A 144,179-nucleotide genomic window follows, 5' to 3' on the forward strand; every position below is an offset into this window, starting at 1 on the left:
TTTGTTATTTGTTGTATTTTATTACTTCCTTAACTTTATAAAAACATACGCTTTTCCCTAAATACACAAATACGGGCCTTTGAGAAGATGATGAGTAGAGATGGGACTTCAAACTCTCAAGCAATAAGTGTGACTCTGCTAGCTGGCATCTTCTCGATATCCATGCCACCAGGTAGGCTCCCACTGACACTGTCGATGTAGAGACTAGCCCCTTGCACCTCCTGTCAGAACCCAGAAGGCACATGACCTCAGAAGGGATGCTAGCCAAAGACAACACAGGAGCAGCAACGAAGGGAGAAGATTTAATATTACCACAAGCCAAAATGGAGGAGACCAAAAGTATGTAATTCCAGGCTCCAATTCCCACACATTCCTCAAATGATTCTCTTTGGGTATAACAAAAAAAGATCCACCAGGGAGCTGGATACACTCCTTCATCAGGAGTCTACCCCAGCCTGATAATCCTGCAAGCATTTTCACAAAGGTGTCAGCGTCCCAGGGAACCTCCAGCATGACCTTGCATTGTTGATAGCTCTCATCCTCCCACTTCCTTCTTAGCAAGGCAGCCTCTGAAAGGATTTGGCAGAGCTCCACGGACAAAGTTCTGGCTCCATATTTTAAAGGCAGTCTTTTTTTTAATTGAAGTATAGTTGATTTATAACATCGTGTTAGTTTCAGATGCACGGGCAAAGTAATACAGTTGTATCTATTTTTTCAGAATATTTTCCATTATAGGTCATTATAAGATATTGAATACGGTTCTCTGTGCTATACAGTAAATCCCTGTTGCTGATCTATTTCACGTATAATTTGTAAATATCTGTTAATCCCATTCTCCTAGTTTATCTGTCCCCACCTCCCTCTCCTCTTGGGTAACCACAAGTTTGTTTTCTATGTCTGTGAGTCTGTTTCTGCTTTGTATATAGATTCATTTGTATTATTTTTTAGATTCCAAATATAAGTTATATCATATAATATTTGTCTTTCTCTGTCTGACTTACTTCACTTAATATGATATTCTCTAGGTCCATCCATGTTGCTGCAAATGGCAATATTTCATTCTATTTTATAGCTGAGTAATATTCCATCATGTACCTATACCACATCTTCTTTACCCAATCATCTGTTGATTGTCACTTGGGTTGCTTCCATGTCTTGGCTATTGTAAATAGTACTGCAATGAACACTGGGGTGAATGTATCTTTTTAAATTAGAGCTTTCATCTTTTCTGGATACATGCCCAGGAGTGGGGATTACTGGATCGTATGATAGCCCTATTTTTATTTTATTTTACTTTTTTTTAGAAGAAATGCACAAGATGATTTATAACAATATTATGCATAATAGCTAAAAACAATACAAATTTAAGAACTCATCAGCAGTAGAACAGATAAATACATTGTGGTATATTACTACGAATAGAATATCATACAGCATTAAAAATTGTCAAACTCCTGCTATGCACAATAATGTGGATAAACCTCACAAATACAATGTTGAGTGAAAGATGTTGGACACCTAAGGTTAAGTTTATATAAAGATTGCATTTACACTGCATTCAAAACTAGGAAAATTAATCTATATGATTAAAAGTCAGGTCAATAGTTACTGTGGTAGAGAGAATAACGCCCTCCGTAAAGATACCTATGTCCTAATCCTTAGAACTGTGAATATTTTTCCTTACCTAGCAAAAGGAACTTTGCACATATGATTAAGTTAAGGACTTTGAGATGGAGAGATTATCCTGGTTTATCTGGGTGGGCCCAATATAATCATGAGGCTTATAAGAGGGAAACAGGAGGAGTCCAAGTTAGAATAAGGAGATGTGATAATAGAACCAGAGATTGGGATAATGAGTTTTGAAGATGGAAGAAGGGGTCACAATCCAAGGAAAGCAGAAGCTAGGCTCCAGAAGCTAGAAAAAGTAAGGCAATGGTTTCTCCCCTAAAGCCTCTAGAAGATAGCCTTATTTTTAGTGTTTTAAGGGACCTCCATACTGTTTTCCATAGTGGCTGCGCTAATTTACGTTCCCACCAACAGGGTAGGAGGGTTTCCTTTTCTCCACACCCCCTCCAGCATTTATTATTCGTAGACTTTTTGATGATGGCCATTCTGACTGGTGTGAGGTGATACCTCATTGTGGTTTTGATTTGCATTTCTCTAATAATTAGCGATGTTGAGCACCCTTCCATGTGTTAAATGCAGTCTTTTACTCTTTGCAGTCAAATCTATTTCTAACTAGTAACCTCCTGATATTCCATTAGCTTTAGCTCCAACGTCTACTCAGTGTCAGAGGCACTTGAGAGCTCCACACTGACCTCAGAGTTAATGGCAATGGCATTGCTGAGGCTCAGGAAGCAATAGGAGTGGAATGAGAGCAGAGACTGGGAGCTCAGTAGGGTCACCCCTGCTAGAAGAGACCAAAACAGGGATGGCAGCTCTGACTTGCACATTTGATATCTAACACTCCCTTCCTAGGCGATTCCTGATTCTCCTCTAATTCCCTGACTTCAGCTCTCATCTGAAAATAGCCAAATGTATATTTCCAGCATGGATCTCTCCCTTAAACTCCAGAATCATACACCCACCTGCTTACTGGACATACACACTTGGATGTCTAACAAGTAGGAAAAACTTAAAATGAGCAAAAACAAATTCTTGATACCCCGATACCCTCCCCTAACATGCTTATCCTCTAGTCACACCCATCGCAGTTAACGGCACTTCCATTCCACCAGTTGCTCGGTCCAAAAATTCAGACTTTACACACAAATCATCAAGAAATCTTGTCAACTCTATCCTCGAAATATATCCTGAATTTGACAAGTGCTCATCTCTCTCACTACCCACCTTATACAAACTGCCATATGTTCACAGGACCAACTTCAGTAACCTCTTAATTGGTTACTCAGTCAATTTTTTCCTCCCCCACTCAACTGTCACTAAGGCCATTCAGTTTCACTTATCAAAATTCAACCTTAAGACTGAGGTCCTTGATGATCAAAACTCTCCTGTGGTTTTTTTTTTTTCTGTGTTTTTTTTTAAAGCAAAAAAGATCACGTATTTTTTTTAAATAAAGGCAGAACTATCAATTTGATTCCAGCTACATGACGCCTTATTGTTCAAATTAGTAAATACCTTATAAGCAGTAGGGTGAATCAAATAGAACTCTTTTTCTTAATTTTTATTGGCGTATAGTTGCTTTACAATGTTGCTAGTTTCTGCTGTACAGCAAAATGAATCAGCTACACATATACATATATCCTCTCTTTTTTGGATTTCCTTTCCATTTAGGTCACCACAGAGCATTGAGTAGAGTTCCCTGTGCTGTACAGTAGCTTCTTATTAGTTATCTATTTTATACATAGTATCAATAGTATATATATGTCAATCCCAATTTCCCAATTCATCCCACCCCCATCCCCCTTGGTATCCGTACATTTGTTCTCTACATCTGTCTCTATTTCTGCTTTGCAAATAAGATCATCTATACCATTTTTCTAGATTCTACATATATGCGTTAATAGACAATATTTGTTTTTCCTCTTTCTGCCTTACTTCACTCTGTATGACACTCTCTAGGTCCATCCACGTCTCTGCAAATGACCCAATTTTGTTCCTTTTTATGGCTGAGTAATATTCCATTGTATATATGTGCCACATCTTCTTTATCCATTCATCTGTCAATGGACATTTAGGTTGCTTCCAAGGCCTAGCTATTGTAAGTAGTGCTACAGTGGACTTTGGGGTGCATGTGTCTTTTTGAATTATGGTTTTCTCAAGGCATATGCCCAGTAGTGGGATTGCTGGGTCACATGGTAGTTCTATTTTTATTTTTTTAAGGAACCTCCATACTTTTCTCTATAGTGGCTATACCAATCTACATTCCCACCAACAGTGTAGGAGGGTTCCCTTTTTTCCACACCCTCTCCAGCATTTGTTGTTTGTAGATTTTTTAATGACGGCCATTCTGACTGGTGTGAGGTGATACCTCACTGTAGTTTTGACTTGCATTTCTCTAATAATTAGTGATGTTGAGCACCTTTTCACGTGTTTGTTGGCCATCTGTACGTCTTCTTTGGAGAAATGTCTCTTTAGGTCTTCCGCCCATTTTTTTGATTGGGTTGTTTGTTTGTTTTTGATATTGAGCTGCATGAGCTGTTCTCCTGTGGTTTTATATCTCAGAGTAAAATCTGAAGTTCTTATTATGAGTCACAAGGCTCCCCTTGATATGGTCCTGTATCTTCTCACCCACTCCTTACCTTACCATTTCTTTCTCTCTCTTTCTGCTCTAGATACACTGGCCTCCTTGCTTTTTCTTGTACATACCATGCACCCTCCTAACTTGAGGTTCTTTGCATATTGTTGTTACATCTTTCTGAAATGCTCATTTCCAAATTATAACCTGTAACTTCCCTCACTTCTTTCAGGACCTTCCCTTGCACCCACATAAAACGGCCTCCTCATCAAGTAACTCTGTACTCTCTCATTACGCTTTATTTTCCGTTGTCCCACTTGCCTCCATATTTTTTGCTTATGTGTCTATTTTCTGTTGCTTCCACCAGATCGTACTTAATGTAAACGAACCCTGCTTATTTGATTCACTGCCACATCCCAACACTGATGATAATGTCCAACCATAGCAAAAGTATGAATAAGAAGAGATCTCTGAAGGAACCATGATATTTGAGGATTTAAAGAATAATAATAAGAGAAGTTCGTAAAGAAAACTGAGTAGTCTCCAAAGAGGAGGCAAGTAAACCAGAAGCGCTGGTGACACTGAAGCCACAGGAAGCAACTATTTTGAGGAGGAGGAAGTGGGTAGCACAGTGAACTGTTACAGATGAGTGGCCAGTGAAGTGTGGGGAGAGCGGGGAGAGTGGTAAAGAATCAGGTTAAGCAAGGAGAGGGTTTCAAAAAAATAGATGGTGATCAGCAATGTCAAACATTGCTTATGAATTAAGTAAGATCAAATGGTCCTGAGTTTGTAAAACAGAGATCTCTGTAACTTTAATAAGAGAGGTGAAGATGAGAGTCTAACTGGAGTGGTCCAATCAGAAGCAAAGAAAGAAGGAAAGGAAATAATGAGCACAGAAAACTGTGTGCAGTAGGATGTACAGTCGCCTGGGGGCATTTTTTTTCTTTTTCAGACAGAAGAGTTTACTCCATCTTTCTATGCAGATGAAAATAATCTAGTGGACAAAGAAAATCAGTCATATAGTAAAAAGAGAGAATAGCCCAAATAATACTTTGAGTATTGAATTTCATTTCCTCTTGACTACTCAAAGACATTATTCCTGTCCTTGTCCTTGTTTGAAGACCAGGCTTTTGTCATCCATTAAAAATTCAAAATAACCCCACCCAAGCTTGCCATCCTCCTTTTCATCTGCCTTTTCTCCTTTTACGATATGTGAACAATTGTAAATCCTGTATACAATAAGACAGGATTGATGTATAACCCAGTTTATACACTAAGCATATATGAAGCATGCTGATATTTTCAATTTCATTTAAAAGAAATGCTGCTTAAGACAACTGGTCCTGGTTGCAAAACACCAATGCAGGGTCTGACAACAGAAAGTGAGTAGCTGATGTGGAGTTAAGGACAGAATCTTTGGAAATGAGTAGATCAAGGATTTGAGAGACCAGTGTGATGGAAATAAACTCAGGAGAGGTATAGTGAAATCACCAAGAGTTTGGCAGGATTAATGTCAACACAAGAGAAGCAGTGAGTCAAATGCTAAATCTGAAAGAACTGAGGTGATGTGGTCCAAGCGTCCCTGGATGGCTGCCAGCGAGAGACCTGTTTGTCAGGCTTCAATGGAGTTGAGCATCTTTACCCTGGGTGCTACCCCTGGGTGATTACAACAGCTCCTACCACTTTAATTGTCAATTTTATGTTAATGGCTCATAAGAATATATTTCAGTGTTGCTCTGTCCTCTGAACCCCAGACTCACATAGCTATCTACTTAAACAACATCTTCACTGACTCTCCCACAAGCCCCCAAATTAAATACATCCAAAATTAAAGAAATCTCTCACCCCTTCCTGGTTGCTTGAGAAAGAAATCTCAATTTCTCTCTCTCTCTCACCCCACACATCTGTAAATCACAAATCGCTGATGATTCAAGCCCCCGTATATCTCTCATCTAGCCCACTTCTCCACAGTCTTCTGTCACAACTCTACTTCAGGAGCCCATAATTTCTTGCCTCATTTCTGTAGCAACGTCCTCATGCGTACTCCTGTCTCCTTTCTCCACCCTGGTCTCCAAAGGAAGATGGATTAGAGGGAGAAATGACTAGAAGGAGAGTTCACTTATCGGACCTTTATTTTTGTTATCATTCTTGCTACCCAAATTTTCAATATTTCCTATTTAAGAGAAATGCCCCACAGCAACTGAAGGAGGACAAAGGTTTTTTTCTCCCCATCTTCCAGTGCCTAAGGCATTGGCATGCAGTTTAGGGTAGGCTGATTTGACACTCACACTCAGGGTTTTGAATATGGAGTAAATAATGTGAAGGGACAGCTAGTGGCATTCAACAACAGCAGAGGCCAGGGGCCAGGGTGTTGGCAGGACCAAATGTGAGAATGGCGCTTTTTTTCAGCAGGGCCAGTGCTAGCAGTGACATCCTAAACAGTCTGTTCTGATACTTCACCTTGGCTGTGTCCCCAGCTGACTAGACCCCATTGGTTCCCATGCATTTTCTGAACACGTTCTCCAACTAGCCTGTTGATTCTCTAAGCATTCCCAAACCTGTATGAAATATTCTCTTCTGCTTGAGCTAGCCAAATAGTCATTTTTCCATTGCTTACCATGAAAACTCTGACTGACACAGACTAGCTAAGAGGTTGTTGTGATAATTTGGGATAAAAGAGGATAGTGGCCTGAATTCAAGCAAGGGTGTCATGATGGAAAGGAGAAGAGAGGGTGGAAAAATAGGAGTTAAAATTCATAGGAATTTATCGAACGGTAGGATAAAGAGATGAAAGAGTCACAGAGGACAGTCTTTAGCCTGGATAAATGAGGTGTTTTCAGTACTTCCAGACACAATGAAGAAGAGAGAAATAATAATAATAAAGGAGCTGGGCAGATGAGGAAGCGGGTATATTCGTGGTGATGGGAGTAATTACCGTTTTATAAAAGTTGAGTCTGAGTCTTTAAGATGATGTTATGGGAGACATAGAGCAGACAGATGGATAGAAGTATGAATCTGTGGGAAAATGTCAAGGATAAAGATAGAGAATTGAAGTCATCAGGAACTGAAATCATGAGAGGAAATGAGATCACTCTGGAAGAGTTCACAGCATGAGAACAGTGGGTCGAGGATGGACATCTGGAGAATACCATAATTTAAGAGATGAGCTTAGGAAGAAAAGCCTAGAAAATAAATCACATCATTTTGGACCACAGTTCCTTTCTTGATGAGATGGTATGACTTCAATTACTCTTTCTAGTTTCCCTGGACACGTAGAGCCCCTTGAAAATCATTTGCTTGTCCTTGGCAGCTCCTTCTCGATGAGTAACAATTTCAAGTAATTATCACCTGCCTCAAGTTTCTAACCCAAGATCCAGGCCCTACATTCTTTGCTGGCAACCTCTACCTGCAAGGTTTGAAAAATAACACACCCCTCTACATTGCAGACAATTCTTTCAGAGGGCAAATCTCTAAAGGAAGCACAAAGAAGGGACTAGCTATCTGTCACTAACACTCCCATATAGATCTATTCTATATGTGGGCTTTCTCTACTTTCCCCCAAGACCACACTGAGTGTATGGATTTTAAAGAAACAGAGCCCTATTCCAGCCACCCAATTAGGATTTACTTGACCAACAAGGGACTGACTCTACCAGCTCCTTCCTTGGCTTTTAACACTATTTTGATCTTTGTTGCCTCAGGTCAAACCGATACCACTGGTTAAAGATGCAGGCTGTGTTGACATAAAAAACTGCTTACTGTTAACCACCTTTCCAGCTTTCTCTTAGTTTCCACTGGCCTCCTAGGATTTAACTATTGCCACAACATAGCTAGCTTTAATTGATGCACAAGAGGTGATAAGAAGGAAAATAAATCTATGTTCAATTCTTCCATCTTTCCCTGTCTTAAGGTGGAGGAAGGATGAAGAAAGGATTGTATTCCATAGATCTATGATGGTTAATTTTATGCGTCAAATTGACTGGACTGTGAAATACCCAGATAGCTAGTAAACATTATTTCTGGATGTATCTGTGAGGGTATTTCCAGAAGAGATTAGCATTTGAATCAGTAGACTGAGTGAAGAAGATTGCTTTCACTGATGCAGGTGGGCATCATCCAATCTGTTAAGAGCCTGAATAGAACAAAAAAGCAGAGGAAGGGCAAATGTGCTTCCTGCTTGATCTGGGACATCCATCTCCACCCATGGGAGATGATCTGGGACATCCATCTCCACCCATGGGCGATACTGGTTCTTAGGCCTTCAGGTTTGGACTGGAACTGTACCACTGAACCTCAAGCTTGTGGATGGCAGATTCTGGGATTTCTTCTTAATAATTGGCTCATTGGAGGGGAGTTCCCTGGTGCCTAGAGGTTAGGTTCCCAGGCTTTCACTGTCATGGCCCAGGTTCAATCCCTGGTCAGGGAACTAAGATCTCGTAAGCTGTGCAGCACAGCCAAAGAGGAAAAAAAATTGTCTCATTGGCTCATATGAGCCAATCTCTGAAAATAAATCTCTTTCTCTCTCTCTGTGTGTGTGTGTGTGTATATATATATATACCCTGTTGGTTCTGTTTCTCTGGAGAACCCTGACTAATAAGGACCAAGATAGGACAGGAAATTCCTAACCAATGCAACAGGAAAAAATGAGAAAGAAAATAATAAGCCAAGTATAAATTCATAGGACTATGCTGCAATTTAGATAATGCAAACACATGTAAGAATATCAAGTTCAGGGTATGCAGAGATTAAAATAAAGGTTCAAGTCACAGAGGTAAGAGTTAGGTTAGAAACAAGACTATTGGGAGAGGAAGGAGTCCTGGGGATTGGCGAAAGCTAGCAAAATGTTTATAATTTATATAAAGATGTAGGGTAAGGTTTGACTAGCTTAAAAGCCAAGGGAACAGGAAGTAGCATCAGTGAAACTTTGGACAACATAAAAAGAAGAGGAGAAAGCAAAAAGATTGAGCAGAAGCTGTGTGAAAGTTAGATTTTAAAAAGGAATGGGAGGTATTCCCTAGCAGTCCAGTGGTTAGGACTCTGCGCTCTCATTGCCGACGGCCCAGGTTAAATCCCTGGTCAGCGAACTAAGATCCCACAAGCCGTGAGGTGTGGCCAAAAAAAAAAAAAAAAAGTAATGGGAGAGGGGCTTTAAGAAGGTCAAGGAAGAAAGAAAGTATGTTTGTATCAACTGACATCAATGAAGAGAAAGAATAAGTTAATAACTGAACTAGGTCCACTGATTTGACTATTTGCAAGCCATCTATGTCCTTGTCAATAGTTGTGTCTATACAGTGATGAAGGTAGAAAGCAGAAATCAGTGGTTTGTCAAGTAGACAAAAGAAGAGGAATTGCCAAGAAAAAGCAAACATTATATTTTCAACAACTGTAGCTGTAAAGACAAGAATAATAAAATGATAGCTAAAAGGAACAAAACTTGAGTTATTTGTAGTGAGGTGGATGGACCTAGAGACTGTCATACAGAGTGAAGTAAGTCAGAAAGAGAAAAACAAATACTATATGCTAACACATATATATGTAATCTAAAAAAAAAAAATGGTCATGAAGAACCTAGGGGCAAGACGGGAATAAAGATGCAGACCTACTAGAGAATGGAGTTGAGGATACAGGGAGGGGAAGGGTAAACTGGGACAAAGTGAGAGAGTGGCAGGGACATGTATACACTACCAAACGTAAAATAAGATAGCTAGTGGGAAGCAGCCGCATAGCACAGGGACATCAGCTCAGTGCTTTGTGACCACCTAGAGGGGTGGAATAGAGAGGGTGGGAGGGAGGGAGATGGAGGAGGGAAGAGATATAGGGATATATGTATATGTATAGATGATTCACTTTGTTATAAAGCATAAACTAACACACCATTGTAAAGCAATTATACTCCAATAAAGACGTTAAAAAATAAATAAATAAATAAAAGGAGATAGAAGCTAACGTTTCACTTTTTTTTCTTTTCAGAGATTTGAGCAGTGAATATGTTTTTCTGTTATGTGACAAATATGAAATCCAACTTGAATTGCTTAAACAACAAAGAGAATTTATTGACTCTCTAAAGTAAAATGATGCAGGAGTAAAGTCAGCTTTAAGAATGTTTTGATAAGTTTCTGCTTCTCTAGTGAAAACTAGTCACTAGAGTCAGCAATGGGATCAGCTTCCTTGGGACCTCATGGTTTCCCCAATGAGAGACTGCTGGTGAGAGAAGGGAAAAGGAGGGCAAAGATTCAGGGAGAAAACCAAAAGGTGATTCCATTACAGTCCACACCTTTGGTTACAGCAACTGGCATCCAAATACACCTTTCATCCAAGATGCACACTTTCAAAAATACTGATGCCTGTGGGAAATATACTTCCTGCTTCCCCAAATGAAGTGAACTCAAAAGCCTTTCCAGTTACTTCATCTAAGACAATCCCAGGGTCTCTAAGATGTCAGGGGCAATCTTTTCCAAGAGGAAGCATTCAAGTACCTACAGCAACTGAGCAGCTGTCCACAACATAATATCCAGAACCTACTAGTGGAGGGAGGAATGGGATCATCACAATAAAACCTCCCACTTGGGGAAAAAGGAGAATCAAATTCAACAGTGGTCTCTACTCATCATTAAATGGAACAGTTCCTAGGACAGCTTTCTGGGGAGTTTCACTCCGTTTCTCTCCATTGTAACATCAGAGATGGACAGTGGAATGGCTGCTTCATCTGACAGCTGACTGCTTTAGCAGTCAACATTCTCACAGTGTGAATTTGGGGTCTATGAATAGATGGGGGTTGAGCAAATATAGGCTATGTTTAGCCAGGCTTGGTTGGATTTTATTGGTAATACTGCTCTCTAAGGAAACTGAGAAAGATTCTTACCAATTTGTTTCTGCTTCATAACAGGGCTAGTAGTTAAAGCCATAGATGTTATCTGGTTAGAGTTGTTAAACCCAGACCTGGGCCCAGGAGTTTCTGTTTCCTAGTAGCCCAGGTTTGGTTTCTCCCATACTCCTAGCCCTCAGTATAATAGTTTCCACTCAAAACCACAGAACTGACAAGGCAAATATAATGGGCCCCTTGCCTCCTGGTGGGGAACCAAGAAGGCTCAACAGAGGACCTGGGAAGAAGATTGGTAAATCAGGCCCTTCCTGCACCCTAAATTTATCTCTTCCTAAGTCCTTTCCCTCCCTGCTTGTTTATATTAACCTGAGCTTGGGGTCAGGAATTTAGTATTTCCAACCCTACCAGAAACCAGATAATCAGATTTCAAGTCATGTTTGATACCAGTCTGCAGGCAGAAGACATTCCTTAACAAAATATCTTTTCTCCTCTCGACTTCCAGGAGGCCTAATTTTGAAAGAAGCCACACAGGTTCACAAAGTCAGAAATTAACAGCTTTGGAAGTTGCAATAAAACAATAAATTTGGGGAACAATTAAGTAATGCCACTATAATATTCAAAAAGGAAAAATGGAAGGCTTGGTAAAGCAGGAATTATTCAAAGGAGAAATATCCTCTCATTGAAAGAAGAGATAAATCTAAAGTAAAGTGGTAGGGATTATCTTCAGTAGCAGAAAGACATCACATATTGCAACATATTAATTAATTAATTAATAATCCAGATTGTATTTTACATTAACTATCACCACTGCCTGCATTTCCAAAGTCAACCTCTCTTGCCTGGAAACAGACTTCTCTTGGATTTTATTTCAATTGAAATTTTTATTCAGATAATTGTAGATTCACATGCAGTTGTTTAAAAAAAAGAGAGAGAAATTGTACACTTTAACCAGTTTCTCCAACAGTGTTTTTTTTTAATTATAGTGGAATATGGTGGCCAGGATGTTTACATTGATACAATCCATCACCTCTCTTGGATTTTGAAACCAATGGAAAACAATGAAACTGATTCATAATTGAGAAGGGAAAACATAAAGTTCAATTGAGGAAGTGTTTGTCTGATGGCCTCTATTGCTTTTGAGGGAAAGAGTCATCTTTAGATAATGAAGTATGTGGGAAAAATTGGGGAGAAAGAAGTTTGCAGTAAAACATACTGAGAGATATCAGTATTTTTCAAGAAAATACTTGCATACGTAGTAGTCTATATTCAGACACTAATTATCTTTTATGTGAAGTATGTATATCAGTTGTGCTTTTCTACTAACAACCCTGAGAACATGTGATAAAAGCAATTGTGACAGCATTTCAGAGTGGGCTGGCCTTAAGTCAAGGTGATTAAAATAGATTATTTCTAAGTTTCCATGATATATAATTACTTATATTTACATTGACTTGCTTAAAATTTCTTGAACCATGAATTCCAAATTCATTAAAAATAGCATTGTATTTTAGCTTCAAAATAAATGCAAAGGGTAATAAACAAAAACTCTACCATGAATGAGGTTTGGCAAAACAATCTTGGAAAAAAAAAAAGTGACAAGTGACATTTTTCATCCAATGTAGAAGTAGGATACTGTAGAAAGTTTTGTGCTGCTTCATCAAAGGATCTAAATGCATCTATAGAAATGTACGTTCTGGGCCTCCAATGGAACTTTTAAATAAGATATTATCTTTAAATGGCACTTGGAGCAAAAAAAGTCAAAGCTCCTTATCAATTCTATATTCTCCTAATTTCATATCTTTAAAATGTATTTCTGCATTTTAATAAAATTAATTTTATTTAACCAAAGTGTTTATTGAGACTATTGTATGACTAGCACTGCCCTGGATCCTGGGAATCTACTGGAAAGCAAAACAGACATAGTTCCTCCACTCTTTTTTTTTTTTTAAAGGTTTATTTATTTATTTATTTATTTATTTATTTTTGGCTGCATCGGGTCTTAGTTGCAGTGCTCAGGCTTCTCTCTAGTTATGGCACGCAGGCTCGGTAGTTGTGGTGCGCAGGCTCAGTAGTTATGGCATGCAGGCTCAGTAGTTGTGGCATGGGGCCTTAAGTTGCCCCGTGGCATGTGGGATCCTAGTTCCCCGACCAGGAATTGAACCTGCATCCCCTGCGTTGGAAGGCAGATTCTTAACCACTGGACCACGAGGGAAGTCCCCAGTTCTTCCACTCTTAAGCTTACATTATATATAGGGGGAAAAAAGGGCAAAGTTTTAGGGAAAAACAAAAGTTTTCTCCCCAAACTTTCTCAAATCTGGAAGAATGTTTGAGCAAAACTCTACACCTTTCTATTAGGATAGACTCTTCTAACTGTTAATATCATTGAATCATTCTTATGAATGGTGAACTAACACACCACCTGGGTTTACATGGCTTTTGAAGGCAGGCATTGCCTCAAACCTTACTCCACATGATTTCAGTGATTTTCTGGAAGCCTTAGAACATCGGCTGTCAGCAGCAGTTTCAGTTGAATTTATGGAGTTACTCTACTTTCCCAACATCTATCTGTCATGGTATTGAACCAAGGGTGACAGTTCCCCTCCCCAAATCATTTAGGAATGTAGCAAATTTAACTGAAGATGCGGGAAGATATATAAGAGGTTTTACATTCAAGCAGGGCATCCATTCAAACTAAATACTACATCCATATTATTCCAAAGTCCTCTGGCTACCCTAATGGCTGTGATGTTTTTTCCCCGTGACCATTTTACCCAGTTTAAGACTCCAACCTAAACCACCTCTCTGGCCTTTCCTTCCTCATGTGGCCCTTTCTCTTCTCTAGCTGTTCTTTCTGTGTAACCCCTGATGTTTCTCACTCTCTTATAGCCTCTTGTCCAAATTTCATTATAGGCCTACCTTTGCGTAATCCAAATTTATCAAATCCTGTATCACCCTGCTCCTCTGGAATGTGATTATGGCTCTAAATAATAAATCTGCCCCTCCATCCTTACATTATGAGATATTTTCATTATAGATCTGTAGTTAATATAAAAATAGTTGCTTGGGTATACTTCTAGGTGAAACAAGTGAAAAATGCAGGTCATGTTACCATAGAGAGGCATTCGGTGACTGAGAGCCGGGCAGAGGACGGCAAAAATTATTCTCTGCACAAAAGAGTTCAAAATAAACAAATGAAAGAGATCAGGTAGCAGTAAAATAAGTTAGAATTTGCGCCCACCGTGATCCCTGCCACTCCACTGTCTTTTTTTTTTGGACATTCTGTGCCTCAAGTGGGAAGTGGGAATAGAAATGCATCAGTTGCTCTGGCTGGCAGCCCCTCAGAGTGTAGGATGTGAAGATATGACAGCCCTACACTACCTCAGAAGAAAACAAGTACAGTGTGGAGAGGGGTGATAGTAAGATGTGTGGGTGAGTTAGGGTCGAGCTTGGTTGTGAATAACAAAGAACCAAGCAAACAATGACCAAAGGAAGAGGAAAATGTTTCTCAAATAACAAGAATCTCACTGCCCTAGGAATCAGGATGTTTTTATTTTTCTGTCCTGCCATTCTTTAGCATATGCCTCTCATCCTCATGGTCATAAAACAGCTGCTAAAGCTCTGGCATTGCAGACAACAAAAAGGAAGTGTGCAAAGGGGAGGGTAAAATCCCTTTCCTTCAAGGTTTGCCTTTCTATTTGGCAAGAAAAGGAGGGAAGGCCTCCCTCAGAACTTCCCTCCCTATCTACTTGCCTAGAACTATGCTACATCGTTGCTCTGGCTTACAGGAGATGGGATCTTGAGTGTTACTTTTTCCTCTCAATTTTGTAGAAGAAGTCAAGGGAGAAGGAGTTTGGAATGTGTGTTGAGAGAGGCAACCTATTTGTACAACTGGAGTGGAGATGAATAAGAGTCCCTCACTACTTTTTTTTTTTTTTTTTTTTTTTGCAGTAAGTGGGCCTCTCACTGCTGTGGCCTCTCCCGCTGCGTAGCACAGGCTCCGGACGCGCAGGCTCAGCGGCCATAGCTCACGGGTCCAGCCGCTCCACGGCATGTGGGATCTTCCCGGACCGGGGCACGAACCCGCGTCCCCTGCATCAGCTGGCGGACTCTCAACCACTGCACCACCAGGGAAGCCCCCCTCACTACTTTCAAGATCCAAGGAAAGATTTGCACAGTGAAGAGGTAAAATGGTCATCAGAAAGGCACATTCACCTCAGGGATTCACATGTTTACTCAGAAACAATAATTTTAAAATACAGTGAGATCAAGTGAGATGAAAGGTATTTCCTGCTGAATTGACTTGATAAGTTCCTGATGTTGATATGGTATCTACTCACTTATTGACACACACACACGCACACACACATATATATATGTAGCGTGTGTGTGTGTGTGTGTGTGTGTGTGCACGCGCAGGAAGGAAGGAAAAAGGGGACGAGGAAAAGGAGGAGAGGGAGAAGGACTCATCACACGGAGGAAGAAAACCCTTTCACCTTGCTCAGTGACAAGACAATCTGGAGCCTCATTTCAAATACTTCCAGAAGTATTAGGAAATAAGAACACGAAACTGGGCTAGATTCCATACAACAAATTAATCTGGAGAACACAAAAGTTAATGGATTATGGTTTTACATAAATAATCACATTAGCTCCGACCTACAGCAAACTTGGTCACACATTTGTTGGTTAAGTAACTTCATTAAGTTTTGTCTTTAAGAAAGGACAGGTTCTAAGAATTCTTTCCAGAAAATTTCAGATAAGTGCAGCAGAATACTGATGGGCATGGATAGCTAGGCATTTATGAATAGGATTTTAATAATGTACTACCAAGAAGTTTGAAAGTTGTCCCTGTTTCATATATTTAATCTGGGCACCAAAACAAAATTAACCGAAGTAGAGATAAGTTGTGTTGCAGTGTTAAGACTCCACACTTCCACTGCAAGGGGTGCGGGTTCAATCCCTGGTCGGGGGAACTGAAGTCCCACATGCCCCACAGTGCGGCCAAAAAAAAAAGTCCTCATCACAAGAAAAAACTGTAAGATTTCTAATGTTAGTTTCTGCTTTTGACAGAACACCAACAATAGTCCCACCACTCTAAACATATATTTTTACAGGAGTAATTGTTCCAATTTTTCTTAGGTACCAATATTTCAACAGTTCTAAATTTGATCTTGAAAACGCGTACTTCCATAATGCTGACTCTTTATTTTAATAAAGACATGCATAAAATAGTGGGTCAGGACATATTAACAGTGAAGTTTCAGGTGAATATGCTGGAGATTCATCACTCATAGCAAGAGAATTGGAGAAAAAAATAGTCGTGGAGGGAATTAATTGGTTTTTTGAACCCACTCTATCAGGTAAAGGAAGAGATTGATTTGGGTTATTACCTGAATTATCTAGGTCTTTCAAAAGCAAAGAAAAAACCCAAAAGGATAATTAATTTTCCTTGATTCAGTTGAAAAATAAAAGCATTGCATGGGAATACCTCACCTTTGAGTAGTTTTCAAAAATGTTCTTAGGGCTTCCCTGGTGGCGCAGTGGTTGAGAGTCCACCTGCCGATGCAGGGGATGCAGGTTTGTGCCCCGGTCCAGGAGGATCCCACATGCCATGGAGCGGCTGGGCCTGTGAGCCATGGCCACTGAGCCTGCGCATCCGGAGCCTGTGCTCCGCAACGGGAGAGGCCACAGCAGTGAGAGGGCCGCGTACTACAAAAAAAAAAAAAAAAAAAAGTTCTTAATAATTTATTGATAATTATAAATAATATTCATAAATCTAAAAATTCCACTAATAGGGGGTCTGTTTTAAGGAAATATCCTATATTATGGTAGTTCCATTTACAGACACATTTACTGCAGTGTTTTTTTAATTCATTTATTTATTTTTTTTAAATTTATTTTTGGCTGCTTTGGGTCTTCACTGATGCACATAGACTTTCTCTAGTTGCAGCGAGCGGGATGTACTCTTCGTTGCAGCGCGCGGGCTTCTCATTGCAGTGGCTTCTCTTGTTGCAGACCACGAGCTCTAGGCACGCGGGCTTCAGTAACTGTGGCACACAGGCTCAGTAGTTGTGGCACACGGGCTTAGTTGCTCCGCGACATGTGGGATCTTCCCAGACCAGGGATTGAACGCGTGTCCCCTGCATTGGCAGGTGGATTCTTATCCACTGCACCACCAGGGAAGTCCCCAGAGATGTTAAGATGTAAAAAAAAAAAAAAACCTGCATCTTACAATTGATGAAATATGGAAAGTATATTTATTTGGTATAATCATCACATTTAAAAAACACAACAAGGGGCTTGATCAAACCCGTGTGCCACAACTACTGAAGCCACCGCAATGAGAAGCCCATGCACCAACACGAAGAGTAGCCCCCGCTTGCTGCAACTAGAGAAAGCCCAATGCAGCCAGAAATAAAATAAATAAATTTATTTAAAAACACACAAACATGAAGATTAGTCTTGAAGTGATGTTTTATGGCTATCTAATAAATGATTTAAAATAAAGGGATATAATGGAATATTGAAAGTTATACCATAAATATAATCCTCTACCTGAAGGATTTCCAAGTTTTTCCAGTGCATAAAAAGTTTCACGTTTCACCTGAAACATATTTCAAATGTCAAGTAATAATTGCATGTTCACATGACTTACAAGCATTACAAATAAAGGAACAAATTTGTTCACAACATATGTTGTCAGTAACCATTTTGTCCCGGAGGTAAAACAGGTAAAAAGTTATGCATGCCCATATCCTGTGAAAAACACAATTGATACCAAGGGTTTACATCAGATTTGAATCTTAATCAATGCTATATTCTTTTTTTCTTAAACATGTTTATTGGAGTATAATTGCTTTACAATGGGGTGTTACTTTCTGCTGTATAACAAAGTGACTCAGTTATACATATACATATATCCCCATATCCCCTCCCTCTTGTGCCTCCCTCCCACCCTCCCTATCCCACTCCTCTAGGTGGTAACAAAGCACCGAGCTGATCTACCTGTGCTATTCAGCCGCTTCCCACTAGCCATCTATTTTACTTTTGGTAGTGTATATATGTCAACGTTACTCTCTCACTTCATCTCAGCTTACCCTTCCCCCTCCCTGTGTCCTCAAGTCCATTCTCTATGTCTGCATTTTTATTCCTGTCCTGCCCCTAGGTTCATCAGAACCATTTTATTTTTTAGATTCCATATATATGTGTTAGCATATGGTATTTGGTTTTCTCTTTCTGACTTACTTCCCTCTGTATGATAGACTCTAGGTTCATCCACCTCACTACAAATAACTCAATTTCATTTCTTTTTAGGGTGGAGTAATATTCCATTGTATATATGTGCCACATCTTCTTTATCCATTCATCTGTCGATGGACACTTAGGTTGCTTCCATGTCCTAGGTATGGTAAATAGAGCTGCAATGAACATTGTGGTACATGACTCTTCTTGAATGATCATTTTCTCAGGGTATATGCCCAGTAGTGGGATTGCTGGGTCGTATGTAGCTCTATTTTTAATTTTGTAAGGAAACTCCATATTGTTCTCCATAGTGACTGTATCAATTTACATTCCCACCAACAGTGCAAGAGGGTTCCCTTTTCTGCACACCCTCTTCAGCATTTATTTTTTCTAGACTTTTTGATGACGGCCACTCTGACCATGAGGTGATACCTCATTGTGCTTTTGATTTCCATTTCTCTAATGATTAGTGATATTGAGCATCCTTTCATGTGTTTGTTGGCAATCTGTATGTCTTCCTTGGAGAAATGTCTGTTTAAGCCTTCTGCCCATTTTTGGATTGGGTTGTTTGTTTTTTTGATATTGAGATGCATGAGCTGCTTGTATATTTTGGAGATTAATCCTTTGTCCGTTGCTTAGTTTACAAATATTTTCTCCCATTCTGAGGGTTGTCTTTTTGTCTTGTTTATGGTTTCCTTTGCTGTGCAAAAGCTTTTAAGTTTCATTAGGTCCCATTTGTTTATTTTAGTTTTTATTTCCATTTCTCTAGGAGGTGGGTCAAAAAGGATCCTGCTGTGATTTATGTCATTGAGTGTTCTTCCTATGTTTTTCATCTAAGAGTTTGATGGTGTCTGGCCTCACATTTAGGTCTTGAATCCATTTTGAGTTTATCTTTGTGTATGGTGTTAGGGAGTGATCTACACTCATACTTTTACATGTACCTGTCCTGTTTTCCCAGCACCACTTATTGAAGAGGCTGGCTTTTCTCCATTGTATATTCTTGCCTCCTTTATCAAAAGTAAGGTGACCATATGTGCATGGGTTTATCTCTGGGCTTTCTATCCTGTTCCACTGATCTATATTTCTGTTTTTGTGCCAGTACCATACTGTATTGATTACTGTAGCTTTGTAGTATAGTCTGAAGTCCGGGAGCCTGATTCCTCCAGATCTGCTTTTCATTCTCAGGATTGCTTTGGCTATTTGGGATCTTTTGTGTTTCCATACAAACTATGAAATTTGTTGTTCTAGTTCTGTGAAAAATTTCATTGGTAGTTTGAAAGGGATTGCATTGAATCTGTAGATTGCTTTGGGTAGCACAGTCATTTTCACAATGTTGATTCTTCCAATCCAAGAACATGGTATCTCTCTCCATCTGTTTGTTTCATTAATTTCCTTCATCAGTGTCTTTTTTTTTTTTTTTTTTTTTGTGGTACGCAGGCCTCTCACTGTTGTGACCTCTCCCTTTGTGGAGCACAGGCTCCGGACGCGCAGGCTCAGCGGCCATGGCTCATGGGCCCAGACGCTCTGCGGCATGTGGGATCTTCCCGGACCGGGGCACAAACCCGTGTCCCCTGCATCGGCAGGCAGACTCTTAACCACTGAGCCACCAGGGAAGCCCTCATCAGTGTCTTATAGTCTTCTGCATACAGGTTTTTGGCTCCTTAGGTAAGTTTATTCCTAGATATTTTACTCTTTTTGTTGCAATGGTAAATGGGAGTTTTTCCTTAATTTCTCTTTCAGATTTTTCATCATTAGTGTATAGGAATGCAAGAGATTTCTGTGCATTAATTTTGTATCCTGCTACTTTACTAAATTCATTGATTTAGCTCTAGTAGTTTTCTGGTAGCATCTTTAGGATTCTCTATGTATAGTATCATGTCATCTGCAAACAGTGACAGATTTACTTCTTCTTTTCCGATTTGGATTCCTTTTATTTCTTTTTGTTCTCTGATTGCTGTGGCGAAAACTTCCGAAACTATGTTGAATAATAGTGGTGAGAGTGGGCAACCTTGTCTTGTTCCTGATCTTAGTGGAAATGGTTTCAGTTGTCCATTGAGGACAATGTTGGCTGTGGGCTTGTTGTATATGGCCTTTATTATGTTGAGGTGAGTTCCCTCTATGCCTACTTTCTGGAGGGTTTTTATCATAAATATGTATTGAATTTTGTCAAAAGCTTGTTTTCCATCTACTGAGATGATCATATGGTTTTTCTCCTTCAATATGTTAATATGGTGTATCACATTGATTGATTTGTGTATACTGAAGAACCCTTGCATTCCTGGGATAAACTCCACTTGATCATGGAGTATGAACCTTTTAATGTGCTGTTGGATTCTGTTTGCTAGTATTTTGTTGAGGATTTTTGCATCTATGTTCATCAGTGATATTGGCCTGTAGTTTTTTTTCTTTGTGACATCTTTGTCTGTTTTTGGTATCAGGGTGATGGTGGCCTCGTAGAAGGAACTTGGCAGTGTTCCTCCCTCTGCTATATTTTGGATGAGTTTGAGAAGGATAGGTGTTAACTCTTCTCTAACTGCTTGATAGAATTCGCCTGTGAAGCCATCTGGACCTGGGCTTTTGTTTGTTGGAAAATTTTTAATCACAGTTTCAATTTCAGTGCTTGTGATTGGTCTGTTCATATTTTCTATTTCTTCCTGGTTCAGTCTCAGAAGATTGTGCATTTCTAAGAATTTGTCCATTTCTTCCAGGTTGTCCATTTTATTGGCTTATAGTTGCTTGTAGTAATCTCTCATGATCCTTTGTATTTCTGCAGTGTCAGTTGTTACTTCTTTTTTTTCATTTCTAATTCTATTGATTTGAGTCTTCTCCCTTTTTTTCCTTATGAGTCTGGCTAATGGTTTATCAATTTTGTTTATCTTCTCAGAGAACCAGCTTTTAGTTTTATTGATTTTTGCTATTGTTTCCTTCATTTCTTTTTCATTTATTTCTGATCTTATCTTTATGATTTCTTTCTTTCTGCTAACTTTCAGGGGTTTTTTTGTTCTTTCTCTAATTGCTTTACATGTAAGGTTAGGTTGTTTATTTGATATTTTTCTTGTTTCTTGAGGTAGGACTGTATTGCTATATACTTCCCTCTTAGAACTGCTTTTGCTGCATCCCATAGGTTTTGGGTCGTAGTGTTTTCATTGTCACTTGTTTCTACATACTTTTTTATTTCCTCTTTGATTTCATCAGTGATCTCTTGGTTATTTAGTAGTGTACTATTTAGCCTCCATGTGTTTGTATTTTTTACAGACTTTTTTCCTGTAATTGATATCTAGTCTCATAGCATTGTGTTCAGAAGAGATACTTGATATGATTTGAATTTTCTTAAATTTACCAAAGCTTGATTTGTGATCCTAGATATGATCTATCCTGGAGAATGTTCCATGTGCACTTGAGAAGAAAGTGTATTGCTGTTTTTGGATGGAATGTCCTATAAATATCAATTAAGTCCATCCTAGTTAATGTATCATTTAAAGCTTGTGTTTACTTATTTATTTTCATTTTGAACGATCTGTCCATTGGTGAAAGTGGGGTGTTTTAAGTCCCCTACTATTATTGTGCTACTTTCAATTTCCCCTTTTATGGCTGTTAGCATTTGCCTTATGTATTGAGGTGCTCCTATGTTGGGTGCATAAATATTTACAATTGTTATATCTTCTTCTTGGATCGATCCCTTGATCATTATGTAGTGTCTTTCTTTGTCTCTTGTAATAGTCTTTATTTTAAAGTCTGTTTTGTCTGATATGAGAATTGCTACTCCAGCTTTCTTTTGATTTCCATTTGCATGGAATATCTTTTTCCATCCCCTCACTTTCAGTCTGTATATGTCCCTAGGTCTGAAGTGGGTCTCTTGCAGACAGCATATATACGGGTCTTGTTCTTGTATCCATTCAGTCAGTCTGTGTCTTTTGGTTGGAGCATTTAATCCATTTACATTTAAGCTAATTATCGATATGTATGTTCCTATTACCATCTTCTTAATTGTTTTGGATTTGTTATTGTAGGTCTTTTCCTTCTCTTGTGTTTCCTGCCTAGAGAAGTTCCTTTAGCATTTGCTGTAAAGTTGGTTTGGTGGTGCTGAATTCTCTTAGCTTTTGCTTGTCTGTAAAGATTTTAATTTCTCCATTGAATCTGAATGAGATCCTTGCTGGGTAGAGTAATCTTGGTTGTAGGTGTTTCCCTTTCATCACTTTAAATATGTCCTGCCACACCCTTCTGGCTTGCAGAGTTTCTGCTGAAAGCTCAGCTGTTAACCTTATGGGGATTCCCTTGTATGTTCTGTGTTGTTTTTCCCTTGCTGCATTTAATATTTTTTCTTTGTATTTACTTTTTGATAGTTTGATTAATATGTGTCTTGGCGTGTTTCTCCTTGGATTTATCCTGTGTGGGACTCTCTGCGCATCCTCGACTTGATTGACTATTTCCTTTCCCATGTTAGGGAAGTTTTCAACTATAATCTCTTCAAATATTTTCTCAATCCCTTTCTTTTTCTCTTCTCCTTTGGGACCCCTATAGTTCTAATGCTGGTACATTTAATGTTGTCCCAGAGGTCTCTGAGACTGTTCTCAATTTTTTTCATTCTTTTTTCTTTTTTCTGCTCTGTGGTAGTTATTTCCACTCTTTTATCTTCCAGGTCACTTATCCATTCTTCTGCCTCAGTTATTCTGCTATTGATTCCTTCTAGAGAATTTTTCATTTCATTTATTGTGTTGTTTATCATTGTTTGTTTGCTCTTTAGTTCTTCTAGGTCCTTGTTAAACATTTCTTGTATTTTCTCCATTCTATTTCCAAGATTTTGGATCCTCTTTATTATCATTACTCTGCATCATTTTTCAGGTAGACTGTGTATTTCCTTTTCATTTATTTGGTTGCGGGGGGGGGGTGGTTTACCTTGCTCCTTCCTCTGCTGTGTATTTCTCTGTCTTCTCATTTTGTTTAACTTACTGTGTTTGGGGTCTCCTTTTCACAGGCTGCAGGTTCGTAGTTCCCGTTGTTTTTGGTGTCTGCCCCCAGTGGGTAAGGTTGGTTCAGTGGGTTGTGTAGTCTTCCTTGTGGAGGGGACTGGTGCCTGTGTTCTGGTGGATGAGGCTGGATCTTGTCTTCCTCATGGGCAGGACCACAGCCGGTGGTGTGTTTTGGGGTGTCTGTGAACTTATTATGATTTTAGGCAGCCTCTCTGCTAATTGGTGGGATTGTGTTCCTGTCTTGCTAGTTGTTTGGCATGGGGTGTCCAGCACTGGAGCTTGCTGGTCGTTGAGTGGAGCTGGGTGTTAGTGTTGAGACGGAGATCTCTGGGAGAGCTCTCGCCGATTGATATTAGGCGGAGCCAGGAGGTCTCTGGTGGACCAATGTCCTGAACTCGGCTCTCCCACCTCAGAGACTCAGGCCTGACACCCGGCCGGAGCAACAAGACCCTGTCAGCCACACGGCTTCCTGTTCTCCTTCCTGCACCAGGAGAAAAGTGTGCCCCTGTGCCGATGCTCTTCCACCTGGGCCTTCTCTTTCACATCACTTTCTGGAGGTGGGCAAGTTGTTCAGAGTGGATGAGCGGCTCTACTCCACGAAATCATCCAGGGGCTCTGATGCCTTCTGCTATATTCATTCTTGAAAAATTGTTTAACATCATAAAATAAACAGTGAATCTGCAAGCACTTTTCAGTAATGTAAGTAGTTTAACTGAGGTTATATTTTACTTAAGAATTACCATTTTAAACGTATTTATTTAATACCAAGCTTCTGACCCAGCTACTTCTGTAAATCTACTCTTAGGTTACTCAAGAACATTCAAAATGCTAGTAACGCACAGGATTTACTTAATATTTCACTTTATACATCTCTTAGGCCTATACTGTACATGTCAGAGTCAATAAACTACTACAGCCCACATGCTGCATTTGTAAATAAAGTTTTGTTGGAACACAGCCATGCCTGCTCATTTACAGATTGTCTATAGCTGCTTTCCCACTTGAAGAGCATGTGTAGAATTGTGTGGCTGAAGTAAAGACTGGCTACCCTGCAAAGGCAAAAATATTTATTATGTAGCCATCTACAGAAAAAGGTTGCTGCTCCCTATTCTGGAGCAAGGTGACAGTTTTGTGCTCCCCTTCACACCCTACACACTACACCCCACCTTCAAGCTGACTTGTTTCCCATTTTAACAATGAGAAAAATTTGACTTTCATTTAACAGTAGTGTACTATTTTTCCATGGGGTAATACTTAAAAAAACTCTCAAATATTCCTTGGAGTAGAAAGGGAGCTTAACCCCAATGCAATCATAAAATTTTTTGTGCTCATATGTCAGACAAAGAACCATAAACATCATTTCCCTTGCAATTCAATTGACCACCACCAGCACTCAACCCATTCCTGCAATGGTACAACTAAGATCTACCTGGTATAGTCATTTTTAGTATATTGTCAGGAGAGAATCTCTACTCATGGCATTCCCAAATACAAATATGCTTTTCAAGTGGACAAACTGAGGAACACAGTGGCTCTTATTTTTGTCTGCTCAACCCTTCTTACCTTCTTCTGGATACATGGCCCATGCCCTTAGCCTCAGGATCAAGAACGGGCTTGTGACCTAGACTGCACCAGTTATAAAGCTTCATCCCAATGTCCAAAATGATTGTTCCAAGAGGAGGGAAAAGCCCCAAACCAGGCAAATCAAAGTATGTCCCTCGGTAAACCAAAGTTTGAGAAGAGAGTAGTTTTTTTCAACAGTTTGATCTAAGAACTGTAATTGAGGCCAAAAATTCCATTCTCTATTGTTAAATTAATTAAACAAGGAAGTCATTAGACTAAGGAGGGCCATATAAATAAACCAAATCCTAAGCCTGTAATGCCACAAGGTTATGAAATTGAAACCTAAAGACAGCAAATCACAAACAGCCAACTAGGCTTTAAGATTTAGCCAATCAATAATTTCCTTACTTTGCTCCTGCCTTTTGTCTATAAAAGTCTTTCCCTGAGCTGCTGTTGGAGGAGTACTTCTAACCGCTTCTGGTTTGGTGCTGCCCTATTCCAACTGAGTTTTGCTCACATAAACTGTTTAATATACTTCAGGTTTTTTATTGAAGTATAGTTGATTTACAATATTGTGTTAGTTTCAGGTATACAGCAAAGTGATTCAGTAATATATTGATATTTTTTTCAGATTATATTCCATTACAGGTTGTTACAAGATGTTGAATATATTTCCCTGTGCTATACAGTATATCTTTGTTGCTTATCTATTTTACATATAGTAGTGTGTATCTGTTAATTCCATACTCCTAATTTATCCCTCCCCTTTGGTAACCATAAATTTGTTTCCTGTGTCTGTGAGTCTGTTTCTGTTTTGTATATAGATTCATTTGCATTATTTTTTAGATTATTATCTTTTAACACATTTCTAGCTGCAGTTCCAGGTGGCCCAGGAAAAAAAGAGAGAGAGAGAGAGAGAGATCAAGCCAAAGGAGAAGCAGAGATGAGAAGAAGAAGGAGAAAGAAAATTCCTGATAAGGCTTTAGGTCCCTGATTCCAGTAACCCCTCAAGATACCCCTTTCCTATCCTTCTGTAGTGTAGGTAGAGCAGCCAAAAAAATGTTCCCTTTGCCTTCAAGTAGCTCAGTCTGTATCCCCTGCAACCAAGACTCCTGACAAACAGGGCCAGATAATCTTCAGGGAAGTCTGCCAAGGGCACCTATTCTGTGGATGTTGACACCACTACATCTTCAAGCCAATGAGGGCAACAGAACCCGAAACACCATCCCTGTTTTCTCGTAGAAGCTTTTCCTCCCTTCTCTTCTTATGGTTTAGGAAATAAACAAACAAACGAAAGTTTGAAAAAAAGAACCAAAAGTATTAGTACAACAACAATGCTTAGCCCAATTTACCAGGCAGAAATGTAATCGGCTGTGCACACTTCAAAGCGGGTTAATGCTAATCGTGCGGCCCTCCTCTCCCTTCCTTTTTCCTATCTTTCTGTCTCTGCTTCACGTCTCATAAAAATTTTACGTCTGAAAGTTTAAAAAGTGATTTCTGTAAGATCTGCTATAAGCATTTAGCTCGAGTATCAAATTCATTTGCGTACTGATAGATAAAAGAAGAGGAAAACCGTCTTCTGTCTCGAGTAGGACAAAACTGTAAAGCGAGGCAAAGAGCAATATACAGAAGAACCAAACCTTTTTTTTTTTTAACTTGGCCGATCCTCCCTGCTGTGTGCATCTAATGTTTTGCCTCTGAGAATAGAACTTATTAGCAACCCTAAAATAAAAAAGGACAGGATATTTTTCAACCAGGGCCTCTGCTTTGCCAAACATCCCAGAGTTTGTCTCCAAGGACTTGAAAAGAAAGGAAAGAATGAAGAACGGAAACCATAAAGCATGCAGTAAGGCTATCATCTAATTACTGAATGAATGGCACAGTTGTTTTGTCTGATTGCACTAAGCTAGTTATCCACTGCTAGCTTCATTGACAAAAAGAATCGACACAAATTATAAGGAAATTCAAGCACTAAAGGAATGTTTTGGTTCAGAGGTTTGCAATGACTATTGGCTTCGGTTTTTGGCAAAATCTGTCTTTGCCGTAGGAACTCGGCTGTGCTGGGTCAGCCTGCAGTGTTCCCAAAAGCCTAGAAGAGGACGGGCTTCCTTGTCATCTGTATCCCATCAATAAATTAAAGTGATGTTCTCCAGCTCGTGTTTGTTTCTTGGCAGGCTAATCTACAATCAGAAAAAGAAAAGCCTTTCATTTGTGGACTCCAGCTAAAGGAAAGAAGCCTTTGTATGCGGATTCACCGGAGACCAAAATATTAAAAAGTGGAAGAGGAAAACCATATGCTGCATTTCTCCTAAGGAAGCAGCTCAAAGTTCTGGTTAAAGAAATGCTTGAGCTCATTATACAGTGAAGTAAATCTTTTACTATGAGAAGAGGGTATGCTATTGTAATAACAATATTGATACCTCTGGGATGTTACAATCATTGACATTTTAACTAATGTTCCATTTTCTCCTATTGTTTATTTCAGAAAAACCTAAAAATTAGATATTTCAAAGAAACCTGAGCTGATGATACATTTTAGCATAATGCTTTCAGATTTGCACTTCATTCAAGAAGGAAGTGAGGAATCCAGTGGAATCTGTCTAGAGGACAATATGCATAACCTCATGGCTCCCTCTCTAAGCTAGCCGATACTTTATAGTTGCAGCAGTCAAATCCAGATTAAAGCAGAAGTGGGAAAAAAATCACTGTACTGATTATCTGAACTCTCTTGCATAGTCTGTGACATAACATAGTGTTAGGAACTCTTTTTATTTCTCTTGGTTTTTCAGGGGTTGACCTTGCCCTAGTATCATCTGTGAACAAGTACAATGATGAGAATAGAGCTGGTGTCCTTCAACTGCCTGTAAGAGAGAAAGCATTGGGATCTTCCAATCCCTTTTGGATTGACCACATTTGTGTCTGGTGTCCTTTTTTATCTTTTTGAAGCAGCCAAGCAAGAAATCCTAATTTAACAACTGTATCCTTTAAAGAAGGTAATTTTCAGTACTTCAGGTGCAAATTTTCAGTACATTAGGGCTTCATGAACCAATGGTTCCGCTCCTTACAGAAGGGAATTAATGTTGGTTTTCTTTTGTAGTGGAGTCACTTATAAAAACCAGCAACAGGGCTTCCCTGGTGGCGCAGTGGTTGAGAGTCCGCCTGCCGATGCAGGGGACACGGGTTCGTGCCCGGTCCGGGAAGATCCCACATGCCGCAGAGCGGCTGGGCCCGTGAGCCATGGCCGCTGAGCCTGCGTGTCCGGAGCCTGTGCTCCACAACGGAAGAGGCCACAACAGTGAGAGGCCCGCGTACTGCAAAAAAAAAAAAAAAAAAAACCCAGCAACAGATCTAGTGCAAGGGATATGATTGGTAAGAATGCTTGATGAAAACTTGATAGAGGCGTTTCATTGGACAGAAATGTGGATCTGGCTTTTGTTACTCAATAGATAACTGAATCAATCTGTACTTACCTAGTTTACTGGAAAGAGGACTAAATCACAAGTCAGGAGATTTTGTTCCCAGTTCTGGCCTTATTAAGTGGTGAGCGATACACTCTCCAGGGCCAGACTGCCTGGCTTTGTATCCTGGCTCTGTCATCTACCAGCTGTGTTACTTTTGCTAGTCACTTTAACCTCTCTGAGCCCCAGCTTCCTCATCGTAAAATCAGGATAAAAATAATACTCATTTCATAATAGGGTTATCATCTGGCATGTAATAATCACTATATAAATGTTTGTTCAATAAAATAAATTATTCTGCTACTGACAGCAAAGATCAGATCTTAGCCTTTCAAAACTCAGGGTTTTTTGTTGGTAAAGGGAGATAATAACTAGTGCTTCTTACATCACAGTGGTCTCCAACAAGTAAATTATCTTATCTTTTGCCCCATCCTGCTTCCAGATACAGGAAATACAGGCATGGTGCAATGGCACTCTACATGGAATTTAAAGTGGTTGTAAAAAAATTCTATCAGGAATTGCTTCAGACTGTGGACGGTTGAATACTATTTTCCACTGAAGAGAGATCTGTACCTGACTAAGAGAAAGAATTCATTAGAGGACCAAAGAAGTTTTACTCTCTAAATGCCCAGAAGATACATCACTAACCACTTCTCTGTGGCAAATAAAGCAGTCGGGGATAATGATGAGTATTTCAAAGAGTCTCTTATAAAGACTAACATCAGATCAAGTGTGAAGAGTTTGATTTGTGACTTTAGGCAATTACTTCTTCTTAAAAGAATATTACTTTCTAATAAAAGAAATCATTAGTTTAGTTTTTTTTTTTTTAATTACCTTTCATCACAATCCTCTGTTAGTAATCATTTGGACAGCAATGAAGGGTTTATTCTTCTCAGGAAATCTCCCATACATAAGAATTAGACACATTTATTTTCCCTTCTAAACTCATCTTTTCTGTGAACCTCAAGTTTGAAAGAGTTCTTAAAACATCTTCCAATTCAATCCATTTGAAACTTGACACCCAGAACAGGGTGAGTGCCCAGTATATGGTCCCCACTCTAGAAATAGCAAACCACTGATTCCTAGACTGCTCTTATTACTATAAAAATCTCTCATAGCATTAACAGTTAAAAATTTCGCAAAACACAAAATGTAGAGATATACCTCACATTATACACAACAATATTTTCTATTGGATCAATGAGTACATTGCCTTTTATAAATCCATTAAATCATAGAAAACTAAAAGAGAAATTTATATTTATCAGATCTTTGGTGAGGTGATGACTTTTTAAGGTTAGAATAGAAAACAACAAAAGAAAATAATTAACAAATTTAACTACACAAAAACTAAAACTTTTTAGGGAACAACCAAAACTAAAATGATAAGGCAGACACTTAACTGACCAAAAATATGGATGAGTAATTAACATAAAAGGAAATATGAGTAAATAAATAAAATATTAAAGGTCTCACCGGTAACAAAAATATGCAATATTTTAAAACAGTAAGATATTTTATGCCTAATAACAATTATTGCCTTTAAAATTATCTGCTAGCTTTTGCCTAATAATAATTATTAATTGTGACTTTTATTATTTATTTATTGACCACGCCATGAGGCATGTGGGATCTTAGTTCCAACCAGGGATCAAACCTGCACCCTCTGCATTGGAAGCACAGAGTTTTAACCACTGGACAACCAGGGAAGTGCCTAGTTATTGCTTTTAAAATCAGGTAATGCAGGGTTGACAATATATACCCACACAGTATTGCTGGCAACATAAATTGTACAATCTTTAGGAAAACAATTTGCCATTACAAAGTAAAAGAAATTGTATTCATTATTCTACTAAATAAACCCTCCTTATAGGAACTTAATTCTATGTAAAAATCCAAGAGAAAAAAAAGACATCTGTATTTATATACTCATAAGAGTATTATTTAAAATGGCAAAATATTAAAAAACACTTAGTGTCCAACCATTCATCCCCTCAAAAGAATACTTAAAAGACATTTTCAAAGATAAGTATGGAACGTATTAAGTTAGTCTTTGTCACTCTTCCAATCATTTTTTAGCACTGGTTCCTAACATTCTGGAAACCCCCTCTGTTGAAACTCAGTGTTTATATGTCTCTTAAATTCCCTTCCCTCCCACTGAAGACCCACTCAGGTCTGCCCTGTGAAAATTCCTAATTCTTCAGGTCTGAGGTGTTACTGGGAAAGCAATCAGGTCCAATGTGCAGGAGGAATTTATTTCCGGAATCAAAATATTTTCCTCCTGCTGAAATCTCTATATCAGCAATTAGTACCACTCAGTTATTCAAGCCACACTTGTAGTTGTCTTTACTCTTCTACCTCCCTCATCTCCCTTATTCAGTTGGTCAAGATCTGCAGAAATGAACTAATCTCTCTTCTCTATCTGAACTATATTCAAATATCAGCAAAGTAACATAAAAGAGAAGTCTGCAGAAAAATCCATTTAGTATGAAAATAACACTATTATAGAACTAAAAATAATTAGAAACAGAAATAGAATATGCATGCTAAAATATAATTTCCAACATTAAGTCCTGAAAAATAACCATGAATGAATACAATAAGACAAACAGACCGAAGCAATTAAGGAAAAGAACATAAATACTGATGATAAAGACATTCCAACATAAGGCTACCAGGGATTTCTGAAATAGAAAACCTAACTGTTGAATTCTCTGAGAGAAACCTGTTTAATCATTCCCATCTGAGAAAATTGAGGAAAAAAAAAGTAGGTCAGTGATAGAATCAAAATATCACTGTTATTTTGATAAAGGCTAAGCGAGTAGCTTAGTTGTGTAGCTAAATGGACCTGCTACCTGAATCGCAGTAGTTGGCATGCTGACCTTATCCATTAGGCAACGCTGAATAGGGGTAGACATCTCACCTGACAGGTAGGAGGACAGGGTGCCTAATCAGGGATAGCCTGACAACACAGAGGTGAATGTCTGCTTCCTAAAGACTGCTCACTCCCATGAGGAAGAGGGGTAGAGCTGAGTTAATCATCCCTAATTTATTTTTCCAAAATTATCAGTGATATGCCTCTCTAACTTCTCAGGACAGAGAGTAAAGAGGTGGACGGAGGCTATGAGATACACTAACTGAGCACACATTGTAAGACGGCTAGCGCTCACTCTCAGTGGAAGGGCTCTCAAAATGTCTATCCGGTGGGATTTTTAGAATTATTCTCTTGTGTGTCTCCCAATCATCCCCTTTCTGAGTGGGAATGTTTACAGCAGTTACCCTATCCCGAAACCGTCATTGAGTATTGGATGTGTAATGAAGAGAAACTTTACCACTTTAGTCTTAAAGTCTCTGGATCAAAATGCACCGTTTCTAAACCTGCTGTAGAGACTACAGCACATCACTAGATACCCTAGACTTTGCATTTGGTTTCCTTACTCTGTGGGGCTTTTTGGTTGTTTTCCTTGGGGTGAGAATAAATGTATTTTGCACATAAAAAGAAGACCAAATCAAATATTGTGTTTCATAGAACAACTGTGGAAGATATTAAAGTGTGTTCTGCTTCCTCTCTCCTCCCAGGCAAAACAGACGATGGTATTTCCTTCTCCAGTGTGACTTGCTTAAACCAGTAAGACGTGAATGGAAGTGCCACATGTTCCTTCCATGTGGTAGCGCTAAGGCCAGTATGTAATTCACCACATTCCCTTTTTACATTTGGTGATTATGCCTTGGTGATTATGGATGTGCTGAGATGGAGTGCCTACCAGCCTACATCCCTGAAAGACTGCAACAAGCAGAGGCCCTCTAACCTATGTAGAACATCTAGCAAGTGAAAGAAATACTGTAAAGTTGTGTCGTGTTCTGTTGTGTTGTGTTGTTTGAAGAGCCCTGAGATTTGGAGTTGTGTGTTACTGCACCACAATCTAGTGCATCCAGATGTGTATGCTGCTTTCTTGCAACAATTAGGAATTTACAGTGGAGTCAGCCCCAGTCACCTGGCCTCATTCAGGGTGCCTTTTTATCCTTTCGAGTACATTCAAAATCTCTTGATTTTTGTTCACCCGATTTGTTGAACTTAGTATCAATTCTCTCTGGTGAGACAGCACCCACAAATCCTTGTGACCAGGCATTTTCAGCCTTATACCTCAATGGGTATTTTCTTTGTTATGAAATGGCTTAGGCATTTTTTTTAAAAGCCACCTAATTAAGTTTTCATCTTGTCTCCACATTGAGCTGGAAAAATCATCCTTACCAGATTCCTAATATGAAGCAACTATTTATATTTCTTAAGACTGAGCCCTCAGGGTCCTAATAAAGAACAGTGCCATGCAATGTTCCAGGCCTCAAAAATGTGTTTCTTCCTCCAATGTCTTTTTCTCAATTATGCTTTTTCCCCTCTAATCCTCTAAGGAAGATTCAGCTGAACTTGTGTCAGTCTATCTAGCACTGACTACTTGGCCCTGAAACTAAGAATATAAACCCAAAATCTCAGCTGCCTTGAAATTCAAGAGAACCAATTACAAGGGCAGAGGTATGGCCAAAAATACTTAAAAGGCCCCTAAAGAACCTCTTTTCTCTATCTTTGGAACTCTGCTTCTTGTATCAGTCAGTTATCACTGTGTAACAAATCATCCTAAAATGTAGAGGCTTAAGACATTATTTATTATGAAACTACATATCAGTGTAACTGTTTTGTTGAGTTGTGTTTAGCTGTTCTCATTTGGATTCCTCCATATGTCTGTGGTCAACTGAAAAAGTAGAGCAGCAGCCAGGTGGTCTAAGCTAGTATTATTGGGGTGACTCATTTCTGCTTCATGTGGTCTCTTATCCTTTAGCAAACTACACAGACTTGTTTTCATGACAATGGCAGGATTTCAAGAGAGGAAGTAGAATCACTCAAATACATTTCCAAACCTCTGCTTTTATTGTGTCTGCTACTATCCCATTGGCTGAAGAAAGTCATGTGAGCAAGTGCAGAATCAGATACGGAAAACACTATCAAAGGGCATAGATACAGATGGCACAGAAAATTGGGACCACTAGTGCAGTTAATATATCACACCTCAACCAACGTGCTTAGGAAAAGCTAAGTGCGTAAAAATCTGTATCGGTCTGCACTCTAAGACCATTTCTGAAACCTGCTCACAGGTTTGGTTCTGGCCCTCTAAGTGGTTGTTATTTGATGATGACAATTCACAGTCTATTCGCTAGGATCTATTCACCTTTTTCCAGGCCCACTTTGCCTGTGTGCTCTTGCCAAGAAACTCTGGTTCCCATAAGCCTACGGTTTCATAGCCCTGCACACACTTGACAACTAAGATGTCTCTGTACACTCTTGATAAGGAAGCAAATAGCCCATGGGTAGTTGTTTGGTTTTTTTGTTTTTGTTTTTAAATCCTGAAGTGCTTCATGAATCTTAGAATTATCACTTACCTGTGCATCAAGCCTCCGTAAGTTACAGTTGAAGATTGTTGTAGACTGAATGTTTGTGTCCCCCCCAAATTCATATGTTGAATCCCTACTCCTCAATGTGATGATATTAGGGGGAGGGGCTTTGGGGAGGTTATTAGGTTTAGACATGGTCATGAAGGTAGGGTGCTCATGATGGGATTAGTGTCCTTATAAGAAAAGGAAGAGATGCCAGAGCTTCCTCTCTCTGCATGTGAGGATATAGTGAGAAGGCAGACATCTACAAGCAAAGAATAAGGTCCATGCCACAAACTGAATCTGCCAGCATCTTGATCTTGGACTTCCCACCCTCCAGAACTGTGAGAAATAAACATCTGTTGTTTAAGTCCCCCAGTGTATGGTATTTTGTTATAGCAGCCTGAGCTGACTAATACACAGACCAAAGTCAAACACCACGTACCTAAAACAGTAGAAAGTTAGTACAATATAAACTTCTACAAAGTGCCAAGGTCAAAACAATCTACATACACATTAAAACCAAATGCCTAGGGCTTCCCTGGTGGTGCAGTGGTTGAGGGTCCGCCTGCCGATGCAGGGGACACAGGTTCGTGCCCCGGTCTGGGAAGATCCCACATGCTGTGGAGCGGCTGGGCCCGTGAGCCAAAAAAAAAAAAAAAAAAGAATCCACCTGCCAATGCAGGGGACGTGGGTTCGAGCCCTGGTCCGGGAAGATCCCCCATGCCACAGAGCAACTAAGCCCATGAGCCACATCTACTGAGCCTGCACTCTAGAGCCTGTGAGCCACAACTACTGAACCCATGAGCTACAACTATTGAAGCCCGCGCACCTAGAGCCCGTGCTCTGCAACAAGAGAAGCCACTGCAATGAGAAGCCTGCGCACCGCAACGAAGAGTAGCCCCCGCTCACAACTAGAGAAAGCCCGCGTGCAACAACGAAGACCCAACGCAGCCAAAAATAAAGTAAATAAAATAAATAAATTTTTTAAAAAGATTATAAAAAAAGGTTTAAAAAAAATCAAATGTCTAAAGCTATACCAAAATCTTCTTTGGGTGTAATTTTTATTGGCAAGTTCTATTCTCTGTTATATCTAGCAATATTTCTAACCTATACACCAAATGCTAAGAATTTCAGAGGGCCTTGATAGCACCCCTCTCTCCTGCTGAGATTATTACACAATTAAAAAAAAAGACATACCAGCCCTTAGGCAACCAAAATATCACCTTTATGATTGATAGAGGCGAAGCTAGAGGATGCAAGTTAGTGTGACAGCCAAATGTGCCTGCTAACTGAACCCTAGAACTAGGCAGACTAATTAATTCGGATATAGGCAGTACTGATGAGAGCTCTACTCTTTGTGATGGGAGGTGGGTGGTCTGATCCAGGAGGAACTACTGCATGGAAAGCAGAAGTTATCCTGCTTCCAGGTTCTTGCTTCCCTCAGACTTTTATGCCTCACAAGGAAAAGAGTGGAAACCAAGCCAATCAGGTTTAATTTATTTCATCCAAAGTGTAGACCTTCAATGCATCACTGATTGCTGTCTGGGATAGATTAAGTTAAGGGGTTAAATTACACTAATTGAGTTACCTCTACATTGATGGATATATCAGAAATTGGTGATTTGTATTTCTCCCTAAAATCAATAAATGGAATAAAAAATATGCAAAAGCATGATAGAAAAAAATTCCCTGCATTAAAGGAAAAAATATGCCTATTAAAATGAAACACTATGAATTCCACTTTTACCCATGAAGAAATTCAATGATAGAGATAGACAGATATATATATCCATTTCAACTAATGACAGCGGAGCAATTAGATGTCAACAAGTAAAAAAATAAAACTTGACCCAAACTTCATACTTTATAAAAAAAATTATTCAAAATGGATAGTGTACTGAAATTATAAAATTATAACAGTTAAAGTGCTATTACAAAAAGACAGGACAGGGCTTCCCTGGGGGCACAGTGGTTGAGAGTCTGCCTGCTAATGCAGGGGACACGGGTTCGTGCCCCTGTCTGGGAAGATCCCACATGCCGCAGAGCGGCTGGGCCCGTGAGCCATGGCCGCTGAGCCTGCGTGTCCGGAGCCTGTGCTCCACCACGGGAAAGGCCACAACAGTGAGAGGCCCGCGTTACCAGAAAAAAAAAAAAAAAGATAGGACAATGATTGTTGAGGAACCTTAAAGAAAGTGTCCTCAGCTGGTGACTGATTTGTAAGTATCTTTCCCAGTCAGAAGTATCAATGCTGTCTGGCATTCACTGTTATTTATTCATGTATTCATTCATTCATTTATGTCACTCTTCTTGGAGGAGTTCAAAACACCAGAAAATGAAGTGTTTGTTCTTCTCCAGGCACTACATCTGCTGATCTGTCATCACATTAATCCTGCAGAGGAGGTTAACACAGAACCTCGGATGGGGTACCCTTGTGGTGCAGCAAGCACACTGCATTGGCTGAATTACGGCAAGAAAGTAGGGAGACTGCTATGACTAGCTCCCCAGACACCTCTTCTGTGCTGAGCTTCACAGACAGGATTCCTTTGAATTTTTAATTTTTTTCATTAAAATTCATTTTTTCATTAAAAGTCATTTTTTTCAGTAAGGTATAGTTGATGTACAATATTATATGTTTCAGGTGTACAACAAATGATTCACAATTTTTAAAGGTTATATTCCATTTATAGTTATAAAATATTGGCTGTATTCCCTGTGCTGTACAATATATCCCTGTAGCTTATTTATTTTATACATAGTAGTTTGTACCTCTTAATCCCATACTCCTATCTTGCCCCTCCACCTTTCCCTCTCCCCACTGGTAACTGCTAGTTGGGTCTCTACAGAACTCTGAATCTTTGGGGTTCTTGGTAATTCTGCTCTCACTTTAGTCATTCTTATCAGAAACAGCACAAAAACAGAAAATAGAAAAAAGGCAATAGCAGTGGTATTTTCACAACCCTAAAAGGCTATCTGGTTGATGATCTTCGGACTCTGCCTGCTTTCTATCACCCAACAGCACAATATTTATTAAAACATACCAAAAGCCAAAAGTAGGCTGGTTGCTGGCCACAAAGTTAATTTAAAGAGCTGAAGTAGGAAGACTACAGAACAGGAGAGCTATGAGAATTACTTTCTGAGGAAAACTAAACAGCCAAGAAAGCAGTGGAGCATTTGTAACCTTGTTTGAAATCAGTGCAAATGTGGGGAGCTGCTCCAATATATCTGGCACGCATTCCCTTCCCATGTTACCATATCAGAAGCAATATTAGCAGTGGTTTACCAATATCAAAAATCAACATTAGATATGAGCAATGATATACTAATAATTAGATTTAGAAACCGCCGTGTTGATTTTTATCATTAATGACTGCATATTCTATTTCCTATAAGTCACTTTCATTCAAGTTCTTAAAGTCTGTTTTAGTTTTTAAAAGTAAGTTAAAGACTTTCACTTACATATTCATTGTTTTCTATGTCATCTCTTGATGAGCCAGATTTGACTCTTTCATACAAAGAACTCCTAGGTCCTTCTGCCTGGCTTTCAACAGAAGGTCCCAGTAGCAGCAGCAAAGGGAATTGGTGACCTTGTAGGAAGTCTGTCCCTCCAGTCCCTTGATAAGCACTACTGGTCTTTGCTCACTCTCAGGCAAAGTCCTATGCTGATGATGTTTCAAGCCTGCTTTCACTGCTGGTTCATCTTATAGAAAAATTCAGCCGCTGTCAACAAGTGGATTTAACATTTTCAAGAAGATTTGCAATTTCAAAAAGCTTTTTTTTTTTTTTTACCGTTTTTACAGCTTAAAAAACACTACAATTTGCATATTACCTCTTACACAAATTCTTTCTTAATTTATCTGATTGCATTCATGACAATGTAACAACCTTCCATACATGAAGATAACTACTTTGGATTTTATAGCTACTTTATATATTGTATATTTATATATTATATATGTGAAGTAGGTATTTTTACCCCTTTTTTGGAGGTAAGGAAAAAGGTCCACTTATATGCTCAAAGAACTCCTAGCTAGTAAGTGGAAGAAGGAAAACTTGGACTCGGGTTTTCTGAGCAAGTCCACCAAGCTTTGCACCTCTACTCAAAAAGTAATAACCACTTACATTTTCATGACACTCGGAAATATTGAAAGCACTTTGCACACATGATCTCATCTGATCCCAGAAGTATGCTACGAAGTACGCAGGACCAAGTATTGAGTCTGCATTTTATAGATGTACAAACCAAGGCCCTGAGAGCGGATGTAGGGGGTAAAATGATTTATCTAAGATCAAACAACTTTCAAGTGGCAAACTCGGCGCTAGAAGCCAGGCAGTGAGACTCTTACTCAATCATTCTCTAGTTCCACTGGATCAGCTTGTGCGTTAACCTCTTATTCAAACTCTTCTCAGTTAATCTCATTAAATTTGTGATAAACAGTATGGCCTCCATGCATGGAGAATACTGGACTACTTTGGATTTTATGAGGACTGGGGGATATTTTTATAGGGAGAAAACTTCTTTTGAAGAGTTCTGCTCAATAGGACTTTTTTTTAAAGTGATGAATCCTGATGATAGTGATGGTGATGATGGGGATTAAAATAACTGTCAATTATTGCCAATGTGTTTGTGTGATTCTATTTAGCTTTCCAGTCATGGAAATTTATGCCCAACCTGTTTAAATACTGTTTTGTTTTGTTTTGTTTGTTTTGTTTTGTCTCACAAAATTGATGATTGCATTGTGAGCGTTACGAATTAACATTAAAGAGATGTCTTTAAATAACTCAAGCTTTTATTTTAAAAATTAATTATTTGGAAAAATTATCATAAACTACTTTGTAGGCATAGGAAAACTCTGTTAACTGGTTTAAATGAGCTAAGATTGGGAATTCCCTGGCAGTCCAGGGGGTAGGACTTGGCGCTTTCACTGCTGGGGCCCAGGTTTGATGCCTGGTTGGGGAACTAAGGTCCAGCAAGATGCGTGGTATGGCCAAAAAAAAAAAAAAAAAAGAGCTAGGATCATTCCATATATACACTCATCTCTTTTTGACATAGAGAGGTGATATAACAGTTATTTTATGTTTTTTTGAAGTATAGTTGATGTACAATGTTGTGTTAGCTTCTGGTGTACAGCAAAGTGATTCAGTTTTATATATATATTCTTTTTCATATTGTTTTCCATTATAGTTTATTACAGGATATTGAATATAGTTTCCTGTGCTATGCAGTAGGACCTTGTTGTTTATCTATTTTGTATACAGTAGTTTGTATCTGCTAATCCCAAACTTCTAATTTCTACCCCCCCACACACTCTCTTTCCTGTTTGGTAACCATAAGTTTGTTTTCTATGTTTGTGAGTCTGTTTCTGTTTTGTAAATAAATTCACTTATATCATATTTTAGAGTCCATATATAAGTAACATCATATGATATTTGTCATTCTCTGACTTACTTCACTTGGTATGATAATCTCCAGGTCCATCCATGTTGCTGCAAATGGCATTATTTCATTTTTTATGGCTGAGTAATATTCCATTGTATATATATACCACATCTTCTATATTAATTCGTCTGTTGGTGGACACTTGGGTTGCTTCCATATCTTGGCTATTGTAAATAGTGCTGCTATGAACTTTGGGATGCATGTATCTTTTCAAATTAGTGTTTTCGTATTTTCTGAATAGACACCCAGGAGTGGGAATCCTGGATCCTATGGCAACTCTATTCTTAGTTTTTTGAGGAACCTCTATACTGTTCTCCATAGTGGCTGCACCAACTTACATTCTCATCAATGGTGTAAGAGGGTTCCTTTTTCTCCACACCCTCTCCAGCATTTATTATTTGTAAGCTTTTTAATGATGGCCATTCTAACCAGTGTGAGATGATACCTCATTGTAGTTTTGATTTGCATGTCTCTAATAATTAGCAATGTTGAGCATCTTTTCATGTGCCTATTGGCCACCTGTATGTCTTCTTTGGAGAAATGTCTATTAAGTCTTCTGCCCATTTTTTGATTGGGTTGTCTTTCTTGTTGCTGTTGAGTTGTATGAGCTATTTGTATATTTTGGAAATTAAGCCAAAATATATTGGCTTGCAAATATTTTCTCCCAGTCCATAGGTTGCTTTTTCATTTTGTTTATGGTTTATTTTGCTGTGCAACATCTTATAAGTTTGATTATGTTCTATTTGTTTATTTTTGTATATAAGTTATTTTTAAATAGAACTGTTAAAGATGGGGTCAAAACAGCTTCCTCCAATTAATTTTCCACTATAACAAAAAAATTGTGTACTTCAGCTCCATGTAGTATCACATGGAAATCTAGACATCTTTGAAATTTGCTTGACTCAGTAGGAAGAGTTCAGATAGCTTGCCTTTGTTGAATAAAAATACAACTGTGATTCAGAAGGTTTAACAAATTCTCTCCAGGACTTCCCTGGTGGTCCACTGGTTAAAACTCTGTTCCCAATGCAGGGGGCATGGGTTCAATCCCCGGGTAGGAACTAAGATCCCACATGCCACATGGTGTGGCCTAAAAAATAATTTAAAAAATTAAAAATTCTCTCCAAATATTAGTATCAGTGAATATGAGGACATTTACAGAAAGATAATGAGGGGATAACATTCCCCTCTTTTGTTAGAAGATAAACTTTATTCCTGCCAAAATGAATTCCTATTTCTCCCCAAAATTGGGTGTGTGTGTGTGTGTGTGTGTGTGTGTGTGTGTGTGTATGTATGAAAATGTTTTGCCAACTACTGGACACCAGTCACATATCAATATAAATTTTTTTATCGTTACACCATTAAGGAGTTAAAAGTATATGTTTCCTTCCCTTTAGCATTTAGTGTCTGATTACTAGGCAACAGAGCTTCATGGATAATAAAGGTGAAATCACCAATGAAATTTTCTTAAGAAAAAGAAAAAACTCCAGCTATGCCAAGGTTCTGAGAGTTCCATGTTGTGCAACAAAGCCACTGGCTTTGAAACAGTGTCACGACTCCAGCACCTTGTGCCAGATACTACATTTACTCAGGGTCATTTGGGCAAAAGTAATGAAAAATATTAAAGCAATGTTTACATAGCAGATATGCAATATCAATCATGTTATGTACATTGGTGATAAGAGTAAGGATTGAGTTGTTTGGGCGAAAAGTGACATTTTCTCTTAAGTAGTGGAAAATTACCAGCAGACAGTGCGTTTGAATTCTCTGCTTAACTTTATTTCTTTATTCTTTCTTCATGCAGCTGCACTGTAAAGCATTGTGATAGCAAAAAAAAAGGTATCACTACACATGTTTTCTAGAAGTGATCTAAGAGTCAAAGAAACATGCTGATAAACTATAAATTATACATTGTCCAGTTTGTTATTTCTATGATGACATAAATGGGCAAAGTGTGGGAGCAATAATTATGCTCAGAAAATGCTTATTAATTGCCCTCAAGAAGAAGACCACAATCCAGCTCCTACCTCTCCCTGCCTCACTCTGATAACAAATTCTAAAGGCTTACAATGCAAGTGAACATCCCGCAGTTCTGCTTAGCAATATAGCGTTAAGTTCTAGATCCACCAATAGGTTTAAGAGTTGTCTTGTGGCCCCAAATGTGGTTTTCTTTGAAACCCACTGAGCTGTAGCTGTTCCTCAAACCCAAGCAATGCTTGCTCCATCCTAGTGACTAGCTTTGCTGTTTATTCAGTAATCATATAGTTGGGTCCTTAATTCCATACCCAACTCTTGTATCTGCTAACAGCAAGCACTAGCCCTTGATACCTTATTTCCTATTCCCAAACTGAATACTATTCCCTAAAATAAAGGGCTCTAAAAGCTTATTAATCCCCAGTCCAACCCACAAAAGCCTAAGTAATACACGGCACACCTAAAATCAGTATTCCAACTACTTCCAACTACCTACTTTGCCATTTCCTTTCCCTTTGAGAAATGTATTGAATCCCACTAGAGGAGCCAGAGAAGAATGTCTTCCCTTGATAGTAACAGAAGCTTTTACCTATTTTTGAAGGGAGAGAAGTAGAACTAAGCTTATCGCCTACACTGTTGCCCCGGGCACTTCGCACAGGTTATCTCATTTAATCCCCAAGCAGATGTTACACAGATTTTACAGATGGGAAAGTAGAGGCCCAGAGAGCCCAAAGTGAAAAAGGAGTAAGTGATCAAATCAGGATTCACACTGTTAGAGGTCTAATTTCATAGTCCATGCTCCTTCCAAGAATACCATTCTGCCTTTCAAAAGAAAAGTCCAGGCCTAGGTCAACTACTGCTCAGGTGATCTAAATGAGGAACAAAGAGAAATTATTCCTGTTATGGGCTGAATTCTGTTCCCCCAAATTCACGTGTTGAAGCCCTAAACGCAGTACCTCAGAATGTGGCTGTATTTGGAGACAGAGCCTTTAAAGAGGTCATTAAGTTGAAATGAGGTAATTCCCCATTAGGGTGGGCCCTAATCCAATATGACTAGAGTCCTTATAAGAAGAGATTAGGACACACAGAGAGACACCAGGGACACACATGCACCCAAGTGTACACACACGGAAGAAAGATCATGTGAAACTACACCAAGGAGATGGCCATCTTCAAACCAAAGAGAGAGGCCTCAGAGGAAATCAACCTTGTCAACACCTTGATCTTGGACTTTCAGCCTCCAGAAATGGGAGAAAAAAAATTTCTGTTGTATAAGAAAGCAGTCTAGTCTATGGTGCTTTGCTATAGCAGAACTAGCAAACTAATTCAATTCCCATGAGAGGGAGTGCTGGATCTCCTACCCATTCACGTGGGATGAGTTATCTTGAGGCCATTGTTGAATAACGCCGTTCATCTTTTCTAGGCTTGAGGTCTGATTTCTATAGAGTTTTCTATATAACCAGATCAGTCTAATTTCTATTAGGTCTTCAAATATTTCCTTTAGACACAGGAAACCACCTCAATGCATGGGATTGGAGACAGAGATATAAAGTAAACATGACAGAGATGTGTACAATATACCTGTTGTGATTGGTACCCTCCTGGTCTGGGAGAACTCAGCTTCCCACCCCAAAGGTGGGAGTGTGGTAGGCTGGAGATTAAGCTCCATAAAAACTCAGGAACAACAAGATTTGATAAGCTTCTAGAGCGGTAGACATATGAAGGTGGTAGGAAGGTGACACACCCTAAGAGGGCATGGAAGCTCCACACCCCATGCCCCATACATGGGGCATGTATATGCATCTATGTATCTCTCCCATCTGGTGGTTCTGAGTTGTATCCTTTTATAATAAATCAGCATGTGTAAGGAAACACTTCCCTGGGTTCTGTGAACCATTCTAGCAAGTTATCAAACCTGAGGAGGGGGTCATGGAAACCCTGGTTGGTCAGAAGTACAGGTGGCAATCTGGATGTAGCGGTTGACATCTGAGGTGGGGGCAGTCTTGTGGGACTGAGCCCTTGACTTGTGGGATCTGATACTATCTCCAGGTAGATAGTGTCAGAATTGAGTTAAATTTATAGGAGACTCAGTCAATGTCCACTGAGAATTGGAGAATTACTTGGTGTGGGAAAAATCCACACCTCTGGTGTCAGAGAGTTATTGAGAGTAGAGGAGGAAAATTAAGTTTTCTCTTACACTACCCTTAAAAAACCCAAAGCTTTGGGTTGGCCCCAGAACCTCGTTGGCCTCCCACTGTCCTCTAGAAAGTGGATGACCTACAGCTGGGCAAGGTCCCCGGCATTCTTGCAGGATACACTCATGCTCTCAAAGAGGAGGGTCTATCCAAGGGCAGGGGAAAGTACCAAGGGGCCTGCTACAGGCTGCGTCTTTCACAGCGTTAAGCCTCACAACGTCCAGCCTCAGAAACTCACATTCTTCTGCTTGGTCTGTGTGCTTTGTTTAATAGTTAAGATGTAGGATGAAATATTTAATAAGTACCCCAAGACTCACTGCCTTCTTCTACATTACCTATCTTGATATGCCTGCTGACTTTAAATTAGCACACTGGCTTTTCATTTTCTCTAGTGCACACAGAAGTTGACCTGGAAAACCATTTCCCCTTTATCCTTTCCATTCCAATCCACTGGGATGGTGGAAGAATGATGCTGGCGTTATTATTGTATGTTTAAAATTTGTTTCCAAAAGGTGGTTAGGGCAAATTGATATTTAGATACTGAAGAAAGTATAAACCCCGGTCCCCTCCCCAGCCATTTGTGACGGGGGCAAGAGTTGACTTGTAAGCACACTTGCCGGGATTTGCAGGGCTTCGCCCTGCCAAGCACAAGTGTGTTGCTTTCTGTCCGCCCCTGGCCTGGGGCACTTTTCCTAAGTGTGAGCATGTACTGGAGCCAGTGGGAGAGGCAGAGAGGGCAGGAGGGGGATGAGGAACAGAGGCCAGAGAGGAAAATCAGCCCTCACTGCAATCAGCAGCTTATTCTCCCTAGCCAAGGGAAGAGCTTGGTCAAGCGCCATTTTCCTGGTCCCCTGGACAAGCTCAATGGAAATGCCAGGGCAGCCAAGAAATACTTTCATTCATGATCAAGACTGGAAAGATGACTCAGCCTCTAAGAGAAACGCTTTTCACCAGACTCAGAGGGAAACTGCCAGTCTAATATCCACTTGCCTGATATCACAAATACATGGGCATCAACTTTGCTGCACTAGAACTCAAACCTTTATTACAAATGATCAGTATCATATTTTTCAGAAAAGCATGTTGCTTTATTAAAAATCAGCCCCACCCATCATTCTTACTTTTCCTCCGTAACACTAGAGAATGAACTAGATCCTCAGTTGAGGCCCTCAGCTCAGGAAGGTATCTCTAGGCTAGTGAAGGAGACTCTCCCCACCCTCCTTTCTCTCCTTTGGCCCCTGGCCAAGGCTGCTGGCAGGAGCTGTGCAGTTACACCACCTGAGAAGCCATAGGAATACTCCCTTCAGGGCAGCTGAGCTGTGGCCAGTGCTGCAGGGCAGAGCAGCTGTCCCTGACAGGCCCCCCTGAGCAGTCCCAAACATTCCATCTCTCCGGGAAGTGCAGCCAGGAACGTTTGGGGGGCCTGGTACGGTGATGCAGAGAACGAAGTTAGGTACATAGTTCTCCTCCAGGGAAGTCTGAAGAGGAATCTGAGGAAGAGAGAGTACCTCACTGGGTATTTATCCAATAATAGGAGAAAATGTGTTCCTACTGTGATTCTAAAAAAAACCAGAGTTCTTTAGAAAAATCTCATTTGCAAATGTGTATTCTTATTTCCTCTCACACAACAGAGGACAGAAAAAAATGCTGTGACATGACATCTCCCAAGTCATGGAACATTTGAAACTCAGGATTAAAAGGGTTGGGGGGAGTGGGGAGGAGAGATGGTCTTCTACTGTATCCGAGCAGGACCCTATGGGGCCTTCCCAGAACCTACTCCCTGCTGCCCCACCATGTCCTACGCCTGCCTCTTATCTGTTAAAAAACTTTAGCCTCCTAGGCCTTCCCCAAGTTCCAAAGAGTAAATTTAATCAGAGAAGTGAGAAAATGCAGAAAGACAGGAAAACAGTTAAACAAGACAAAATAATACTTTAGCCATTAAACAAAGCCAAGGACTTTAAGTTCCTCCTCAAACGCTTTAGATAATATTCTGAGCCACTTCCTTTAAGCCGTTTTGCAGATACTGAAACCCCCACCAGGTGGAAGAAGTTAACCGTATGCTGCCCACAGGCACGCAGCCCCCAGACTTGTGGGAACCAGAAGGCTGATGATGTTGATTCCCGATTACCTCACCACCAACCAATCAGAAGAATGTCCATGTGCTGATAACACCCCCCAAAAACCCCCTCCCTCATCCTGTTTTTAAAAACCTTTCTCTGAAAGTCTTCAGGGAGTTGGGGCCTTTTAAGCACTAGCTGCCTGGACTCCTTGCTTGGTGCCCTGCAATACATGCTGTACTTTCCTTCACCACAGCCCGGGGTCAGGAGATTGGCTTTACTGCAGGTGGGCAAGTAGACCCAAGTCTGGTTTGGTAACACTACTTTCATTCTAAAATCTACCATTTCTAATCCACTAACAAGAACCAAGTATCTGGAAAAACAATAAATAAACAATAGATAAATAGATTTTATTCTTTTTTATCAAACAAGAGAATAAAATCTGGCACTACCCATTGTTACTTACAGAAAAAAATTTTTTTTTCATTTAAAAATAGATTTAAGGGGCTTCCCTGGTGGCACAGTGGTTGAGAGTCTGCCTGCCGATGCAGGGGACGCGGGTTCGTGCCCCAGTCCAGGAAGATCCCACATGCCGCAGAGCGGCTGGGCCTGTAAGCCATGGCCGCTGAGCCTGCGCGTCTGGAGCTTGTGCTCCGTGACGGGAGAGGCCACAACAGTGAGAGGCCCGCGTACCACAAAAAAAAAAAAGATGTAACTTAAATATGAAATACCTTACTATATACGTCTTATAAATTAGAATCTAGAGCAAAGATAAGCAAATGGAAATAATTTGAACAAACATGCAACTTAGGGTTTTACAATAATATGTTACCTTTGGTATAGCGTAACATCCTTGTATCAGACACACAAGACAATTTAACTGGACATGTGAAAAATGATTACTTCTACCCATTTCTGAAAAATAATGAATGGCATTTGTTAACATTTTAATAGTTGAATATTAAATATTTCTTCTATAAAACTGAACAGCAATTTAAAATTGATTATACTACCCACTCTTACTATAATTTACTGTTGGCAACCCTGTGTACATTTGATGGCAACGGGAACTCCCCCAAGGGGCCTACAAATGGATAGACAGCCCCCTGCACATGTGTATCAAGTAACAACATTTTCAAGTCATGCTACCCAAATACATGTATTATAAAATGTTGGATGTAGAATTTAAAAGTTGATTTTCACTTTTTAAAATCGTTTTTATTTCTTTTTTTATTTCTTTTTTCTAGGCTTTCTCTTTTAAACCCGTCTGTGTATGTGTATTTTTCTCCTGTTTTAAAAATAACCTAAGTAATAGCATTTCATTACACAAATTTAAACAGTACCAGAATATACAACAGTAGACAAGGAAAGTCCCCAGCAAGACCACTAATAAGACGAGAGTCTGGTAGTTTCCACACGAACACTGGCTTTAGACTGCCTACATTCAAGCCCCAACTCAGCTACTTGCTCTCAGTGTGATGTTGGCAGAGTTACTTCAATCCATAAAAAGAGGTACCTAAGAAAGGTAAAACTCTTTCCTCAAAATGTTTTGAATGTTAAATAAAATCATCCACATAAAACACATAGTATAGTCCCCAGTTTTACTAAGAGCCCAGTAGATATTAGCTTATCATCCTCATCTTCATTAGTATCATTATGTTTAATGGGCAACCACCTCCAATGGTTTGATTTAATTTTCAAAGTTACTTCACTACTCTTAGTGACTTGAAGATCGTCTCAATTCACTTCCCCTTGACAGATCCTTAGACCTATTTCTGTGAATTCACAGGAACCAAATTCTTTGAATTGCAACTAAAGCCCAGAATAAACAGAAGCCGAATATTGAGACAGTATCTGCTCGTTTTGTCTACTACCTGTTAGAATTTCCCTCTCACCAAGCACTCATTTCCTGTCACTGGGATAGTTCCTGGACAATTCTAGCATAGATTAGAAAAGGCTTGTGTAAATAGATCATCTTCAGTTGGTATCGAAAGGGTACCTTCTCTTCATCTCAAATTCAACGTCTTCCACCCCCACGGATCCACACCCATAATGCATTCACTCCCTACACCCCACTCAGCACTCCACAAACTGCTCACCACAAACTGCTCACCAGGCCCCCCTTCTCATAATCCATAATCCAAGGTGACTTTAACACCTGGAAAAAAACAAATGCTGGCATTTCAGCTTTGCTTCCTAATGCTTGGCGTGCTCTGACACTCCTCCAGTCTGGAGGTTGCAAACGTGGGCTGTGCATGACAGTCTATCATGGTGTAAGTTTCTACAGTCAGTTCTGCTAGAACGCTTGTTTTGAAAACGTGAATTTGTTCCAACGTGACTGATAAATTAGGGAAAATTTTAGCACAACAGTAATTTTGGACTTGCTTGTGCCAATTTCATCTCCAGGCCAATGCAGAAAACTGTACCCAGCTGAACTGAGCTTTGCACAAATCAACAAAATGCACACACCTCTCAAGGACAATGAGCTCTACCTACATCTGCTGTTCCGTTTACTGCTCCAACTTTCTGCATGTGCTCTTCCAACTTTCCATCTGATTTCAGGTAACCTCCTTCCCATCACTCATACGCTGCATCCCTGCATTTCAGCCTCATGCCCTCCCTTCTCTTTCATTTTTTCCCCTTTCCTCTCAGCCTATTTTGTGGTCTTCCTCTCTGTTCTCTGTTATTTTTCTCTCTTTATTTCTCTTTCCCTCACTTTTTTTCTACCTTCCTAACGTTCTCTTCCTCTGGCACACAGGGTGGCAGCCACGGGAACAAGGCAGGCTTGGAAGGGGGGCAGTTTCGTAGGAGCTCCCACCCCGACAGACAAATGAGACATTTTCAGGGTCAAGTGCCATATTTATTGTAATACTGACATATTTCTTTACCATTCACCATGGATAAAACTGTGCTACCATTTTTATTACGTTGCTATCTTTCTTATGTGTCACTGACAAAATTGTTGAGTGTTTACTCCAATCCCAGCCCTGTAGCTTTTAGCATATGATTTTGCACAGTACGGTGAGTCTTAGGAACACATATGTTAGGTATAGCAGAACTGACAGTATCTATCTCTCTATGATTTATTGAGCTTTTACCAGATTCTCAAAGGAACGCATTATTATTCAAAAAAGTTTAAGAACTATTGGTCTACAGGAGTTTTGTCCAACAGAAATGTGAACCACATATGTAAATTAACATTTTTGAATACTGAAAAGTAAAAAGAAATGAAGTTAATTAAAAGAAATTAATTTAAATAATGTTTTCTTTAACCCAACTATTGTCATCTCAATGTATAATATAAAAAATATATAAATGAGCTAGTTCGCCATCTTTTTTTCTTCTACTAAGGCTTCGAAATCTAGTGTATATATTACAGCACACTTCAAGTGCTCAATAGCGACATGTGACTAATGGCTACTGTTAACAGGGTAGGTAGGTCTAAAGGATTCTATCTCTCTGATCAGAAGAGAATGGAAGGCAAGGAAGAAGGTACCTAATTCACACTTTTCTCTCAGATAATATAAATAAAGCAAAAAGGTAGCTTTGGTTAAAAAGGGTCTTGAAATAAATCTACTAGCCTTTATATGCTTCCTAGCCTGATTTAGATAATTCCTTGCTTAGTGTCAGATTTGATGTGGTCCAAGGGTAGGGAAAATGCACATCCATTTAAATACATCGTCTATTTGTTGGGGAATTCCTGGGGAATATATAAGAGTTTTCTCTTTCCAAACCACTTCTCCTGGACTATAAGGTTTATGAACACATGAGCACTCTTTGACTAATAGTTCTTCTAATAATAAGAAGCATGGCTTTTGAAATCACTTTCATGAACAAAACAAGAAAAAGAAACACATTTAATTTTAAGTTGATTCATATAGGACTAACAATGCATAAAGAATATATTCATAAAGAAATCAATTAAAAAGGAATCCATTTTAGAATGTAGGCCTTCTAGGAAAAGTTCCCTACATTCAGTTGCTTCTGAGTATCAATTTGATTATCATCAACCAAACACACTCAGAGTTTTCTGAAAATTTTTAGGGCAATTCTTTCTTCAAGGGAAATACTATATAAAAGCCAAATATGTAAAATCAAAGCTCCCTTCCCTCCCCACCTTCATGTAGAAACTCAGGGAATTTGCTCTATAGAGCATATTGGAAAAAACTAACAAACAAACAAAGCCCTAACATCTCTGTCATTTAGAATAATCTGGGTACAAAATTAAGTTAAAGCTCTTAGGGAAATGGAAAAGATCTGAAAAAAAACAGTCCTGCATTTAAGAAACTTAAAATATATCATCTGAAGAGACACTACTAAAAACAAAGACATAAAAAATTAGAGAACAATTATGAGGGACTGATGGTAAATATAATATAAAAGTTGTTTGAAGAAGAGGTGTTCTGGTCTCTTTAATCCCTAACCTCTAATGCACAGTGACCTTATAAGTAGGCTAAGAGTGCATTGGCCCATATATCATGGCTTGAGATGCAAGGGGCATGACCTCCCATCCAATAATATATCTCCTAAAATTCCTGCTTTGGACCGTTATCTGTGTGGCTTGTAGGTCTTAACTGAACATGTGCTCGTATACAAACCCTCTCCAGACTCAGGATGAAGGAATGTGCTAGTACACTGGGGTCACTATCAAATCAGCCTTGACCCTAACTGCTCACATCCCACAATCCAGAACACGGATCCTGCCAGGAATCCTCCTGACCTTAGAGTCCAACCAGGCACTGCCTGGTACTCCAGGTCCTCCAGCACTGGAGTATATGGAGTGTGTGCACCTTCCATATACCCAGAACCCCCAACACTCATCACCCTCCCCACTCTTTCTAGAGCCTAGCATTCCCTTGCTTAAACACCAGGAGTGTGACTGGATCTCTGCTACGTGAAACTGCCTGTCCCTAACATTGTCACTTGCCTAAATCTCTACCTGGTGTTTTCCAGGGTATTAGGCTGATCTGACTATGGTATCTGGCTCATCAGTGATGGGTAAAGTTGACTTACGAGATCTGGCCTTCTACCCTATTATTTCCTTTCTCCTTCGCCATTCCCTGAGCAGCCCTCACAGAGATGACTTTTTAAAAGGAGAGCAGTTCTCTTACCAAGGAAATGCAGCTCCTGTTTCCTGATCAACAGCACCTTCCCCATTCTTTACTGCCTGTTGTTTGGAGCTGTCTTAATTCTCCACTCCTTTCCCAAGGGCCTGTGCATTCTCCAGAGGTGACCCTTCTCCGGTCTACTTTGTCTTACTACAAAAGTTCTCTTCCTGAAACCTACCATTAAGAATGCTCCTTTTGGGGGCTTCCCTGGTGGCGCAGTGGTTGAGAGTCCGCCTGCCGATGCACGGGACGCGGGCTCGTGCCCCGATCCGGGAAGATCCCACATGCCGCGGGGCGGCTGGGCCCGTGAGCCATGGCCGCTGAGCCTGCGCGTCCGGAGCCTGTGCTCCGCAACGGGAGAGGCCACAACAGTGAGAGGCCCGCGTACCGCAAAAAAAAAAAAAAAAAAAAAAGTGCTCCTTTTGAAAGTTTATAGATTCTCCAGAGCTCCCTATTAAATGCATATATCCCTAAGGGAAATAGTTTCATATATTCTAGCAGTTAATACCATAACTGACACCTACCTAAAGGCAAAAGCTAGTGGAAGGAGTTGAATATGTACAGACAGAATCTTCACATTAAACACCTTTAAGACAGAGAATACCGTATTATATATAATATAGAATCCAATAAAGATTTAGGAATGATTTAACACTAATATTTGATAAATGGATAGTATATATGGCTCAACATACTCTGATCCAAGAAAGTCAGGATTCCTAGGTGGGGGTGGGGGTGGGGGAATTGATGAATTCAATGAGTTCTAAGCATCTTTAGTTATAGTTTGGATATCAATATTAACTAAACTAAGAAATTTTCAAGTATCTTTTATATAAGAATGTACAGATTACTGTAATGATATAACAAGGTTAAATTTTTAAAATGGTCCATGATAATGTCACTCCCCCATCAGTTTTGCTTACTAATGTGAAAATGTTCAAATAGCCAACTACCAGATCCCGTTATTGACAGTTAGTTATGTACGATTAATCCCCACTCAAAAATTCCCAATAAATTAAGAATAGTTGTGTTTTACATCCTAGCTTATGATATGAAAAAGGAGAAATTCATTTTTAGAAAGGGTTATAATTATCTAGCCCAACTTCAGTATCACTATTAAATGTCAGGAGAGAACCCATTTTCACAAACTGCTTTGACACTTGCTGTCAGTCAAGGATAAAATGTGTATGTGGAAATGGTGTTTAAAGATCAAAGACTCAGCATAATTTTCGTTGTTATCTTTTCATCCTCCCAAGTTGGCCCGTTAATTCTTGTAGGGAAACCAGCAGAGGGAGCACCAACCATTGCTTTTTTTGTATGTGTGCTCTAAAAACAAAAGGGACTGTGCTTTCTTAACGGATTTTTAGACATTTTACCAAGATTGGCGAAAACCTTGTAAAATACAAATTATATCTATGACTACTAAATTTCCTTTTTAAGTGTTTATATTAAATCAGTATTGAAACATTTTCTTTATTAAAGTTTTAATTAAGAAAGTAATACATATTTGTTGTACAAAGTGAAACAAATCAGGAAAAAAGTTTAAAAAGTTAATAAGCTCCTGCCTCCCCTTCAGATCCTGTGTATTATAAACACACTGGTATGTATCTTTTCACATCCTTCTTATTAAAACAAGTAAAATATACATACTTATAAATTATATTTTAATATATATTATATATATATAATATATATATACATATCCCCCATGTAGTAGGTTTTTTCTTGCTTTTTTTTTTTAATGGGGGGAGTCACACTAAAAAAGCTTATCAATAGGTAGCAAAATAGCATGAAACATCCATGAATATACAATGGATTCAATAAGAAATATCAAATAAACACAATGTCAGGCCATATAAAAACCATGTATGTACAAAAGATCAAAAGCATATACCACCAAAATGATACTGCTGTCCTTCTGAATGAAAAATCTAAACACATATGAATGGATTTGTGGATCTGGAATATCAAATAAGCAAGCCAGAATATACAACACCCTTCTTAAAATGCCACGAGGAATACTATGTGAATTAATATCTGGTTTGTAATTTATACTACCAAGGTCTTCACAAAATAAAACAACAGCCATAAAACTCAACGACGAAAGGTTTTTAAAAAGTGAAATGTATTAAAATGCACTCTTTACAATTCACAATATTTCATACACTCTAATTGAAGTAGGAGATGAAATCCCTTTCCACTCAAAGCTACACTCTATTCAGTTGTATAATTTAGTGAAAAAGGAAAAGGATGTAGCCACAGCTGTGGCCAGAAGAGGCCCTCCATCCTATCCCACTGAGAGAATCCCTGAATTTCACTATACGTTCCAACCCCTTTCCAACCCCATCTCTTCACAAAAAGAACCTCTAAATAAGTGGCCCCAGGCCCCAGAGACCCAGCTTGCCAGCTGGTAACTGTCTCTGAAGTCCCATATATTTGTAAAAGCTTCCATAGCCCTTACTGTCACTCCCCACCCAGTCAACTCAGAAGGCCCTCCTTGTGTTTCCGGTGTCTCCGCTCACCCACAGCGGACAAAGCCTTTTAGAGGTATTCTTCAGCTTTGCTAGTTTCTACACACCTTGATCTCACAGCATGTTGCTATGAAGGAAACATTGCAGGGGTAGAGGGAAAGGGAGAAAGAGACAGACAAGAAGGGCAGAGAGAGGGCTTCTCTGGTGGCGCAGTGGTTGAGAGTCCGCCTGCTGATGCACGGGATGCGGGTTCGTGCCCGGGTCTGGGAAGATCCCACATGCCGCGGATTGGCTAGGCCCGTGACTATGGCCGCTGAGACTGCGCGTCCGGAGCCTGTGCTCCGCAACGGGGGAAGCCACAACAGTGAAAGGCCCACGTACCGCAAAAAAAAAAAAAAGGGTAGGGGGAGACAGGAAGAGAGAGAGAGAGAGAGGAAAAGAGCAAAAGAAAAGGATGAGTAGGAGGGAAAATTCCCTACCTACAGGATTGGAAAATGAATTATTTCTAGGAGTAATTAACCAGCTGTGGTTTCCTTTCCATCTCTCTCCAAAAAGCAGATTTCTTTTTCCTTTTGCTAGCGGCTTCAAACATTTAGAAAATCTTTCAACAACCATACCTTCCTGATAAAATAAGAGAACACTGCAAACTGATCCTCATTTGATAGAAGAGGAAAAAGTGAGGAATGGGGAGGTCCAAAGCCTGGCTCAATGTCACAGGAAAGGCAGTTGCAAAATGAGGATAAGACCCAGGGTTCTTGACTCCAGCCCTTGACTTTATCCACAAAGTCAACACAAACAGTCTAGATGTGTTATCTCGCCCCCTTCTGTCTCAAAAGCTGAGTGACAAAGAGTGCTTAGTGTGATACTGAGTGTAAATGACAGCACAGGAAGTCCATTCTCAGGGCAAGCTGTGAGACTGGCAGCTGAACAGGAGGCCAGAAAGCAAGTCTGTACAGAGCACTCTCAGTCTACACCCGCCATCTCACCTGCCCCTACTGTGGCCAGAGCCCACAGGGCCATGGGGAGGAGTTGTGAGGCTGCGGGAAGGTATCAGAAGGTTCAAAGTCCACTTAACTCATCGATTCCTGAGCACCTCGGAGGGAGACAAAAGCCTGTGCCTTAATATGAAATGAGTCATGTACAGAACTGAGTATTTTACATTATTTTAAATATAATATTTATATTCTAATTCACTTATGAATGATATTATACAATCATCTATGAACCCTACATATAAATAACTGTGCAAATCCTCAAATTTTCTGACATGGTACTAACCTCAGGATTCAACTCTTTGAAACGTGTTAATACAGTTCTCCAGGAATTCCATCCAGTCACGTATCACATGTTCGAAGCTTAAATGCTGAAAGTAAAGAAATGTTACATCAAAACAGGTTCGGTATGAATATCAGCCATATATGGAAGAAACATTTACAGGGAAACCACACCCACTGCTAAATTCACACTCGTATCAGCCAAGACATTTGTATACATACAAAGTGTGTAAGTTTAATCGTGTAGCACAAAGATGGGTTTATATGTGCTATTATGGCATTGTCATTTATTGCAAATATCAAGGAAAAGAAATGAAAAAAGAAAAGAGAAATAGAAAAGAAGCCTACAATGACCTAAGTCTACTACAAATTGTATTTCATTATTATCTTCCTGTAAACATACCTTTCATTACAAGTGTGTTATTATAAATAATCTCTGCAACAAAATAAATAAAAAGTTTATTAAAGGACCAAATCCCAAAGTATAATTTATAATTTCTCATTTAATGCTAAATTATAATTGTCTTTGTTTATTAAATAGTAGTAAAAATATCCTGTAAAATAGATGTTTTACATAATCTTAATATCTAATCCTAACATTATTGTTTAATTATAATTAAATTGATTGACATAGACCTAGTGCATTGAAATCTGACAGATTCTCAAATACATTTCTTTTTTAATTCTAAATGTCCACAAGTTGTGAAAAGCTAATCTCTAAGGTACACAATGATAGATCATAAAATATTTTCATTTGGAATGGATTTCTATTTGAAATATCAAGCATCTATAAAATAAAGATAAACAATCATCACAGAAGGGAATTGTTTTATGTTAATCATTTATACTTATATTTATACTTAATTATCGCTAAGGTCAGTCAGAGGTTGGCAGATTTTTCCAAAATCTGAAGGGCAAACATATTCAAGGAGGGAAAGACACACACAAAGAAAACACAAAAACAGGCACAAAGAGAGACACAAAAAGACCAAAAACGCTCAAAATGTGCTTTCTTAAAATAGCAGACTACTTCAGTTATGACATATGCACTAGCTTGGGGTTCCTAAATCAGCAGACTGAAGAAAAACTGCCTTGTCATCAGAACTCCAAAATATATGGATCCCACGAGAAACAGATATGTGGAGCTATAGGTCTAAATCCAAACTCTCTCTGTAGAAGAAAACAAATTTTAGCTGTACAATAAGTTGAGCCTCTTGACCAACACATTAGAAATTACCAAAGATATTCTAAGGACAAGATACTAAACTCATTTTCCTTTCAAAAGGGAGGAAAGCACAGATAAGGGACACTCACGGCAGCAAACAGAATGCAAAAATGAAAAGCCAAAATAAAAAAAGACCGATGAAAGCATAACATTAAAAAGAGAAGTGTTTAGCTGTTAAATGATCCAAATTGCTTTGCCAAATTTTGACATGCTTGATTTCCTGTAGTAAAAATCTTTTTTTTGTCTTTGAAAAAAAAAAAAGGGAGGAAAAATAACCAGCTGTTCCTTGTATAGTTCAGGAAACAAGTTTGATTTATTACTTGAAGGTTATTTTTGAATGAGTTGCTTGTGGCAGCCAGAGTGCAAGAAAAGTCACTGAGGCCTGTCCACTTGAAGGGCTCAAACTGTTTCCTGAACAGTCCTTCACTCCGCACCTCCGATGGCTATTATTGACAACGTGTGACTGGGGCCTTCCAGGATGTTAAAACAGCGGGGGTCCCGGGCAAACAATCAGCCTGTCAATTACCTTTTCCCCTGTTGTGAAAAAGGGGCCCAGGACAATGCAACTTCCCAGCGGGGAGTCGTGCAGCTCCCAGTCTGTAACCCACTCCTGCACGGTTCAGCATTCAATGCCCAGTAAATGGTCAGTTCCAACCAGCATTACTGCAAGGTAGATGTCTCCATGGAAGGATTCTTAAGTTCTTGCAAGGGCAAAATTGACTCTGTGCATTGTCATCTCTGGTCTTCTCGGACTTTTTTTTTTCCCCCTAAGATCCAAATGGACACAAAGAGCACCCCCCAGCCCCCCTCTGTAGGCCTGTCCTCCGGGAGCGCCCGACCCTCTCTACCTAGATTGTTGCTTAAAAAACTTCCTGTGGGCATTGATGACTGGCTGTGAGGACTGTCCGTCATCCCACCCCTTTGTCCGGCAGTCACTTCCATTCGAATTTGACTGACTGAGGAAGCCTGAGTTATTTGTAAAGAACAACAAGGCTTTTCATTCATAATTTTAGTAGGGGGACAGGGTGCTAATGACTGAGCTTGAATAACTCGGGAATGTGGTATTCAAGGCAGGAAGAAGCCCAACCGACTGCCAAACGAAGGGAGGAGAGGATGTAGGTGAAAAGTGCCTGGGTAAAAAGCCAAACAATGGCAGGAGGATCACACATGTATACAAGTACAAATCGAGGTTTTCAAAGGTGAGACAATCAAAAAGATGGAAGCAGGAAGGAGGGCAGGGAAAGTCTAACAGGATTTCATTAGCTTTAGGGTCAAGTTACATGTCAGAGTTTACAGAATTCGAAACCCATAGTGTCTACAGAGGAAGTGATCTTTTCTTCCACTGCTGGTTCTCCTCCAAAAATTAAAAAAAAAGTTAAAAAAAAAAGTAAAACTGGTTTTCACTCTCTTTTGGTACCTTCCATATGTTCAGACAGAGAGTTTGTTTTGCAGGGGTACTCAGCTTGGTAATCCAGTCTGGGTTCCAAAGAGCTTGCCTACTTTCAGGGTCTCTAGTCAATTTTCTGTGCATGCAGCATAAATACAATATATAATAATTTTATATACCTGCTGCTTCCAAGGAGTAGAAATTGTACAAATATCAATTTCTGGTTTAACTTAACTGTATAGCTAAGTATTAGGAGTTTTCTTTTTCCTGCTAAAATAATACAATTGTTTGGCTTTTTTTAATTAAGAAATTAAAAGTATCATATTGAATTTTTTAAAATTTATTTATTCTCGGCTGCGTGGGGTCTTCGATGCTACACGTGGGCTTTCTCTAGTTGCAGTTGAGCGGGGACTACTCTTTGTTGCGGTGTGCATGCTTCTCACTGCAGTGGCTTCTCTTGCTGTGGAGCACGGGCTCTAGGCGCACGGGCTTCAGTAGTTGTGGCACGTGGACTCAGTAGTTGTGGCTCTCGGGCTCTAGAGCACAGGCTCAGTAGTTGTGGTGCACGGGCTTAGTTGCTCTGCGGCATGTGGGATCTTCCCAGACCAGGGCTCGAACCCATGTCCCCTGCATTGGCAGGCAGATTCTTAATCACTGCGCCACCAGGGAAGTCCCCAAAAGTATCATATTGAATTTCTAATGCATGATTTTATACATTAGATATAGAAAATAATCCAAAATAACAGTGTTGCACATTTTAATCTAATGCAGAACCAAAGTAATTCTATAAGTGAAGAATGTTTCAATCGTTATTAGAAAATGTTTACTATGTCTCTTTTGTTAAAGCAAGTCAAATAAAGGTTAAAGTGAAGAATAACAAATGCTGATTTACTTAGAGATCAGCAAAAATAAATTGTCAGGTAGTAGGACTCTAGCTCGGCCTCCATTGAGTCTATTAGGACAGGGGTCCCCAACCCCGGGGCCAGGACCCATACCGGTCCTCAGCCTGTTAGGAACCGGGCCACACATCAGGAGGTGAGAAGTGGGCAAGTGAGCGAAGCTTCATCTGCCGCTGTCCATCGCCCCCCATCGCTCGCATTACCGCCTGAACCATCCGCTGCCCCCCACCCCTCATCCGTGGAAAAATTGTCTTCCACGAAACTGGCCTCTGGTGCCAAAAAATGTTGGAGACTACTGTATTAGGACTAGCAGTCTGAGGGAGTTCTAGGGCTACTGAAGTCCAAGGTCAAAGTTCAGACTCTGGACTGGATGCTTACTTAGCTCTAAGTTCCTAAGTCATAAATTGACCTAGCAAACGTTCTTGAAAACTGAGGCACTAACTACAATCCCTATGTGGTTAAAATCCATTATCTCTTACCAGTCTGACAACCATCCTGCTCTGACCAATGTAGAAACTGAGGTGTGGAGACCCTCCAGTACTTTCCATCTGTTTCCACCTGAGTAGGCAACAAAGGCAAAGGATGATGAACACACTCCTGGAGCCTTCCAAAACTAACCTAAAGTAGACTTCAGGGGGATTTCATCATCATCATCATTTTTGGGCTTGGGTTTTAAGAATGTACATGAATCTAAATAAAGGCAGGTGGACCAGGTTTATCTTGTGGCTTCCTATGCCCCTGCTATATCCCCACAAATCCCTAGTTGCTCTGTCTTTTCCAGCTTTATTGAGGTACAGTTGACAACTAAAAATGTAATATATTTAAAAGTGTACAGCATAATAATTTGATACACATATAAACCATGAAATGATTTCTACAACCAAGTTAATTAACAATCTATCACCTCACATAGTTACTTTGTGTGTGGGCATGTGAGAATGCTTTAGGTCTATTCTCTTAGCAAATTTCAAGTAGACAATACAGTATTATTAACTATAGCCACCATGCTGAACATTAAATCCTCAGAATCCTTATTCATTCTATAACTGAAAGTTTATACCCTTTGACCAACCTTTCCCCATTTCCACCAGCCTCTGGCAACCACCATTCTACTCTCTGTTTCTATGAGTTCAAATCCTTAAGTTTTTGAGAGCAGGATTAAATGATTTGCCCCAACACTTAGAACTAATGATTGATTGAGAATTCAATCACACTCTGGTGATTCCTGATTCAAAACTTAGGCCCCAGGTCCATGAATGACAGGTGGCCATGACTGGCCTGGTCCAAGCCCAGGCCATTTAAATCATGAAGTAAGTGTATGATGTTTTTCACCCCAGACCTCCCTGCCAGCTGCCTCAATCCTCTCTTGCGGTGATATTGTTAATAACTGGATCTCTGGGATACAAAAAAAAAAAAAAAAAAAAAAAACCCTGATTTCAGCATTTGGTGATTTCTGTGTTGTAAATAAACTCACCATGACTGATTTTCAAACCTAATGTCACTAAATGTGGAGATGAGAAGAGATACTCATAATCAGCTCTTGCATGCAAGCGTGAGCCGGTTCTAGCATTTTCATCTACCCATGCTCTGTTTAGTGTCTACTGCATTTTCTATTCTTGTTCTCAGTGAGCTATGAATCTCCATTACGGTTTCATTATAATAATATAATGACTTTCATTTATAGAAGAGTTATTACAAGTCAGACTTCTTCTAAAACTCCACATGCATTATTCATTTAACCCTCATGATGATGCTTGGACATAGAAAATAATTTTATCCCCACTTTATGGGTGAAGAAACTAAGGCAGTGGGCAACTGAGAAATTCATATAAGGCCCCCTCTCACACCAACCTAAAATGGACTCTGTGTGAAGGATCTTGTCATCTAATTTCTAAAAGATCTCCCAAGTAATGTTAATGTATGGCCAGGGTTGAGAACCATTGATCTAGAAAATAAAGCAAGAACCCTTGCTATTTGAAAAAAAAAAATACAACTTTCCAATTGAATGAGGTTAACTGTATGTTAGATCTTGGATAAAGCTCAATTCATAATTCTACTCGGCTGTATAGACACTCATCGTACATTAAAAAACCTTTGTGGAAGGACTTCTCTGGTGGCGCAGCGGTTAAGAATCTGCCTGCCAATGCAGGGGACACAGGTTTGAACCCTGGTCTGGGAAGATCCCACATGCCGCGGAGCAACTAAGCCCGTGCACCACAACTACTGAGCCTGCTCTCTAGAGCCCGCGAGCCACAACTGCTGAGCTGTGCTCCACAAATGCTGAAGCCTGCGCGCCTAGAGCTCACGCTCCACAACAAGAGAAGCCACCGCAATGAGAAGCCTGCGCACCGCAACAAAAAGAAGCCCTCGCTCACCGCAGCTAGAGAAAGCCCGCGTGCAGAAACAAAGACCAAATGCAGCAAAAATAAAAATAAGTTAATTAATTAATTAATTTAAAAAAAACAAACCTTTGTGGAGATCAAATTAGAATGTGGGTCATCTTTAGGACGTGATAGAGTTTTTCTAAAAAAAATATTCTGAATAACCTAAATATCCCAATAAGTAGGGTAATAGTACATTCGGTAAAATCTCTACTGTCTTACTGAAAACATGTTAAATCCCTCCCAATCATGGATGATTTAATTTATAATGCCTGCTGAACTGTAATGCTAATGACTGCCACATAGAAGATGCCCTTTACCTCTCAGGCACCGTGGGCCCAGGACATTTGGTATTATCTTAGGTTTCAGAAGTATCATGATCCACTAATAACTTGAAAAGTAGCTTAAAAGGTAAGGCATAAAAGCAAATTATTTTAACAGTTGTGTAATGTTCATGAGAAAAGCATGCCAAATAATGGGAAGAAAATCATTTGTCTGTTGCCACAAACCCTGGCCCTCCCTGAGGTTGAAATTGTTCCTCTGATGTCTTGAATATACTTATAGAATTCTTTAGGGAAATTCAAATATTTCAGCTTCTGTCTAGAACTATCTTATCTGAATTCCATTTTAAAGTTACAGTACTAGAGACATAAAGGTCTTTTTCTACCCACACTCTAGGTATATATTCAGAGAGTTTTAGCGCCTTAATAAACCACTCGAGAGAGGGGAAGATGGCAGAAGAGTAAGACGCGGAGATCACCTTCCTCCCCACAGATACACCAGAAATACATCTACACGTGGAGCAACTCCTACAGAACACCTACTGAATGCTGGCAAAAGACCTCAGACCTCCCAAAAGGCAAGAAACTCCCCACGTACCTGGGTAGGGCAAAAGAAAAAAAAGAAAAAACAGAGACAAAAGAATAGGGACGGGACCTGTACCAGTGGGAGGGAGCCGTGAAGGAGGAAAAGTTTCCACACACTAGGAAGCCCCTTCGCGGGCGGAGACTGCGGGTGGCGGAGGGGGAAAGCTTCGGAGCCACGGAGGAGAGCGCAGCCACAGGGGTGCGGAGGGGAAAGCGGGGAGATTTCCGCACAGAGGATCGGTGCCGACCAGTACTTACCAGACCGAGAGGCTTGTCTGCTCACCCGCCGGGGCGGGCGGGGCTGGGAGCTGAGGCTCGGGCTTCGGTCGGAGCGCAGGGAGAGGACTGGGGTTGGCAGCGTGAACACAGCATTCAGGGGGTTAGTGCACCACGGCTAGCCGGGAGGGAGTCCGGGAAAAGTCTGGAGCTGCCGAAGAGGCAAGAGACTTTTTCTTCCCTCTTTGTTTCCTGGTGGGCGAGGAGAGGGGATTAAGAGCGCTGCTTAAAAGAACTCCAGAGACAGGCGCGAGCCGCGGCTAAAAGCGCGGACCTCAGAGACGGGCGCGAGCCGCAGCTAAGAGCACGGACCCCAGGGACGGGCGGGAGACGCTAAGGCTGCTGCTGCCGCCACCAAGGGGCCTGTGTGCGACCACAGGTCACTCTCCACACCCCTCTTCCGGGGAGCCTGTGCCGCCCGCCACTGCCAGGTTCCCGGGATCCAGGGACAACTTCCCCGGAGGAACGCACGGCGCGCCTCACGCTGGTGAAACGTCACTCCGGCCTCTGCCGCCGCAGGCCCGCCCCGCACTCCGTGCCCCTTCCCCCCCCCTCCCCCGGCCTGAGTGAGCCAGAGCCCCCGAATCAGCGGCTCCTTTAACCCCGTCCTGTCTAAGCAAAAAACAGACGCCCTCCAGCGACCTACACGCAGAGGCGGGGCCAAATCCAAAGCTGAGCCCCTGGGAGCTGTGAGAACAAAGAAGAGAAAGGGAAACCTCTACCAGCAGCCTCAGAAGCAGCGGATTAAAGCTCCACAATCAACTTGATGTGCCCTGCATCTGTGGAATACATGAATAGACACCAAATCATCCCAAATTGACGAGGTGGACTCTGAGAGGAAGATTTATGATTTTTTCCCCTTTTCCTCTTTTTGTGAGTGTGTATGTGTATGCTTCTGTGTGAGATTTTGTCTGTATAGCTTTGCTTCCACCATTTGTCCTAGGGTTCTATCCGTCCGTTTTTTTTTTATTATTTTTTCTTAATAATTGATTTTAATAACTTTATTATACTTTACCTTCTTTCTTTCTTTCTTTCCTTCCTTCCTTCCCTCCTTTAGACAACGAATCATCTCAAATTGAGGAGGTGGACTTTGAGAGCAAGATTTATGATTTTTTTCCCCTTTACCTCTTTCTGTGAGTGTGTATGTGAATGCTTCTGTGTGAGATTTTGTCTGTATAGCTTTGCTTCCACCATTTGTCCTAAGATTCTAACCGTCCCTTTTTTTTTAAATAATTATTTTTTAATTTAATAACTTTATTATACTTTATTTTGTTTTACTGTATCTTTCTTTTTTCTTCCTTCCCTCCTTCCTTCCTTCCTTCCTTCCTCCCTCCCTCCCTCCTTTCTTTCCTTTCCTTCTTTCTTTCTTTTCTTCTTTCTTTCTTTCTTTCTTCCTTCCTTCCTTCCCTCCTTTCTTTCTTTCTTTCTTTCTTTCTTTCTTTCTTCCTACTTCTACTAATTCTTCCTCTCTACTTTTTCTCCCATTTATTCTGAGCCCTGTGGATGAAAGGCTCTTGGTGCTGCAGCCAGGAGTCAGTGCTGTGCCTCTGAGGTGGGAGAGCCAACTTCAGGACACTGGTCAACAAGAGACCTCCCAGCTCCACATAATATCAAACAGCGAAAATCTCCCAGAAATCTCCATCTCAACACCAGCACCCAGCTTCACTCAACGACCAGCAAGCTACAGTGCTGGACAACCTATGCCAAACAACTAGCAAAACAGGAACACAACCCCACCCATTAGCAGAGATGCTGCCTAAAATCATAATAAGTCCACAGACACCCCAAAACACACCACCAGACGTGGACCTGCCCACTAGAGAGACAAGATCCAGCCTCATCCACCAGAACACAGGCACTAGTTCCCTCCACCAGGAAGCCTACACAACCCACTGAACCAACCTTAGCCACTGGGGACAGACATCAAAAACAACGGGAACTACGAAACTGCAGCCTGCAAAAAGGAGACCCCAAACACAGTAAGATAAGCAAAATGAGAAGACAGAAAAACACACAGCAGATGAAGGAGCAAGATAAAAATGCACCAGACCTAATAAATGAAAAGGAAATAGGCAGTCTACCTGGAAAAGAATTCAGAATAATGATAGTAAAGATGATCCAAAATCTTGGAAATAGAATGGACAAAATGCAAGAAACATTTAACAAGGACCTAGAAGAAATAAAGAGCAAACAAACAATGATGAACAACACAATAAATGAAATGAAAAAGACTCCAGATGGGAACAATAGCAGAATAACTGAGGCAGAAGAACGGATAAGTGACCTGGAAGATAAAAGAGTGGAAATAACTACCGCAGAGCAGAAAAAAGAAAAAAGAATGAAAAGAACTGAGGACAGTCTCAGAGACCTCTGGGACAACATTAAATGCACCAACATTCGAATTATAGGGGTTCCAGAAGAAGAAGAGAAAGAGAAAGGGACTGAGAAAATATTTGAAGAGATTATAATTGAAAACTTCCCTAATATGGGAAAGGAAATAGTTAATCAAGTCCAGGAAGCACAGAGAGTCCCACACAGGATAAATCCAAGGAGAAATATGCCAAGACACATATTAATCAAACTGTCAAAAATTAAATATAAAGAAAGCATATTAAAAGCAGCAAGGGAAAAACAACAAATAACACACAAGGGAATCCCCATAAGGTTAACAGCTGATCTCTCAGCAGAAACTCTGCAAGCCAGAAGGGAGTGGCAGGACATACTGAAGGTGATGAAGGAGTAAAACCTGCAACCAAGATTACTCTACCTAGCAAGGATCTCATTCAGATTTGATGGAGAAATTAAAAGATTTACAGACAAGCAAAAGCTGAGAGAGTTCAACACCACCAAACCAGCTTTACAACAAATGCTAAAGGAACTTCTCTAGGCAAGAAACACAAGAGAAGGAAAAGATCTATAATAACGAACCTAAAACAATTTAGAAAATGGGAATAGGAACATACATATCGATAATTACCTTAAATGTAAATGGACTAAATGCTCCCACCAAAAAACACAGATTTGCTGCATGGATACAAAAACAAGACCCATATATATGCTGTCTACAAGAGACCCACTTCAGACCTAGAGACACATACAGACTGAAAGTAAGGGGATGGAAAAAGATATTCCATGCAAATGGAAACCAAAAGAAAGCTGGAGTAGCAATTCTCATATCAGACAAAATAGACTTTAAAATAAAGACTATTAGAAGAGACAAAGAAGGACACTACATAATGATCAAGGGATCGATCCAAGAAGAAGATATAACAATTGTAAACATTTATGCACCCAACATAGGAGCACCTCAATACATAAGGCAAATGCTAACCATAAAAGGGGAAATCGACAGTAACACATTCATAGTAGGGGACTTTAAACCCCACTTTCACCAATGGACACATCATCCAAAATAAAAATAAATAAGGAAACACAAGCTTTAAATGATACATTAAACAAGATGGACTTAATTGATATTTATAGGACACTCCATCCAAAAAAACAGGATACACATTTTTCTCAAGTGCTCATGGAACATTCTCCAGGATAGATCATATCTTGGGTCACAAATCAAGCCTTGGTAAATTTAAGAAAATTGAAATTGTATCAAGTATCTTTTCTGACCACAACGCCATGAGACTAGATATCAATTACAGGAAAAGATCTGTAAAAAATACAAACACATGGAGACTAAACAATACACTACTTAATAACGAAGTGATCACTGAAGAAATCAAAGAGGAAATAAAAAAATACCTAGAAACAAATGACAAGGGAGACACAATGACCCAAAACCTATGGGATGCAGCAAAAGCAGTTCTAAGACAGAAGTTTATAGCAATACAAGCCCACCTTAAGAAACAGGAAACATCTCGAATAAACAACCTAACCTTGCACCTAAAGCAATTAGAGAAAGAAGAACAAAAAATCCCCAAAGTTAGCAGAAGGAAAGAAATCATAAAAATCAGATCAGAAATAAATGAAAAAGAAATGAAGGAAACAATAGCAAAGATCAATAAAACTAAAAGCTGGTTCTTTGAGAATATAAACAAAATAGATAAACCATTAGCCAGACTCATCAAGAAAAAAAGGGAGACGACTCAAATCAATAGAATTAGAAGTGAAAAAGGAGAAGTAACAACTGACACTGCAGAAATAAAAAAGATCATGAGAGATTACTACAAGCAACTCTATGCCAATATAATGGACAACCTGGAAGAAGTGGACAAATTCTTAGAAATGCACAACCTGCCAAGACTGAATCAGGAAGAAATAGAAAATATGAACAGACCAATCACAAGCACTGAAATTGAAACTGTGATTAAAAATCTTCCAACAAACAAAAGCCCAGGACCAGATGGCTTCACAGGCGAATTCTATCAAACATTTACAGAAGAGCTAACACCTATCCTTTTCAAACTCTTCCAAAATATAGCAGAGGGAGGAACACTCCCAAGTTCCTTCTACGAGGCCACCATCACCTTGATACCAAAACCAGACAAGGATGTCACAAAGAAAGAAAACTACAGGCCAATATCACTGATGAACATAGATGCAAAAATCCTCAACAAAATGCTAGCAAACAGAATCCAACAGCACATTAAAAGGATCATACACCATAATCAAGTGGGGTTTATTCCAGGAATGCAAGGATTCTTCAATATATGCAAATCAATCAACGTGATACACCATATTAACAGATTGAAGGAGAAAAACCATATGGTCATCTCAATAGATGCAGAGAAAGCTTTTGACAAAATTCAACACCCATATATGATAAAAACCCTGCAGAAAGTAGGCATAGAGGGAAATTTCCTCAACATAATAAAGGCCATATATGACAAGCCCACAGCCAATATCATCCTCAATGGTGAAAAACTGAAAGCATTTCCACTTATATCAGGAATAAGACAAGGTTGCCCACTCTCACCACTCTTATTCAACATAGTTTTGGAAGTTTTAGCCACAGCAATCACAGAAGAAAAGGAAATAAAAGGAATCCAAATCGGAAAAGCAGAAGTAAAGCTGTCACTGTTTGCAGATGACATGATACGATACATAGAGAATCCTAAAGATGCTACCAGAAAACTACTAGAGCTAATCAATGAATTTGGTAAAGTAGCAGGATACAAAATTAATGCACAGAAATCTCTGGCATTCCTATACACTAATGATGAAAAATCTGACAGTGAAATCAAGAAAACACTCCCGTTTACCATTGCAACAAAAAGAATAAAATATCTAGGAATAATCCTACCTAAGGAGACAAAAGACCTGTATGCAGAAAATTATAAGACACTGATGAAGGAAATTAAATATGATACAAATAGATGGAGAGATATACCATGTTCTTGGATTGGAAGAATCAACATTGTGAAAATGACTGTACTACCCAAAGCAATCTATAGATTCAATGCAATCCCTATCAAACTACCACTGGCATTTTTCACAGACCTAGAACAAAAAATTTCACAATTTGTATGGCAACACAAAAGACCCCGAATAGCCAAAGCAATCTTGAGAACGAAAAGTGGAGCTGGAGGAATCAGGCTCTCTGACTTCAGACTATACTACAAAGCTACAGTAATCAAGACAGTATGGTACTGGCACAAAAACAGAAAGATAGATCAGTGGAACAGGATAGAAAGCCCAGAGATAAACCCACACACATATGGTCACCTTATCTTTGATAAAGGAGGCAGGAATGTACAATGGAGAAAGGACAGCCTCTTCAATAAGTGGTGCTGGGAAAACTGGACAGCTACATGTAAAAGTATGAGATTAGATCACTCCCTAACACCATACACAAAAATAAGCTCAAAATGGATTAAAGACCTAAATGTAAGGCCAGAAATCATCAAACTCTTAGAGGAAAATATAGGCAGAACACTCTATGACATAAATCACAGCAAGATCCTTTTTGACCCACCTCCTAGAGAAATGGAAATAAAAACAAAAATAAACAAATGGGACCTAATGAAACTTTAAAGCTTTTGCACAGCAAAGGAAACCATAAACAAGACCAAAAGACAACCCTTAGAATGGGAGAAAATATTTGCAAATGAAGCAACTGACAAAGAATTAATCTCCAAAATTTACAAGCAGCTCATGCAGCTCAATAACGAAAAAACAAACAACCCAATCCAAAAATGGGCAGAAGACCTAAATAGACATTTCTCCAAAGAAGAAATACAGACTGCCGAGAAGCACATGAAAGAATGCTCAACATCATTAATCATTAGAGAAATGCAAATCAAAACTACAATAAGATATCATCTCACACCAGTCAGAATGGCCATCATCAAAAAATCTAGAAACAATAAATGCTGGAGAGGGTGTGGAGAAAAGCATACACTCTTGCACTGCTGGTGGGAATGTGAATTGGTGTAGCCACTATGGAGAACAGTATGGAGGTTCCTTAAAAAAGTACAAATAGAACTACCATATGACCCAGCAATCCCACTACTGGGCATATACCCTGAGAAAACCAAAATTCAAAAAAGTCATGTACCAAAATGTTCATTGCAGCTCTATTTACAATAGCCCGGAGATGGAAACAACCTAAGTGCCCATCATCGGATGAATGGATAAAGAAGATGTGGCACATATATACAATGGAATATTACTCAGCCATAAAAAGAAACGAAATTGAGCTATTTGTAATGAGGTGGATGTACCTAGAGTCTGTCATACAGAGTGAAGTAAGTCAGAAAGAGAAAGACAAATACCATATGCTAACACATATATATGGAATTTAAGGGGAAAAAAATGTCATGAAGAACCTAGGGGTAAGACAGGAATAAAGACACAGACCTACTGGAGAACGGACTTGAGGATATGGGGATGGGGAAGGGTGAGCTGTGACAGGGCGAGAGAGAGGCATGGACATATATACACTAACAAACGTAAGGTAGATAGCTAGTGGGAAGCAGCCGCATGGCACAGGGATATCAGCTCGGTGCTTTGTGACCGCCTAGAGGGGTGGGATAGGGAGGGTGGGAGGGAGGGAGACGCAAGAGGGAAGAGATATGGGAACATATGTATATGTATAACTGATTCACTTTGTTATAAAGCAGAAACTAACACACTATTGTAAAGCAATTATACCCCAATAAAGATGTTAAAAAAAAAAAAAAACCACTCAAAATGTACTGCCAAAATGGGAGAATGATAGACCTGTACCCTGAGACAGCTAACAACTGGCCCACTGCCCTGCTCAGAGGCTGCCTCCTTTGGGATCCTCCTTAACTCGGCTGAGCCAACAAACCCTCAAGCACCAATGTCAGCCAGTTGAAAACTGACTTAGTAGATGCCCTTGAATGGCTTTTCAGTATTTTCATGGCTATTTGTCTCACCTGCCATTTAGACTGTCAGCTCCTTGCAGCCAGAAACTAGCTGGTTCTCCTCTCAAACCCTTGAGCATAGTGATAGAACCAGTGGCTCCCAGGCCAAGGCCATGAAGAGAGGAATTCTGCCTCCAGAAGGCCACGCTATGTTGATATTCAATAAGAAAGAGTGGTTGACATGTGTTTCCCCAGAATGCTGGAGAATAGGATTTGTTATATAGTTCAAGCCTCTAAATATTATTATTCTGAGTCATTGCACATTCACCTTCACAGAATCATAATAACCTGAAGAATTTAGAACAACGGAACATCATAGCCTTCCAGTGTACAACAAATACCTCTGCCACACACCATTTAATGTAAGTGAATGTGCATCTTCTTCCTAACAGAGGATAGAGCTTTAATACCATTTCAGACACAGGGCTCCATCCCCAAAATATACACTGAAAAATTCAGTGTTGGTAAGAGCCCAAATGTCAAAGCCACTCTCAAATAAGAAGGAACTCGCATTTCTCAAGCCTCTAGATTTCCTGAACAAGTAATTCAATGAGGAGACATTCCAGTCAGAAACAACCACATCAGCTAAATAAGTCCCATCTTCCCTAAAGTTCTCTACCTACTTTGAAAAGGTCACATGAAAACAAAAATCAGTGTAGGGTTAAAGTTTCTTTGAAATACTATTAATAGTTGAATATAGCTAATAACAGTCAAAACGTGTTCTAAATCTCTATTTTTATCCCTACATAAGCACAAACAAATAAGATACATAAATCAAATTGTGCTTACTATGTAATTTTAAAACTTTTTGAAAATATGGAGGCAAAACCATATTTAAATATTCATTTACCATATTCATTTACCAAATAAACTACCAAGCCCAATTTAACTGAAATTATCACTGCTACTTACTGAGAGCTTCCCATATGCTAGCCTTCATAGATACTTCATATCATCCAATCCTAACAGCAACTCTTTTATAGTTGGGCACTAAGGTTAATTGCCTGACTCATTCATTCATTCATTCATTCATCTTACTTTAAAACGTTTGAGTTACTTATATGTGCCAGACCCTTCAGTGCTGGGGGTAAAATGGCAGGCAACACCCGACTTGGATTCCAGCCCTCATGGAGCTTAGAATACAGCGAAGGAGACAGTTAATAAATGATCACTCAATTATATGTATGTTTGCAGCAGAGAAGGTCAGGAGAGGAACAAGGGAGGTTTGACCTAGTCAAAGGGTCAGAAAAAAGGTTTCCTGAGAAAAAGACAACAGAGATTTGAAAGATAAGTAGGAGTTAACACAGCAAAAGGCCAGAAAAGTGAAAGGGGAGATTGCATATACAGAGGTAATAGTCACAGCAGCAAGGCAGAAAGCAGGGGGTGTGCAGTAACAGGAGGCTGGGAAGGAAAAGGGGCTGGACTGCAGGACCAGGAAGTTGGGTTAAGGACTGAGATCTTTAATCCAGGAATAATGAAAAGCCGGGGGAGGGGGTTTGAGCATCAGGGCATCCCGATCAGATTGGCCCCAAATGACCTAGCCTGAACCTAATTCCAGATTTCTTAAACTCCCAGCGTCTCTGGAACCTATTATGACATTTAACAGTTTAACCTTCAGTATCATTTTTTTTTTAGGAATGACGGCTAAAAAAAAAAATTTTTTTAGATCTAATTTTGCCCATGCATGATTTTAACATCTTTTAGGGTATAATGCAGGTATGTTGCTGTACTGTAAACAGGGTGTGAAGAATATTTCTCAAAATTGCAAGGGGACTTTCACATAGAACATGAAAGGCGAAAATGGTTCACTATTTGGTGGCTTTCTTGAAGCTATTTTAAAAATGCTTTGTTGAAGGTTAGCAAAGTGCTAACTTCTTAATTTGAAACTACAGATTAGTACTTAATTTTAATTATTAATATACTTAGACTTTTGCCAAATGGACTTTTTCAGTAAAAAATTCATGAGTTTTCTTTTACCTATTCTTTAGCCCCCCATGATCAGCCTTTTTGTTAATTTCTTTATTATATAGTTTGAGAATAGATGTGGATTTTCTTCCAAACACATAAAATTTCCATAAAGATTTCTTTTTTTTTTAAGATTTCTTTTGAAACTTTATAATATTTACTATTTCAGGGGTTAAAAATCATGGTTTGAACAAACTTATTTCAGTCACTTCCTAATAATTACACAAAACACAGTAGTAATTTGCAGGTTAACGGAATGATTCAATTTCTGCCATTAAAAAATCCAAAAACTCTTTATTTGCTTTAAGAAAATTAAGACAAGGGATTTCCCTGGTGGTGCAGTGGTTAAGAATCCGCCTGTCAATGCAGAGAACACAGGTTCGAGCCCTGGTCCAGGAAGATCCCACATGCCTTGGAGCAACTAAGCCCGTGCGCCACAACTAGTGAGCCTGATCTTTTGAGCCCACAGGCCACAACTACTGAGCCCGGTGACACAACTACTGAAGCCCACATGCCTAGAGTCTGTGCTCCGCAACAAGAGAAGCCACCACAGTGAGAAGCCCGTGCACCAAAACGAAGAATAGCCCCCGCTCGCTGCAACTAGAGAAAGCCCGCACGCAACAACGAAGACCCAACACAGTTAAAAATAAATAAATAAATTTAACAAAAAAAAGGATGAAAGAAAATTAAGGCAAAAAATATTTACTTATTTTAATTACATTCATTAATTCATTCATTTATTGGAAAGCACTTATTGAGTGGATAACGTTTAGAGTGATTTTTTTTAAAGAATAAGATGGTGAAGAACCTTTCTATTTCAGTTCCAGCCCACTAAGTCCAAGGCAGTCCTGACATAGACTCCCTCAGACCCTTGGAGCAGTCTAGCCTTTCGAAGAGTCACACCCAATACACAGTTTGTATAGAAAAGCTGGTTTATATAACACCACAATATTCTCAAATGATTCACAATTCACTGAAACTTCGAAATACTTCCTGTGCAAAGGAACAGGACAGGAAGAACAAATTGAATCTGCATGCACCCATATTCCATTTACCATATTGAAGATTTTTAGACCTGACCTGTTAACTGAGATTATTAATTCAGGGCTGGCTGGAAGCCTGGATTTTATGTCTTCTGGATCATAAGAATGGCTGTCGTGGAATCTGTTTGATGAAATCTTCCTTAGAGAACAGGATGAACTTCCTATGCCCTTTTGATCACGGGTCCACATAATGGGAAGTATAAAACCCAAAGTTCCTATTTATTCAGAGGCTAAAATCTTCCTACTGCTACTAAGCTTGGCCAATAATATCCAAATACTCATTTCAATTTATGATTTTCACTTTAGCATCTGGGTTAAAAAGATTCCAAAATAAAGGGATCAAATGTTAAAAACAAACAGAATAAAACTAATAAACCTAGGGCTATTTGGGGACAGGCAAAGCAACAATGCTGTGGTCTCACTGATTAGACTTTCTCTGCACACATCAGTGCTACAAAGAAAGAAGCTTGACTGTAAGGTCAAGGGATAAATATATTGGAAATATAATGAGAAAAATCATGTTGGACTGCAGAGAAATTTTGCCTTGTTACAGAAATTCAGTCCACTTCTGACTTTGCATAACTTGTAGTAATAAAGTGCATGGAGCCAGCAGGAAGACTGATTAACCAGTAGAAACCACCAGGTGGATTCAGGTTGAATATAAGATCTCTGAAAAAAGACCCGACCAACCAGAGCCTCTGGTTTAAGATCAACTCATCAAACCACTTCTCTTACCCAGGGATAACTCCAGATCTTTCCCCCAGTTTAGATAAAAGGACATCACCAAAGAAGGTCAGATGCAGAGATAAGCTGTCCCCAGTCCTCCTAGGGATGTAGATAAGAACTCAAGTGTTCTATTTTGAATTCCTATTGCAGCCACTTCCAGTTCCCTCCAAAAGGTAGCAGCTATAGATTTGGAGATTCAAAGCAATTCAAAAAAGTAAAATGACTACAGTCCTGGCTGCCAAATCAAAAGGTCATTATTGCAAAACCATTTCTTTAACTTAGGAAGGTCCCTCCCAGAAGAGTCCATGCATAAATTGTTTACTAAGGCAATTGGGATACTAAATTGTTACTCGTGGAAGCAGTATACGCTGTTGTATTCTGGGCCATCTTTAAATACGAATACATACATAATTCACCTTGGTTATAAAACTAAAAAAAAATAAAATAAAATAACCAAATAATCAATATTCTTCTTTGTCTTAAAAACACATCATATCACTGCAAGATATCTCTCTGGTTATCAAACCTGGGCCTGAACCAAGTAAGCCCAAGTGGTTTGGTCAATCTCACAAAGAAACTGGAAATAGAGCTGTTTAAAACTACATTCTCCCATTACTAAGACATAAATCAGAAGCTCAGATGATTACGTGCAACCTTGAAAATATCTGACTTAACTTGGCCAACAGACCTACTGGTAAAGAAGCATGTCCACAGTGTCTACCAAAGACTGGGGGAGGCAAAATTCATGTCAGTTTAGAGTAAGAGTAAGAAGGCATGTTACCTGGTCCCTCCAGAGAACTTAGAGGTGAGTACCAGTGTAGCAGGCGTTTCCAAGGATTGGACATTTTTCAACATCAGGGAACAGGAACACGTGTTCAAACATCAGGGCTGCCTCTCTAGAATCCTCCACAGCACGTTTGAAAATGGGCTTCATTGTGAAGTTTTACATAACATCCTTTCAAAATTTAAAGTATCTTCCAAAATTAACCCCAGTTATAATTTTGGCATGTAACATGAGAATCAATTTTGGGACACATTACAATAGCTGCACCAAACACTTCATTGTGTGTGCATGCACACGCATACCTGGAAGCATAATTCCTCTTTGGGATGACAACTAAGTAAACTTTGCAGGCAGAATATAGTGCTTTATACACCACTTCTGAAAGGTAGTAATAATAAATAATAAATTAAATAGTAAGGAGTAAATTAGAAAGACTCCAATAGATTCTCGTTTTTACCTTGTGCTTAAGTTAAAGGGTAAATGTTTTCCCAGCTTGCAAACAGGAGGCTGCTGGGGAAGAAGGAAGAGCTAGATTACATGGGATTCCTTCTAGCTCATGAAAGATAAGTATAAATTCCTAGATTCTTCTCTATTGATTCAGTAAAAATGGAAGGTACTCTCAGCAGCCGGAGGCTTCTAATTTAAATTCCATTTTATACTTTGAACCAGAACAACGTGTTTTCACAGAGTTCCTGCAGCGCTGGGAGCACAGCCTGGGCACAAGTGTCTCCTAAGAAGCAGCCATCGGGTGCAGGGGTTTGAGGAAGCGAAGAGAAGGCGTTTCTTTCACCTGTTCTGCCGGAGACTTGGCCATATTCGGGCAGCGCATTCCCACCAGCCTTGCACACCCTGGTTTTGGCCCCCAGGTCCGTCCCCTCGGTAAAAGCCGGGGTTCTTCTGCACCTGGTACCTCATCTCACATTCAAAAGGAATGTGTCCGAAAAGAGGGTAGGGAAAGCCACCTGCTGTTGCACTTACATAATAAATGTCTTTTTATTCATTGTGAACCAGTCGGCCCAAGGTACATTCTGGAAGGCACCTCCGCCTGCCTTCGTTGAGTCCCGGGTAAGAAAGCACCTCAGCCCCGCGCCGGGCGGGCGGGCGCCCCCTGGTGGCCCGACGGGCCGTGAGCGCCGCGGCGCTTGAGTTCACCCGGAGGCTCAAAAGACTCGGGCGTCGGGCGAGCGGCCAGAGCTGGGGTGGGGGTGGGGGGCAGTCGTTCCGTGTCCTCAGGCCCGGGGACGCCGTGGAGCAGGCGGACGTAGCCCGGTCCACCCTCACCCGAGGGGTGGGGGAACGTAGGCCAGCGCCCGGAAATAACGCATGCCACTTCCCCTGCCACCTCTGGGTCCAAACCTCGGGCGAGGAGAGAGAGCCCTAGAGAAACATGGAGAAGGCAGGGCGAGAGCGCAGCGCGGCCGGGAACGGTCCGGGGACGTTCCAGCACGAGAGCTCGGGAGAAGGCAACGAGTGCCAGGGTAGCTGTGAACGGATGTGGGCTGGAGCCGGACCCGGGAAATCTAGCACCAACCACGTTTTCCTAGCACTGTTTCAAGAACTCTAACCCCAGCACGGCGAGATCGCAGGTGCTCTTCGGGAGTTTTGACCGTGCTTCTCTGTAAAGTAAAACCGTTCTGTAAATCATTAGAATCCAACATTAGGAGTGTGTTGGGAGGGGTGTTAATTTCCCACCGGTGCTCTCACGTGCAAGCACGTTTGCTTAGTAAATGAACGGCAGTTAGAGCAGTGCATATGTATGCATTTTCTATCTTTATATACGTATACATATTTTCTTAAAGTGGGAAAACACAGACCACCTTCAAAATGGACAAGAGGATCTTCTTGGGAAATGTTCTACGTGACAAGGAGAGTCGGAAATGAAGGGTGACTCTTTAAGTGGAGGAGGACATCTGCAGTGAAACAGCGTGCCCCCTCCCATTTCAGAAGCCCGTGATGTCGCCCTTAGTAATCGTTTATGTGTGTATGACTGAATTAACTAATTTTAAGAAGGCCTGTATTGTACAGTTTCCTTCCGCTGTTGCGTCAAACAAAACAGTAAGAAAGATCTTCAGAAAGCCTCCATCTGTAGCTAACTGCCCCTTTAAAATTAAAATCTAATATTAAACAGAAAACGACACAATCAAAAGCAAATCCCGGCAAGAGCAGAAGGCACTTGAAACTCGAATCTGCATTCCGTTCCTCTCGTACGCAGCTCTGAGGTGGGAGTGGCGGTTTGTGCTGGTGCCTGGTGTATAATCGGGTTAATCCAGTAGACAAAGAATAAACCAATAGCCCTCCCACCTCACTTCCCGCTCCCCTTCCCCTCCCCCTTCTTCTCTCCCCGTCGCCCCCTCGAGGGGGAACAGAAAAGGGGAGAGGTTGGCTTGCAATGGATTCCGAATAAAGTCTCAAAACCTGCAACTTGCTTTTAATGCTAACGCTGCGTGGCCCGGATTAGTTTGAAATGTTCATTCCCTTTTCCTAGTGGCGGGGAGAAAGTTCCCTAAGGCCAGCCGAACTAAGGCTCGTCCTCATGGCCCCTGGGGAAACCTTAAGGTCGGTGTTTCCTTGAAACTAGATAAACTGACCCCGCCGTGTCCAGCCCGGCCCCGCGGGCACCCCGCGTGACGGCGCCCGGGCGGCAGGACCAGCCTAGGGACGCGCGGGGCGGCGCAGTTGCCCTTTTGAATGCCTCCTGCGGCTCGGAGCGCTGGCGGGCGCTGGAGTGTGAGTGAATGTAGCCCCGCGGAGCCAATGAGCTGGGACCGGATGCGATATATCCTCTGGGACAACAACTGCTCTGTTCCGCCTCGGATCCACATGACGCCATTTACTGCTGCCGCGGCCGCCGCAGAGCTGCTCCCTGCCTCCTCCGGAAAGGCGAGGGCGCAAGCCAACGGCGGGCCCCCCCGTCCGGGCCCCAGACCCTCCCCCTTCTCCTCCTCCTTCGCACCCGCCGCCCCCGCCTCGGCCTCGCCGCCGCGCCTCCACAACGCCCAGTCTGCACCGCCGAGAGCTGCGCGCCGCAGCGCGAGCGGAGGAGAGGGGCCGGCGGAGCGCGCAGCGCCCAAGCCCCCGCGCCCGCCCGGCCCGCAGCCCTGCCGCCCCGCACCCCCGCGCCGCCTCCGCTCGGACGCGGCCGCGGCCGCGCGACTTGGCCATCTGGCTTTAGGTTCCCTGTAAGGCCGTTTTCTTTTCTCATTCGCTCATCTGCCAAGAAAGGAGACTCGCCGTTGGCGCTTTGGCCTCCAGTTCATTGAGAAAAAAGAGGAAATACTCCGCGTGCGCGTTTAGAAAGGGGGTCGCCTCCAGCCCCGAACTCCAGAGTGTTCATCGCCTGGGGACTTCGCTCCGGATTTTCCTCTCCTTTTCTCGTCCAGCCGATTGCTCGGAAGTTAGGCTGAAGCAGAGTTTAGAAGCAAGAGGGGAAAAAGTTTGCATCGGGGCTGGATTTATTTGCACATCGCAGGAAGAGAATCCAACGGAGAGGGGTTGGTGCAAAGCCGCGATCACGGTGAGGCGCGTTTGGCTGGCTCTTCCCCGTCCTGGCTCCGTGGCCGGCGCGTTGTGGGCAACATGGAGTAGGTGCAGCCGGACCGGGAGTGGGGTCTGTCTTTCCTCCGGCCTCCCTTTCTCTAACCCCGCAGGTTTTCCGTGGGGAACCCGGGAGCTGCCCGCGGGTCTGCCTCGCCTCGGGCTCTGTCTGCCTCGGCGGGGGCTGCAGTGCGCGCCGGGTGCAGTGTCCCCGACCCCACGCGCCCGCGCTCTGGGGGGTTGGGGTGGCGGACGGCTCGCGGCGAGTCGGGTCCCGGCGGTGCACTGGCCGCGAATTAGGCGCTGAGAGCGGGAGAGGGAGGGAAAACACTTTGTGTTTTCCAGGTCGCCGTTGCAGGCGCCCGCATTGCTAACCTGTTCCTCTCCGGGGAAGGCACGTCCTGAGAGAGGCTGTCCCGAGGCAGGGGCGCCGGGGTTACCGAGGGAGCGTGGGTAGCTCGCCTCGCGGGGGCAGCTAGACCTCGCGGGTGAAAAAAGGACAGGGTGCCGGGTGGAGGGAGCCTCCGCCTCTGCTCGGTGTGAACACAGGCGAGCACGGAGCCGGGTGGGAGCGTCGCCCTGCCTGGCGCCGCGTCTCTGCGGTTCGGAAGTGCAGCTTTCTCTTTTTTCCGTTCGCCGTGGTCGGCTTGGGTCATGCTTTTTTTTATTTTTGGAAGATTGGGCCGACCCAGCACAGGAAGAAAGTCATCAAGCGGTCGCGATCGTTTTCCATTACCTGAAAGTAGGTGGCAAAAGTGGCTAAGGTTTTTTTTTTTTTTTTTTCCCTCCCTTTTCCTTTGATGGGCTGATCCACTTTTTTGTTGCTGCTGCTGTTTCTTAATTCGGAATCTTGTGCGTTTTTACAAAGCGGTTTCTGTGTCGGTTTGCCCCACCCTTGCTTGTGCTGAAGTCCTTTCCCCCTAATCCTTAGTCTGATCACACACTGTCCTTAATGGGGGTTTCAAAGCGGGGGGCGGGGGGGCGGGGGCGAGGGAGCGGGGGAAGGAGGGGTGCTGCGAAGGAGGCCAGGGATAAGCAGAAATCTCTCTAGTAAACCTCCTTACCCGCAAAGATGCTACTTTGCACTGCAAGCAAATCTGCGCGGAAACTTTCCAGTTTGGGGATCTGGGTCTTGCACGCCCGGCGTGGGACCCTGGAAAATGTTCTTTCTTTTAAAAGCATTTTTTATTTGACTTTAAGAAGTATATACATGTATATAGATATATATTTTTTCAATATATAGGCGTTTGCAGATTGCAGGCAATGCCCCTTCGGTCAGCGCAGGGTGGAGTCGCCCGGTGTGCATGGGTGAGACCTCGAAGTACCGGCTCTATGTCCAAGGCAGGGCCAGTGCCCCGTGTTCGAGGGCCTTGGCCGCAACGTGTTGCAATGGGCGGTGTGACCTCCGCCTAAGGGTGGAGTGGCTCTCTCTTGGAGCTGGGAGGCAGTTCTCTGGGGTGGGGGAGATTCTATCTGCGAATGAAGAGAGGGGGAAGCGCGCTCTAGCGTTTCAGGGCACGTCCCCTTCCGAGGCGCCCGCGTCCCCCGCCTGTCTGTCCGTCTCGGAATTGTGCGCAGGGGGGCCAGCTTGGCTTCTGGGCTGCGTCAGTCCTCCCGGAAAAAAGTCCCTTGGGGCTCCGACTGTGTGTCCCACCTGCTGGGGACCGTGTCGGGGCGCAGATAGAGCCGATAAACGGAGTGAAAGCAAAGAGCAGCGCGATCTCGTCTAGCCTCTCTGTTGGAACTGAGATCCGGTCTCCAGCTCTGCCTTTTTCCGAATTGGAAGGCGTGTGTCACCTGCCTGTGTCTCTTTTCTAAAAAGCCAGACTGGATGAAGGTCCACTTTTGCGCGTTTTTAGTCATTGTAGACTTGGTTGGCAAAGGGGGTGGTAGTTTTGAAATTTTACAGAGAGGTGGCGATTTAAGCGGTTACTTGTCAGGATGATAGATTTGAGATGTGACACTTGAATTTTTAAAACACTTCCTGTTACCGCCAATCAGTTTATTAGGTTCTTGGAAATGCGCAAAGTAGTTAAGATTTTGGCAGAATTTAAAATGTTCTCCCAGGCTCTCGGGTTGTACAATATGTGATTCTCAAGTTGTTGGGAAGTTGAAAATAAGTTCCTGTCTTTTTGTTGCTCCTGGTCGTAAGTTTGCTTTATTGTAGTCCTGGCACCTGACAGGATTTGAATTGGTGTGTTTTTAATTCTATTACTTTGTGCTACTGTGTAGTTAATGATAATTCATGATTGTTGTATAAAATGTATAACTATTCCTGGGGGGGGGATATTTAGTTTTTTGCATGTCAGATTCATCCTATGAGGTTTTATAAAGTTACAGAATAGTTCAAGGTATTTAATGCAAAAGCAGACTTTATTAAGAACCAAGAATTTCTAGGCTGTATTTATTGATGTTTAAGGCAAAAATGACCATAATAAGTTTAAACCTGTTTCAGAATCTGAAAAGGTATTCAACTTTTGAAAATGTCAGTATCAATGTTATATTCCAACACTACTTTCCCACAGTGTTTTACATGGAACCTGAACCTTGCAGATTTTATGCTTATTTGAGTAAGGAATTGTTACTTACGCGATTGAAACAAAGATCAGCCTGGTGTCACCACACATCACAGGATTGAAGAATTGCTGATGCACAGCCGTAATTTTTACTTTTTGGTACAGGCGTGGCTCAGATGGCTGTCCGAATACCCTCCACAGCAACTCCGCTTGAAAGCCTGTTTCTCTGGGGGAGGTGGGGAGTGAAGAGTTAACTCAAGGGGGTGGAGAGTGGGAAGTATCCTGGAGTGTGAACCGTCTCCTTCCTCTTGGTTTCCGCAGGAATTCAGATGTGTTCTAAGCCTGCTGGGGTGAGCATACTTCCAAGACCTGATGGAGGCCAGAGCTCAGAGTGGCAGCGGATCGCAGCCCTTGCTGCAGGCAGCCCGTGACGGTGGCAGGCAGCGTGGGGAGCCCGACCCCAGAGACGCCCTCGCCCAGCAGGTACACGTGCTGTCTCTGGATCAGATCAGAGCCATCCGAAACACCAATGAGTACACAGAGGGGCCTACTGTGGTCCCCAGACCTGGGCTCAAGCCTGCACCTCGCCCCTCCGCTCAGCACAAGCACGAGAGACTCCACGGTCTGCCTGAGCACCGCCAGCCCCCCAGGCCCCAGCACTCACAGGCCCACGCTTCTGCGAGGGCCACTCTGTCCAGGTCCGTCAGCACAGTCAGCTCGGGGTCTCGCAGCAGTACTAGGACAAGTACCAGCAGCATTTCCTCTGAACAGAGGCTCTTGGGATCATCCTTCTCCTCGGGGCCTGTTGCTGATGGGATAATCCGGGTGCAGCCCAAATCAGAGCTCCAGCCAGGTGAGCTTAAGCCGCTGAGCAAGGAGGATTTGGGGCTGCACGCCTACAGGTGTGAGGACTGCGGCAAGTGCAAATGTAAGGAGTGCACCTACCCAAGGCCTCTGCCATCGGATTGGATCTGCCACGAGCAGTGCCTTTGCTCGGCCCAGAACGTGATCGACTACGGGACCTGCGTGTGCTGTGTGAAAGGCCTCTTCTATCACTGTTCTAATGATGACGAGGACAACTGTGCTGACAACCCGTGTTCCTGCAGCCAGTCTCACTGTTGTACACGGTGGTCGGCCATGGGCATCATGTCCCTCTTTTTGCCTTGTTTATGGTGTTACCTTCCAGCCAAGGGTTGCCTTAAATTGTGCCAGGGGTGTTATGACCGGGTGAACAGGCCTGGATGCCGTTGTAAAAATTCAAACACAGTCTGCTGCAAAGTTCCCACTGTCCCACCCAGGAACTTTGAAAAACCAACATAGCATCATTAATCAGGAATATTGCTGTGATAAGGATTGTTCCCTTTTTTTTTTTTTTTTTTTTTTAACACACACATATGCAACCAACTAAACAGTTAGAAATCTTGGCACTGTTGATAGAGGGTTGGGATATCCTTTGCTGTTTGCAGTGAAATGCTTTTTGTCCATGTGCCATTTTACGCGTGTTAGAATTCAGCTAATGGAGCTCAGAGTATGTGATGCAGATCTTGGCAACCTACATGTTGCATAAGCTAAAGCAACAGACACTCCTAGGCAAAGTTTTTGTTTGTGAATAGTACTTGCAAAATTTGTAAATTAGCAAATGACTTTTTTTCCCCATTGTTTTCTCCAGAGATAATGTGCTATATTTTTGTATATACAATAATATTTGCAACTGTGAAAAACAAGTTGTGCCATACTATATGGCACAGTCACAAAATATTATACTAATATGTTGTACATTCGGAAGAATGTGAATCAATCAGTATGTTTTTAGATTGTATTTTGCCTTACAGAAAGCCTTTATTGTAAGACTCTGATTTCCCTTTGGACTTCATGTATATTGTACAGTTACAGTAAAATTCTACCTTTATTTTCTAATTTTTTCAACATATTGTTTAGTGTAAAGAATATTTATTTGAAGTTTTATTATTTTATAAAGAAGAATATTTATTTTAAGAGGCATCTTACAAATTTTGCCCCTTTTATGAGGATGGGATAGTTGCTGCAAATGAGGGGTTACAGATGCATATGTTCAATATAAAATAGAAAATATATTAACGTTTGAAATTAAACTGAGCTGGATTGTCTTATTTTACCTTTTCTTTTGTTTTTTGAAGTGAAAAACCATTTTATGTCAAGGATAGCACTTCAGTGAAATTGTTTCACTTATCTATGAGATTATCTTACGGTTGCTGCTTTAAAGTAGAGTGGAGATTTGGTGATTTTCAGAGATAACTCTAGCCATCAGGAGAGAAATAGCTGAGCGCCTGACTCAACAGTATAAATCGTATGAGGGCTCATTTTCGGCTCCTGTTGTTTTACTGATTTGCAGACTAGCCTTTGTTTTGCAGGTTTAAAAAAAAAAAAAAGTCTTATTCATTCAGGAGACTTCCCTAAAAGATGAACCATTAGACTTTTTCTTTATATACAATATTAAGAATGAATGTCATAAGGCTAATTCAGGACCAGAGAAATGAGTTCATTTCAACAAATATTTATTGACTGTCCTCTGTGTGTCAGGCACGCAGTATACACAGATCAATGCTTATAATTGAGGCAAAAATGTTTTCTTGACTTAGCAGATCATGGCTCTGTTTTTCTAGTCTCTTTGGTTTTAGACTCTTAAGTTTATCACCATGACACCAAGTTCCTTATGTTAGGAAAGACATGGAAAACATAACTTGTTTTGGTTCAGGCACTGGGTATCATGAAATTTCATCCTGTATTGGTCTAATAATTCAAGCACAAGCAGGCCAACTTGAGAGGCCCTGTTGTATTTATTTAATCAAATTATCCAGAAAATTGTTAAATTTTACACTGGGAAAAAGATGCAGAATGGCAAAAAAGTCAGTGTTTGCGGTTATCTTTTGGACGCAAACACAGCAAGCTGCTAAAAGCCCATCTTGACAAATATTGGGTTTTCTTACTTGTAATAAGTCACTTGATTAATTAGTCACTTTATGGCTGATTTTTTTTTTTCCCAAAGCACAACCTTTTGCTGCCAAGAATCACTGGAAGTCTAGGAAATGATTTACCTGACATTATTGTTTAATCTCTCGTTTCCTGTTCTAAGGCTCCTTCTCTTAGGTTAAGAGCTCTTAGTACAGGCTGCCTTCTGTTTTGTTTTTTGAAATTGGCTTTCAAGAAACTATATAGCCTCCTAAACCAAGACATTGCTATAAGGACCTTCAGTTTCCTCTAAGCTTTCTCCAAAAAAAACCCCCCAAAAAACACAAGGGTAAATCAATTTAGAAATTACTCTTAAGTTTCAACTCTGGGATACTGAACGTTGCAATTCTAATACTCATATCTAACCATTATGGTCTAAGAGGAATTAAAATATTGAAAAAAAATAGGACAGGGTTTCTTATTCATCACATAGTTTTCAGGATTTGTAAAGCACAAAAATTTTGACTCCCGGTTTCTGACTGTATCAGAAACTGCCATACGCACTGAGAACTGTTTTGTGTAGAAACTGTGAGAGGCCTTTTTTTTTTTTTTAAACCACATGAGCAGCTTTCAAAGTGTTACATAGACAAATTGAATCAGATGCAATTCGGTGTTTATTGAAGATGTAGAATAAAGACCTCTTTCCATGGTTATGGACTCAATCTCTGATCGTGTGGCCTAGATTTGCATTTTTAATCATTCCACTAGTGATTATGTACAGTTTGAGAACTACTGACCTAGATATTGCTTTCTAATTTAGCTTTTTTTTTTTTAATGGATTCCATTGTAAAGCATAATTCACGAGTTTGAATGTAGAACATAGTGATAAACCAGCTGAAGTTAGAAGAGGACTTGGTGTAAGTATATATGAAGTCTTGATCAAAATTATTTAAAGATAAATAAGGAAAATTGGATTCCTCAAGAAGCTGCTAACTATTAAATGTTGAATCTGTCTATAAACCAGTATAGAATTCATTTTCAGAATATAAAGAATGTTTCTATCTAAACAGATTGAAAACAGATGGTGCTCACTCTTCAATGTGTTAAAAGAGTTTTTAAATATTCCAGGTCATCTCACTGAGGTAAAGGAATAATCACCTCAAGTTCTTTTCTTTTTTTTTTTTTGCGGTACGCGGGCCTCTCACTGTTGTGGCCTCTCCCGTTGCGGAGCACAGGCTCCGGACGCACAGGCTCAGCGGCCACGGCTCACGGGTCCAGCCGCTCCGCGGCATGTGGGATCTTCCCGGACCGGGGCATGAACCCGCGTCCCCTGCATCGGCAGGCGGACTCTCAACCACTGCGCCACCAGGGAAGCCCCTCACCTCAAATTCTTAATCTCAAGTTCGTGAAAATTCTTATTATAAATACCAGTTGATAATGCAATGGCCATTATTCGGATATTGCGATAGATTAAAAGTATAATGATACAGCCAACATTAGTTGACCCCTTACCATTTAGGGGCCTCTTAACTATATATTTTTCTGGTTTCTTACCTTTTAATTTTTTTAGAAACCTGTGCATTCTCTATATTGAGATTCATTTAAGGATGACAACTTGATTGCTGTTACTGAAAACAGTCATTTATGTGTGTTGAGGAGGAGACTAAGGCCCTGCCAGGTTTCTCCATGTTGGAGCATGCTCTGGGCATTGTCTGTGAAAGAAGAAAGCCAAAACCAAATACAGGTACTCTCAACCAAACTCTGCATGACTTTTTTCTCCAATACACCTTTGTCTCAAGGACTGCTTGCCTCCAGGATATATAAGATAGTGATAATGTCAGATAAATGAGTTTGCTCTTTGCACAGTGCAGTGAGGTATTGGATAGACAGTTGATGGGTTTAATGCTTTTGAACGTATATGTCAGAACTTTCAAGGGTTTAACGGGTTTCGAGTTTCACTTGTAGTTATATCCAAATCTGGCCGTTTGCCTTCCTCTCTTAAATATGCAGAAGGACCAGGATGTACGTGCAAAAGTCTCAACTTTGAAAATGGGTTAAACTGTGTAGATCAAAAACATTAAGTTTGTCATCTTGTGCGCAATCTTTTACACTACTTTAGTAAAGAACAATAAAAATAGGCATTAACTAGTTACATCAATACTGTATCAGTATCCATTCTTTGGTTTTCAATATTCATTAAGACACAAGTTATGTTAATTTCTACTTTAATTAGGCCAGTTGCCTCATTTCTCTGCAAGATACCAAGGGTGGGTCTCCAATGATTGAAGACTAGAGCAGAATTTTAAAATCAGGTCTGTCTGATTTGCCTGAACTGATCGTTAGAGTGAAGCTTTACATCTGGAATGTTTAACCACTGGTTTAGCCATTCATGGGAGGATAAAGCTGTCAGACTGTATCCTATAGTTGCATTTTATTTGGATATCATACACCACCTTCCTTACATCATGAGAGACAACCATTTGAATAATGAGAGATAAAATGTGAATTCCACTAATAGTGCACCTCTGGTCAAAATTAAATTTAAGATACTCATTTAACTTGTAGTTGAAAAAAGAGAGAAAAATATCTAGAATATATGTTATATAGAATATAATACACATTATATATTCTCTATATAGAGAGAATGTAAAAATATATAGAAATAGAGCAAATTAAAAAAGATTAGCACTTAAACCTTTACCAAATGTTTCACATTTTTATTTAAAACTGCATTTTGATTGACCTAAAGAAATTTTAAAAGCCAGTCTTACTTGGCAACTAATATTTTTTTAATAAACTATTAAAGGAGGTTAGAACGAAGCCTGTTTGTTGCCTTGGCCTCTGGCTTGGCTACATGGGGCATGTAAGGCTTCAGCATACCTTGAAGGAGTCAATTTCTCAAAACAGTTCTAATGCACACAGAAGACATGAAAAATTCGGCTGAATGCAAGAACCACACTCCCCACCCCTGGAATGGAATTTGGGTCCCCAAAATTAGGCATTTCAATTGAACACATTTTTTTTGAATGCCTACTCCTTAACCATCACAGGGCTAGTGGCTGAAGTACAAAAGGAAAGGGTTAGCGACTCTAATGCAAGCCAGGACTTTCCACAGCAAAGGCACAAGCAAGGTGCTATGAGAGACAGAAAATGGGTAAAGCACTGATGCGTTCACGATGGGTTTGATCTCCAAGGCTTTGCAATGGTTACAGATAGTTAAATAGGCACAGAGTTTTTTGCTGAGTCAGAGGCAACAGAATTCCCACTACTCATTAAATAAAACTGTGTTCACCATGCTCATATCTTAAATTCTAAATGAAATGTAGAGAGGAATCCCTGGTGGTCCAGTGGTTAGGACTCCAAGCTCTCACCGCAGAGGGCCGGGGTTCAATCCCTGCTTGGGGAACTAAGATCCCACAAGCGTGAGGTGTGGCCAAAAAAAATATTTTAAATAAATAAATGTAGACATGTTTAATATTTGGACACCTATAATTTGCTGTATTTATTCTTAATTTTATGATTCATGATTAAAACTTTTCCCTAAAAAATGTGGATTAAAAAATACATTTTTAAGATATATAACTAAGACATAAGTTGGAAAGATCTGTTTATTCTTGTTTTTCCAGTTTTTACTAGAGTTTCCCTCTTGTCACTAACCCATAATTTTAGCTTGCTTCTGTACCTAGAAAAATGAATACTTGTGAAGAACAAATTGGGGATAATGAAACAGAAAAAAACGCATTCATGATAGTATGAAAGAAAGTAGTTGAGCTTTGGAGCAATTCCACCCTTGCCAAAAAACAATGCCTGAGACCTGACTTCCCAGGTCCACACGGCTCACAAAGCCCAGATGACCACCTCTGGCAACTACGTTAACACAACTAACATTTTTGAAATGGTTTTGTGCTCCAAATAACATCTGGTTTATTGACTTGCATCAATAGGGCTCACAGTCAAGCAGGCTCTGGTAAATATATTTGTATCGCCTCTCATTTCTCCAAGTTCTTAATAGTCTCAAGTGCATCCTTCCTAGACCCAGCTTTCCTGCTCCAAAGTAGGCACAAAGTAGCCCTAATATCTGCTGCTAGTCATAGCAGAAGTTGTTCCTGAGATTTCTATTACAAGGTCATCTTTGTAAGTTCGGAACTGTGTTCCGGGATGCATATCTGAGGGTCACTGTGAACATTATAAAGCCTAGTGACAAAGCAGCCCAGCATACATCGAACAGCAGCACAACAGAGCCTTGGGATCAACATTTAGTAGCTGTTATGTTGGCAAACTAATGGCTAGGATGTGTCGGGAGATGTTTGTCTTTAACCCGTCCCTCTGCTAATGAGGAACTAACTCCAGGACCAGTGATCTCAAGATCAACATTCGCATTCAGGTCTTGATGTCACACAATTAGGATACAGCCTAATTTGGTTTCATTCCAAACATTCATTAACACTATACTGTACCTTTGAGCTTAAACTTTGGCAGTGGTTCTTTTACAGACTATTGATCTGATTCTAATAATCATTGATCTGATTCTAATCATCGTATCACAAGATACGAACCCAACAGTGTGTCTTCTGAGCCTTTGCCCTGCCATGGAAACAATAAAAACTACAGGCTCAGAGTGCAATTTCTTGTCACTGATGTCATATTTATGGTGTATCTTCAGTGTAAGAGATGTTACAGTAAGTGGGGAGAAAGCATTAGATCTGTGATTGTGGATTAGCAAAATAAGTATGATGCCCACAGCCCTTTGGAAGCTAATAATCTAGGACTTAGGTTTTTAGTCATAGGCAATGATTGGTAGCATTACCCACTTCCTGCCCTGGGCAGTTTGATCCCCGAAGGGGACATTTGCCAAGGTCTGGAGACATTTCTGGGTTTCACTACTAGGGGTGGAAAGGAGGAGTTATTGGCATTTGCAGGTAGAGACAAATTGCTAAACATCCTCCACTGGCCAGCATTCCCAACAACAAAGAATTATTCAGCCCCAAATGCCAACAATGCTAAGTCTGAGAAACCCTGCTAAGAGGAAGCTAGGAGAGTAGTGGGGAGACTCAATGAGAATTGAGTAGTGGGGTACTCAATGAGAATTTGATGAATGAATGAATAGATGAATGAATTCAATCGAAAGTAAGGATATATTTATCCTTCTGAGGCAGGGCAAGGACAGCCATCAGCTGTGTTGAGGAACAGAGAGGTCAAAGGACCTGGGGGAACTGCTGTGACCATAATTTTGGAATTTCAAATCTGAGTGCTAAACCTCTGAAATTCTTCTAATGGAAAACACCCTACATTTGTAAGTATCTATATATGTCCACACACCTACTTTTCCGTAGTACTTGAAGTTCATGTGCTCTGGAGACAAGCGCTGTGCAGATTCCCTTGTCTGTTACCTGTTAGCTGTGTAGCCACATGCAAGTTACTTAACGTCTCTAAGCCTGATGTCTTCATCTGAGAGATAATAATTCTTGACTCAAAAGTTGTGAAGATTGAAGAGGTATGTGTGAAATATTAACCCTTGCGATGGGTACAAAATAAGTACTAAAAAAAGTGTTTACTACTATTTTGTATTCGGGTGATTTTTCTTCTTCTTCTCCTTCTCTTTCTCCTAATTCCCTCAGGCACAGTGTTAAATGCTGGAGACTAAAGACAGTATCTCCCGCCCTCTTAGAACTTGTCTGTAGGAAAACCAAATATTTACTATAGAGTATAATACATGTGATTACAGACTTAAAATACACATAAAGAGGAAATGATTAACTCTATCTTGGGTGTAGTACGTGGGATTAGGAAAGTTTCCCAGAGAGGATGATGTCTGCAAAGCAACTTGAGTGATTCTTTAAACTGAGGTGGTGGATAGGAGCCCACAGACAGCCAGGTGTAAAAGAGAAAGAATTCCATTCTTGACTGTGAAAGAAGAAAACAGAATTGACATGATGCCAAAGGACTGATAAATTTCAAATAAGTGTTTCTTTATAAGAGATTTATGAGATTTTAGTTTCTGAAAATTGGGTTCTAATAAATCTGTGTGTGTATGTATATATATATATATGCACTCAAGAGATGTGCATCTTTAGAATTTATTGATGTAAGTGTTTCTGACATTTCTTAATGGACATAAATTTGTTTCAAGTAGCAAAACTTAGTCAACTGTGCCATCCCTTTGCCGGCTGAAAAAAACCACACCAAATGAAGCCCCTACTCCAGGATGATTCTGTAAGTGAAATTATCAGCTTTACTCTAGTTTTAATCAATTTGTGGTATGTATACTATCTTTCATATTAAGCTATTTTAAAGTTCTTGGAGAAAAGGTAAAAGTACAAATCATTGTAAATAATACTCTAGTTAAAAAAAAAATTGGGGTTGTTAAAATTGAAGATCCGTTCAGAAACCCCATTTTTTCTTTCTAGACTGATTTTTGCTTGTTGATAGGTGCTATTTTCTTCCCACTTACCTAAGTAGTTGACACATTGAAGTATACTTTAAAAATAAACTTCTGTTGAAAAAAAGACACAGGTAAATCCCTTTGTAAAGCAATGAAAATTTTCATATGACAAATAACTCCAAATCAGACTATCCATAATTAAGATAGAAGTCTGAAAAGGAACTATGTAAAACTCTTATTGCTAGATATTAACTACTTCTAAGATATTAAAGGTTTCAAATTTGTGTGGCTTAATATGAGGAACATTGGCTATAGAATCATAGGACATGCATCTTTGTGGGCAAGTTACATACCTCTCTGTGGTTAACCTCTTAGTTTCTTCCTTCAAATAAGGGGTAATAATACATACTTCAAAACTAGTCTGACAATTAAATGAGATACTACTCTTTAAATAAAGTACCTGTTAACAGAACACTGTTAAATGGACATTGTTAATAATATAGTTGTGTGTTCATTTTACTACAGTTTCTCCAGAGAGACTGCGTGCATCTATATATGCATATGTGTGTGTTGGTGTGCACATGTAGATTTTTGCAATATTTCTACTAAAACAAATAGCTATATTCATTTCATCCGATGTTAATGTACTTTGAGAACACTATCAGAAAGAGGAAATTTAGGAACTCATGCATAGTCCCAAGTACTACAGCTTTACATTGATAACTTCCCAGTTGGATTTGTCACAGTGTTACAAATTTAGGTTTGTTTTTGTTTTTGCTTTTTTGGTGAGGGGAGGTGGAGGTTAACGGTAGTTGTGCATTTGGGCAGAGCCCAGTACTGGCATGTAGGAGGTACTCCATGAGAATCTGATGAATGAATGAATAGATGAATGAATTCAATCGAAAGTAAAGGTATACTGAAGGAGCCTAAGAAAGAAAAGATATGAATAATAATACATGGCAAAATCTAAAATTAGTTGATTGGTATAGATATAGTTCTTCAATTCTAAGATGAACATTTCTATTCTCGTTTATGCATCTCTGAAATTAAGAGCATCTTACAATCAAACGTGTTTTACAATTGCCATTGGCTAGGCGGCAGTCATGACATACCTGTCATTGTTGGCAGTGGTTGAACTTGACTGTAGCTGTTCATCCAATTCTACTGAGTTAATATGCATTGTTAGTTCTACACATTTTAAGTTTAATCGTGTTTAAAATGTCTTCATGAAACAGCATGAAAATGAAGTTATCATGTGCGCCAAAAACAAAACTATTAAATATTGTGTTATTGGGCTTAAATTTAATACTAAGGAAAAATGTGCTATTTGAGAAATGATTCCAATCTGATTTTTCTTGCAAAAAAACAAATAAACGCCTATAGGACATAAGAAACAGAGAGACCCACAAGTCAATGAATAGATGAGATAAATTTCAAAGCCATGCTAAGCTGGTATGACCAATTTATGTAACTCAACAGGCTGACGTTAAGATTTTGTTATGAATTTATCAACAGTACTTTCATTTTCTTCATGGTTCAAAAACACTGGTGTCTCTTACAATCTGTGGTGTCTTAAATTTTCAGAAACAGGGTAGTCATTTGGGACTTTTAGAGAAATTGGCAATGTTCAACCAGGGTACGGAGGACAGATAAAATTTTGTCTGGCTGTTGAAAACAGGTAGTGAGGAGGTGTTCTGGAAAGTCAAAAATCAGGATTGAGCAAAGTTTCATTCAGGGCAGAGTGAATAGACCAGTCTGGCTGAAATGCATGTTTATGTAAGGGAGAAGTGAAAATGAAGACTGGAGAGACAGATTTGGCCTCAACTCTGAGGAATCTGAATGTTAAACTAAAGAACCTGGATTTATTCCGAACATGTCCCCAAATCCATTTTTGGCCATTCAATAACATTTTCCAGTTAACAGTAAGCATAATCCTTCAAAAGTGTATTATAAACATTCTGATCCCTTTTTAAACAGATTTGATGACTTCCTTTTGCTCTTGGAACAGAATTCCAGTTCTTCCAGGATCCTGAATGATCTGGTTCCTCCCCACTCCAATACCTATGCTTCTGTCCCTTTCCACCCTAACCCCAAGGGTCCGCCTTCTCTCTTTTTCTGACGTCAGTTTCTTTCCTTCCCTCCACACATCCTTCACAAATACTATTGCCTCTACATGGAATCGTCTTCCTTAGCCCTCATCCCACATCCGTTCATCTGAGAAATTCTTACTCCTCCTTTAAGATTCAGTGAAAATGTCACCTCCCAGGGAAGCAAGTTCCTTCTCACCCCTAGTCTAGATAATGTCCCCTGGTGATTCTCTCTCATATTATCCAGTCTTTTTCTTTCATAGTCTGTATTATCAATGTAGCTACATAATCATCTGTGTGATTATTTAATTTTTCTCTCTGTTAGACCTTTTTTATTTAGTTTACAGCTGGATTTCCAGGGCTAAGTCCCATACCTGGTGCATAGGAGATGCTCAATAAATATTTGAGGAATAAATGAATAGATGAATTTAATAGACTTCAGATATACTGATGGTGTCTGAGAAAGAGAAGATATGAAGAAGTAGCCATTTGGGGAAATTCGGCTGATCATTTCATATGGAATAAATAAGAAGAGAGAGAATTTAGTTAAAGAAAAACTTGCCTCGCATAGCCATTTGTCAGAGGGCAGCTGTAACTTGCTACTGCTCTAACTTACTTACATACCTATCCTTCGGAACTGACTGTAAGGTTTTTAAAGACTGGAATGAAATCTTCCTGTCTCCAGCACTTATCACAATGCCTGGCACAAAGTAGATGTTCTCTGAATGTCATTTCAGATGAATGGGTTTTTACTAACCACAATCCAACCATTACTGAGATGAGTCTATTATGATTTTATATGTATATATCTCTTCTCTTAGATACACATGACTCTTTGAGATTTTTTTCGGAGCCTCTGCATTTACTCCATCAGTCCAAACAGAAATATGGACTAGCTTTCCTAGTGGCAATGAATTAGATCACAGAACTGGAGAGAGTTTTATCAATTTTTTTGAACTTTTGCAGTAGTCGACTAGAACCAGCAAAAATTTCCCTCACTTATCCCTCACTGCCCCAGAGTCTTCAACTAGCCTGAAATTAAAGGACCCTCAAATGCCCCGAAGACAGACAGCAATCTAGCAGAAATACACTTACAAACATAAAAGGAAAAGGAAAAAGAGAAAAAAACACCTTGAATTTCTGATCATCCTGGGTAGGACTTCTTTAACTTAACTGTGTGCATGAAACACCTGGGGACCCTGTTAAGATGCAGATTCTGAATAATAGCTTGAGGGAGGGGTCTGAGATTCTGCATTTCTAACAAATTCCCTGCAGGTCTGCTGATCACTCTCCAGCAGTGTATTAGTCAGGGTTCTCCAGAGAAATAGAACCAATAGGGTATGTGAGTGCGCATGTGCGCTTGCACGCAGAAAAAGAGACTTATTTCAAGGAATTTACTCAGGTGGTTGTGGAGGCTGACACGTCCAAAATCTGCAGGATGGACTGTAGGATGGAGACCTAGGTAAGAGCTAGTGTTGCAGTTCAAGTCCAAAGGCATCTGCTGGTAGAATTCCTTTCTTGGAGGAGATCGGTCTTGGTTCTATTAAAGCCTTCAACTGATTGGATGAGGCTCACTCGCGTTATGGAGGGCAATCTACTTTACTCAAAATCCACCAATTTAAATGTTAATCTCATCCAAAAAACACCCTTACAGAAATACCCAGAATAATGTTTGACCAAATATCCGGGTACCATGGCCCAGCCAAGTTGACACATAAAATTATCACAAGCAACAAGGATCTAGGGAAACACTTGATTCTTAATCAGAATAGTTATGTCTGATTTGCTTTGCCTATAGACCTTCATCAGTACATCAAAAATTCACTACATGGTGACAAAAGAATGGGACTTTTAAAAATGGGACACTAAGCCTCTAGTATTAAATAATATAAAATATATTTCTCTTCTGAAAAAGGATATATTTAAAATATCACTGTGTGTAAATAACTGTATAAGAGAACAATTTAATGTCTAAACTACCTATTAGAGCTTCAGTGGGTCTCTAAGAAAGCACCAAAAAATTGATTTTGATGCCATACAAACATAAGCAGTCCAAATCACTTACTTTAGAAATTGATAGACGGTATCTCATGTTGGTGTCATCGCTTGCTGACCGACTGGCCTTAGGGTGGTTACTTAACATCTCTGAGCATCAGTTTACTCACATATGAAAGAGAGATTTTAAACTATTCTTTTCGTGAACTGTTTTGTGATTAAAACTATGATGTATCTTCGCAGTCTTCTTTAAGTTGGTTTGTATACTCCTTGACGGGGCAGAGGATATTTTATCCCCAGTATCTGGCATGTCCTTTGCATTTGCAATATTTGTGGCATGATTACATGGCAATAAACAAAGTACTTAATAAATGGCAGCTTTGGTTGTTAGGCAGACACTTCACTTTCTTTATAGGGTGAAGCAAAATAGAAATAAGACCATTTTAGACTAAATATCATTATGTACCAAATGTACCCTGTCTCTGTTTTTGCCCCCTAGTTTTTAATATGCAAATTGGGGCCACATCTGTGCAAATCATAGTAATTTATTACAGTACCCTACTGTTGACTTGTTGCTTTCACATACAGAATCTCATTTTGACTTTTGATGGTGGCCCTGAGATGCTTGTAAGGACAGAAATTAATATTTCTATTTTACATAACAGGACGCTGGAGTTTCTGTAGATGAGAGGATTGCTCCAAATCATGTAGGAAGCAAGTAAAAATATCTTCAAGCCCAGACTTTTGATTCCAAGTCCCATGTTTTGATCATATCATAGTTGAATCTTTCTATTAATGCTTGCAGAGAAACAGCTTAAATGCATTCTGCGTTGATGACATTTTTCATTCTGGCGTCTTCATACATGGGCAACAAATTATTATTTAAAATGAGACTATTCCAAACTATCTTCTTACATGAGGTCTAACACAATTTTTATTGTTGTAATTATCATTGCCATTGTTACTATTCCTTCAAATCAGGGATTAGTAACAGATCTCATCCAGTACTTCTCAGCAATTCTAATCCTATAAGATAATGAAAGAATACACAGACTTTCATATTTTTTATATGAAAAGTACTTAATTTGAAAACATATCTAAAGAGAAAGCCATGAAAATATATTTTCTATCCTCTACTGTGTTGCATTTTAATGAACCAGAATTGAGAAAGTAGTTGAATAACAAGAGTTCCCTCATGGACCTTGAATTTAAGAACAATTTATATAATAGTTTACTCAAAATTTGCCATTCAATCCTCTGGTCAGTTATTATTAGGAAACATACCATTTTATTTTAATTGATTTTCCTAATAACTATAAAATGCAATTAGTTTATAATTATTCTAATCATACTAATCTAAAAATGGAAAGAGTTATGAATTTTAAAACTGAAACACTAAATTTCATATTCTATTTGAATTTGATTGAACTGATAAATAAAGGTTGCCCAAGGACTATACTGGGGTCATAATTGTGAACCTTCCAAATTCTGGGTTGGTTACTATTGTAGCTTTCTTTTCTTCCCTATAGAAAATGAAATGATGCTGATTTATTGAGTGTGGCAGATCCATTTTTATTTATTGCTTTAATTCATTGTTAATTTATTTAATTGTTTTAAATGTATTTAATTTATTATTGTTTTATTATTTATTGTTTTAATCTGTTGTCTGTCTCATATATCATTAAACCCTAGGATTCACATCTGCAAATGCACTTACCAAAGGGGGAAGAAAAGAAGAATTTACTTAAACTTTTCCCAAGTTCAACAGATTTGCAGGTGCATTCAGATACATATAATTATCTGCTATCCCATCATCCCTCTCCCCCCTCCCCTCCACAAAGAGCCTCCTTTCCTAAGACTCCGAGTTTATTTTTTTACAAGCAAAGGTCTTATACATACTTTGAAGGGAGAGATGAGGCAGGATTTGACTTAAAAGGCCAAACCCTCTCAGTTACCTGCCTAAATCCTTGGAACCAAGCCTAAACTTTAAGTAGCAATTTAAACAGTAAATAAATTCTGCTAATGGCTATTAGATTGCTAGCTGGGGAGATTAGCATAGGGAGTAATTCTAATTAAATAGAGGACACTGAAGAGAGTTGAAACGTTTCAAGAGCAGATTTTGTCTCCCATGCCTCATTAGGAATATAAAATCAGCTTCCGCTGTAAGAAAGACAACCTTTCAAAAGACTGCTCTTGGGCAATAACGAGGTTGTATAAGCTTCATTTTCAAATTTTGCATTCCTTTTTCAGTAGTGAAGGGTATTTTTTTTTTTGCCCAAATCCAACAGAAACTATGCTAAATCACCATGTCTGTTGACAACAATGTATCTCCCGTTTAGACACATCGAAATCACCATGTCTGTTGACAACAATGTATCTCCCATTTAGACACACAGAAAGGCTGACTTCAGCCTCTGTAGCAGAAGGTAAGACTTCACAGACTGTGGCTTCCCAGTGGTTCTTAGATAGGCCTTGGAGGAGTGGGTGTCGGCTCACTTAACCTTCTCCACCTCACCTGCTTTCTGGACCCAGACCTCACACATCTTGCAGCCCCGTAGGTATAATTCATAAACAGAAGTGCAGAAGAAAATGAGGGTAGATCACTAAGTAACTAATTGGGTCTGCCTGATAGTCTTATCAATTCAAAGTTTAATTGCACAATTGATTAACTTAAAAAAAGGTGACTGAGTTTGGTGGTAAGCGACACTATGAGCATTTATAAAAGAAAATCGTGTATTTGTTTCGTTCCTTTCTCTATGAACATAAGCGAGTTAGCACTAGTTCTTACAGCCTTTGCCTTGAATCTTTGACTCGTGTTTGCTCTGCAGGTATTAAAAACATGAGAGCATTTAATACAGGAGAGACTGTAGTTTATTCATTTTTTATTGTTGTATAATCATGATAGTTTAAAAAAAAAAGCTTAGATGTTGAAATAGACAAAAAATCACTTTCAAATTTTGGAAGTAAATTTCTAGGGGATCTCTCTGAGAATGGAAAACATAGGAACCGCCCACTCCCCTCCCTAGCAAATGGCACTTACTGCTCTAAGCATGAGGTAATGAACCTACCAGGTAACTCAGCCAGCAGGAAGGGCCAGGTGCCTAGTTCTGTCCCCTCTCTCCTTCACTCAGTTACTCCCCACTCCTGTCTCTCCCTGTGGAACCAGAACAAATTATGCTGCGCTGTTGTCATAGATTATGTCAACATCATCAAGGTAGGCTGATCCTTTGCTTGGAATATACGTGCTGGTAGGGAGCACACCTATAACTAAGACTCTTATGAGTCATTTTATTTATTAGTTTATTTGCTTATTTTACTAAGGGAGTAATTTCCTGCAAAAAAATAAGTAGGCCAATTTATTTATTTGTTTTACTGATTCATTGTGCAGTGTCCCAGAAAGAACATGAGACGAAGTCTGCAATACCCTAATTTGGTCCCTGCTCTGCCAGAAGAAACCATGTGACCTTGGGTGAGTGTCTTAACCTCTCTGGGTTTCTTCATCCTTATTGAAAGGAAAAGTAATGCTTATTTCTCAAATTTTATAAGAATTCATGATAAGATACGGTATGTGCATTTTCAAGCACAGCATCTGGCTCATGCAGGGTGGTTTACAAGTATTAGTTCCTTTTTATCTCCAATTCTCTTTACATCTCCCAATCATATCAATCCCTGATGTGACAGTCTAGTCTCTCCTGATACCCATGGTTTTGATGTTTTAGCTTTAGATTTGTAACTAAGACACACTGAATAAGTATCTTTTAATTCTCTTTCTACTATAGTGCCCCTCTCATCCTTCTCTTGAGGAAGGATTGCAATGAAAGTCAATATCCCTTTTAAGGAATTATACTTTTTCTCTCAGGGTGACCAGCATTTCCCTGAACTGCTCAGTATCAGGGAGCCAGCCCTGGTTTTGAGATGCTAGGATGTTGGCATTACCTGAGGCAGAATCAGGTGGTAAATGCTCACCAAGTTCAAGCAACCCTAACGTCCTGCATAGTCTCTGCAAAATCGAATGATGGGAGCCCTCCCTTTCTGTGAGGTAATTACACCGTTATGTCCTTAGAGTACAAATTCAGCCTTTCTGATAGCATGTCCTCCTACACCAGGGGACAGGACCTTGCTTTGGACTGTCAAGAGCATGCTGGGGATCTAGCACAATCAGACCTGCCATGCATGCAAAGCAATGGCGTCGTGGGGTCCTTAACCACAGGTGGGCATATATTTACGCCACAATCAACCTAAAATGAAGCTACAATAACTGCACCAGCTTTCACTGTTTCTTTACACCCTCCCACATACTTTGTTCCTGCTGCCATTAGTGCAGTCTATGGAAATAACATGGGCAAAGGGAGTAACTAGATAACACTTTCTAGAGAGTGTCCTATCCCAAGGTCATTACTTTGCTTATGTTATCCCAGATTTGCTTCTCTCTCTCTCTCACCTTTAAGAGTTCGATTTGTCTTCTCATTCACTCCACATGAAATGATCAGCCGAATTTTCCAAAATGTCTACTCCTTCATACTTTTTCTTTCTTAGACACCATCAGTATATCTTTGCTCTATTAAATTCATTCATTCATTTATTCCTCAAATACTTATTGAGCGCCCCCTATGTCCCAGGTGCTAGGTTTCGCCCTGGAAATCTAGTGGCTGCCAGTTTCTTGCAACTGCCTCCCTGAGAGCCCCAGTCCAAGCTGAGCAAATTTTCCTGCCCTGTTCACTTCACATTGCAACATGGCACTGCATCTGGGGCGGCCATGACCAGGGAAAAGACATGGGACACAAAGGCGACCTGGTCCTGGGAAGGAGCCTGGGTGGGGCAGTGATAGCCATTGGTGGTGCTTACTCAAGCAGTGCCCCAGAAGCGGCCCAGGTCTCTGCTGGCAGCCACTCCACCACAGTACACCTCCCGATACACTCCAAGAGTCCACGTGGGCCCCGTCTGCCCTGCTGAGTGGTTTCACAGCGGGGTGGGGCTGGCAGAGGCTGGGGGCAGTGACTGGCTGTGAGGAACAAAGGGGACTTGCACCTGAGGCTGTGTCTGAGTGGACACATGGGAGCCTACAGAGGCAGCACATCAGATCTCCGTCTGCGGGGGACTTGCGTCCATGTCAAATCCAGCCCTCGCACTGAAGGCACCAGGCCCATGCCACCTGTATAGGGATGCTCCCACATAACATCACCACTTCAAGACCACAAGAGATGACTGTTTTACCTAAATTCATAGAAGCAGAGGAACTACTCTCAATTGAAAGAAGAAGGGAAAACCCCTGAAAAAATTTAAAAAGAGAAAATAAAAAAAAAAATCCCATTTAAAATCATATCAAAAATAATTAAGTGGGCTCCCCTGGTGGCACAGTGGTTGGGAGTCCACCTGCCGATGCAGGGGACACGGGTTCGTGCCCCGGTCCGGGAAGATCCCACATGCCGCGGAGCGGCTGGGCCCGTGAGCCATGGCCGCTGAGCCTGCGTGTCCGGAGCCTGTGCTCCGCAATGGGAGAGGCCACAACAGTGAGAGGCCCGCGTACCACAAAAAAAATAAATAAATAAAAATTTAAAAAATAATAATAAAGTACCTAGGAATAAACTTAACCAAGAAAGTGAGAGACCTATACTTTGAAAACTATAAAACATCGATGATGGAAATTGAAGAGGATATGAAGAAATGGAAAGATATCCCATGCTCTTGGATTAGAATAATCAATATCATTAAAATGGCCAAACTACCCAAAGCAATCTACAGATTCAATGCAATCCCTATCAAACTACCCATGACTTTTTCACAGAACTAGGATAAATAATCCTAAAATTTATATGGAACTACAAAAGACCCAGAATTGCCACAGCAATCTTGAAAAAAAAGAACAAAGCAGCAGGTATCACCCTCCCAGACTTCAGACTACACTACTAAGCTACAGTAATGAGTACAGTACAAAGCATAGTACTGGCACCAAAACAGACACATAGGTCAATGGAACAGAATAGAGAGTCCAGAAATGAACCCACTCAGCTACGGTCAATTAATCTACAACAAAGGAGGCAAGAATATACAATGGAGATAAAACAGTCTCTTTTCTCCATTGTATATAGTGCTGGGAAAAACTGGAGAGCTATATGTAAAATGATGAGATTAGAACATTTTCTCACACCATATAGAAAAATAAACTCAAAATGGATTAAAGAACTAAATGTAAGACCTGAAAATATAAAACGCCTAGAAGAGAACATAGGCAGAACACTCCTTGACATAAATCACAGCAATATTTTTTTGGATTTGTCTCCTAAGGCAGAAGAATAAAAGCAAATATAAACAAATGGGACCTATTTCAACTTAAAAGGTTTTGCATAGCAAAGGAAACCGCTGGGGGGGAAAAAAAAACCTACTGAATGGGAGAAAATATTTGCTAATGATATGACCGACAAGGGATTAATATCCAAAATATATAAACAGCTCATACAACTCAATAAATGGGCAGAAGACCCGAATATTTTTCTGAAGAAGGCATACAGATACATGACAGGCACATGAAAAGATGCTCAACATCACTAATTATTAGAGAAATGCAAATCAAAACAACAATGAGGTACCACCTCACACCGATCAGAATGGCCATCTTTAAAAAGGCTACAAATAATAAATGCTGGAGAGGGTATGGAGAAAAGGGAACTCTTGTACACTGTTGGTGGGAATGTAAATTGGTGCAGCCTCTATGGAAACAGTACAAGTTTCATCAAGAAACTAAAAATAGAACTACCATATGATATAGCAATTCCACTCCTGGGTATATATCAAGAAAATATGAAAACCTTATTAGAAAATATACATGCACCCCAATGTTCATAGAAGCACTATTTACAGTAGCCAAGATATGGAAGCTACCCAAGTATCCATCAACAATCAGATGGATAAATATGATTGATACACACACACACACACACACACACAAAAACACACAATGGAATATTACTCAGCCATAAAAAAGAATGAAATTCTGCCGTTCGCAGCAATGTGGATAGACCTAGAGAATATTATGCTTAGTGAAATAAGTCAGACAAAGAAACATAAATACTGCATGATATCACTATATGTGGAATCTAAAAAATAATACAAACGAACATATGTAGCAAAACAGAAACAGACTTACAGATATAGAAAACAACCTATACCAGTGAGGAGAGGGAAGAGAGGGACATATTAGGAATATGGGATTAACAAACTACTATGTATAAAACAGAGAAGCAACCAAGATATATTTAAAGCACAGGGAATTATGGCCCTTATCTTATAATAATTTTTAACGGAGTATAAACTGTAAAAATACTGAATCACTATGCTGTACACCTAAAACTAATATAATATTGTAAATCAACTATACTTCAAATAAGAAAAAAGGAAAGAAAGACAATGATAAGGATGTTATAAGTCAGGGAAACTTGGAGTTTTTTTGAAGTAGTTCGGCAGAAATATATCTTACAGATAAAATTCCGGGACAACAGATGCCACATCAGAAAAGGGTGCCTTATAAAACAGAACTCTTTTTAATTGCTTGATTGCTCAAAGAAATGCTCTGCTCATCTGCTTAATACGGTAAATTATGGGCAGTAAATAAGCTGCACGAGCGCTTTGCACCTTGGTTTCGAGGTTATTGCTCTACAAAAGGCCCCTCAGATATGCTTCTTAAGTGAGAAAATACGGAGCAAGTGGAGCTACAGTGAGGTGAACTGGCTTCTGATCCTGATTCGCTCACTAACTGTTTAGCAGCAGGCAAGTCACTTAGTCCATTTTTGCCTCCTATAAAGTAGGAGACGTGGATTAATACTAAATGATCCTTAAAATCTTTTACAGAAATAATGGGTCCTACTTTTCGGAAAAAGAAAAATAGAACTTGGCAATAGCTAAGCTCTTACATCGTTTCCCTATCTGGTCACCAAGAAGCAATTCTCCTTTGATGTCTTTAAGCACCCCTACCTTCTCCAAAGTGCACTCTCAACCCTCCTTGTTGTCCGTGAACTAAATTTTCAACACAGAATGAACAGATATCCTATGGAGTCCATTACACTGCATTTATATATGCCATTAAAAAAAAGATAAAGGTAGGCTGATTGACGATTTAAAGAACATTTGCTCAAGGGAATAGCTTTTGCTTAGAGAATAAATTTATTTTGAATCAAATGCTACTCTACTGCTAAAAAGTGTTCATTTTCAAGCGGTAACAAAATTGTTTTTTCTAACCAGTAAGAGGTTTTTTTGTGTTTGTTTTTTGCTTGTATTGAAACTAACATTTCTGATCAGGTTTCATCTTTTAGCGTGAACGGTTTAGAGGAGTAGTCTCCAAAGTGGGATGGGGACTCCCCAGAGACATGTATAATGAACTACTGGACTGTAGAAAGATTATATATATATTTTTTATTTTAGAAATAATAAAAGTTAATCTTTCTTAATTTTTAATTTAGGGTTACATACTAATGACTTCAAAGTTCTCATGCAAGTGTGTGATGTTCATCCCAGGTGTGGGGAGAAGGACACTGAGGGAGAGTGGAGGAATTAACACAGCTCTCACTAGCACCTTGCTTTCAGCACATACTAACATTTGATAGCTATGTGTTCTGGGTTAACTGCATTTGCCCATTATATTATCCAGTTTAACCTAACCTAACACTCAAAGCCTAAACAAATGCTTAAAAATTTAGTTCAACTAGTGCAAGCACAAATAAGCAGTAAGAAAATGAAATAGCTGATATTTCTACTCCAAATCCTAGTTCTTCATTGGTCAAGATACAAGAAAAAAAGAATGATAGTCTGAACAGAAATGGAAAGAAAACAAGAGTATGTAAACTATGGACATATTCACTAGCATGAGCAATAAACATACCTTAAGTGTTTATTTTATATAACAGCACTTTGTAACATGTCTTTCCCAACAGCCAAACGAATTATCAACATTAACTGAGCCTAACCTAGAATCAGATTTTTTTTTTTTTTTTTTTTTTGCGGTATGCGGGCCTCTCACTGTTGCGGCCTCTCCCGCTGCGGAGCACAGGCTCCGGACACGCAGGCTCAGCGGCCATGGCTCATGGGCCCAGCCGCTCCACAGCATGTGGGATCTTCCTGGACCGGGGCACGAACCTGTGTCCCCTGCATCGGCAGGCAGACTCCCAACCACTGCGCCACCAGGGAAGCCCTAGAATCAGATTTTTAAACCACTGTGTCACAAAACATTAAATTTAAAATATTCAATGATGGTGGTTTTATTATTTGTAGTAAGGGCAAATTTATTTTTGTGCTCTTAATAATAAGATAAAGGATTACTTTAAAGCATTCATTATTCTATTTTTATCATAACCTTTTTAATTTTTGGCTCTATTTTATTATAGACACAATACATTAATATAGTAATATTTGTATATTTGTAAGTTATGACGTAGTACACTGTAAACTGTTACTGATGGGTACATGAACAAATGTTTGGTTATCACTGAGTTAGAGAAAAATTTAGAAAGTGACTTGGAGGAGGACTTCTTTATTGTCTATGTGACTTTGCGAAAGTGTTTTAGGTTTCTCACCTGTACAATGTGACTATTAATAGTACCTAATATATATGATATTTGTGGGGATTAAGTGTGTGTATATGTATGAGTATGTGTATTTTTTAAAAGTGCATGATGTTGACATGTTAGATATTCACTCATTCATTCATGTTACTGCAGAATTTCCCGAACTGTGTTCCAACATACTTTTCCGGAAAAGTGTCTGTATAAATGTGAGCAATGCTGCATATTCATCTTTTCTTGGAGATTTGCAAAACACATTACTATGTCAATAGTTCTGAGACTTCCTAAAGTAAAGGAATCTGTTTAATTTTATTTAATTCTTCATTGCTCAGATGTATTTGAGCCCAGAAGCCATTTTGTTTTTAAGGAACACATATGAATATCTCTCAAAACATGGTTTGGAAAAACTGCCTTCCTGATTATTTGTGTCTTGTCTTAATATTGTTCTGCTACCTTAGATGTCCTGAATGTTAAAGGTCAAGTTGGTTGATACAAACCCTCAGTGTTAGGTCCATGTCCAGAGAAAACTCACCCTTACGTGAGTTCTAATTCTAATCATAGCACCTCCTTTTATTTCAGTGCTTCCCAGAAATCAGAAAGATACCAGGACAACCCACTCAAATCATAATAACACAGGGGATACCTCAATTTAAAAACAAAAAGAGGGCTTCCCTGGTGGCGCAGTGGTTGAGAGTCCGCCTGCCAATGCAGGGGACGCGGGTTCATGCCCAGGTCTGGGAAGATCCCACATGCCGCGGAGCTGCTGGGCCCGTGAGCCATGGCCGGCTGAGCCTGCGCGTCCGGAGCCTGTGCTCCGCAACGGGAGAGGCCACAAAGGTGAGAGGCCCGCGTACCGCAAAAAAACCCAAAAAACAAAAAGAAAAGAATAAGGAAAATACTACTACTACTATTAATAATAATACTAGCACAGTGGCTCCATTAGGGAGGTGAAGGGGGATTCTAATCTCACTGAAATCTTTAGGCTAAGATAAATGCACTTGAACATCCCTTGACCTTCTGATATAGAGCATAAACCAAGTATGAATATTGCTGAACACAAATTTCACAGCAAGTTTTCAGGGGAGAGTTTGCAAAGTCCAGTACACCGCTGTTAACTCTCTCAGAAGAATGAGTTTCCATTTCCGTCTCTGGTGTTTAAGGTTAAAGTCAGACCAGCAGAATCCCTGTTCCCCTTCCCTCCTGGGAAAGTCACATTTCCTTCCAATCTCCTATAAAAACTTTTCTGAACAACTGTCAACATTAGCTAGCAAAACTTCTAACCCTTCCAGCAAATAACAAAGGACAAGGAGAGGCTTTTGAAAATTCTTATTTAAAATGTCATTGGAATCTTTCCTGGTTCTCTTCATTCATTTTTTGTGCTTTTTCAGTAATACTATTCCTACATTCCCCTGGAAATTCACATTCAAAAGTATTTCAGTATTAGTGTTTCTGAAAAAAATATGTGTAATATATGAAATGAAAAGCAGGATATAATGGAATAACCTCTTTAAACTGCTTTAAGAAAACTTAATAGCCTTGAATAAACAGAACTATTTCCAGGAATAACAACAGTTCTTAGAGCATTTTTTCTCCTTTTTATTTCAAAATAAAATACAGCATAAAATCTAAGCTTCATAAATCACTGAGATATGGAAATAAAGGAAGCTATGTAACTTCCTAAATCAGGGAAAAAATATTTTTAAATTTATTTTATCTATTTATAAGGATAAATATATCATATCTGAAGTATAAATAATTATAAAGTTACAAGTAATTTATTCTTCAGAGTGACAAACTTTTGAACAATTTCCAAATTTTCAACACTGTAAATAATATATAATTTAAGATTCTGTTCTTTAAGTTACAGGATGATGAAAGATATTTTTCTTCTGAAATGCTGTCATAACTAGTTTGTAAATTTGCTCAAGTTAAAAGCCAGATATTTCATAATTAGATGATTAATGAGTTTCTTTCTTTAGTTCATGGGTCAGTTAGGGGTCTGAGTTAAAGATTTCTTAGGGTTTATTAAAAAGAAATACATTCATTCACATCCTTTTCTGCTTAAGAAAGCCTAAGACACCCTTCCATGGTTCCCTAACACAGGGGTCATTTGGAGATCTGGCCTTGAAAAGGTCAGAGCCTCTTATACCCTATGGAGAGTCTCCTACAAGCTTTCTTCCTGAAACTCAGAACTGATCACATAACTCTCCTGCTCAAAACTCTACCATACCAATTCACATCCTCTACAAGTTGCCCCATCATCTATCCAGCTCTACCAACCACTACCCAGTTTCTCTCCTACCCAACCCAACTTTACCCTTCCCATGTACACTCTTAAGTTCCTGAAATGACTTTCATCAACTATTATTCAAACTGTTTTCTCAGCCCGGAATTCCCATCTTCCACTACTCTCTCCATCTGCACCTTTAAATTCCACCATGAGTCCCACCTCCTCCAAGATGCCTTCCTTAATGTCCGCAGTCAGAATTAAACTCTGCCATCTTTACACTCTTACAGCATCTGTGTTGACCACTGGTATACCTTGGATTTTTCCAGTATTCTAGCCTGTTTCTTCATCTCGTCTTACTACAGATTCTTGCCTTGGTTAAAGTCATCTTTAGGGATTAGCTATTATTGAAATGAAACTGATTCCAGAATGTGTATTTTCAGTTCCAACCACTCCTCTGAGTGTCCCACCAGACCCTGCTCATTGGCCTGCATGCCCTGTGTTGGATGATATATCATCATCTGCCAGGTCACTTAAGCTATATTCCTGAATCACCTTTTTTTTTTTTTTTTGCGGTACGCGGGCCTCTCACTGCTGTGGCCTCTCCCGTTGCAGACCACAGGCTCTGGATGCGCAGGCTCAGCGGCCATGGCTCACGGGCCCAGCCGCTCCGCGGCATGTGGGATCTTCCCAGACCAGGGCACGAACCCGCGTCCCCTGCATTGGCAGGCGGACTCTCAACCACTGCGCCACCAGGGAAGCACTGGCTTTCACTTATTGTTAGAATTATCTTTCTAAGACAACAATAGGAACAATATTAAGAATGTCATTTCCAAAGTCAGATAGATATTGAGGCTAGATTTGCAACTAAGTGTACGACCTTAGGAAAGATACACTGTCTTTTTGAGCTTCAGTTTCTTCAAGGGCCAATGGAATAAAAACAGTATCTACCTCAGAGGATTTTTTGTGACAACTAAAGAGTATAGTGGATATAAAGCTTTCAGGACAAAATGCACTCTACAAAAATTCCCTATCAAAAAGCTTCGAATATGAGCTCCTATTTTATTATTATCATTATCATTTTCACCATCACACTGGCTAGACACCTCAGTGTTGAAAGGGTAATTATTAATCATCATTCAATAAAAATGGTCTTTATTACGTAAATAAACGCTAATGAAAAGCAGGTGGATTGCAAATCAATGCCTGCAGTTTGGAACATTGGCTCTCAGGGCTTATAAACCACTTTGTTCATGGTATTTGACTTTGTTGTTAGTTCTCTCCCATCAGCTGTCACACAAGCCTCTTTTTGCTGTCTGGAGGATAGCTGCTCCTATGGCCCCCAAAGTAAACTTAACGTATGTCAAGAACTTTGTGTTTTAGGGCTCATCAACTCAAATATAAATTCCAAATTTGATGAAATAAATTCAACTCTTGCTATGATGAGGTAAAGGGCACTCAGAGGATTTAATGTATATTAAAGACTCTATTGTTTTAAAAATTAAAGTTCTTTATTACCCTGTTCAAAAATTTGACACTCTGGCTTAAATGATCTGGCTTAAATGTACATTTCTGGGTTTATCTCTCTCCACTACTTCAATTCCCCTACTCAATGCAAACACACTTTTCTTGTAAGATCATGTTTTCTTAATGTCTTTCCTTATGGGTCCAGAATCCTCTTCTCTGGCTATGCCTAGTAACACGTTGTCTTCTTCTAGGTCTATCCTAAATGTTAGTCCTACAGTAAAACCATTCCCATGACTGATTTCCCTACCCATTCACTTTCTTTTGGAGTCCACACAGCATTTTATTCTTCATGTAGATGAACAGATCTCATTGTTGTGTAGTTAACTTTATAGATCTGAATCTCTTGGTTAGATTGTCAGCTTCTTAAGGATCATGAGTACTTGTACCAATAATGTCTGGTACAGCACCTGGAATACAGATACTGACTGGATCTTTGCTGCATAGAATGATATTATACTGATGTTTAGTACCCCTTTTGTATACTGACTTTTATTGGAGCTACTTCCAAACAAGTTTTCCCAACTAGATTGTCTCCTGGATGGAAAACATCATGTTTCATCCTTCTTTATATTTCTCAGAGGGCGTATTACAGCATTTTGACCAGAGTAGGAGCATAAACTGACAAAAGATTAACAAGAGAAAAGATATATACATTTTATTCGATGTTAATATTTTAATTATTACATGCACAAAGGCTTTCTTAGAAAAGAAATGAAGACAGACTCAAAGAGGCATTAAACCCAAGGGGTTATATATCAACAAAGGGTGATAAATTTGGGGAGAGATGAGGAGACAAAGAAAAAGAGGTTTGAAATTCTAGGGATGGTGAATTATGGGAAGGTAAATACATGGGGTAAACTAATGGAAGAAAGGGATTTTAGTAAGGTTTGTTTGTGCAGGCTCATGTCAGTGCCTACCTTCTGTCTCCAGTGATAATTGTTGTGATTTCTCTTCTTGGTACGGGAAAGGAAAGGGGGTAAACCTTCACAAAGGGGAATTTATGCACTGCTTTTAGGCAGATAGGGGGAGGGCAGAGACCCCTTTCTATGTCTGTTTTTTTAATTGCCTTCAGCTTAAAACAAGTTTTATGCTAAAATGGCATATTTGAGGATGGCATATTCTGATCCCCTTAATATAACAAAAGTGACGTTTAAAAATCAAAGAAGAGGACTACCCTGGTGGCACAGTGGTCAAGAATCCACCTACCAATACAGAGGACATGAGTTCATGCCTTGGTCCAGGAAGATCCCACATGCCACGGAGCAACTGCGCCCATGCGCCACAGCTGCTGAGCCTGCGCTTTAGGGCCCGCGAGCCACAACTACTGAGCCTGTGTGCTGCAACTACTGAAGCCCGCGCACCTACAGCCCGTGCTCCACAGCAAGAGAAGCCACCGCAGTGAGAGGCCCACGCACCACAGCGAAGACTGGCACCCGCTCGCTGCAACTAGAGAAAGCTTGCACGTGTCAGCAAAGACCCAATGCAGCCAAAAATAAAGAAAGAAATAGAAAAAAAAATTAAAATAAATAAATAAATAAAAATCAAAGAGGAAATGATTGATTGTTTAATAAATGATTTGGAGTTTATTGACAAGTGTTTTGGGGAAAATATAAGTTTGCTCCCTTAAAAGTACAAATACATTAAAAAGGAATGAATAGTCAAATGTGTAAATTAAAAAAAAATAAAAAACAGGAAACAAAAACTAAAAGATACATGAGTTTTTTCTTTTAATTAAAAAGAGACCTTTTTTTCAACACCAAAATCAGGAACTTTAATGTAAAATAGTGGCAGGTGGCTACATAGATTTTTTTGAATGTCTAAATGGTAAAGGCCTAAACAAAGTTTATCTATCTATCTATCTATCTCTACCTGCCTACTTATGTATCTACCTATACTTACCTACCTATGGGAAAAAGATGAGCCAAATGATACAAAATGGGCAAACAGTATAAAGAGATAAGTAAAAAAAAAATTGTGCAAGTGAAATATTGAAAGATGTTTAAATTTAGGAAAAGAAAGAAAAATGAGATGTTATTTATTCCTTAAAAAACGGACAAAGATTAAAAATAAGATGATATCCATTGTTGGTGAAAGGGAGGAAAGTCCATAATTGAGGAAATGAAAATGGGTACAAACTTTCTAGAGAACTAATGTGAAGTACTAATAATATTAAAAATATGCATACTCTGATACTGTAAATAGAGTTTAAGAAAACTTTCTTCGGGAATTATTAGACAAATGTTATGAGCTTTGTATCTAAAGATGTCTAATGCACATGTTTATAATAGCTACGATCAAGCAAACTAAATTGTTATTGATATGATTGTTAAATAAATTGTGACACACTTATGTAATGAAAAGTGTTTCATTGCATGTGCCAGTTAAAAAGGATGCCATATATCTATATTAATGGTCAGACAGGAAAAGTATCCAAAAAGCAGACCAGAGAGTGGTCTGTATTGAAAATCTCATTCTTGGAAATATGTGTGTGTTGGTGCTTGTGTGTGTGTGTGTGTGTGTGTGTGTGTGTGTGTGTTTCTGTTTATTTAGGGTGGGACATACACCAAATTGTTAACGGTGGTGATTTTGTCTGGGGATACAGAACTTACATTTTTTTTTTTTTTTTAATTCGGTACGTGGGCCTCTCAGTGTTGTGGCCTCTCCTGTTGCGAAGCACAGGCTCCAGACGCGCAGGCTCAGCGGCCATGGCTCACGGGCCCAGCCGCTCCGTGGCATGTGGGATCTTCCCAGACCGGGGCACGAACCCGCGTCCCCTGCATCGGCAGGCAGACTCTCAACCACTGCGCCACCAGGGAAGCCCAGCACTTACATTTTATACATTGCTGAATCATTTACTGGAACACTTTCAAGTTTTTCTCTTAGTTTTATAATTTTAAAATGCAGACATTTAATAAAATGGAAAACTTAAGAATAAACAATGAATGGGGCTACGTTCTTGATTTCATCTTTTAGATCAGCGGTCCCCAACCTTTTTTTGGCACCAGGGACCGGTTTCGTGGAAGACAATTTTTCCACAGACAAGGAGGGAGAATGGTTCAGGCAGTAGTGATGTGTGTGATGCTGGCTTGCTCGCAGCTCACCTCCTGCTGTGCGGCCTGGTTCCTAACAGGCCGTGGATCACCTCTGGCCTGGGGGTTGGGGACCCCTGTTTTAGATGGACACTACTGGATCAGAGTGGGAGCAAACATCCACTGAAGGGGTTGAGAAGAACTGAATAGAGGGGGCAGTGCAGTTGTTTCTTGAAATAGGAGCAGTTATTCCTGAGGTGGAGAAGGGAGGGCAACAGCATTTCAAGTGAGAAGAATTGGGTGTATTGAGGCTAAGGGGTGGATCAAAGCCTGGGTTTAAGAAAAATCAGTAGTGATAAAGATCAAGAAGAAATGACATTGGGTAAAAGTTCCTACAGAACCTGGTGACTAATTGAATGTCCTTGACATAGATAAAGTTAACGATGCAATCCGGTTTTCCAGGCTAGATAATAACATCAATCATAAAGCTAGAGAACCCAAGGTGCAGAGCCGACTGAATGGAGAAGTTCGAGCATTTTGGTTTTGACATGAGAGGTTTGAGATGAATGTGGAACATGCAGGTAGAGTCCAGGAGCTCCTCTGTATACAGGTTCAGGCTCCAGGCCTGAGATGGAGCCCTCTGAGGTGGAGCTTGTTACCTACTGAAAAGGAGGGGTTGGCAAAAGGGATGTGGTGACAGCAGAGAGCCTCTAATTCAAACCAATCTACTCCTCACTTTCCTGAGTTTTACCCTGTGTTGTTCATCTCCCATCAGAACCCAGGTGAGCTTCACATTGATATTAGACTAAGTTCCTCAACCCATTCTTCCTAAAGCCATCCTCTGGGTGAATAACCCAGCTACAAAATAAGCAAGTTCTTATTCTCTGAAGACAGTAGTTCAGCATGGGTTGAGTAGCTCCCAGATACAGGCACCTACGTGAGGCTTCTTACAAACATGATTCCATTTAATCCCCACAACCTGCTGTGAGGTAGATATTATCCTACGCTTGTAGATAAGATACTAAAGCCCGCAGATGTCAAACTGATATAAATGGCAGAGATGCCTCCATTCAGACTTTTATCTCATTCTAAAGTTTGCATCTTTATCAACTAACTTCCACCCTATTGCCTCTGTATTCACTGTGATTTACAGCGTTTCTTTAAAGATGTACAAAACTAACCAAACAAACAAGAAATAAAACAAGACAGTGGGAGGAAGTATCTACTCTCCAATCGCAATGTCAACCTAAAGAGAAGGACAGTTCCTTGGAGCTTTCGAGGAAAATTCCTTGACAAAATGATAATTTTCAGAGAATGCCTTTCTTAGAACTGTTTATCTGATACTAATGATTGTCTCCTGGATTTTATATGTGGATTTTACCGTTGGTAAATTTCAGAGCAGAAACTTACCAGCGTTACCTGGGCGTGAAATTAAAAATGATGAATAAATACCTCTGTGTTATCTATGGGGAATTCAGGTGTCTGGTGTGGTGCTCTTAAACTGCTAAATTTTTAAGCACTAATATTATAAACAGTACTATTCAAGACACTGAGAAAGACCATATTTGTTCTCAAAAAAATTGTATGTATCTGGAGAAATAAGAGGAATAGGGTTAGTTAAGAATGTCATTGTAAAATAAAACAAAATAAAAACCAAAGCTTTCTGTGGCCCTGCTTCCCCTCCTTTGCAATGGAAACATTGTGACTATGACATAATAGACTGTAAAAACCCATTACAGGCATGCCCAACATGTGCTCTGTCTCCCAGCCCTCTCCCTTTCAATATTATCATATAAATGACTATTTTGGATATCTTAGGATTTATTTTTTACAAACTCTCTCTGCTTCAATGACATATATCTTCTTCAGCAATTACAACGTTTGTCCAAATTAGTCTTACCATAAACTTAAGGCTCAGAGATAAACATGAATCTGAAGGGAACACAGAAGGTATTTAATAAATAATTATAGTAATGATTTCTGATCTCTATCATTAGAACAAGAACTGGTCTCTCCAAATTATGCACTCTCTTTTTTAATAACCATTTTTTTATTGAAGTATAGTTAATTCACATGCTGTGCCAGTCTTAGGTGTACAGCATAGTGATTCAGTTATATATATACATATATTATATATGTAATATATGTATATATTCATTTTCAGATTCTTTTCCATTATAAGTTATTATAAGGCATTGAATACAGTTTCCTGTGCTATACAGTAGGTCCATTTTATATATAGCAGTGTGTATATGTTAATCCCAAACTCCTAATTTATCCCAACCAGCCCATCCCTTTTCCTGTTTGGTAACCATAAGTTTGTTTTCTATGTCTGTGAGTCTGTTTCTGTTTTGTAAATAAGTTCATTTGTGTCAGATTTTAGATTCCATATATAAGTGATATGATATTATTCTTTCTCTTCCTGACTTGCTTCACTTAGTATGATAATATCTAGGTCCATCCATGTTGCTGCAAATGGCATCATTTCATTCTTTTTTATGGCTGGGTAATATTCCACCATATATATACATATATGGTCAACAACAAATTGGCACTTGCCAAATAACTCTACAAGGATTAAATCATGTTTTGCTGCAGCTGCTGATTTTCAACACCTCCTGAAAGGAGTTCAGGGTGGAGAGCAGAAATGAGGCACTCTGTGCTCTGGGAAAAACTGGCAGAACCGGTCTTCAGATAGTTAGATATTTTCAGGAGCCGATTTTATGAGCCCAATTCTTGCATCTCATATCTAGAAAAGCACTAAAATCCTTCATAGTGACGACTGCTCCACGTGACTAGCAGAAACCTTCTGCAAAAAAATATGTGCTTGATTTTATGTACTCCCCCTTCACCAAAATCACATATGTACTGATATTCCCCCTACCTCTCTAGAACAGTTCCTCAGAGCTATCTGAAATGCTGTCTCCTGGGCTGCAGTCCTCATTTTGCCCCAAATAAAACTTAACTCGCAACTCTCACGTTGTACATTTTTTTAAGTCGACAATATCTCCTTTATCCATTCATCTGTCGAAGGACATACAGGTTGCTTCCATGTCTTGGCTAGTGCAAATGGTGCTACAGTGAACACTGGGGTGCATGTATCTTTTCGAATTAGAGTTTTCTCCGGATATATGCCCTGGAGTGGGATTGCTGGGTCATATGGTAGTTCTATTTTTAGTTTTTTATGGAACCTCCATACTGTTCTCCATAGTGTCTCTACCAATTTGCATTCCCACCAACAGAGTAGGAGAGTTCCTTTTTCTCCACACCCTCTCCAGCATTTATTATTTGTAGACTTTTTAATGATGGCCATTCTTACTGGTGTTAGGTAATTCTTCATTGTAGTTTTGATTTGCATTTCTCTAATAATTAGCAATTTCGAGCATCTTCTCATGCGCCTGTGGTCTGGAAATGAACTCTTAATTAAAATAAAAACTTTTAGTTCTAAGTCAAATATACAGTTGTAGTAGAAGCCCTGAGTTTTAATTAAGCTGTATACTTACTTCTGTGTCCCTTGGTTGCCTTAAAAAATGACTAAGGCATCTTGCTAGTCTCTAGTTCTGTTTCTAATCACTGAGATAGCATCATGCTTAAACATCTAGATTTGAGTTTGAGAATGTGTATGCACATTGCTGGTTGCTTTGCCTCCAGAATTTCTTTTGGGACATCCAAGTCTCAGGATATCCAAAGCTTCGGCAATCTAGGAAAAAACTAAGTCACTGATCTCATAATTGTTACAGAAAGCCGTGGCGAGGCTCTGCCATTGATTACTAGATCAGGTAGAGCTAATTAAAAAATAAGATTCAAGCTTCCAGCCAAACTCACCTCCCAAATCAAAATTCAGCCAAATGTAAATGCAGTGAAACACTACTTACATTGAGCTAAAAGCAGTGACCAAAAGGAAAAAGGGAAACTCACTAGTCAGCTAATGTGGACCTCTTTTTTTTTCTTTTTAATAAAAAGCCTACTAGGAAATTATTCAGTGTCCCAGACTATCTATGGTATTTTTGTCAGACATAGGCCCCAGTGAATATCTAATTTTATCATTATACCTTATGAAAGGAAACACGATACCTTTTTTTTACCCTGAAACTCTTGATTGCAAAGCTCTATTATTTGATGAGGGGTAGTCTCTAGAAGGCAAAGAGTTAAAGACGTCACTTTAAATGACAAAAGCTAAACACTTTACCCCACTTTCAGTCTCTCATCCATTCACCCTTCTCATTGTGACCGATTTCAGCTTTCTAAGCTCTTCAACTACCTGCCCCTAATTTGTATTCCTAGGGAGAGGCTTGGCTGGTGATTTTGCATTTGTGTGCTAATGTTGATGAGCCTCCTTCTCTGGGGGAGGGGAGAGGAGGAAACCACAGGGCTGGACTGGGGGTGGGAGTGAAGGTGCTGGGTTTGCTCAGAGAGTCAAGCTGAATTTTAACCTTGAATTGCCTCTTAACAGAGCTTCTAACAAAGCCTTCCTGGTTTGGAGAAACCCTGTTCAAACTCCCATGTATACCTATTTGAACCAAACAGTTTAGCCAAAAGTGAAATGTGGATTTTGGGAAATTATTTTGTTATTATAAGGATAACTAAAGAATAATAATGTGCAAAACCTTCAAGGCATATGAATGGCTCAGGAGAGCTCTTATAAATCGAGAAAGATGGATTTACTGCTTTTGGGGAGGGAAAAAGGGAAAGGAAAAAAGTCAAGTATTTTACTAAAGGAAAGAATATTTTTTTCTCCATTGTTAATAGACTATGGGAAACAAAATCTGAAATAATCATTTCAGATATTTTCAAAGTATTAAGACCCTGATTTAGTTAGACCAGTGTTTCATTCTACTTCTGAGGGCACAATTCAGTCAGACTAAATGAATGAAATACTTCTTTTTATTTTATTTTATTTATTTTTTATACAGCAGGTTCTTACTAGTTATCTATTTTATACATATTAGTGTACATATGTCATGAGTATATCTGCTATTTGTAAAACAAAATAATAGTGTACTCATATCTTTTAATTAACTTATAAGGGGTGCCAAAACACCCACCAGAAGGGACAGCTTTGACCCACTATGGAGGTGTATTAATTCACCAGCTAACAAGGGGAAAATTTCATTTCTCTACCAGCTAATGCCCAAATTCAAAATTCTAATGAAGGTGTAGAATATCACTGGCTTTGCCTGATCAGTAATTATTAGAGGTTGTTTGTGTGGTCCTTTTTGAAAGTAAGAGTAAATCATATTATTCAACAACAACAAAAAACTTGTGAGATGTAATCCTTATAACATTTTCTGAGGGAGATTGCAAAAGGATCTTGAGGGGAAAAAAGGCATTCATTCAGGATATCACAAACTAGTGAACAGAGTTCTGAAGTAAATGAGCAGAAATCAGAAATCAATCAACATTCAAACTTTGCATCGAGTACAAGCCCCTCAGACAAACTGTATGACTTGGTATGTCTTTGACTTCTCTATAGCTCCGTTCTTTTATTTCTAAATTTAGGCTAATTCTAAAAGAGAGAATAACAAAAATGCTAAAAAAAAAAAAAAGATTTAAATAGTCTTAAAAATATCAAAAAGGGGATTATTGTCTTCCTACTAATAGTGCAAATATTTATTGGCTGATTTACTCCCTTTTCCTCTGCAGTTTTACCCAATTTACACAGTAATCTCTGCCCTCCCGTGCTGTGTTTATTTTCATCCTATGAACACACTTAATGCACTCACCTTGCGATGCCAATGAACTGTACATGACAAATACAGGAATTCACAACAAGTGAAAATAATGCTGAGGTCTAAAGTCTCTGGTTAACTTGACAAACATAGTCTTCAAGAAAGAAATGTGCTTCTTATCTCATCATCCTAGTCTGTTTTGGGATTGGAGTCTAGGTAATACTCTGAAATGGATTTTCCCTGTCAGTTCAAGGCAAGGGTCTGGCATTTGACCTTTCCTCCATTGAAAGACCTGAAAACTGGCCATTCTATTCATTTATTATTTATTCCAATATTCATTGAATAAATACTTGTTAACACATTTTGTGCTAGGTACTATATAAGGAAGATCTATACCTCTGTGGCACTGTGACCAAGGAGAGAAGGCACACACACAACATTATTAGAGTAAGTAGTAAGCCAAACCGGCGGTGTGTGCACAAAAAACTGCGGGAGGTTAGAGAATACGTAAGGAAAGAGCAAAAATAAAACAAAACCAAATAAAACACTGGAGATGACAGAGGAAGTTTCACAACGAACACTGAAACTAATAGCCCAGACATTTTAGTATGCAAATTATGATTCCTGGAAACATGCGATCTCACCCCAAGAATAAAGATATTAGAAAAGCTAGCAAGGATAGGGAATAACTGTTTCGTTAAAATGTGTTAGATATAAAAAAAAAATGTGTTAGATTTAATTTGTCAATGACCATCAGTTTTACATTATTTGAGGTGCTTTCATGAAAATGAGCTATTTCACTTTTCTAACACATCTCTTGGTCAGGGTTGGACCACCACAACCAAGGTTGTTTCCATGCACCTCTAGGACATGCACCTCCAGGACTCAGAGAGAGTTTACGGTAAATGGTGTGGTCCAACTACATGCTGAAGTTACTGTCCTTTAACAAGGAGAATAACATTTAGGTGAGTAGTTTTGACTTTTATTTATTTCAGTAATTTATTTTATTTATATTTTTATGTGAATATTTTAATGATAATTATATTATAATCATTTAATTAAATATATAATTATATATAATTATTTAATTATAATTATAATTTCAGGGAGTTTAATAAACAACCACGTCCAATGCGTTCCTTCCCCTTACAAGGTTCAGTTTCACATTAACTTTTGTTCATACAAATTATAATAGCCTTTCAAACACACTCTCACTTCCTTTCTCTTTCCCACTGAAGTCCATCCTTCTCAAAGCTGCCCACATTATCCTTAAAAACAACAAATACAACCATGCTCCCCTCTTCACAAATGTCATGGCATCTCTGCTGCTTATAAAGTCAATTCCCAATCTTTTTGCACTGATAAGGACGTCCCAGCCTCAACTCACCCATCCCTCAGCCTCATCTCCAGAACCTCACTACCTCCTTGAAGTTCAAGGTCTGTTCTCACTTATGACACCATTTCTTTCAGGATCCATGACTCTGAACAGGTGCTTTTCCTCACTGAAAATGAAGCTCCCCATATTTTTCCCTCCATTGCATCATCACTTCTATGAGACTTTCTCCAACCCTCTCACCATAGTTGGTTGTGGTTTCCTCATGTCCCCACATACTTTGAACACAATTCTATCAAAAATTTTAAGTGTTTCAACTACTTGCTTACATATGTGTAGGGGAAGAAAATTTTTCCTTTACCCTTCTAGGTTCTTTCATCTTGTTAAGGGAGTCTCTAAGGCTCTCTGTTACATTCCTTTGTGTATAATTTTTTTTTTTTTTGCCATGTGGCATGTGGGATCTTAGTTTCCCAACCAGGGATCGAACCTGCGCCCCCTACATTGGAAGCATGGAGTCTTAACCACTGAACCACCAGAGAAGTGGTTTTTGTGTCTAATTTTTAACTTGATCTTTCCATAGGTATCAACAAGATAGTTGTTTAGGATGAGAGCTCTCTATTTTTTTCTTTTTTCTTTCAAATATAGCCAATTCAAAGTATCCATTATCTGGACATTGATGAGTAGGATCTTATACAGATCTCAATAGCTACTCAAACAGATAAGCCTTCTTATGGCTTAACCATGAACATAAGAGGTGTCCCAAAAGAGGGCTGAAAAAATGCAGCCCTTGAAAGAACCAGAGAATTTATTGCTAAGCATAATCTAAGAAAGTAAAGCCCTTTGTTGTCATAGGAGGTAAGAATGGTGTAGTGACAATGCTGTCTCTGGTTTCCCATTAGAATGTGAGATACCTCCAGTCACAAACTCGCTAATCTGTGACACCCTGCAGGTCCCTAATGGGACTTTTCCAGCACTAACAAAACAACAAAAGTCGAGACAACAAAAGCCCCTTATGGATTGAGACCCCTTATGACAAACTCTCCTGAGAGCTGGCAGAGACAGACAGAGTGCCACTTCTGACTTTGTGCTGGTTTTTCCTTTTTCTTTATTTTTTGGTATTAATTTACAATATTATATTAGTTTCAGATATAGAACATAGTGATTAAGTATCTTTACATATTACAAAATAATCACCATGATAAGTCTACTACATTCTGTCACAATACTAAGTACAACATTTTTCTCTTTTTTTTTTAACATCTTTATTGGAGTATAATTGCTTTACAATGGTGTGTTAAGTTTCTGCTTTATAACAAGGTGAATCAGCTATACGTATACATATATCCCCATATCCCCTCCCTCTTGCATCTCCCTCCGACCCTCCCCATCCCACCCCTCTAGGTGGTCACAAATCACCAAGCTGATCTCCCTGTGTTATGCGGCTGCTTCCCACTAGCTATCTATTTTACATCTGGTAGTGTATATATGTCCATGCAACTCTCTCACTTCCTCCCAGTTTACCCTTCCCCCTCCCCATTGTCCTCAGGCCTATTCTCTATGTCTGCATCTTTATTCCTGTCTTGCCCCTAGGTTCTTCAGAACCTTTTTTTTTTTTTAGATTCCATATATATGTGTTAGCATATGGTATTTGTTTTTCTCTTTCTGACTTACTTCACTCTGTATGACAGACTCTAGGTCCATCCACCTCACTACAAGTAACTCAATTTCATTTCTTTTTATGGCTGAGTAATATTCCATTGTATGTATGTGCCACATCTTCTTTATCCATTCATCTGTCGATGGACACTTAGGTTGCTTCCATGTCCTACTATTGTAAATAGTGCTGCAATGAAGATTGTGTTACATGACTCTTTTTGAATTATGGTTTTCTCAGGGTATATACCCAGTAGTGGGATTGCTGGGTTACATGGTAGTTCTATTTTTAGTTTTTTAAGGAACCTCCATGCTGTTCTCCATAGTGACCCTATCAATTTACATTCCCACCAACAGTGCAAGAGGGTTCCCTTTTCTCCATACCCTCTCCAGCATTTATTGTTTGTAGACTTTTTGTTGATGGCTATGCTGACTGGTGTCAGGTGATACCTCATTGATTAATGATTAATGATGTTGAGCATTCTTTCATGTGTTAGTTGGCAATCTGTATATCTTCTTTGGACAAATGTCTATTCAGGTCTTCTGCCCATTTTTGGATTGGGTTGTTTGTTTTTTTGATATTGACCTGCATGAACTGCTTGTATATTTTGGAGATTAATCCTTTGTCAGTTGCTTCATTTGCAAATATTTTCTCCCATTCTGAGGGTTGTCGTTTCATCTTGTTTATGGTTTCCTTTGCTGTGCAAAACCTTTTAAGTTTCATTAGGTCCCATTTTTTTATTTTAGTTTTCATTTCCCTTTCTCTAGGAGGTGGGTCAAAAAAGATCTTGCTGTGATTTACGTCACAGGGTGTTCTGCCTATGTTTTCCTCTAAGAGCTTTATAGTGTCTGGCCTTACACGTAGGTCTTTAATCCATTTTGAGTTTATTTTTGTGTACGGTGTTAGGAATTGTTCTAATTTCATTCTTTTACATGTAGCTGTCCAGTTTTCCCAGCACCATTTATTGAAGAGGCTATCTTTTCTCCGTTGTATATTCTTGCCTACTTTATCAAAGATAAGATGACCATATGTGCGTGGGTTTATATCTGGGCTTTCTATCCTGTTCCATTGATTTATATTTCTGTTTTAGTGCTAGTACCATACTGTCTTGACTACTGTAGCTTCGTAGTATAGTCTGAAGTCCGGGAGCCTGATTCCTCCAGCTCTGTTTTTCTTTCTCAAGATTACTTTGGCTATTCAGGGTCTTTTGTATTCCCATACAAATTATGCAATTTTTTGTTCTAGTTCTGTGGAAATTGCCATTGGTAGTTTGATAGGGATTGCATTGAATCTGTAGATTACTTTGGGTAGTATAGTCATTTTCACAAAGTTGATTTTTTCAGTCCAAGAACATGGTATCTCTCTCCATCTGTTTGTATCATCTTTAATTTCTTTCATCAGTGTCATAGTTTTCTGCCTATACGTCTTTGTCTCCTTAGGTAGGTTTATTCCTAGGGTATTTATTCTTTTTTTGCAATTCCATTTTTTGCAGTTCCATTATCTCTTCAGTCAGCCTGTGAGCTATTTCCTTAAATATCTGAATTTTTAAAAACTATGTATGTCTTTAAATCTTTCAGTAGAAGCTGTTTCTGGGGACTCCACTGCAGTCTGAGGGGGCCAAAACAAAGGCAAGAGTCTGCACCTGTTTCTCAGGGAAGAGCCAAACCATCCAAAACATACAACCTTAAATTTGTGGAGAACAAGGTCCTTCCTGTCTACCCTAGCACTTGCCCTTTGCTCTAGGAGTATGGGCTGCCATCTCCAAGGCCAAAGTGGGCTGAGGAATAAGGGTTCATAGCTGGTTCATGCAGGTCACATTCTTACCAAAGTTCAGCAGCCTCTTCCTTTACCAAGTGCTTCTCTGGTTGTTGTAAATGTCTGACCATGTTCCCAAGTTCCAAATTAGATGATTCTGATAGGTTTTTTCCCCAACTTAATTGTTCTTTTGGTGAAGAGACTGATCCCTGGAGCTTCCTGTTCTGCCATTTTCCATGGCATCACTTGATGTATAGTATCTTAATTGTTTACATTGTGTGTGTGTATTTCCCCAAATAACTGACCCTCTAAATTTCTGACACTTTTCATAGACTAATTCATCTGAGAATATTCAATTTTGCTAAGTTTTAATAAAATTTAAAGTAAATTCTTCTCGTAAACCTTAAGTGTCATTAATTTTCCTAACCATTATTGAAAGTGGTATTTTAACTGAATAATATAAATATGTTTCCTTTATAAATCTTTCTTCATAAATAGAAACAATGAGCTTTGTCATCATTTTTGTTTGGTTATACTGTGGTTTGAATCAGTCAAAATGTTAATGAGCTTAAACTACATTTCAATATTCCTGAGTCTGCAGGTTAAAAGATTTCCAGTTTAGCACTAACTATGCAAATCATGTCAGATATCAGTGGAAATTTGGTAGTGAGTACTAGGTTTACTAAATTATAGATAGCTATTAAAAGATATTTTGGTTTAGAACTGTATATGGGTATTGAAAGCATATGACAGATTTTGATAGATTAGGGACCAGAGTTAACAGATCTATATTCAGTACTGTTTGTGTATGTCTGTTAAAGCAAAAATATGACAATGTTCAGCTTATTTGTACCCTCATACTTTGGGGATGATCTTATATGCTCAGATGTGTGATGTGGAAGGAACAGAGGCAGATATGAAGGGAAACTATCTTATAACCACAGGTAGGATTGGTCTCAGGTGTTTCAGTGAATGAGAAGAAAGTGACTTTGAAATTATAATGATCCACGTCACCCCTTGTTTCTTCATAAGGAATATGAGAACTCTTGTCCCCCATAGCAGCATGTGCTGGAGGACAAAAATAGCATATGGGCTTCCCTGGTGGCGCAGTGGTTGAGAATCCGCCCACCAATGCAGGGGACATGGATTCGAGCCCTGGTCTGGGAAGATCCCACATGCTGCGGAGCAACTAAGCCCTCGTGCACCACAACTACTGAAGCCCATGGGCCTAGAGCCCGTGCTCCACAACAAGAGAAGCCACTGTAATGAGAAGCCTGTGCACCGCAACAAAGAGCCCCCGCTCTCTGCAACTAGAGAGAGCCCACGTGCAGCAACGAAGACTCAACGCAGCCAAAAATAAAATAAATTAAATAAATTAAAAAAAATAGAATATAAATACATACATACATGGATATATATATTTACATGGAAACCAATAGTTTGGTAATGAAAACTTTATTATTTGCTTTGTGTTACGAGAAGGATCAAAAGAAACTTCACTTTATAGCTCCTGAAGTTCTCTCATTTACTCAATCATTCAATCATCCATTAAAAATTTTTTAGGAGCCTATTGTGCTTCAGGCACTAGGGATACAAAGATAAATACAATGTGGGCCTTGAAACTTCTAAATTAGTTGGCAACACAAAGTGGTGTTAAGTGAAACAATTAGCTAATATGATAGTACTGAAGGCTGACTTAGAAGTGGTGCCTTTCTACATATGGAGCCGAGCTAACACCAAGGGAATTTATCCTTTATGTAGGCAGAGCCTAGGCTATTTATAAGAGACTAAAGTGGTGAATGCTTCACCATTTCCTGTAAAGAATAAAATAGAAGTTGTCCTGCTCATTAAGCATGAATCTCCTAATGCCTTGTAGAAGCTACTCAAAAAGAAGGGGCTCATGTCCTGGAAAAGAGAGATGAATGGGCAGGATGGAATCACTGGGAACAGAATTATCCAGTTTGGTTTATTTTGATTAGGGTATCTCAGAAATCAGGGGGAAATGAATTACCTAATTCTCTCTCTCTTTTCCTGAGCATGTAGGTTCAGCAGCAGCTGTTACCCATCAGGACAGGTACAAATACTTATAAATGAAATCATTATGTGGTAAAGGTGTAATAGGTTCATTCTTCTCCTTGCCCATGACAGTGCATAAGAACGAGGCTCTAGTGTGTGGACAGCTTCCTGCAAGAGAAAGGCCTAATGACGCTATGGGAGCTCAAGTATGGTGACACAGTTTCACATGTGGGGTGGTCTGGTGGGTGTCAGTGACTAGGAAGGGTATTCATGCAGGGCTGGCCAGCTTGGTGAAATGCAGAGTCTAAGCAAGGTTATGAAATTGTCCATGTGGACAAACTGATGGAGTTTTTGGAGCTGAAGCATATGAGGAGGGCTTCTAGATGTGGGGATGGCCCAGATAGAGGTGTTATATCCCAATAATAGTGAGAGGGGGGTTGTAGTGGTGATGGGAGTTTGGATCAATCCACTGTGAGATTGATCAAATGTATAAATATATGGATAATGTGAGATAGGCTCTTACTTCTAACAAGGAAGTTACAGATAAGGAAAGGGAGAAAATTACAGTGAATTCTGATGTTGGATTGGAATACAGGATATTGGTGTGAACTCATGGATTTCAATGTAGAGAGATATAAATAGAAATAAAAGTAGATGTTAATGTGTATGAATACACACACATATATTCCTTAGTGCTGTGAAAGGGCCTGGGAACAGCGCTCTAATAGCAATGAGAACACCTAACACCCAAAACTGGGCTGCTAAATATCATTCTTTATACAAAGGAACCAGAAATGGCTCGTTCATGAAGAAATGGCTGATTCTAGGGCCTTTGTTAATGTGTCAAATGGACACACCAACCAGCTTAAGTGGCTCCCACTGGCCAAAATAAAAATACAAATAAATAATGATATGAATGGATTATAAATCACTGAATAAAGTAGAAATCTATGAGATGATACTGATATAAATTAATAAATGAATAAACTGAAAGTTTATTGAGGAACAGGATAATTCTTATCTCCAAAAAACCTCCCCCACAATATACTTTTAATTATAAACGAACAAAAATAGCTTCACAGCAGGAAAATCTGTCAGGCATCACCTTAATTAATCAAGAGATTAAAGTGAACATCACTATGTGCTCTCAATACGGTGCAATGAGGAGAGCACAGAATTACTTTTGTGATATGGCTGTCAAAGACGCCTAACTAATCAAGAGGAAACAATAGAAAAACAGAAATTGAGGGATATTTTACAAAGTAAGTGGCCTATAATTTTCAAAAGTCTTGAAAATTAAGCAAAGACTGTGGAACGGTTCCAGAATGAAAAAGATTAAAGAGATGTGGCATCAAAATGAAATGTGTGATTCTGAACTGGATCCATTTCTCATAAAGAATATTATTGGATCAACTGGGTCTGAGGATTAGATGGTAACATATCAAGGTTAACTCCTAATGTTGATGATCATTTTGTGCTTATACAAATGTCCTTATTTGTATGAAATATACACCTACGTACTTGGTGGTGATGGGGCTTCAGATCAGCTACTTAGTCTCAAATGGTTCAGGAAAAAAGTCCTTTGTTCTGTACTTGCAGCTCTTATCTATGTTTGAAATTCTCTCAAAATAAAATCATATTTTACACTGCTAAAAATAAAAAGAACTAGGGCTCTGTTGTCAAGTTGCCTTAGCTCAAATTCCAGCTCCAACTGTGTGAGCTTGGGTAAATCCTGTAATCTCTCTGAGCTGCTGTTACTTCCTCTATGAAAGAACTATAATAATAGTAACTTCTTAAAGGGGTCGTTTTAAAGTTTAAATGAAAAGAGACTTCACATAGCTTCTGGCTCATAGGAAATTTTATTATTCTTCATTAGAGGTTATTTTTCTTACTCATTTTTATGGAATAAAATAAAGGGCTTAATTAGCTCAGTGTAAATGACTACAAATTAGCTAGCATTCATGTACAGTTCGATTTTTTCATACTGGAAGATGAAGCATTATATGTTTTAGTCACTTAAAAAAGAATCTTATCTTTCATCTTCAGTTTTGAATACAAGATAGGTTTCAGTTCAAGTCCATTACTTGAATAATATAATTTAGTTCAACCATATTGTGGTTTCATGTACTCTAAATTCCTCTGTAATAACAATGTTAGATGCCACCAAGTTCCAGCTGTGAAAACATCCATGTATAAATACACAGACACTTTTACTGCCAGAAATATTCAAATATTATAGACATCACAGTGGCAGAAACTATTTCTAAATCAACAACAAAAGATGACAAAATAAATTTTCATATTCAAAAGATTACAGTTGCAATTGAGAAAATTCAGTATAGTGAAGAAGAGGAAAGATGTATTCGTTTTTTTAAAAAATTATTGAAGTATAATTGACATACAACATTATGTTAGTTTCAGGTGTATAACACAGTGATTTGACATTTAAATACATTACAAAAGTATTACTATGATAAGTCTAGTGACCATCTGTCACCATACAAAGTTATTATAGTATTACAGATTATATTCCTTATACTGTATATTACATTCCAGTGACTTCTTTATTTTATAACTGGAAGTTTGTACCTCTTAAGTCTTTTCACCTATTTCTCCCAACCACACACCCAAAGATATATGCACCCCTATGTTCACTGCAGCATTATTTACAATGGCCAAGATAAGGAAGCAACCTAAGTGTCCACTGACAGACGAATGGATAAAGAATATGTGGTGTATACATACAGTGGAATATTACTCGGCCATAAAAAAGAATGAAATCTGCCATTTGTGACAACATGGGTGGATCTACAAGGTATTTTACTGATATATTAGTTTTTTATTGTTACCCTGACAAATAATCATAAACTTGGCTTAAAACAGAATCCATTTATTATCTCACAGTTATGTAGATACAGATCTGGGTGGGCTTGGCTTGGTCTTTGATTGGGGTCTTACAAGGCAAAGTCAAGGTTATCTCCTGGGCTGGACCCTTTTTTGGAGGCTCTGGGGGAGAATCATCTTGTAAGCTCATTCAGGTTGTTGGCAGAATCTAGTTCTTAGCACATACAGCACCAAAAGAGTGTGAAGAGAATCATCCTCAATGTTATTTCCCTTGTTTATAAATGCAACATAGGTAATTTAAAAGACATTTTAAATTATACACTCTACATATATATACACATGCTTCTACAGAGAAAACAAAATTATTTCGATTTTGACTTAGAAACTTAGGTTTAGTTAAAACAGAACTATACAGTATTAAACATTCATTGTGTTCCACACCTTCTCTGGCTCCCATTCTTAATGGCCAAACTGGCCAAATTATCATCTACATAGGTGTTTTCACACTTTGAATCTGTCGGCCGGCGTTGGGGGGGGGTGTGTGGAGGAAGAAGGATGGCTTACTGGAAGAGTATTTAAGATGATTCTAGAGTTACCATCACCACAGTTGTCCATACCAATTTTGTTTTTGTCGCCACAATGAAGAAAGTTTTGAAACATTTCAGAGAATGGTAGATTAGAAAGTGGAACATGACAACAACGACACTGGGCAATTACAGATGCATGGAGTAGCATAAACGGTGGCCCTTAACATAAACAATAACCTGCATTTACGTGCTTTCATGCACAGAGCCCCAGGAGGGCCTGAATCTGGCCGCCCCCTCCCCCATGGTTCTATAGCTCAGAGGCTTGGCTTAGGTGGGGTTGGAAATGCCCTAGAATGGCTCTTTGTTGATTTTCCCTCGTGCTAGAGCCTAGTGTTGCTGTGAAGCAAAGTGCTATTGAATTTGCCCACTCAGGCAGAACACTCAACAGGAAGGAAGGAAGCGGCCATTCTTTCTGGTCCTATTGTCTGGCCACCCAGCTTAAGCAATCAAACAGCTCTGTGGCCATAGCTGGGTGCTTACAAGCCTGTCTAGTATTTTTTTTTTTTTTGCCCAGTGGTGGTCACTGGGGAAGGGGGCAGGGATGGCTGAAAACTGGCTCTTTATGGTTTTCACTTATTTTTGATTCAGCCTGATAGCAACTTTACACGCTCACTCTCAGGTACCCATTTCCTTATAGCAAAGTGAAAGGAGAGTCAGAGTGATGAGAATGTATAGATTTTGGAAGTGGACTAGCTATATATTGGGCTTTCTCTGTGGATGTGTTGTGAAAACAGGAAGAAGTAAACATTTTCTATCACTAATAAATTTTGAGATGTGTCACTCTTTCTGAATTATAGTGTTTAATGTGTCTCTAACCTTGTCTTTGGACAAGTCATTTATCTTCTTTGCACATTCTTCTCTGTCATAAACTTCTCTGCAGTTTTCTTTTCCTTTTTAATTAATAGAATAAGGATAATGACCTTATTTTGCTTATGTCACAAGGTTAGTATAATAATAGAATGTATGAAGAACTACTTAGAAAAATATTGCATCATCCTAATATGCAATATTATACAATATTAAGATTCTCCTGAGGAAAAAATGCCACCAATTAAAATAAGTAACCAGGTGAGAAAGAAAACTTAATGAAAGCTAAGAATTACTGAATTAAAATAATAAATTTTGTCTCTGACATATCTGTTTATAAATTATTAAAAAAAATAAATTATGGACAGCTTCCTTCAAAGTTTGAAGTTTCTCCAAAACACTATAGCTTTGGGATTGCCACAGAAGGCAGTTAGTAGAAATCTATACCCGGCAGCAAATACTATTAGGGAGGGACAATTTTTTTTCCCCAAGCATAATTCTTAATTTTTAAGTGCAGTTTTTTTTTTTTTTTTCTCCCGTTGCAGAGCACAGGCTCCGGACACACAAGCTCAGTGGCCATGGCTCACAGGCCTAGCCGCTCCACGGCATGTGGGATCTTCCCGGACTGGGGCACGAACCTGTGTCCCCTGCATCGGCAGGCGGACTCTCAACCGCTGCGCCACCAGGGAAGCCCCCTAAGTGCAGTTTTAAAACTCATTTATTAAAAGACTAAAACTTCATATGATTATTATTCTTTTACATATAAATTTTAGAGGAAATGAAAATTTTTAAATCAAATAAAATGTTGAGTAATTATAGTTAAATTATGTGGGGAAAATATTGCCTTCACTAAAATGAGCTTTAAGTTTAAACATTTTTTTGACATGAGTCCTAAGTAATTATACTGATTACAGTTATATCTTGTAAAATTCAGAAGTCGTGAGGAGTTTAAATTACTCTGGGTTATTTGGGACTTTCTGATAATAGTTTCCCCATAGTCTGGGGAAACTATGCCGTAATCTTGAATAAGTAATAACCTTTAACATTAAAGTGTGAAGAATGGCAGTAGCTTTTAAGGCATGAGACAGTCATCAAGGATAGGATAAATTATATCCTTTAAGGAATATAGTCAAGGAAATATTTTCCTTTTCTTGGAAAGGATTTGAACGGATTTTTCTTTCCTAGGGACCCGATCGATGTCAGGAGAAGCTGTGGCTAGCTTGTTAAGGATCTAGAGCAGAGCTCAGATGGGCATATTGAGATATTACCTGCTGATCTAGGAGCCTTCCCTCTTTGATTTGCCACTTTTAGAAGTCGGGTCACGATGCCACACTTTTCTTCTTGCCTATGCCCACTACCCTTCTCATTAGCAATTCAGTATTTGGCACTGTCAGCATAATTTTCACAAGTAGAAGTCAAAAGCAGTTCTTTAGGAAAAGACTGAGGACACTTGAGTAGAGAATCTGTTTCATCCTGCTACTTATGGATATCCGGGTTATAAAGCCAGGGCTATCAGAACAGTGGTGGGAGCTCTCAAAACCTGAGAACATTATAGGAATTACAAGAGACCAATAATTCCTCAACTGTAGACTAGGTTTAGATCGTCTCTTGTGTCATAATTTATAGGCAGGCTTGGAGAGCGTCCAACCCTCGAAAAACTACCCAGTTAACCCAGTGTCAAACTTCATTGTTTTAAGTTTACTCCTTTGGATTCTTATACCTTCGGGTTGAGGTCCCTTCTTATTTAGAGTGAATGTGTTTTCCAGGCTCACTTCCTAGGGGTGAGTCATTGTGAAAATACCAGAGCCTACAGAGTAGTAAGGGAAAGTTGTGCTGAAAAGGGAGAAAAGTTACTCAACAGAGAAGAGAGGCACTGAAAAAGAGGTTTTTCCTTTACATTTTTGTCTATTGCCCCTCATGTAAAGCTTCAATCCCTTAAGTTTTAGGTAGAAAAAATAGGGAAGGTGATTAGATTGAAAGTCTAGAGAGCTCAGATAAAGCTCCTGCATTTCCACCGAAGGCATGTAATTTAAATTTCCAGGGCTTCCCTGGTGGCGCAGTGGTTGAGAGTCCGCCTGCCGATGCAGGGGACACGGGTTCGTGCCCCGGTCCGGGAAGATCCCACATGCCGCAGAGCGGCTGGGCCCGTGAGCCATGGCCGCTAAGCCTGCGCGTCCGGAGCCTGTGCTCCACAACGGGAGAGGCCACAGCAGTGAGAGGCCCGCGTACCACAAAAAAAAAAAAAAAAAAAAAAGAGTAGTTTGAACAGTATTAAAAAATAAAAAATGTAGATTCTGTTTCAGTAGATAAAGGACAGAGATTCTGCATTTCTAACAAGCTCCCAGGTAGTGTCCATGCCCGTGGTGTGCAAACCAAACCTTGTTTAGCAAGGAGTTAAGAGATTATTGCAGACATCCAGGTGATAGATAATGTGGCTCAAAGTGGTAGAGGTGGAAAGGAATGGTATTGAGGGAAATACTGGGATGCTGGATTTATTTAAAAAATGTAACTGAGAAGACTCCTTGATGGCTTGGATATAAGGTATGGAAGAAAACAAGTCAAAGCTCCTTCCAAAGTTTTTGCCTTGAGACAACTAGAGGAATGGGGAAGCCTGTAGGAGAAGCAAGTTTTGTCAGGAAGTCAGAAATATGATTTCTGACAACTTAATCTTGAGATATTTATTAAGCAGGCAAACGATGAAGATGAGTTGGTGATTGGATACATGAGTCTGAAGTTCAGGGGAGTGGTTGAGATTGCAGCTGAAATTTATGAGTCTATATATAGTATTTAATGCCATGAGAATGGAGGTCAGTTAGAGAATCAGTGCAGATAGAAATAAAAAGAGATTCTAGGACTGAGCCTTGGGACCATCCAACATTTAGGGATTAGAAAGATGAAGATAAACTAACAAAGGAGACTGAGAAGATGAGGAAAACCGAGATAGTTTGTGTCCTGGAAAACAGTGAAGAAAGTGAAATCAACAAGACAACAATGAAATTAACAAATACCACATCATCAGGTTCAGATCTAGGATGGCTCCATAAATTTAAATTTAATTCGGAGCATTTTAAATTGAAATTTTGAGCCATGAAGCTGTTTCAGAGAGAGTTTAGAAATGAGGGACAGAGCTGACATAGTATCTAAGTAGCTATATATTTTGTACTGAATTAGTCAAATCACTGAAACAACTAGACTTTAGTAATTCATTGGTTTGAGTTCTTTTCTTCTTCTTAAAGAGACTGTTTACATTAATGTTATTTTGGCATCATGCATAACTTAAAAATAAAACATATGTGCCTCATCAGGAAATATCTAGCCTTTTATTACTGGGTATCATATGGTGAGTTAGTACTGGTCACCTCAGATCTCTTTTGTGTGATCTTCATCTCATCACCTGCCTCAGTTTCCTTACTAATAGTAGGAGAAATTCCTATCCTACCTAGGTCACAAAGTTGTTGTGACAATGAAATGAAATAACAGGCCTCTATGGAGACATCAATATTATAGAAAGAGAAATATTTCTGGAAATAACACTATTAAAAGGATCTCCTTGAGTCAGCTTCTCAGTCTATATGATTCCTAAGTGTATCTTATGAAATTAGCATTCTTTCCACCATTATATGAAAGGCTCAGAGTAAAGGTAAAATACCTTCAATATCTTGAAGGTATTTTACCTTTACGAAAGCATTTTGACCCATATAAATGATAATTTCACATGGTTCCAGCTAATTCTTCAGAGTTGACAGTAAAAAAGAGAAGATAGTTGATATTCTGAAGTCAGCAGGTTTTTTTCTATCATATTCCCAATATAGCAAAAAAGGATATTTCTATCGAGTCCTAAATGGAAAGCTTCCATGTTTACCTTCTGTATCTGTAAACATCTCCCTCCACTTCTGCCCCAGAGTCTATAAAATATCATTTTAGGGCTCAAGATTTACCACAGGAAGATGAGAAATGAAAGAAGTAAAGGTGAGAGAAAGCAGCAGCAGCATAAAGGCATTTCTTCTCCCTTTTTATTCCTTCCAAAGAAATTAGCTTTATGTGTTCCAGACTAACAATAGTAAGTTGCAAGAAGCAATTGGCTATCATTCAGGAAGAGCTAGATTATGCTGCAGCAACAAACAAGTCCAAAATCTTAGTAACTCAACAACAAAAATTTTTTTTATAATTATTCTACATATTCAAGTTGTTCTTCTGGGCTGGGGGGTGGGCTTTACTTATGGTAGTCACTCTGGGACTCAGGTTGATGAAATCATCATCTTGATAAGACCTTCCATGATCATCAAGGCAATAGGAAAGGGACATTGAGAATCACACACGAGCAATTACATTTTTTTCATGGAAATGACAGAGACTACTTGTGCAGACATTTCTTTAACCAAACGAGTCATTCATCTGTTCCCAACTTACCATGTGCCCAGAAGGAGGAGCATTAGAATATCTGTGGGCATCCCTAGTGACTACCACTACCGTATTTGATGAAGGAGTGGGGTGATAATAATAGCTCTTATCTCATAGATTATTGTGAGGATCTATATCACACGTAAGCATAGAGTAAGCTCTATTATATGAATTACATTTTTAAAAATACTTAACTTATACAATAAATATTTTTAGAAAACTAACAATTTGTATGGGGACCATGATTGGCTAATATATTTTCTAGGAGACTTATGTGGAATTCTTATGTTTTATTTATGTCATTCTATCTCCAGCTCATTTCCATGTTTACAAAATCATTGATATATCTAGACAATTTTCATGTTTAAATAATTATTGACTTACTTTCATTGATGAAAATAGAGGCTGGAGGAGAAACATCAATTTTATCACTCCGAAAACACACACACACACACACACACACACACACACACACACGAATTCAGAATATATTCTTATCAGATATTGTTTCCATGGAATGTTAAATCCTCTCACAAAGAACTGTACATGATCTTTACATAATATAAATAAAATAAGTGATCTTTGTTATGGTCAACCAAGCTTTCAAAAACCATTCCATCAAATACTTCACAAAGAGTTATACAGATAACAGAAAAGCCATCTCTGTTGCGTGTTAACATAGACATGCCTCTGAAAAACTTTGGTAGGAGGCAACTAAACTCAGAACTGCTCAGGATTAGATAGCAAGCTGAAGTCAGGTCTTGTCTACACAAAGGGAGTGTCTGTGGATGCAAAATACGACAATTATGCAATGAGTTTCATCCATGTAGACAATACAAATTTTTAAAAATTTTATTTATTTTTGGCTGCGTTAGGTCTTCGTTGCTGTGCGTGGGCTTTCTCTACTTGCAGTGAGCGGGTGCTACTCTTTGTTGCGGGGCATGGGCTTCTCCTCGCAGTGGCTTCTCTTGTTGTGGAGCACGGGTTCTAAGCACGCGGGCTCAGTAGTTGTGGCGCATGGGCTAAGTTGTTCTGCGGCATGTGGGATCTTCCTGGACCAGGGCTCGAACCCATGTCCTCTGCATTGGCAGGCGGATTCTTAGCCCCTGCACCACCAGGGAAGTCCGAGGATACCAATCTTGATAAAGTCCAAAAAGGCAGATTTTTTTCTCAATGCATTTCTTTTGGACTGAATTATCTCAATAATTGTCTTAGCTCTCCACTTCACTTGAGGAGCTCTTTCTAAAGAAAAGTTGTGGTTTGGCAGGTAGCCAATGATTTGGACAGTAAAGTAGACAGTTCAAGCCAGTGCAATACTTGGGATAGGGATGGAAATTTGTAGGCCTGGCTGAAATGATGACAGGGGAGAACTGTAAAACCCTTCCCCCCCTGCAATTGATGGGTTCAATGGCTCCGTCTGGACCCTCTTCTGCAATCTCCTTCTACTCAGATCTTTTTTTCCCAGGTTAGGCTAACCTGAGGCACATGAGAAATAATGTGGTCACAAAATATTCAAATCCTAGAAAAGCTTATTGTTTTTTCTAAACTGTATGAAATATGGAAGGGGATTCAGATATATTATAAACATAGTGATTTGTAAAACCAAATTAGAAAATAATAATTTTACTAGATGTAAAACCAAAGATAAATATAACCAGATGTAGAAAACTAATAAGAATCTGAGAGTAATGGAATGTGGCTGCATCGAGAGGGGCAAAGCCATATTCTCAGGAAGTAAACATTATATTAGACATTTTTTCCCAGAACCTAAAGAATTTTATAGTAATGTATTTCATTCCCAGAAATTAATAAAAATAAGTCACACGATTCCCAGAAAATACAGTTTAAAAGTTGCTTTTACAGAAAAGGAAATACTCTATTAGCAATTGTTACCAAAAGAAGAATTTATTGCCTTGAGAGAAAAATAAAACTGGAAGTTCAAAAAGCTTTGGAATCCAGATTTTTCTTTTTCAGCTAAAAAAGATTAAGTATTTGTAACAACATTTGGAAAGCCTATCAAATTTAAACAATTAAAGTTTTTGCAAAAGAGATCTTTCTTTTTATTGTGCAAAGTTCTTAAATGATGTTAGGATTGGAAAAGAAGATCAAATATAGAACAAACGTCTTTTTATAGATACACACAATTTTTTATTACCATAAATGAATGGACTGGCTGATTTAAATTTTTTCAGAAGAGTGCCTTTCAGAAGTTGTACATACAGCTGCCACTGGTCTGTTAGAAACTCCCCTTTTGAATCAGAGAAAACTTTATTGTCTTCGAGATGGTGGGTTTTTTTTTTTCTTCTTTTTTAGCCTTTTTATTTCTTTCTTGCAATTGAAGATGCAAGTCAACATGTTCCTTTATTATGAGTTAATACACTTAGATTTTTATAAAAAGCAGATGTTCTGAGTTTTAAATTCAAATCATATTGTTAAGAAGCATCCTTTTACTTACTTTTTTCTTCCTCATCCTCCCCCCACCCTTTATTCTATTTTCAATTCCTTTATTATTCACAGATCTTTCCATAGATTTCTGCCCTTCAGAAGATTATGGTCTTCCAAAGTTAAACCACTTAAATCTGTCCTTCTAATGGAAATGCTTTTTTTCAGTAGTTAAGAAGGACATTGCTCTTGACATGACTGAGTCTAAATTTCCTCCCTCATTCTTTTATGTAGCTTTTATTTTCTCACTGTCCACATTTTTCCCCAAATGCCATTTTACGGTTTGCTTTTGGAGTAACATTGCCAGTGTTATAATACCTGTTATTTATATGGTGTTTTACAGCTTTATAAAGCACCTTTATTTCTTTGGTTTATTTATTACATTTTGCTTCTTCCAAATGTATTTGTCAAAACTTTTTTCATGTGGAAAATGAGTCATGAATGAGGCATATATTGTTTTAGACCATCTATTGTCAGAAATAGTTTTCTTTTCACTACTTTCAGAATTATATTAATCCTGGAGTTTATATCGTTTCTGAAATATATCAATCCTGAATTTAAAGCTACAAAGCACTAAAGGCCATTATCATAATTTCTCATCCTAAAGTTACTTTAGATAATGGTATGATTTCTTTATTATTATTATTATTTTCTACAGACTAACTATTAGAGATATTACCAGCTTCAGTTTGGAAGAACCATGCCAAGATGTTAGTGTCTTAAAAGATAAGTATTTCTTGGGGAATATTTCTGGCTATGCATATGTCATTGTCACACACTGGATCTATTTTAAAGTGAGTGCTGAAATTATGAATGTAATTTTGATGTTTTTTGTTTGTTTGTTTTAAATTTATTTATTTGTTTATTTTTGGCTGTGTTGGGTCTTTGTTGCTGCACGCGGGCTTTCTCTAGTTGTGGCGAGCAGGGGCTACTCTTCATCGCAGTGTGCAGACTTCTCATTGTGGTGGCTTCTCTTGTTGCAGAGCACGGGCTCTAGGTGCACGGGCTTCAGTAGTTATGGCATGCGGGCTTCAGTAGTTGTGGCTCATGGGCTCTAGAGCTCAGGCTCAGTAGATGTGGTGCACGGACTTAGTTGCTCCGCGGCATGTGGGATCTTCCTGGACCAGAGCTCGAACCCGTGTCCCCTGTATTGGCAGGCAGATTCTTAACCACTGCGCCACCAGGGAAGCCCTTGATGGCGCTTCCTAGCAGGAATTATTATCTTCTTAGTGCTAAAGAGCAATAACTCTTTAGTGAGGAATAGTAAACATTTCATTTTTTTATTTCTTAAGAAAACAAATGACTATAGTTCAATTTTCATTGTGAAAGCAGGACAAAGTGAACTATGGATTGTCCATAGTGGTGAACACAGCTTGTGATACTTCAGATATCTTTTATTTTACTGAGATTTGAGGATTTCATAGCTGAATTTGTTATGCTGAAATTTCTCTTTAGACACTTGAGGCATTCTGTCTGTTATTAGAGTTATTGGGAGATGGAATTTCCCATGATGATATGTTGGCCTTTGGATAGTACTTTTATTATCGTTTTTTGGGAGCATTTTCTTTTATTTTACCCTTGTAACAGTTTTCCGAAGTAGGTGCTATGTAAGAAATTATATTCAACCTTAGCAGCTTAAACCATTTATTAGCTCACAATTTCTGAGGGTCTAGCATCTGGAAGCAGCCTACCTGGTTGGTTCTGGCTCTAGGGTCTCTCTAGAGGTTATAGTCAAGATATCAGCTAGGGTTGTAGTCACCTCAAGACTTGACTGGTTGAAGGATGTAGTTTCAAGTTCACTCACATGGTTATCAGGAGGCTTCAATTCCTTACTACGTGTTGGCCAGAGACTTCAGTTTCTTGCCATGTGTGCCTCCCCATGGGCAGAATCAATGTTAATGGAAACTGTCCTATTCCGGAAGAAAGAAAGAGAATGAGAGAGAGAGAGAGGAAGATGGGAGAAGAAGAAGAATGAGGAGGAGGAGGAGGAGGAGGAGGAGGGGGAGGGGGAGGGGGAGGGGAGGGGGAGGGGGGGAGGAGGAGGAGGAGGAGGAGGAGGAGGAGGAGGAGGAGGAGGAGGAGGAGGAGGAGGAGGAGGAGGAGGAGGAGGAGGAGGAGAAGGAGGAGGAGAAGGAGGAGGAGAAGGAGGAGGAGAAGGAGGAGGAGAAGGAGAAGAAGAAGGAGAAGAAGAAGAAATCATGCAAGACAGAAGCCCAGAAGCTGCAGTCTTTTATATAACCTAATCTCAGAAGTGATATCCATCACTTCTGCTGTATGCTGTTGTTCACAGACCTCCCCTGGTACAGTATGAGGGGACTACACATGAATATGAACACATCACTGGGGGGGTCATCTGGGAGGCTGGCTACCACAATAGGCAATCAGACATTACAAGGCTAAGTCAACTGAGGCTTTGGGAAACAACTGACTTGCTGTAGACCATATACATGATTTTGTGGCTTTGAATGTGGCAGTAAATTTTCCACATGAGAATCTCATGCTCTTCACAAGTTTTCTCCCCCCATAATCATGGTTTCCTACCTTATGATAAAAATTTACAAGTTAAAAAAATTGTTCCTGGATTCTATGAAATATTTTTCAATCCACGACTAGCTAGTTTTTTAAGCACAGAAAATGAGGCCTGCTGCATGTCTACCATTCCCATCATTTGTGCATTGAACTAGGGCACCACTCAAGTAGAGAATGTAATACCTCCTGTATGATTTTTGATCACACTCTCTTCCCTAGTTTCATCAGCCAAACCAGGAACTGTAAGAATGGACAGCTGTGACTACAAAGGCCCTTTACACCCTGAGTGCAGAGATTTGGAAAAGCTGTATGAGAAAGCAATGTGAATGGTGTCTCAGAACTTAAGCATGGTTAAGGTTTTTATCTACAAAGCAGTAAGTGACAAAATATGTGGTAATTACCAGGAGAATTTTCTACATTGTTCAGTCACACTATTGAAAAAAGCGCATATAACTAGAAATTTACAGTAATCAAATTGATGATCTACTATTTTCCATCACAAGACTGTTACGCCCAACACGCGGTGTTAGTCATCGTACTTTCTGCTAATTATTGTTTATAATTTCGCAGCGTGGCACCCGTGGTCCTCTGGAATTGGATTTTTACCTCTCTCAACAGCTTCCATTCCTCAGTTCCTGTGATTTGTATTTGATGATTCCTGACATTGAAAGTATTTTCCCATATCTGTATTTCTTGCCACCTTTGTGCAGGCATTCATTTACCTGATAAATGCAGAAGCACATGACTGTGCCAGGCATAGGGTTAGATGACAGGAGAAAATGTGAAGGAGGCAGGCCACTTCCCTCCTCCTAATCTCTCTGTGGGAGATATTCCTGAATAAATGATTACAGATAAACTTATCAAATTATAAATGTAAAAATGGTATAAAAAGGGAGGACCAAGTGTTGCAGTACTGCGCAGGAAGGGGTCTAACCTAATGTGTATGGTGGGGGAGGGAAGTTGACAAAGTTCTCCCTGAGGGAGTTTTTAATAGTCGGAGACTTACATGAGGCTGGACACAGGCAGACGCTTAGGTAGGTTCAAGACTGTTCTTTAATATCCAATTAATTTAGTGGGAATTTCTGAATTGCCAAGTGCAAAGTTACAGATGTTATACTGTTATCCCCTGAATGTTACTGTAAATGCGTAAGTATTGGTCAACTGTTTTATGCAAAATAGGTGAAAATAAAGCATACATTTAAGCATAGTGTTAATGATAACTTTATATAATTCATCATTATAATTAAAGTGTTTATTCATACATTTAATAAACTTCTATTAAATAGTGTCTCATGGTGGCAAGAGAATGAACCTTAGAATCAGAGATTTGGGGTCAGTCTTCACTTTAACATTACTGGTTTGGGGAATAAGCTGAAACTCACTGAGATTTAGTCTATTCATCTGTAAAATGGGGACAGTGATGTATACTTTGAGAGTTGTTGAGATAACGAGATGAATTATCTACCAGCAGTTGGGGCATTGTGGGTCTTCAATACATGGTAACTATCATCATCATCATTATTATTGTTAATTATTATTTGCCAGGGTTGAAAATAAATCAGATTTAGCTTGAACCATAAGAATTTTTCTGTAATTCAATTGTGGAAATGTTATCAAAGTTTAAATATCTTAATACAGAGCCCAAGAATTACATTTGTAATTATCATTATCCAAGAATACTTGACTACTGTGTGAGCTTTAGAGAATGTTTTAATATATTCTAATTCAATAATTAGAGGTGTTGAAGAACCACAGGTTGTGCATAAAAGACCGGGAAATGACTAAATAGCCTTGATTTTGGTAACCTGTATTTATGGTTATGCTAATGTATGTAATTAGGAACTACTTAGTGAAACCAGGGGTGGTGGGAGTTGGTGGGAAGGAGGAGGTGGAATCTTAGAGGACACTGTCAGCCCTGCTAAAGCTCTACGTGGTGTGGGTGACAGAGAGACAGTGAAATGTAAGCAGAGGTGTTATATGTGGGCCGATCTGTTTTCCATGGCTTGCTTGGGGGAAGGAGTGGAAGATGGATTGAGTGAGAAGAGGAGTCAGCTATGAGTCCCTTACTAGACTGGGTGAAAATTGCTGAGGAACTGAACTGGTCAGGAGATTACAAAGCAATAAAATAATCAGACTGAGAAATGGCGATGGCCTGAGCCAGATGAAATTAAAATAAATCTTCAGGAGATTTCATTGGCAGGGGTTTTTTGATGAGTTGAATGGAGCAAAGGTAGTCGTGTTTAAGGAAATGGATTACTGGGAGGTAGTGACAATATTGACAGAAAGGCAAGGACAGATTTGGAAAAAAATTGATATATTTCAAAGGTAAAAATCAACTGGACTTGGTGATTAAGTGGATGGGTGGAAGTGAGTGAAAGGACTCACAAATGATCCCTGGGAGGGGCCACCTTTTGAGCAACAGAACATAGCTGAGAAATGCATTTAGAGGAGTTTACAATTTCTACTTTAATCCAACCTGTTGACTTTGAAGTGCGCATGGGACATCCAGGTGGTTATACAGGTAGATGCTGGATAACATTCGTCTGTCCTGTATATGTAAGTCTGGGAGACACAAACAGGTACGTACAGCTGACCCCATGATTGGGGGATATCTCTTAGAAGCAATGGGTTGAGTGAGAGCTGTGCCACCCTTAACTTCTTCCTTGCCCTTGTTCATCAAAAGAAACATCTTGCAAATGGGTCCCTTTTATTACATTATTCCATGCCAGGATCCTGATTCAGGCTCTTACTATCTGTTTCTCAGAGAGCCTCTGGAAAACTCTCCCTTTTCCCAGTTTTCTCCTCTAGTGCCACCAGAATTTTCTTTCTGTAATAAAAACCTAATCTGTAATCATCTGATTTGGTGATTAAAGACTGGTAATGGGTCTTCACTGCTCACAGTGTATAAATCCCACTTTGTAACGTGAAAATACAAGGGGTGCTTACCTCATACTACACCTTCCCATTGTGCCCAAGATCTCACCAAAGTCACCACCATCTCCTGCACATATCATGTATTTCTATGTGTCTAACATCTTTGCTCACGCTCTTGGTACCCACTAAAATATCCCTCTCTACCTTGTTTGCACGATGAGCTACTATTCGGGCTTCAAGAATCACTTGGATGCCATTCTACGTTCTGAACTTTTCCTTGATTCCTGAATTCTCATCCCATTCCCAATTCAACTGTCTGTATGTGCACTACTACATATGTGTCCACGTTTGTTTACATGCGTGTGAGCTTTTTAAAGATAATGCATTGTCTTTTTCATCTTGTTATCCCATTGCTGGTACATAAAAGGCATCTAATAATTGCTTACTGAATTGAATATGGCAGAAATGAATTCAATAAATTCTGTGGATAAACATATGAAAACAATGACTAAATTAGGTATTTGATTGCTGTGAAGAGACCAATTTAGACCAGGGCTTGATTATTAGAAGTATATGTAGAGATGTTCATCCTTTCCCAAGAACCTAAATCTTGAGAGAAACAGCTCCTGCAGTGGTTTAAAGGAAGAAGTATGGCAAACTTGGAAGAGGGCTGGGAAAACAACAATTAATAGAGACAATCTTAATCACTGAGTTTAAATAATATTAACTATTTCCTGAAATAAATGCCTCTTAGAAAAAAATTAGGCACTTTTTACCCTTCATAAACTGAATAGAAAAACATTTCTTCCTAATTATCTCAGGAACATTGTTATAAGGATCAAATATAGTTTAGAATAAGTTTGCATATGTGTACATATGCACACATATAATTTATAGAAAATTAACACAGAATTTCAATAAAAAGAAACAATCTTTACAAAGTAACTTTTATTACTTTCTGTTTATAAAAATTGCATATATTCACTGTAGAAAAATTAGAAGTTATATGCACATTTAAAGAAAATGAAAATCACTCAAAATTTTTCCATCCAGAGTAAACAATCATTTTTAACATATCACGGAATTTCTTTTATATGAAAATGTTTTTTAATAATTGGGGTCACATCATATATGTCATTTTTATTCTAGTTTTTCACTTTGGTATTGCAGAGTAAGTCTGTGAGTCAGTAAATAGCCTTCAAAAAATCTAAATTTAACAGGTTTGCCATATTTCATCACACTGTCATTTCTTACTTTAATAATTCCCCTATTCCAAGCATTTGTGATGTTTCCATTTGCTAGTTATTAAAATTAGTCACAATCTTCATTTCTTCACTGCCTGCGCTATTTTTTTTTAACACATTATACCCTATACTTCTGTTCGTAAGTCACCAAAGAAGACATTATGGCAAAGGTCACCCAAACCTTCCAATAGCCCAAATCATAGGATTCTTTGCAGCAACAGAGGCACAATGACTACAGACTCTAGAATTAGGTGCAACTGAGTCTAAATTCTGTCTTCACCACTTAGAAGCTATGTGATTGTGGGAAAGTGATTTAATTCTCTGTGGATCAGTTTTCTTATCTGTAGAATGGAGCCCATTTTTACAAATGTGATTTTCCCAGGATTGCTGGAGAATTCCTTGAGCTATCCATCTCAAGTGCTTGAGGAAACGTCTGCCGTGCGGTAAGCACAAAATAAGTGCTACGTAAGATGTTTCAAAACTCTTTACCCGTTAATTCTTGTCTAAATTCTCTCCTCTCTCAGCTTCTGTAACTGTCTAATAGTACTTCCTCCACTTCTTTCTGTCCAGAGTCCTCAAGGTTCTTCTGTTAATTTTCTAACTCCATTCTACTTACGGCCCTTGGATGACTCTCCTCGTATTTCTCATACCTCTCTAGCTGCTCCTTTACTGACCTTTAACAAACTCACCCTCTTCTACTCACCATGAATTAAACATTGTAGCTCCTCAGTGTCGACACCTTTCTTGCCCGACACTCCTCTCTCTCCCCTGCTATTTTCTCCATGCGTTAAGAATTCAACTGCCAGCTACGCAAAATTGATTCACAAACATGTATTTCTAGCCCAGACCTCTCCTCTGAGTTTCAAATTTTCATCCCATATGGGTGTATCTGCCATCATTTGACTGTCTATTTGATATCTCCTCTTTAGTTCCCAAAGGCACCAAAAATTCAACACGGCTCCAAAACAAAATTTTGATCTTCCCAATCCTATTCCTCTTTCAGTATCACCTGGGCATCATTCTTAACCCCTTCTCCCCCATCCTCATCCAATCAGTCATCAATGCATTGATTTTACCTCCTGAGTATTGTTTGAATCCACGTACGTTTCCCCACCAGCACCCTGGTCCAGACTACCGCCATAGCTTACTTGAAATTTTAGTAGCTCCCTGTTCACTCCATCCCCTAAGAGTGGTCACAAAACTCCATCATCCATCCATAGTGAATTTTTCTGTATACAAATATGATTGGGTCACATTCCTGCTTTAAAAATTCCCCTGGCTTCCTGGTGCTTTAAGGATAAAAAAGGGGTGGTAGTGGATGACAATCTCTTTAGCAAAACATCTAAGACATCTTCCCTCAGTGTGTCCTTCCAGTTACAGCTTTTACAACCCTTTCCCCCCTTTTCCTTCCTCTTCCCCCATGTTTAGGACTCAGTCACACTAAGATCCCTTTTGATTTCACATCTTTGTTTTTCATGTAACATCCTCTGCTTGGAATGATTTTTTTCCATACCCTAAAATGCCCAGCAAATTCCTAATCTTCATTCAAGACTCAAACCAAAGGTTACCCCCTGTATAAACCTCTGGTCTAAACCAATTGACTACTTCTCCCTCTGACCCATCTGTGCATGGCCAAAATTTAACTATACCACTGCAACATTTTATTGTGCTTATTTATTTATAGGTTTTATGTCCCTCTACTAGAAAGTAAGTTCCATGATGATAAGATTTAAAGGAACACACAGCACATTGCCCAATACGAGGTAATAAGAAAAGCTAACATCTATTCTACTCTTAGTAAATATCAGGCAGTTTGAAGTGCTTTACGTGTTTTAGCTCATCTAACTTTCAAACAGTCCTATCAGAAAGGTAGCATTAACAGATGGAGAAAGGGTTTCCCTGGTGGTGCAGTGGTTAAGAATCCACCTGCCAGTGCAGGGGACATGGGTTCGAGCCCTGGTCTGGGAAGATCCCACATGCCGCGGAGCAACTAAGCAAGTGTGCCACAACTACTGAGCCTGCACTCTGGAGCCCATGAGCCACAATTACTGAGCCCACGAGCCTAGAGCCCGTGCTCCGCAACAAAGAGAAGCCACCGCAATGAGAAGCCCGTGCACCGCAACGAAGAGTAGCCCCTGCTCACCACAACTAGAGAAAGCCCCCGTGCAGCAACGAAGACCCAACACAGTCAAAAATAAATAAATAAAATAAATAAATTTATTTAAAAAAAAAACAGATGAAGAAAAAGAGACACAATTAGTAAATGGTGCCTTCAGACTTTGAAATCAGAGAAACTGGCTCCAAATTCTAGGTTTTAAGTACCCCCCATATTGCCTTTCACAGTCAGTACTTAAAAATATTTGCTGACTGAATTAATGCATTTCTTTCTAGCAGAACATCTTTGATTGACTTCTCTTCCCCCTTGCTAGAAACTAGGCTGAACCAAAACTAGGCTTAAGATAATTAGGCTACCTGGTGACTGCCCTCATGTCACATGTGATGGGCACAGAGCTGAGGGTGTTCCCAGTCATACTGCAGGGAGAAGTTTTATTTCATGGTTGAGGAAGCACTTTCCTCTATCTCTTCTGCTTGACTTGAGCAAAGAAGATGGTTATCCCAGTTGTGCTGGCAGCTGTTTTGCACCCATGAAGGGAGCCAGCGTGAAGATAAAGCTAACCCAGAGAAGAGGACCAAGAGCATTGCCAAGATAAAACTGAAGACTTGATACTACCGAACCTGGAACCTGGCTTATTTCTAGATTCCTGCTCCTATAAGGTGATTCCTATTTCATATGCCCACTTGAGGAGATTCCTGATTCTTGCAGCATTTCATTTCCAAGCTGCTATGACTTTGCAATAGCTAACATTTCTTGAGTGCTTACTATTTGACATTTACAGCACTGAGTGCCATAAGCCACAGGGTAGGTGCTATTATTAGCCTCATTGTACACGAGAAAGCTAAGGCTTTGAAAGCTTCATTAATTAGTATTGCTCACGTCACTCATAAGTACTTTGATTGTAGTCCAAACCTAAGTTCGTCTGATTCCACCCTCATCCTCTAGCAGCATGGCACTCAGTTTGACATGAACTCACTTTTTGGACAACTACTGCATGACTGTACCTCAGTAACTCACTTCCAAGCAACCGAGGCACTGCCAGAAGCTTTCCGTCTAGATTACTTCACATTCTGATAACAGAGATGAGGTCCATTTTTAATGGCCAATAGCATGTTTGGATATGGAGTTCAGTGTTAGGTAAAGAGTAACCGTAAAGAAATGTGTGGTCAAAACTCAAGCAAGAAGAACATTTTGAAAGTGAGATTACTGTTCACCTAGGTGATGATGGCAATTCATATAAATCATGCAAACTCACTGGGAAAACAATCAAGAATGTTAATGAAGTTCTAGGGTGGGTGCCTAGGGAAATAATTTGTAGATGATCTTACTTGGGGAGAATATGCCAATGTCATATTTTCAATATAAGTTTTAAATAAAGTTCGAGATTATAAAATGCAAACAGGACACAGAGATTAAAATCAGACTAAATCAAGTCAAAGTCTTGTATTTGGGTTTTCTGACTCTGTGCCCTTTGTTTTAGCATGGATGTATCTTATGTAAGCTGAGTCGAATTTCCACACATCATCTCTGAATTACACTTGCAAAAATCCAGTCCAGGACTTTGTTTTATGAGTGTTCCTTCCTCCAGCAACAACTTGTATTTATTCATAAGTATAGATCTCTTGGTTCTGATTGAAATGATTTTTTTAGAGTGCTGAAAGGAGAAAAATTCTGGCCTGGACCAAGTGTTTGTCTTCATGGGGCCGCTCTTTAACTGGTGTGACTAAATCAGATGAAGCAGCCCCATGCAGACACTTTGACACAAAGAATTTCCAAGCCACGTCTAATGACAGCATTTACTCTTATTATGGATGGTGTGAGAACAGAAACATAATGTTTATTAGCAGCCCTTACTAAAACAGTAGCTCAAAGAAAGAGCAAAGAAGATGAAAACGGGAAGTCCTCAGCAAAGAGCTCCCATTTTCTTGTGAAATTAATTCACATTATTGGGTGTGCTGCCTTGAATGAATTTCCTTCCTTTTACACTCCCACTTAGCTTTCCTTTAAGTGTCAAATGAAGCGGGTGGTGGAAAATGCGGTGCACCAGTCATTTTGACATTCCTTTGCAAATTAGTCAGGCTTTGATAGTACAGGTCGGCTCTACCAAGCAGGGGGGCTTTCAGCCTTGGGAGTCTGGCAGGAGTTCAAGAGCAACGCGTTGCTTTGAACTCACTTGTTAGCCGTGCAAAATAAACACCATCCACCTTGCAGTAAAAAAGCATCAGCAGGAGAAAAAAAGAGAACATTCTAAACCCCTCCCTTGAGACTTCAAAACCCTCGCTGGGGCTGCTAAATTAGGACAGGAAAAAGAAGGCTTGCTTGAGAAAAGAAAGGAGTGGGGAAAGAACTATCCTATAACAAACACACACAAAAATTACAATCACTGAGAACTAATTATGTTTTCATGATCACAAATGCTTTGAGAGTTTGAAAGCTCACGGACGCATCCTGATGCTGCTATAAAATGTTTCCTGTCTAATTATTTGCCAGTACAACTGTTCACTTCCTGTGGTGGATTTATGCTAAATCCTGTTATTAGTCTGGCTCTGCAATTGCCATTGTCTATGACTAGAAGCAAGCCTGAAAGGCTACAGTCGGCCTTTTATTACACAACCTGTGAATGGAGATTTGACCCAATGTCCGACCACTTCCCCCCTCTGGTTTTTATGTGAGCTCGCTGGGCCTTTCCCTATAAATCACCAGGTTCCAATGAACTTTTACTCTTTTTTCTCTCCTTTCAACTCCTCTACTGTGTGTGTATGTGTGTGTGCACGCCCGTGCATGCGCACACTTTAAAAATAAACCACGCAATGTCTTTTTTCTCATTAACAGTCGTTAAAATCTTTTCATCGTACACAGCTTCTACAGTTCTTGCTTTAAAAAAAATGAAAGCAATTTTTGATGATTTGATTTAGTTCAGTGGTTGAAATTGGGAGTGGTAAAAAAATTTAAGAAAACAATAAGAAAATAATTTACATTTCAGCAAGGATATAATTTTAAATAACGTGCAAAATATCATAGTAGCTACAGTAAAAACTAGATA

General features: G+C 39.5%; 1 protein-coding gene and 1 long non-coding RNA gene across 4 annotated transcripts; one reads left to right on the forward strand and one right to left on the reverse strand.

Annotated features, from left to right (window-relative positions):
* Positions 1 to 16,544: 16,544 nt before the first annotated feature.
* Positions 16,545 to 74,446, reverse strand: LOC137211477 (uncharacterized). Of its 3 annotated transcripts, none has more exons than XR_010937099.1 (3): positions 73,547 to 74,446; positions 54,199 to 54,283; positions 16,545 to 16,730 (listed from the first exon to the last, which is right to left on the reverse strand). It is a non-coding gene; the product is annotated as an uncharacterized lncRNA (long non-coding RNA). The 3 variants fall into 3 exon arrangements; XR_010937101.1 differs by lacking the exon at positions 16,545 to 16,730 and adding an exon at positions 46,174 to 46,256 and having other exon boundaries at positions 74,068 to 74,446; XR_010937100.1 differs by lacking the exon at positions 16,545 to 16,730 and adding an exon at positions 46,174 to 46,256.
* A 2,020-nt stretch (positions 74,447 to 76,466) lies between these two features.
* On the forward strand, positions 76,467 to 81,250 carry SPRY2 (sprouty RTK signaling antagonist 2). Its single transcript, XM_067713978.1, has 2 exons — positions 76,467 to 76,603; positions 79,461 to 81,250. The coding sequence occupies exon 2, from the start codon at positions 79,512 to 79,514 to the stop codon at positions 80,457 to 80,459; it is 948 nt and encodes a 315-aa protein (XP_067570079.1). The 5' UTR covers positions 76,467 to 76,603; positions 79,461 to 79,511; the 3' UTR covers positions 80,460 to 81,250.
* The last annotated feature ends 62,929 nt before the right edge of the window (positions 81,251 to 144,179 follow it).

The sequence above is a fragment of the Pseudorca crassidens genome, chromosome 18 (assembly GCF_039906515.1).
Source record: "Pseudorca crassidens isolate mPseCra1 chromosome 18, mPseCra1.hap1, whole genome shotgun sequence".
In the NCBI taxonomy this organism is placed as follows: domain Eukaryota; kingdom Metazoa; phylum Chordata; class Mammalia; order Artiodactyla; family Delphinidae; genus Pseudorca; species Pseudorca crassidens.

Bases quoted from the DNA above. Each gene is read 5' to 3' on its own strand.
- SPRY2 (XM_067713978.1), top strand. From the start codon at position 79,512: ATGGAGGCCAGAGCTCAGAGTGGCAGCGGATCGCAGCCCTTGCTGCAG.